General features: G+C 46.7%; 8 protein-coding genes and 1 long non-coding RNA gene across 23 annotated transcripts; 7 read left to right on the top strand and 2 right to left on the bottom strand.

Annotated features, from left to right (window-relative positions):
* The first annotated feature begins 5554 nt into the window (after positions 1-5554).
* On the top strand, positions 5555-6985 carry LOC121148709 (ribonuclease K6-like). Of its 2 annotated transcripts, none has more exons than XM_040968953.1 (2): positions 5555-5841; positions 6469-6985. In XM_040968953.1, exon 2 carries the CDS (start codon positions 6472-6474, stop codon positions 6934-6936), a length of 465 nt encoding a protein of 154 aa, XP_040824887.1. In that variant the 5' UTR covers positions 5555-5841; positions 6469-6471; the 3' UTR covers positions 6937-6985. The 2 variants fall into 2 exon arrangements, with proteins under 2 accessions (XP_040824887.1, XP_040824888.1); XM_040968954.1 differs by having other exon boundaries at positions 5555-5856; positions 6470-6985.
* A 10651-nt stretch (positions 6986-17636) lies between these two features.
* LOC121148993 (eosinophil cationic protein 1-like) lies at positions 17637-18573 on the top strand. The gene is made up of 2 exons (XM_040969394.1): positions 17637-17722; positions 17927-18573. The coding sequence occupies exons 1-2, from the start codon at positions 17677-17679 to the stop codon at positions 18409-18411; spliced, it is 531 nt and encodes a 176-aa protein (XP_040825328.1). The 5' UTR covers positions 17637-17676; the 3' UTR covers positions 18412-18573.
* Positions 18574-39350: 20777 nt separating this feature from the next.
* On the bottom strand, positions 39351-55122 carry LOC121148994. Its single transcript, XR_005882608.1, has 3 exons — positions 55088-55122; positions 43734-43834; positions 39351-39707 (listed from the first exon to the last, which is right to left on the bottom strand). It is a non-coding gene; the product is annotated as an uncharacterized LOC121148994 (long non-coding RNA).
* Positions 55123-55424: 302 nt separating this feature from the next.
* On the top strand, positions 55425-62357 carry METTL17 (methyltransferase like 17). 3 transcript variants are annotated; one of them, XM_040969429.1, is made up of 14 exons: positions 55425-55517; positions 55642-55795; positions 55894-56028; positions 56732-56813; positions 56995-57076; positions 57360-57433; positions 57911-58005; positions 59273-59343; positions 59547-59654; positions 59926-59994; positions 61034-61084; positions 61316-61408; positions 61636-61820; positions 61937-62357. In XM_040969429.1, the coding sequence occupies exons 1-14, from the start codon at positions 55437-55439 to the stop codon at positions 62013-62015; spliced, it is 1359 nt and encodes a 452-aa protein (XP_040825363.1). In that variant the 5' UTR covers positions 55425-55436; the 3' UTR covers positions 62016-62357. The 3 variants fall into 3 exon arrangements, with proteins under 3 accessions (XP_040825363.1, XP_040825362.1, XP_040825365.1); XM_040969428.1 differs by having other exon boundaries at positions 61910-62357; XM_040969431.1 differs by lacking the exon at positions 55642-55795 and having other exon boundaries at positions 55433-55517; positions 61910-62357.
* Positions 62358-78452: 16095 nt separating this feature from the next.
* On the top strand, positions 78453-80607 carry SLC39A2 (solute carrier family 39 member 2). Its single transcript, XM_040969793.1, has 4 exons — positions 78453-78567; positions 78757-78887; positions 79469-79525; positions 79975-80607. The coding sequence occupies exons 1-4, from the start codon at positions 78453-78455 to the stop codon at positions 80605-80607; spliced, it is 936 nt and encodes a 311-aa protein (XP_040825727.1).
* A 9440-nt stretch (positions 80608-90047) lies between these two features.
* NDRG2 (NDRG family member 2) lies at positions 90048-104046 on the bottom strand. Of its 7 annotated transcripts, none has more exons than XM_040968859.1 (17): positions 103983-104046; positions 96825-96890; positions 96098-96178; positions 95739-95780; positions 95274-95379; positions 94928-95048; positions 94701-94763; positions 93482-93542; positions 93201-93287; positions 92954-93010; positions 92696-92799; positions 92321-92365; positions 92022-92073; positions 91735-91782; positions 91481-91516; positions 91261-91312; positions 90048-91048 (listed from the first exon to the last, which is right to left on the bottom strand). In XM_040968859.1, exons 3-17 carry the CDS (start codon positions 96170-96172, stop codon positions 90882-90884), a joined length of 1116 nt encoding a protein of 371 aa, XP_040824793.1. In that variant the 5' UTR covers positions 96173-96178; positions 96825-96890; positions 103983-104046; the 3' UTR covers positions 90048-90881. The 7 variants fall into 7 exon arrangements, with proteins under 7 accessions (XP_040824793.1, XP_040824798.1, XP_040824799.1 ...); XM_040968864.1 differs by lacking the exon at positions 103983-104046 and adding an exon at positions 103948-103968; XM_040968865.1 differs by lacking the exons at positions 95739-95780; positions 103983-104046 and adding an exon at positions 103948-103967.
* Positions 101180-103483, top strand: TPPP2 (tubulin polymerization promoting protein family member 2). The gene is made up of 4 exons (XM_040968866.1): positions 101180-101271; positions 101488-101738; positions 101975-102128; positions 103217-103483. The coding sequence occupies exons 2-4, from the start codon at positions 101566-101568 to the stop codon at positions 103397-103399; spliced, it is 510 nt and encodes a 169-aa protein (XP_040824800.1). The 5' UTR covers positions 101180-101271; positions 101488-101565; the 3' UTR covers positions 103400-103483.
* Positions 104047-104232: 186 nt separating the features above from the next.
* LOC121148648 (ribonuclease 8-like) lies at positions 104233-136799 on the top strand. 5 transcript variants are annotated; one of them, XM_040968850.1, is made up of 4 exons: positions 104233-104380; positions 105401-105587; positions 115716-115829; positions 135990-136799. In XM_040968850.1, the coding sequence occupies exons 2-4, from the start codon at positions 105509-105511 to the stop codon at positions 136463-136465; spliced, it is 669 nt and encodes a 222-aa protein (XP_040824784.1). In that variant the 5' UTR covers positions 104233-104380; positions 105401-105508; the 3' UTR covers positions 136466-136799. The 5 variants fall into 5 exon arrangements, with proteins under 5 accessions (XP_040824784.1, XP_040824786.1, XP_040824783.1 ...); XM_040968852.1 differs by lacking the exon at positions 104233-104380 and adding an exon at positions 104480-104836 and having other exon boundaries at positions 105419-105587; XM_040968849.1 differs by lacking the exon at positions 104233-104380 and adding an exon at positions 104480-104836.
* LOC121148650 (ribonuclease 8-like) lies at positions 115743-119173 on the top strand. 2 transcript variants are annotated; one of them, XM_040968855.1, is made up of 3 exons: positions 115743-115829; positions 115914-116040; positions 117045-119173. In XM_040968855.1, the coding sequence occupies exon 3, from the start codon at positions 117085-117087 to the stop codon at positions 117553-117555; it is 471 nt and encodes a 156-aa protein (XP_040824789.1). In that variant the 5' UTR covers positions 115743-115829; positions 115914-116040; positions 117045-117084; the 3' UTR covers positions 117556-119173. The 2 variants fall into 2 exon arrangements, with proteins under 2 accessions (XP_040824789.1, XP_040824788.1); XM_040968854.1 differs by lacking the exon at positions 115914-116040.
* Positions 136800-139716: the final 2917 nt, after the last annotated feature.

Genomic DNA, 139716 nt, shown 5'->3' with positions numbered 1-139716 from the left:
CTCAACATGAGTTTTGACAACCATTGCCTCTATCCCTGTCCAAGAAAATTCACATCATGCTCTCTTACCAATTATATTCACTGCACTATCATAGTCCTACTGTTGTAACATGTTTCTGCATCAGCTCAAGACCAAAGCCTCATCCAAAATGAAAGGCAAAACTCTTCTTAGCTGTGGACTTAAAGTAAAACACAAGTCACACACTTCAAAACCACGCTGGTGAGTCAGGCACAAGCTGCACCTGGGCTCTTGTGATCTCCTGCTGGGCCAACTGAGATCTGGACTGTGGTGTATGAAGCACAGTCTGCAGATGAGCCGGCCAAGCAGGCCTGGGGAGAGTGCCTTGGGCTCATTCCTTAAAATCAGTCTGCACTTGGAGACCTCTGGGCCTGTGCAGGGCAGCCACTTTTCCATTGTTTTGATGTCTAGACCTGTCTCGCTTTTAATCTCTACAAGTCATTTTGGTGTGCAGTTGCTGTTTTGGTGTTCTCTTTCAAGTATATTTTCTCATGTTTGACAAGTCTATCTGTGACTTCTCCAGGTTTTTCAAACAGATTTATTTATCCATGTATCGACTGGCAAGGCAAAGCAATATAAACATACACAGAGGCCTAATTTTTTGTTGCTGTAAAGAAGTGTTTTAGATGTGCTAACTTGTAAAGAAATGAGGCTCATTTAATTTATAGTTTTACAATCTGAAGTCGAAACCGCAAGGCACAGTCTCTCATCAGGGCCTCCTCCATTACTTCATGGCAGATGGCTTTCTTGCCATCAGAAACCCCCAGTGGCGTGTGACATCACACAGCACGAGATTCCAAGCATGCTTTTCGAAGTCTGGTCTCTAGCTCTTTACATAAAGCCATGAGCATTGAGTAATGAGGATCCAGCCTAATGACTTAATGCAATTTACTCATTTCCAAAACGAGATAATCTAAGAGTCCATTCCCTTAGTAACTTTAACAGAAGACTTTGGGTACTAAACTACTGTGTGAATTTAGGGAGAAGAATCATATTCACATGATGCAATGCATGATGTTTAGTTTTTACTACGATAAACATGTCAAGATCCTATTAGTTGGGATCAACATTGTGGTAAAGCACGTCATGCTTTACCTGTAGGGCCAGAAATCTATATGGGAGCTGATGTGTATTCTGGAAATTCCATCTTTTATTTATTTATTTATTTTTATTGGAAAGGCAGAAAAACACAGAGTATACAGATATACACAGAGACAGAGAAACCTTCCATCTGCTGGTTCAATTCCCCCAAGTGGCCGTACTGGCTGGAACTGAGCTGATCTGGGAGCCAGAGCCCAGCAACTTCACTTCTGATCCAGCTTCCTGCTGGCGGCTTGCAGAAGACAGTGGAAGATGTCCCAAATGCTTGGGCTCCTGTAACAATGTGGCAGACATGGAAGAAGCTCCTGGCTTTGGACTGGCTCAGCTATTACTGTTATAGCCAGGCTGGCCAGGCGGCTCAGCCCTCAGGGGAGAGGGAGCCCAGCAGGAGCTTGGGCCAGCACCATTGGCACCCAGCCTGCCCAGAAGTTTGTTTTGGGGATTTGAGGATGCATTCGTACAGGGACCCAAGGGCTCACACCCAGGTGAGGAACAACTACAGAGGGAATGCCATCAATAAGGCCACTGTACTTACGGGTAAACGAGGGGGCTGAGAGTGAGTGGTTTGGAGGGAAGATCCAGAGGACCTTAAAAGGTCAGACCGATGCACCAGCCCGTGTGGGAGACCTGAGCTGGACTGGTTACCACTGACCACCAATAAACACCACCCACTGGTACTCACCAAAGCTAAACCTGGGGACCTGCCTAGCAGGGCTATATCACAGTACCCACCGGAGAGAGTCTCACCCCTGTGTAACCACAATGTGCAAGATCTGTGGCAGGGAATAGGTCTGGTTGGGAGCTAAGGGGATACCCCGACTGGGTTGTGTTTCCTGCTAGTAAGACCAAGAGGTGGAATGGAGGCAGTGGGCTGGGCAGGAAATGGCTGCAGTCTCTCTAGCTATTGGGGTGGACTGTGTCTGGGCTGTACCAGATTAGGCTAGACTCCAGAACCCATTGGTACTTGTGAGAGTCAGGGAGGGTGTATGACAGGCTGGGCTAGGTCTCTGCCCCTGCTGAACCATGTGAGAGCTGTGTCTTAGTATGGGCCAGGTGTTGCTGGGCTGTAACACCCAATAGTAAGAACCAGAATAGGTGTGGGCCAGTTGGGCAAGGCCACTGTTGCTGCCAAGACAAGAGGTGGACTAAGCCAACTTCAGTTGAGGACCCACTGGCTTGCTTCAGATCTGCCACTGAGAGGAGACCTTAAAGAGAAGTTTGGGGAAATCCTTTGTGAGGATGCAGTCCCTGCAGGCAAGCACAAGAATCAAAGCTGGGAGCAGCCCAGACCAGGCCAGGTTACAGTACCCACTGGCACACATGTGGGTCAGCTCGGAGGGCAGGCTATGCTGGACCAGTCATAACATCTACTGGCAGATCTGAGAGCCAGGACAGGTTGCAGGATGGGCCAGGCCACACCTCAACACCAACCAATTCACATTAGAGATGCCATGGTAAGGCTAGACAGGTCAGTCTGGGTACAATGGGTGCAGTGTCTGTGAGCCCCAAGGGCGGAGAGTCTGGTGGGGTTTGGGTTCTAAGGTCCAGCCAATAGGTCTCGCCTGCATGGTGGATACCAAGTTCATGAGCCCCTAGTGCGGGAGTTTCAGTGGCGCCAGGATCACCTTGTTTTGGTCCTTCGATCCACTTGCATGGTGGGTGCAGGGTCCATGAGCCCTGGGGGTGAGGGGTCTCACAGGGTCTTGGATGGGTGGCCCAGGGCACCAATGGCATGGGGAAAGTTCACTGGCCAACCAGGGGCATGCTTGTGGAGACTTAGTGTGTGGACTTGCAGGGGTCTAGTAATGGCACAGGTGGCAGCATAAGGGAGCCTGGAGACTCATGTCCAAGATTGGTGGTTTCACCATGGAGTTTATGTATCAGAACTGGGTCTTTTCAGTGGAAAAGACAGAGCAGAGGATGTCTGACCTAGGGCTATGGCAGCCCATTGGGACTTACAGAGGACAACTGGTACTGTAGTAGAGGAAGGAGGGCAGAACAAATTGGACAACTACCCCAGCCAAACGACAACAGCAAAGAAATCCAGGCAAATGGAGACTCTAAGTTCAACTATGTCAACCAATGGACACTGGGAGGGGTTCCTCACCCTGGGATAGGCGAGATTAACAGCATTTCAAAACTACTGAAACCACTTGGGCAGAACCCTCGGAGCTTGCACTACATCAGGGACACTGGGTTGATACTGAGTGGCCATTCCCCATCAAAGGGTGCTGATAGGTTGGGTGGCTGGATATGGCTTCTCCCCTTTTGCTCCCCCTTCCTCCAGGTACAAGAAGAAGAAAGGGAAAATTTGGAAACAATGATCACACCCATTTTTCCATAACCCTCGATCTTTCCCTTCTGGTCAACTATGTAAACATCACCAAAAATAAAAATAAAGAAGACAATGAGTCTTTAATATAAAAAAAAAAAAACACAGAAGGCCATCAACTGTGTGAAAGTTGTAAGAGCCCAAGATAAAAAATAATCCTTTTGACTGACAGATGCTCCTACCGTACTTGTTTCAGTGAGTGCAATGGTTTGAATATTAGTTTGAAGATTTGATGTGCCCCAAAGATCCTTGTATTAAAATTTGGGGGATCAATCAATCCAACTCAATTGCCTTCCAAAATTGCTACCTCTGTCATGGTCTGATACTCTTAGTACATTTTCTCTTAGTACATTTTCTTGAAAGATACAAAGAACCAGACAGTATCTCAGTGAATCTTCTATGGATTATACAAAATCTATTGTTTAAGTTGGAAGGAGTTGACAATACTGAATTTTCCTATTTGTGAACGTGGAATATCTATGCATTTATTTACTTATTGGATTTCTTTTATCAGAGTCATATTTTTCCTCATACAAATCTATTAATAATTAGCTTTATAGTTAAATATTTAACTTTTCAAAATATGAATGATATTTGCAATTCTAATGATTCGTATCTAATGATACGTTAAAAAAAACAATTTGTTCACATTCATCTTATTGTACAACCTTTCCAGAAACTGAAATAACAGGTTTGCCATGAGGGACTCCGTGTTGATCTGGGCTCCATCTTAGATGAGGTACCTCCTAACCCATGACACTGTAATCCAGCAGAGAAAACCACATCCTGCTTGGAAAGAATGTTCCAGCATGACTAGGAGAAAAATGAGTTTCACCTGGTACAGCCACAAAAGCTTGCAGTTAGTGATGAATAGCGTTTCTCTCTAAGGAAGTTCTGGATTAGCTCAGTGCATCAGCACAGTCCTCCTGGATCCTGCCCGCGCTGTGCATGTGGCCTTTATAAGCCCCACTGTTTTGTAGCTTGGATTGAGAGATCGCAGGGGTCACAAACTCACTCTTGATTGCCAGTCTGTGTGTGCTGCTCCTCTGTGTTAGTTCACTTGGGACAATAAAACAGAAATCCTTTTATCTGGTAGCTCTGGATAAGGGTGCTTTGTCTTATACCTACAATCGAGAAAGCCTGTTTTGTCTGTAAAATGTAAAATGGGTTGGAAGGGAAACAGGCCAGAAGCAGAGTCCATGAAGGAAGCTTTTGTATGACTCTCCAGGAGCTAATGAGATCTGGAATAATGATGCTACAGCAATGATGGAAAGACAAGAAGCGATAAAGAGGTGGCTGCCACAAGCATGTCCCTCCCCTTTGTGATTATGGTCTTTTCACACACAAACCTCTCTTCTGAGGCCCTTGTTGCTTCTTCATCTAGCTTCTAATTATTCCTTAAAATTCAGTGTATGAGTTAGGTTTTCCAATAGTCTTCACCCTATACTATCTCCCCACAGTCTATGCAGAGTTCTGCACCACACTTGGCTATTTCACATTTATTAATGTACATTTTACCTACTTATGTGGTTATCTCCTTCATGAGATTATGAACTTCTGACTAACACAGTAACCAGCCCAATAAGCACATGCATAAAATTTGATGAACAGTCACAACATTACCTACTATGTGGCAGCTATGATGTCAGAATTATAGAGAACATTACCTTTTGAAAAACAAATCACAGGGCCCGGCTCTATACTGTTAGTAGTTAAAGTCCTCGCCTTGCATGCACCAGGATCCCATATGGTCACTGGTTCTAATCCCAGCAGCCCCGATTCCCATCCAGCTCCCTGCCTGTGGCCTGGGAAAGCAGTTGAGGATGGCCTAAAACCTTGGGACCCTGCACCCATGTGGGAGACCTGGAGGAGCTCCTGGCTCCTGGCTTCAGATTGGCGCAGTACCAGCCGTTGTGCTCACTTGGGGAAGTGAACCATCAGATGGAAGATCTTTCTCTCTGTCTCTCCTCCTCTCTGTATATCTGACCTTCCAATAAAAATAAATAAATCTTAAAAAAAAAAAAAGAAAAACAAATCACAGACGTTCAAACTGAAGTTTAGGAAGGAAGGACTGAACCCAGGTCAGGACATGATTACTTCCTCAAAATGTTTAGTTTCGAGCAATCTTGTTTCTGTAAAGTCTGCTTCAGCTCTTCAACTCTTCCTGTTCGCACAAAGTGGGCGAACTATTTTAAGAAACAAGTTTCAAAGTCTGAGAGTCGCAGGCTCACACTCTGCACAAGAAGCTGGCCCGTGAAGCGTAAGGTTTCTCTTTCCTGGAGCTCAGAGCATTTCTCTCCCTGCCCAGCCCCAGCAGATCTGGCAGGCTGGAAGAAGAGAAGTAGAACCTGTGAACCTGGACGTCACCGTTCTCGTTCTTCAGGAGATCTGAACGCAGAGAGCTGGTAAGAGCAGAAACTCCTGGCCTGGGGGGCTGCGGTGAGCAGGGCACAGACAAGGACCGGGAGGAACCCACAAGAGCCTACGCAGGACTGGAGGGAAGCAGGGAGGAAGCCAGGCTTCTGAAGCCGTGGACATCAAGCGCATCACTGCAGGTCCAAGGGAAGAATGGAATTTTCCAATGCAGCAAAAGGTCTTCTCACCTCAAATCCTCACTTATTGGGCTATAGGCTCTTTGTAGAGATTCTGTGTGAAAGGAACATGATTTTCTTATTTTCTTTTCTTTTCTTTCCAAAGATTTGTTTCATTTTTATTGGAACGGCAGATTCCAGGAGATTTTTCTGGATCTCTCATGTGGGTTCAGGATCCTAAGGCTTTGGGCCATCCTCGATTGCTTTCCCAGGCCACAAGCAGGGAGCTGGATGGGAAGCGGGGCTACCAGGATTGGAACCGGTGCCCATATGGAATCCCAACATGTGCAAGGCAAGGATGTAGCCACTGAGCCATTGTGCCAGGCTCAGTGATTTTATTTTCTTAAATAGCTAGGAAATAACTAGAATTTAAAATTTGACTCTTATTGTGTCTACTGTTGTCATTCTCTTTCCTCTTCCTACACAGAGATGGGGTCAGACCTTGGAGGATGTTTGTCCCTCCTCCTGCTGCTGCTGCAACTGTCAGGAGCCGTGGGTTCTCTTCATACTGAGCCCCGGAACCTCACCAAGGCTCGCTGGTTTGAAATTCAGCACATTCAGCCAAGTCCTCTCCAATGCAACAGGGCCATGAGGGGGGTCAATAATTACACCCAGCACTGTAAGGAGCTTAACACTTTTCTGCATGACTCTCTCCGGGACGTGATTAATGCCTGCAACACTCCCAAGATCATCTGCACCAGTGGTCGGCACAACTGTCACAACAGCTCATCGCCCGTCAACATGACCCACTGCAAGTTAACCACAGGGCGGTATCCTGACTGCTCCTACAGTCACATGGACCAGTTCAGATTCTTCGTTGTCGCCTGTGATCCCCCTCAGAAGAGCGACCCTCCCTACCCCTTGGTTCCTGTACATTTAGAGAAGTTTTTCTGAGGTTTTCATCACTTCCTCTTTCGTTTAATAAAGCTGATCTAGAACTTTTTCTGTTCTTTTTTTTTTTCTTTTTCTTTTGTTGGTTTTCCCTTGTTATCACTTAAGAAGAAAGGATGCCATTGGGAACTAGGGAGCTTACAATACTGGACCAGCACTGGGACGTAATGAAAGAGGATTTGGTTCTGCTTTGGATCTGTGTGTATTGAGGAATGCCATAGGGCAGAAGGGTCCCAACCTCCCGACTTTTGAACTTACGATCTTGCCAAGCTTTAGGGTGGCGAGCTGACAGCAGTGAAACCACCCCTGCTGCACTCAGATGAGCATGCACTGGAGAGTCCTATCAAGTCACTGCCTCCTTGCACTAAAGGAGTAGCGCTGTCTTAGATTCCAAGCTACCTTGAAGGCCTCCCTGGGGCTACCGACACTTCTCCCAGCCTGTGCCTTTGGGACAGAAGAGCAAGGCGTTCCTCCTTTTCTTCTAGCTCTCCTCATGGCTTTCCATGTTTTCTTTGAAAGCATCATCTGTGTTTCTTTGGGAGGTGGAACGCATCACATTGTGAGCTAATGGTACTTTCGCTAGTATTTTTTAATTTATATGAAGAGGAAAAATTTCATGTATTTTATATATTTAGTTTAAAGAACATACTGATGCAAAAAGAGAGCATATTTATACTTCTCACTGAATCTTCCCTCCTTCACTTCTTGCTCCTTTCTTATTGTTCTTTTAGCTATTACAATGACATATTTTCAATTTGCTTTATCACAATTTGCTTTTTCACAAGCTTTCACACACAGATCCAACCTGCGTAGAACTTAATCCCGGTCCCTCCGGTGTTTGGTAGGAATTTGAGCCTTTAAGTCATCACCTTGTCCTCTCTTGTGAGCTCATTTACCGTTTGTTGTGGTTAGTTACTTTTCAAAACTTAATGCCAATAAATACACACATTAACTAGGATTCAAAACAAATAAATTCACATTATGCTTTTACTTGTTTAATATTTTAAAATCAAAAACATTGCAGTTCTTTATATAGAAGAGCTTCAAAAACATCATGGAAAATGGAAGTGATAAATTCATTTTGTTGTAAAAGGCTTGTCTGAAATTTGTTTTTTCCTCCCCATAGTGTTTTTAAGATGCATCAAAATGAAAAGGCATTAAAAAATTAAAAGGCATGTTTCTCATTCTATTTTTTGTTGTTATTTTTCTTTTGGAATTAGTAAGCCAATATTTGTTTGTCAACCTACTTTGGATAAATATTTGAATGTTTCCAAATTGTCACCTAAAACAACATTGCAATGAATGCCTATGGATTTCTCTCTAGGTATATGTGGAATTTTTTTCACTAAATTTTGTCTAGAGATGAAATTGCAAAATCATAACACATGTCCAGTTCTACTAAATACTATCAAATTCTCTTCACACTGGGTTTTGTAGGTTGCATTTACCAAAACTGTCCATGCCAAGATATCTCATCCTGTAATTGCTTTTGTAGTGTGACTTGGCACTACTTTACAAAAGTTGGGACAGCTGTGCACTTCCCAGAGAACAGGTTAGTCTTAGGAACTCGCGTCTAATGAATAAAAATCACTGATTTGGCACCACCTGAATTGCAAGACCAGGAATACAACTGTGGCTTAACTGACCCTCTTCCTCTTGGGACAATCACATTTGACCCTCATCAGGCAGAAAGGAAGCCTATGCCATCGGTGGAGACTCTAAATACATACTCAGTTAACCAGTCTGACTCAGCCAGAATCCATTACTGGACCTGTGGGTGAGTGAACCCTCAGATGCCTCCAGCTCCATGAATTGAAGTCTTCCAGCTGTAGTTGCAGACACTGGAACAGAGAGAAGCTATTTCCCAGTTTTGTGATCCACTAGGAACATGAGATTGTTCCATGTTATCACATTTTTGGGTCATTTACTATGCAAATATGGTAACTGAAGTTTTGGTTGTACAGTTCCATACTTTGAGCAGAAGCTGTGGTAGGTGAGTTTTGATTTTTCTGTGTCCTATCTATAGCAAAACATCATTCTGTCATACTCTTTCGTTTTTGCAAAACCAGTGATATAAAATAGCACTCCAATATTGTTGCATAGGTGTGTGTGTATGTAATAGTATCTTTAGATTTTCAATACATAGCACAGTGCCTGCCACTAATATGTTCTGATAAATTAATATATTCCTTCTGTTTGTGAACCATTTTGCAAATCATTCACATAACTTGTTATGTTTAATCTGTACGACCTTAATGAGCATTATTATCTTCACTTGAAAATATTAAATTCCTTCCAAGAGATTAAGTGATTTAAATAAAATCAGATTTATACTAAATAACACTTTGAAAAAAAAAGATTTTTTTTTTTTTAATTGGAAGGTCAGATATACAGAGAAGAGGAGAGACAGAGAGGATGATCTTTTGTTCATTTATTAACTCCCCAAGTGACTGCAACAGCTGGTGCTGAGCCAATCTGAAACCAGGAGCCAGGAGCCTCCTCTGGGTCTCCCAGGCAGGTGCAGGGTTCCAAGGTGTTGGGCCATCCTTGATTGCTTTCCCAGGCCACAATCAGGGAGCTGGTTGGGGAGCAGGTGCCGGAATTAGATCCAGTGTATGCAAGGCAAGAACTTTAGCCACTAGGCTACTGCACCAGGCCCAATGATCATTTACTCTTAATAGAAGACTTCTCTTCACATACAGATGATTAAGCCATGAGGAAGGAATAGGTACTGCAGACTGCTGGAGCTAAAAGGAGGATATGCCAAAGGAAGGCATGTTAGTTCTTAGAGTTGCCAGGGGTCAGAAGGAGCTAGATTAATGCTATGGGTTTATTCATGTCTTACTCAATTTTGTGATTCTATAACAAAATACCTGAGAGTAGGTAATTTATCCCCAGAACTGAAATTTGTTTATTGCTCGGGGTCCTGGAGGCACAACGTCCAAGGTCAAGAGGTCTTCCTGTAGTAGCATACCATGGCAGAAGGGCAAGAAAGTGCCAGAAAAAATGACAGGGCCTCCTGCAAGGATAGACATGAAAGCATTCATGAGTCCATGACCTAATCATCCCAGCTGTCAATCCTGCTGCAATCCAGCATTAAATTACTAATATGTGAATGTGGAGAACTTGTTCAAGCCACAGCATCCATCCTGTAAGAATTCAGGTTTCCTGAGGCTTGTTTGGTTTCAAACATTTTTTTAAACAATGTTTTTTAAATCTATGCTTAGAAGAATCATCACTGACTTTGCATGGTCCCCTGCTGCCTTCATGTAGATACCCCTCTCAGTATGCTAGCACCTCAGTTTTAAGGTTAATCTGTCAGGCCCAGCACAATGACTCGAGTGGCTAATCCTCCCATTGCAAGCACTATGATTCCATATGGGTGCTGATTCATGTCCCAGCTGTTCCACTTCCCATCCAGGTTGTGACCTGGGAAAGCAGAGGAAGATGACCCAAAGCCTTGAGACCCTGCATCCACGTGAGAGACCTGGAAGAAGTTCCTGGCTCCTGGCTTCGGATCAGCTCAGCTTTGGCCATTGTGAACACTTGGGGAGTGAACCAGCAGATGGAAGATCTCTTTCTCTGTCTCTCTATTTCTCTGTAGAACTTCATTTCCAATAAAAATAAATAAATCTTTTTTTAAAAGATTAATTTGTCAAAGAGAGTTTCCTAGAAAGAGTTAACATGCTTATCACTTGATCTTAGCCAAAAAGCCGAGAAGTGATTATTAATGTGCTCTTATTTGCAGCATGGCACAGTCTCTCCACAGAAAGGGGACTTCTCATTATTGATGTGCCTATGATGTTTCTCTCCTTGGTCGTGCTTGGTCAGCTACATGACAAGATGTGGCCTTTCCTCTCCTGGTGTTCCCCTACTCAGGGAACTTGTCGTCCCCCCCAGGTTTCCTGGCTGTGTAGGTTTGCACCTGTGTGCCTTTATCTATCATTTACTCCCCAGTGGGAGTTCCTCAGCAGTCCAGGGCTGCGCAAAGTGCGGAAAGCCCAATAGCCCGAGCCAGTGAATGTGCAGGTGCAGGGAACTCCCAAGTTTTCTGAAAGCCTCAGCCTGGGTGTTCTTTTAGCACTAGAGGGAGGGAAAATGTCAGGGCTAGGAACACATATGACATAAACTTTGCAAAATAGTTAAAGGAAACACACCTAGAAAGTTAGATTTATTTTTTTTTTCCTTCCTCCATTCTTCTGTGAAGAAGTAAGATTCCCATTCCTGCAGAAATGCAGACAGCAGCTTCCCGCCTGTGAGTCTTCGTCCTCATTCCCAGCCCTCAGGACCAAGGACTCACTCCAGTTAAGAAAATCACTCAATCAGATAAAGGCAATGACAGGCGGCTTGTACCACTTAGAAGGGTCTGTCTCTAGTTCTGTCAACTTTTCCAGTTTTGCAACTGTAAATGAGGGATCACATGCAGCAGTTAAGGGCTGGCAGAAGTCAGACAGACTCCTTTGCATAGTGTAGAAGAAGGATGCTCAAGCACTGAGCTGGCTCATAGGCCAATTACCCTGGACATCCGTGAGAGAGTGTGCCCTCCACCACAGCGAGAGAACCACAACTTTACAGCACTTAGTGAGACAGACCAGGAGATTTTCTTCCCAAGTCAGAATCCAGCAGCAAAAAGGAAGTTGGGAGAGCTGGGTTCTAGTTCTACCTATACCACTAACTAGCAACAGACTACAAAACCAAGTCACTGCAAAAGCAGTGGTTGCTTTAGGTCAGGGACAGCAAACACGTGGCACATCTAGGCTTAGCTCTGCCATGCCTTAGCGGCGATTGACCTTTCACTGTGTAGAATGTTTTCTAAGCATTTCAATGAACCACTTAAAAAAAAAAAAGATCGATCTATTTTTATTGGAAAGTCAAATATACAGAGAGGAGGAGAGACAGAGAGAAAGATTTTTCCATCCACTGATTCACTCCCCAAGTGACCACAATAGCCAATCAAAAGCCAGGAGCCAGAAGCTTCTGAGTCTCCCATGTGGGTTCAAGGTCCTAAGACTTTGGGTCATCCTTGACTACTTTCCTAGGCCACAAACAGGGAGATGGATGGGAGCCAGAGCTGCTGGGATTAGAGTTGAGGTCCGTATTGGATCCTGGCCTGTGCAAGGTGAAGACTTTAGCCACTAGGCTGCTGCGCAAGTCCTCCAACGAACCACTTTCAGTTGAAGTTGACATATAAGCTGAAATCTACTTGCTAACTAGCAATTCTTTAATCCTTTCTTACTCAAAAAATCTAAAGTTCTGATTTTTTTGAGAGTAAAGAACTCTCAGATTTTCTGGCTTAGTTTAGCTCACTTAACATAAAGGATAAAGGAAATTCAAGATCAATGTTTATAGCCTTACCCTTCCCACTCCAGAATCATGCTCTCCTTCCTTATAGTATTTGAGTTTTACCCAGTATGTACACAGGCTGCAGCTCCCTTGCATTCAAAGCAACCTTTACTCAACAGTTTTACATTCAGCACCAAGAAATTTACAAAGAGAAATTTTTTGAAGATACTCAAATTCAAGAATCCAAAAAGAAGGTATCTAATTACTCCATTTGCCACACAACAAGGCTAATAGAAATAACGCTCGAATAAGAAAACTTCAGAAATCATGACAGTGATTACAATTACATTTTATTGAAAGAAACAGTGAACAATTAGAAAGGGACCCCAGTCACAACTCATTCATCACCCCCAAACTATGTGGAAACAAGACCTAAAAAGGGTGTGTGTGGGGGGGGCGGTGGGAAGTCCTGACTGGAGTTGTTTTCCGAATGTTAGGGAAGGAAAAAGTACATGCCAGTGTCAAAATGATGGGACTAGGCTGAAGATGGGGGAAAGCACTCCATTTTGCTCTGGCCTTACTCCTCTGAAGTTTCATAGTGGACAGGCACAAATGGGTTCCCCTGGCAGGCCACAACGATGTATCTGTCTTTCTGAAAGGTCTGGTACCTGCAGTTGGGGTACATGGATGGATTTAACAGGTGGCCTTTTGGACTTGCTCCAGTAGCAGTTGGTTTGGCCGTCCTTGCAGATGACATTCTCTTGAAGGCAGACTGCCTGGACCTTTTCTAAAGGTTCATGCACTAAGGTGTTCAGGGGCTTGCAACCCTGTGTCACATCCTGCTCTTCCATCTTTAGGTTGCAATAGGCCCTGCTGTGGGGAAGTGTTGGGTCAATGTGATGCCGTTGGAACTTCAAGGCCAGGGAGTCCACACCAAACTGTGCCAATCCCAGCAATGGCAGCCCCAGGACTAATGAGAACAGGACAACGAGCTTGGCCCAAGCCATAATGGTCTCACTCTTCTGGAAGAGTCTAATTAGGAAAGAGAGAGACAGAAGGGAAAGCATCCTCTTAGAGAATTCCTCGTCTCCCTTGTGGGTTCTCCCATCCACAAGTTCATTCTCAGGTCAGCCAGATGTCTGTTGTCTTCCTGAGAGGTTTTCCAGGTGAGCAAATGCACACCTTTCTCCAAGTGTGTCTTCCTGCCACTAGTTGGAGAGAGGCCTTCTATTCCTCTAGGTGGTGACCTACACAGGACCTAAAATTCTAGGAAAATTGTCTTTGGATACTGCTGTCTCTTTCACCCAAAGTATACTTTAAAAAATAAGGCACATGTAAGTCCAGTGTGTAGACAGCTCATTGTAGATCCAAACTACAGCCTTGCATTATCATCAGGATCCTATCTGATAGACTGTTGTTTTTAGAACTTGAGGGAAATTCATTTCAGTGCCAGACACTGGCATCTAAAAGGATCTCATCAAATTCCAGTGAGGGCTGTTTTCCTCCTTCCAATTGCAGGCTGCCTCTTCTCCAGCCCCCTGGGTATCTTTGAAGCCCATACCCTCTGCCCCTCAATGATTTATACTTGACGGAAGATTTTGGGGCACGAGTTTCAGCCAAACCTTCTGACCCATAGATCAGAGCTGAGCACAGAAGCTACAGGTAAACCAAAATCCCACATTTAAGAGTGAGAAAAATACTAACATTTGACTCCCTTCTTTCCAATTCTCAGGTGGAAGCTGCTCCCGATATCAACGCTTGGGCCACTCACCTGATCTCTGGTTTGATCCCCCTGAGAGCACAGAGGGCAGTTAGTTACTCAGTCCCTGGGGTGCACATTTTATAACCGATATGAAGGGGGTTTGACTTCCAAGAAAAAAGAAAAAGAGTGGGAGGAATATCTTGGGCTCCAAACAGGTAACATATGTCCCAGGTTCCTCTTTGAGGTTTATCTTCCCCAAAGAGCCCTTGAAAGTCAACACTTCCACAGAAGAGGGAAACTACCCAAGGGTAGTTCTCTACCCAAGGGTCCTGGAACAACCTTGGTCACAATTCCTTATCTCCCAGCAGCACCTGTGCTGGACAGGTAGAGAGGGATTGCAGATTATTCTGCTGCCCCCAGCAAAGTTCCAGAATCTGGAGAAGAAAATCAGGGTGTATCTGAACAGGGAGAAGTAACTGCTTTCTTCACAATGATCTTAGTTATTTTAGTTCTTAAAGACTTGCAAATGATGGTTATTGACAAGGTGAATCATTAACTTTGATCGATTCCTTTCTCTCACTTTGGAGGGCCAAGTAGGATGAAATAATGCAATGTTGTTCTTCTAGGATAGGGAGTAATTGGTAAAGGTTGAATTTCACTATTTAAGAGAATCAAAGAGGTACAAACTAAATGAGAAATATGGCTCCCCTTTAACTCTCTGGATAGTTCTAATCACCATCTATCTAGCTTGTCCTTTGTAGAGTGTCGCTAACAGCATAGTTATGTATTAACATGGATTAGAAGCAAATGTTCTATACACACCTATATGTAGAGGATTTGTTATGATGCCCAGGATATTCACAAGTGCATTTTATAATACTCCTTCTATCAAGTCTCTACTTGACTTTTGGTAACTTGGAAACTTCTAAGATAGGCACAGAGTGAATGAAGAAAGCGTTTATTGGCAAGATTGACTGAACTGGCTAAAGATATTGATAGAAAGAAAACAAGAGCATGGTCAAGTCCAAGGTAAAATTCCCAGCTAGTTTTTAGAAGTCATGCACAAGCATGCTCTACAGAGGTTTCAAGCACTGTAAGTTGTAAGACTGTAAATTGTGTGGGAGGCATACAAATGTTTCAGAGATGAGTGCATTCCAACAAGGACCCTGGGATGGTTGGAGGATATGAGAGTGAGGACTTGCCTCTGGGCAGGATGGCATTGGTGATGGATTTGACCTCTAGTGTTCTTGTGGAAGTCTGAGAGGATAGCCAGAATTCAAAGCAGGACACCCAGAAGAATGATCATTGAGACGTAGAATAGAAGGTAATATGTAATTGGTGAAACATTCTGATTTATATATTCAGAGATTTCAACATAATCAGTGTACTGGGGTGTTATATGCACCTGCATCAATCAAACGCTTACTGAGCAAGAACTCCATGCCAGGCAGGGCACTAGGTACTAGGGATGCAAGGCCCTCTCCAGTTCCATAAAACCTCCAGCCCCATAAATTCACCAGATGTGGCCCTTCATCTGCCTCCACACACACCAGATTGCAAGCAGTAGGAGAGGGAAAGAGCATGTGCAAAATGAGTTTCATCTTCTCACAGTCTCTCTATTTGTGCCCTTTCAGTCCTTCCCTGTCTCCTATTTTGTCTCTTGTCTTCCTTTCTTAAGTGTAATATCCTCTGGCCTGTTTCATTACACACCTCACATTTTGTGGCAGCATAAACATATCCCTGACTTCAACAACATGGCATAGTTAGCAATTTTGTTGTTGAAAGCATAAACACTTTACAAGCTTAATTTGCACACTCACTTCTTGAAGAAATTTTGCATTAATACTTACATGAATGTTCACCTTAATTATGATATGTGACAGAAGTAAATATCTAGGGCATGGTTGTTAAGAAAGAGTGACTTGGGGGTTAATGTGTGTGTGTGTGTGTGTGTGTGTGTGTGTGTTACAGAGAGAAAGAACCTCTCAAATAAAAATAAAATAAGATTAAGGTAAATGTTATCAGATTAGTAAAACACTGTTTAGAAGCAGAGTTGTGGTATAGTGGATAAGGCTGCTGCTTGGGCACTGTCAAGTCCCAGCTTCTGTGCTCTGAATCAGCTCCCAGCTAATGCACCTGGGAAAGCAGTGAAAGATGGGCCTCTGTGCCAGCCTAGGAGACTCAGATGAGGTTCTTGATCCTTGGCGTCAGCCTGGCCCATCATAAGTGGAAGAGTTCTCTGTCTCTGTCTGTCTCTCTCCATTTATTTCTTCTCCTTCTAAAATAATTTTATTATTTTTTTTCATGATACAGTTCCTTAGGCTCAGGGCTAAGTAACTAACATTGTAGTTACAGATAATGGTAGAAAGTTCAGCATTCTATTGTGAAGATATATTTAACAATTTCATTGGGAGTCTATCATTCAGATTTAAAGATGCATACTGCAATATATCTTCACAGTATACTTGCCTCCATTATATAGTTGCTCTAGATAAATATATGCCAATACACATTTACTTGTTGATCTATTGATCTTGTATTTTGATCTACCAGGTGACCCAGTAATCCCATTTTTGGGGCTATATCCAAAGGAAATGAAATCTGTATATGAAAAAGTGACCTGTAATTTGGTGTTTACAACAGCAAAAACATAGAAGCAATACAGACACCCATCAAAAGAGAAATGAATAAAGAAACTATGGTACATCTACTCTCTGGAATACTACCGAGCCATTAAAAAGAACAAAATTCTACCATTTGAAATAAAATGGTCCCAACTAGAGACTATTCTACTCAAAGAAATAAGCCAATGCCAAAAGGACAAATATCATATTCTCTCTCTGATATAAGGCAACCTTCATCAAGACACGAATCAATAGCTGTGTAGGAAAACATATATATATATACATATACTCATCTAGAAGAACTGTATAATGGAACCAAGCATACCGTGACATGGAGAGAAACTGCAGTACACAGCTCTCCATATGTGTTTGTGTGTTTATGTCACTCTTGTTGTCAATTAAATTTTTTAAAATGTGTAAATGAGTTTAAAACATTCCCATGGATAATATTATCCCTATCAAACTGTAATAAGGCTATGTGTCTAAAGTCTTTCCTTCTATTTCTATTAGGACCAGAAATAACATATGCTTTATGTATCAAACCACATATCATGACTTTGGTACCTTCAGGAACATAGTACCCTGCCCATAAATGTTCATAAATACAGATGCGTTCTCCTATAATATCACAAATTGAACTTGGTTAGAAAGGACAACACCAGCCCCCAGATTACAGATCATAGCTCAAATTTGCAGCCCAAATAGATGAGAAGATAGAGAACATTCATTGAGGTGAAGCAGGAATTGTACTGAAAATGAAGCAGAGTTCTACCAGTTCCAAAGGCACCTCCTGGCTCGGTCCTAAGTGCTGGGCCAGCCATGAGGACCTCTGCCTTTACATGGCCTGTGCAGGTACAAAGTCTGCATTCATCTGCAGGCAATGTACAGTTTTCCTCGAGAGCAAAGATCCAACTGAAAACAGTCTGTACTACCTAGGATGACTTTAAGTTGAATTCCCTACAGCAGGGCTGTTGTTGGCTGTCAGTTAGAGGCCAACTGAACAGTGATTGCACAAGCGGGATGTCACCCAGCCTGTGGGTTTCCGCGCGGGCAAGACTCAGAAGCCACCTTGCTCTGCCAGCTCCACCCATTGCTGCTGCTGTATATTTACAGCCCCCTGTGGTGGGGAAGCAGATGCCCCCAGGATCCACTCTCGAAGGAGATCCCACACAGACACTGGGTAAGACCATGGGCCCTACATGCCAGGACACAGAGGGGAGTGCTTCAGGCGGCCACAGAAGGAGGGATGGATTGAAATGTTCAGGTACATGGTATCCTTTGAGGGTGGGAATGGAAATATGGCCCCACAGGAACAGCAGGGGACTTCAGAGTGAGTCACAAAGAATGTACCATAACAAGAACGGCCTCTTCATTCTCTTTACAGGAGATATGGATTCAAAGCTGCACAATTTCCGATTTCAGTTCCTGTTGTTGCTGTGGTTGTGCGGGCTAACTTTCTGCACTCAGACCGTGCCTCCAAATCTAACACCAGCTCAATGGTTTCAAATCCAGCACATACATCCGTCCAGTAACATCAGTTGCAACAGTGCAATGCGGATGGTTAACAGTTACACAGGACACTGCAAAGGCAAGAACACCTTTCTTCATGTGCCATTTCCAAATGCTGTGAGTGTTTGTCATACCCGATCTAGACGCTGCTTAAGAAGCCCCAGGAAAAATTGCCATAAAAGCAAAGTGCTGGTCCATTTAACTGACTGTAATCTCACGGGAGGCTCGCATAATTTCAGCAACTGCAGATATAAACAGAAACTAAAGAAAAAATTCTTCGTAATTGCTTGTACTCAAAGATCTCCCGAGGACTCTCCCGCATACCAAATAGTTCCAGTTCACCTGGATGGGACGGTTTAGCTTCTATGCCATCTGTCATCTGCCAAGCTCCACAATGATAGCTAAAATCCTGTCCCTCCAACCACCCTGGATGTCACCATCTGTCCTCATCACACCTTCCTCAACCCCTCTCAAGCTTTGCTGAGCCTACATGGTGTTGACACAATAAACTTTGCAGAATCATCTAGGTCTCTGTGTCTCTTTCTGCCACTCTAATGTCAGCCACAATCTATTCTGGAGACATTTCTCTTCCTCTGATCTGAGACCCCGGGGAGAATAGCGAACTGTGAGAATAAAACTCCGCGTCATAGAGCAGCACACTTCTCCCTCTTCCTGCCCTCCTGTTTCAAGCTAAGTAAGACTTCAGACTCCCTCATATCTGCCTGCTGACAAAAACTTTCTACTTAGCCAAACTTAACCCAGGCACTTCTGGACCCACTTCATGTTCCCCATTTTACTCCATAAGATATTTAACAATCATTCTTTTTTTATTATTATTGGAAAGGCAGATATACAGAGAGGAGAGACAGAGAGGAAGATCTTCCGTCCGATGATTCACTCCCCAAGTGAACCGATACTATGCCAATCCGAAGCCAGGAGCCTCTTCCGGGTCTCCCACGCGGGTGCAGGGTCCCAAAGCTTTGGGCCGTCCTCGACTGCTTTCCCGGGCCACAGGCAGGGAGCTGGAAGGGAAGCGGGGCTGCCGGGATTAGAACCGGCGCCCATATGGGATCCCGGGCGTGCGAGGCGAGGACCTTTAACCACTTGCGCCACCGCGCCGGGCCCGAGGGATCATTCTTAAGAACAAAATTTTGTTTTCTTTTTTTCACTAAAATAACCTTATTTTTTTATTCTACCTTCCCATTAACTTTGAAATATTTTCTCACAACATGGCTTCACATCAGTTACCAGCAACAGACTCTTCACTGGCCTTTCCAATGCTCATTTCTAGCTGGAGGCTGATCACTACCGCTAGGTAATACCTGAGCTCCACCCTTTTTCCAATCGTCCCGTTTTCTGCTCCTCACCAGATAAATTCTTAGAATTCTGTGTATGGGATCACAGGTTTGCACAAAGACACTGGACTTGGCAAACTCTCCAACTCAATAGAATACATTAATTGTATGTAAAATAGGACATGGCATAAAGTAACTTCACGTTTCTAACTATCTTGGCATAACAGAAGACAGAAGTGGAATTTGGCAAAGCTGAAGCCAGTGTCCTATAAAGAAGGGGGGGGGGGGCAAATCTTTCTCACCTCAGTTACCGGATCCCATTGCCAGGGATGCCGCATAGAAATAAGGGAACAATCACTCACCTGACATGCCTCTCCACCATGTGTCCTCACCCACTCCTTTGGTATTCGTCCATCCATTCACCCATCCACCTATTAAGCAGGTTCTGTGTTATGGACACAGTTCTAATGCAGTGATGATACAAAATAAAAAGACATGGTCCTGGGCCTAGCACCATGGCCTAGCAGCTCTAGTCCTCTCCTTGAACGTATTGAGATTCCATATGGGCACCGGTTCTAATCCCGACAGCTCCACTTTCCATCTAGCTCCCTGCTTGTGGCCTGGGACGTCAAGGATGGCCCAAAGTCTTGGGACGCTGCACCCGCGTGGGAGACCTTGAGGAAGTTCCTGACTCCTGGCTTTGGATCAGCGCTACACCAGCCGTTGCTGTCACTTGAAGATCTTCCTTTCTGTCTCTCCTCCTCTCTATATATCTGACTTCCCAATAAAAATAAATAAATCTTGAAAAAAGAAAAAGAAAAGACATGTTCCTACTCTACAGCTGCCACATCGGTGTGCTGTGATAAGAACAAAGGCACAAAATGTTTTTAAACGGGCAAAATTGCACTTACTTTCAGGGGGCAAATTCCTCATAACAGTATAATGTAGTTGTTGGATGAGTCACAGGAATAACACAGCCATGTCTAAGAAATGCTCAACCTAGGCAATGACATGAAAAGATGAGCAATAGCAGGTTATGCACATGCCCGGAGGGGAGGTAGAATTCAAAGGTCCTCAACAGAGCAAAGAAACTCAGAGCTCCACCTGTCGATTGTGGAACTTCACATCCTGGAGAGACTCACCAGGACTTCAAAATTCAGCAAGCATGGACTCAGCAAGAACACACATCTAGCTATCTTTACTGCCAGAGTGCGGTATCCCATCTCATGCTTCTGACATCAAATTTTAAAAAATAAAAAGACAGAAAAGAAATGAAACAGCATAAAATTTTTTAGCAATCTGAGTAAAAAGCAACCCCCCTTAGGGTCACCTGGGATGATCACATCCAGTCTCAGATCACCTGGGTTCAAACCTGGTACTGCTCTTGACTCCAGCTTCCTGCTCTTGCTCGCAGTAGGACAGAGCCATGGTGACCAGGTTGTCTGATCCCCAGCATGCTCTTGGGTCAGCCAGCCCAGGCTGTTGTGGGTACCAGCAGAGTGAACCAGTGGAATAAAGACCTCTGTGTATCTCTCTCTTCTTCTTCCTCTCTCTTTGCTATGTCTCTCCCTGACACTTTCCTTCCGTCTCAGTATCTCAGTCTTTAAAATAAAGCAAGGAAAGGGAAATAATTATTTCATAAAAATCAGCTCATGGAATGGGAAGCACCAAAGACTAAGCAGAATTAACATTTCAAGGACAAAATATCACACAAGTGTTTATTACAAGTGTGCCGCTCCTTGCTGTCACACTACTTCAGTGTTTGGGAATGGAGAAGGCTGTTGTTTTTTGGTTGTTTGAGGACCCAGTGTGGGGAAGAATTTTCCAAAGCTGTTACTTGAGTCATCTTAATTGTCAGCTTTGTTACACCAGAGGTACAGAATTCTAAGGCCTGTTGGCAGGACTTGTCTGCCTCAGTGAGCCCATAGAGGTGCTTATTGCACAGGCTGGCCTAGATGTTGTTCAGACTGTCCTTCTTTTCATATTTTGATGACATATGTAAAGTCTACTCTTGGCTTAGATGAGCTGGCTGTCTTATCTTTCATGCCTTCCTTTCCAGCAAATGTCTGTGTGATGTTTCCTGAGGTCTGAGATTAAGCACAGCAGTCTAGTTAGGGAACCCCCGTTTAAAAAAAAAAAAAAAAACTCACCTGAGATAACTAGATCTTGTTCTAATGTGTGCCAGCTGGTACAAGGTCAGAATCAGTCCACCCCTGTACCAGCCAACACATGTACCAGTGGTTGCAACTGCCTGGTCATACCACTCCCAGCCCTGGCTCTCAAGCAAACTGGCAGGTGCTATGGCCTGGTTGGGATGTCCCTAAATAATCACGGCAAATCAGTTCTGGCTTTGTGTGTGTTAGTAGGTGATGTGGCCTAGCCCAACCCAGTCTGCTCCCAACCCTGCTTCTTGCACACACTAGCAGCTGCTATGGCCTAGCCCAGCCAGGCCAACTCCCAGACACAGATCTCACATGGTTCTGCAGGTGTCACCACCTAGCAGGTGTGTCCCCAGATATCCTTTACCAGGTCCACTCTCAGCCCTGGTGGATGCTGCAGCCCAGCCCGGGGTAGACTGACCGTAGCCCGACACTCACCAGCAGGTTGATGCCACCTACCCAGGGTAACTCCAAAAAATTCCTACTAGAACTGCCCCAAATCACAGATCTCACAAGGGATGGTAGGCGCTGCAGCCTGGCCTGGCCCAGTCCACCCTCAGCCCTGGCTCTTGTAATATATGACCCACGGAAGCCCTCCAGATTTGCCCTTCTGCTCCACCCCTTCTCAGTTCCCTTTCTGACCCATGGGTGCAGTGGCTTGGTCTGTGGAATCATTTCATATATGTCGAATAAGCCCTCAGTCACCCCATACTGACCCAACTCTAGTCACCAAGGCCATAAGAATACATGGTCCCCCACATACATCTGATGGCAGTGATGGCAGTGGGTGGTCTTGGCTGGTGTGTGCCTATGGTGGTAGAGCAGGCGCTCTGCCCCATTTTCCCTGGATTTAAAAAATAAATAAATAAAATGGGCAACTATGCTGGCATACGCAGCTGGAATTAACCAGGGCCAGAATGCCCAGTGGCTGTTACCCACCTCCTCAGCAGTGTTGTAACACTTACCTAGGTACAAGGCAACCTAGGTGGTTGCCTACAGCTGGGGATGTTAATTACATTCTGTTATCTCTCTCCAGCCTCACTCTATTCCTCTACCCTCCCGGTACCCTTTCCAGTATCCTGACCTCTGTGTTACTTGATATTGTGAGAAAATCAGGCCTTTTATCTTCCCAAACCTAGTTCTTGGCTTATATCACTTACTATAATGACCTGCAGGCTCATTCATGCGGCTGCAAATGACAAGATTTCACTCTTTTTCTAAATAAACAATATTCCTTTGTGTAAACTCGCCATAGATTCATCAATTCATTTGATCACTTGATTTCATATTTTGACTAGTGTAACTAGAGTTGGAATAAACATTTGTGTGCAGATGTCTCTTTTATGTTCTTATTTCACTTTCTTTGGTTATCCTCCCAGGAGTAAAATTACTGGATCATGTGGCAGCTCTGTTTTCAGTTTTGAGAAATCATCGTACTGTTTTCTAAATAGATTTACTAATTTGCATTCCCATCACCAAGTTACGAGAGTTCCTCTTTTTTTTGTATTTTTGTCAGCATTCATTATTTGTGTGTGTGTTTTAGTGACGGCCATTCTAACTGGAATGGGATATCTCATTATAGTTTTGATACATATTTCCATGATAGTGATGCTGACCATTTTCCAAATGCTGGCTAGCAATTTTATTTTATTTTTAAAGATTTATTTATTTATTGGAAAGGCAGATATATAGAGAAGAGAAGAGACAGAGAGGAAGATCTTCCGTCCAATGGTTCACTTCTCAAGTGGTAGCAACAGCTGGGGCTAAGCCAATTCGACGCCAGGAGTAGGAGCTCCCTCCATGTCTCCCATGTGAGTGCAGGGTCTCTAAGCTTTGGGTCGTCCTCGACTGCCTTCCCAGGGCACAAGCAGGGAGTTGGATGGAAAGTGGGGCTGAGGGATTAGAACTGGCATCCATATGGGACCCTGGTGTGATTAGGCGAGGACTTTGACCCCTGCGCTATCACGCCAGGCCCAAGCAATTTTAAAAATTCTTTTTAGAAATATCTATTTAGATCATTTCCCCCCTTTTTATGACTTTTTTTTCTATGTCTTTGAAAAACAGATTTACTGGTTCACTCCCCCAAATGGCCACAACGCCCAGAGCTGGGATAATCCAAAGCCAGGAACCAGAATCTCCTGATGGGTCTCCAAGTAGCTTCAGAGGTCCAAGAACTTGAGCCATCCTTTTATGAGTAGATAGCATTTTTATACTTCCACTTAGCAGAAACATTATACGGTAATAAAGTTTGTTATGTGGGTTAGTTTTATTGAAATTTTGCTGGAGTTGACATTAGTGTATGGCTCCAGTCCCAGTTTTTTCCACCTAGGAAGTAACATGAGGGATTCCACAGCTGTTGACCCAGGACATGTTCCATCCCTATGCACTTGGCTTTACCAGTCCTTTTGCATATATGGTCTGTCCCATCCCTGGTGCTCCAGCAAAACACTGCGCACACTCACGGTCATGCACAGATGGAACCTCACCCTGGAAGTCTCCCTGGATATGCCAGTCAAGGCCACATCCTCATCCCTGTGCCCCCATGAAGCTGCCTATACATGAGTGCTGTGTTTCTTTCTTTCTTTTTTTTTAAGATTTATTTATTTTTATTGGAAGGTCAGATATACAGAGAGGAGGAGAGACAGAGAGGAAGATCTTCTGACCAATGATTCATTCCCCAAGTGAGTGCAACAGCTGGTACTGCGCCAATCTGAAGCCAGGAACCAGGAACCTCTCCCGGGTCTCCCACATGAGTGCAGGGTCCCAAAGTATTGGGCCATCCTCGACTGCTTTACCAGGCCACAAGCAGGGAGCTGGATGAGAAGTGGAACTGCCAGGATTAGAACTGGCACCCACATGGGATCCCGGCGCGGTCAAGGGGAGGACTTTAGCCACTAGGCCATGCCGCCGGGCCCAGAGTGCTATGTTTCTGTACACAGGCACACACGAGCTGTGGGACTGTGTGTTCCAGACCCCGGGGCTGTGCTAAATGCCTGCTCCCGATTTTAAAGCAACAACTGCATGTTATTAAAGTTGCACTTATTACTGAAGGTGAAACCTAGAATCATTTCTAAAAACATGAATAATCATCCATAAGCCTGCCTACACCTTTGGAAGCCTAAGAATACACAGTACCATTCATCGGCATCATACAGACTGCGCACACTTTGGAGATCAAGTGACAAAAGCACACAACGTCTTAGGATTGTGAAAACTTCTGGATCTTACAGATTTCCTGTGCTTGGGTCAGGGGTCCAGCCACAAACAGGCACTACTGACCCAATAGGAAGCAACACAGTTGAGAAATTCAGAGTCCGCACAAACTCTTTGACCAAAATACTGACCTGGACATGGCTGAGAGCAGAACCTGCAACGGAGGCCTCCTGTGCTTGTCCAAATACACTGTTTAGTAAGTTTAGTGAATTTCCATGGATTGAGTCTGAAATTTATTTTACTTTAATTTAAAATGACTTCTAGTTCATTCTCACTGGAAGCTTATAGTCACTTGAAAGAGAGAAAAATATAACCAACCATAGCAACAAGAAAAGGAGCCACAAATTCAGTTTACAAAGTAGGGACCAGAAGACTAATACTATGTTTTGGTTGTTCCACTCTGCTAAAGTAATTTTTTTAAAACTGCCACCTACTCACAACTTAGATGACTCAACCTAAAAACTCCAGATTTCTGTCTCCTTACTAAAAAATATCAGAAGGTCTGGACAGGCCGGGGCAACATTCAGAACAGCCCAGAGGGAGCTGCTCCTTCCGGAAGGGCCAGCACTCCCCAGGCTCCCCAACTGAAAGTATTCCTTAATCTCTCCTACTGACCCACTCATTCCTGCCTGGACCTGCAGACCGCTGGAGAAGCACAACACATCTGCTAGCATAGCAGAAAGCAGTAGGCCTGCTATCTTCCTGCATGTAATTTGCACACATGACTGAAGCATAGTCTCTGTTATAACTTTGGTTGCTTCTTTCAATCCTGGCTCTATCTACTCCGCTTTTTCCAGCAAAGTCCACAGAATCTGAGGTGACATCTGAAGGAACAAATTTACATGAAGCAGAGATGGGCCACAGCTCAGGTTTCATCCAGTGGAACCCCCCCCCCCCCCCGATTCTCAGGAAGCTCCCCTGCTGATTCTGGTTCCCTGGGGCCCTGGGGAGGCACATCAGGTCCATCGTGCACCTGGAGACCCTCGCAAGGACCCAGGGGACTCTGGGACTGATGTCTTCACACTGACAGTTACTGAGGGACCTTACCAAATTCTGTCACAAGGAAAGCATTGTTACATTTGTGGTTTCATTGCTCAACATCTGGTTGCTCAGGAACCTCAAAGGAAGAGGAAGGGCCTTGGCTGCCACAAAGCAGCCCCGTGCCCACCAGGAATAGGATTAGCAATAGGAGCCAGGTAGACCTAAGGACAGGTCTGAGCTTGGCAATGTGAGCAACTCCCCTGTGCTCTCTAAGCCTTCATTTCCAACCTAGCAAAGACGCTCCACTCCAGCAGAGCCCTCAACTCCTCTGGTTTTATTGAAACATGAAACGTGTGCCTTGGGTTATTCATGACCATGTGGTAAGAGAGATACAGGTAATGTATACTTTGAGTGATGTCTGTCTCTCCGGTACTCTGTAAATCCCATTAAGAAAAGATATTTTGTTGGAATGGCGAGATTGGCAGCAATTCATAACTGTTGAACTATCAAAACCACTTGAGCACGACCCTTGGAGCATGCCCCACATCAGGGACCGGGATGAGTGGGAGACTGGGTGGGGCTTCTCCCTTTATCTCCCCCTTTACCCCAGATACAGGAAAAAATGTGGAAATAACAGTCTTACTCACTTTCCTGTAGCCCTTGAACCTTTGTGCCCTAATGAACTATGTAAAGATTGTCAAAAAAATTTTAAATAATAATTAAAAAACAAAACAAAGCAAAAAGAAAAGATACTGTGCTTTTCTATCCTTTGCCTAATCAAGATTTAATCAGATTGCTTATGATCTACATCAAACAATTGTAAAACCTAATATACTTGTAAGGCCCTATGCTACTCGGAAATGGGGAGGGAGAGCAGAGAAATCTTACATCACCCTAGAAGGTGGGAGGAAGAAGGAAAGTATAACCTATCAGGATCATAATTGGTAACTCATAGACAACAGAATCAAATCAGCATTAGCAAAACTACAAAGGCATATGGGGGAAATCAGTAGCGATCCTAACAACCTCTTAACAGGAGGTCATATGCATAGAGCAGGGGGAGGACCCCAGAGTGGAGCAGATGGGCAGGAGGAGGCTTGTATCCCAACCATGGAGACTCCCAGATCCTCACCAAGGACTATCAGTATGAGCACCAAGGACTACATCCCAACTGCCAAGGAGACCACGGGGAAATGGAGTGCCTTCAGAGGCCAACAACTCTGAGGTCACCCACCCCCATTTGGATCTACCACATGAGATGTAAGAAGCCCAAATCCTGCCTTGCAGGATCCAAGGTCATCGGAACGACAACCAGGAATACTGAGTGGTCCGCAGAAACAGAAGAACAGAAAACTTCCTTCGGAACTAGGGAGAGGAGCTTTCTCTGGTCCTTGCCTGGTGCCGACTTTGGGTCCCCACCCTCACTGGCAATGACCATCAGGATCATTCCAGAAACTCCTCAAAACAAACAAACAAACAAACAAACAAAACTAGAATAGATAGAGAATAACAAGGAAAGCTTAGAAACAGACAGGAAACAGTCAGCGGGGATGCACTTATAACTCACTGGGTGGGACACAAAGATTAGTTACTCCTCACTAGGGCATTGAAGATCTCTCTGCACACCCCTCCTAAAACTGTTCACCTAAACTGTTGACATATGTCTTGTTAGAGTTATAGAGTTAGACTACCCAAAAAACAGCCATGTTCAGCAAAATCATGCTTCAACACTACAAACTGCTAAATACTAACATTAAAATAGACATGAGACAGCTGACAAGTAATCTATAGCTATTTTAAGGTGTATAGAAACCAGCTGTACATAAACTAATAATTGAAATGTCAATGTAGAAGTCACAGGATGTGGTTCAGAACTTGCTTTCTTTTTTTTCTCTCTCTCTCTTTTAATATATTGGTTACTCAATACCATGTCAACTAATTCCATAACATAAATTGTTACTGATGTAATGTCGGGGCTTTTAATTGATTGGGATGATACTCTGCCGGCTCTACTTTCAGATCAGAGATGGTCTCCCCAAGAAACCGTTGAACTTATCTGGACAATAAGACGCTGGACTTTACACTTGGTAGATGCTTGCAATGAAAGAATCTCAACTGAATTTGAACTGTGGTAATGCAACAAGGTGGAGCAATCCACCATGGGGGAGGAGGCTGGGGAGGGGTGGGGGAATCCCAGTGCCTATAACACTGTGTCACATAATGCAATGTAATCAATAAAAATTAAAAAAACTAATTAATTAATTTTTTTAAAAAAGCCAATCACAGAAATGAGCAAAAGATTAGATCAAAAATTTAAAATATCATGGAACTTTTTAAAAAAAGATTTAAGACATGGAATATGCTTAATAAATGCTTACAAAGGTGCAGACGACTTAGTGAGTCAACAGATGGTTAGACAACTAGATGACATATTGACAGTAATGTACCTCGTCCACAACTTAGTTTTAAAATGTGGATCCCTGGGCCCGGCGCAGTGGCGCAGTGGTTAAGGTCCTCGCCTTGCACGCCCGGGATCCCATATGGGCGCCGGTTCTAATCCCGGCAGCCCCGCTTCCCTTCCAGCTCCCTGCCTGTGGCCCGGGAAAGCAGTCGAGGACGGCCCAAAGCTTTGGGATCCTGCACCCGCGTGGGAGCCTCGGAAGAGGCTCCTGGCTTCGGACCGGCATAGCATCGGCCGTTGCGCTCACTTGGGGAGTGAATCATCGGATGGAAGATCTTCCTCTCTGTCTCTCCTCTCTGTATATCCGCCTTTCCAATGAAAAAATAATAAAAATAAATCTTAAAAAAAAATAAAATAAAATGTGGATCCCTGACACCCAGAACTGTACCTTATTGTGCCCCATGTTACTCTGTTGTTGGCTAATTCGGGTTCCACTTTACTATAAATAAAGTTTCGCAATGTGAGTGTAAATAATATAAAATTCTCAATTAAAATTGGGAATGGAAACAGGTAATACAGAATATATTGAGAGTATTTTTTTAAAAGCTGCCCTTATAAATTTTACTTTCTTCTGGGATCCACAGTATAAGGGATCAAGAAGAGGCTCCAGTTAAATCCCTGCTGTGTCATGTCAATATTTATTTAAGTTTGGACAAGCAGATTTATCTGCCAGAGATGGGTTTTGTGTTTTTAAAAAGTAACAATGATTTTGGCTTCCATTTGGGGTCCACGAATACATTAGACTACGTGCAATTTACATACACGGTACCGAGCAGCAGTGACCAGGCAGCACGGATGCTGGTCATGCACTCACTCGTTTCTTCGGAAGTTACTTTTGAGTGTTTACATATGCAAACACTGTAACACCAGCAGACCAATACAGATCCAATTTCTGGTTATCCTGGAGTTCTAGCAGAAAACCTATACATTCATAAAATAAGAACAACATAACTACATAAATGCACATGAGTGGGAGGGAAGGAAATAGCTCTAGGAATATAGTTTCCTGAGCCTGAGAGGTCAGGGAAGGCTCTCTTTTATAGCCAAGAAACAAAATTTGAGCCTCAAGCACCAGTGACTGACACAAAAAGATAATTGCTTTACCTCCTCCTCATATTTAAGGACCAGAGCTTGGTAGGAAAACATATGCAAGTTCATTTAGAAATTCTTGTTACCGGGCGAAAATCGAATTGTTGCTCCACTGATGTGCGACAGCTTGTGCAAAACAATCATTTTGTGGAAGAGCTGCTATGCCAGTCCGGCCTTAGGATCGTAGCACCATCCTGTCTGCATAAAGGAATGAGCAGGTGAATTCTAGGCTTGTGTCTGCACCCTCTGTGAAAGTGTTTCAAGAAACTGCCAACAGTGTCGGGTTCTGGACAGTCGGAAGAGAGGATGAGTGGCCAGGGGACACGGGAAATGGCCCTGGCATGCGACCCAGGAAGATTCACCCCCGTCCTCCGCCCCTCCGCGCCAGGCAGCTCTTTCCAGGGCATGTGGACAGAGCCGGAACGAATCCAAAAAGGAAGCGGGAGGTCTTTCACGTACAGGCTACAAACCTTATGCCTAAATCTGCCCTGCAGGTACAGACAGCATTACTCCGGGACTCATTCCTGCCACTGAATGCTGTCCTGTGCCACCGCCGTCTGGCATGCAAGCCCACAAGCACTCCTGGGTCCTGCCCAGGGGAAGGCAGGGAGCCCAAGGCCTGGTGGGAACCAGCCCAGCGCAGCATTTCGCGACCGCTCCTGCCCTCTGCTGGGAGAAGGCGCAGTTACACAGGGCGGTCGGCGAAGGTCCCGCAGAGAAGCCTCTGCTTGTGTGGCTCAGCCTTGCCAAACAACCTTGGAATACCAAGAGTGGAGTTACTGCATAGAACCGTGCACAGATGGATTGCAGCTTTCACGTCCTTCTCCGTGTAGAGAATGCAAACATTCCCCCAAAGCGAGTCCCTTGAGTACAGTCATTCCTAGTGTCCACAGGGCCTTTGACCTGGGCCGTCTTCTTTTGCAAACATTTCTGGAGTATCCAGGGCCAGGCCCTGTCAGCGTACATCCAGAGAGCCCGCGGACCAAAGTGGGGAAATCCCTACACTTTCGTGGGCATCTTCCCGGTGATGGCTGACAGACAACGAGACAGTAGTGGGAATTACCTAGACGGTGAGCACCGGTGGCTGTCTGGGAGCACTGCTGGCTGTCCGGAGCACTGCTGGCTGTCCGGAGCACTGCTGGCTGTCCGGAGCACTGATGGCTGTCTGGGAGCACTGGTGGCTGTCCGGAGCACTGGTGGCTGTCCGGAGCACTGGTGGCTGTCTGGGAGCACTGCTGGCTGTCCGGAGCACTGGTGGCTGTCCAGAGCACTGCTGGCTGTATGACGGTGGGAGGGAGTAGCCAGAAGAAAACTGTGGGTGACATTTTGAAATACAGTTATTGAGGCAAGCATCCTTGATTTAGTCACATTTAAGCCAAGATGGCATGTTGCAATGGCCATTAATCCTGGACTCAGCTAGGAGCAAATGTCTCCAAGCAAGACTGGGTTCTTTCAGCAAAGAGGCCAGATCCTAGAGAGGAGAACCAGGGGGAGAATAGCAGGGATCTTGTCCCGAGACAACAGATCATTTCAGAGCACGTGGACTATTGTAGATTTTAGCTTTTATTCACAGTGAAATTAAGCAGTACCAGAGCCATCTAGTAAGGCTCTGAGTCACGTTCAAGGATGTCCCAGGCTGCTGTGCAGGACATCCAGGTGGAAGCAGGGAGGTCAAGTGCAAAGCTTGGACAGCGATCCGCATCCCCTGGGGGGTGAGGCCTCAGAGAGCCACAGGCAGCAGTGGAGGGAGCCAGGCTAGCCTTGTGCTGAGTGATTTTTGAATGTGGAATAAACCAACACCATTGGCAGGCTAGAAGTGAGATGAAAGAGAAAGAGACACATCGAGACGAAAATCAAAGCTGTTGAGCCCAGCGCGGTGGCGCAAGTGGTTAAGGTCCTTGCCTTGCATGCCCGGGATTCCATGTGGGCGCCGGTTCTAATCTCAGTGGCCCCGCTTCCCATCCAGCTCCCTGCCTGTGGCCCGGGAAAGCAGTCGAGGTCGGCCCAAAGCTTTGGGACCCTGCACCCGTGTGGGAGACCCAGAAGAAGTTCCTGGATCCTGGCTTCGGTTCGGCATAGTATCGGCTGTTGCACTCACTTGGGGAGTGAATCATCGGACGGAAGATCTTCCTCTCTGTCTCTCCTCTCTGTATATCTGCTTTTCCAATAAAAATAAAATAAACCTTTAAAAAAATAAATAAAATTGTGGTGGGTCTCAGGACGGGGCGTCTCATGCCTGGATCCCGGACAGCCGCCATGTGCTGAGCTGTCCCCGGGCCTGCTGGTTCCGGGGGCCGCTTCCTTCGGGGTGAGTAGACCGAGGGGGTCGGCCTCCGGGATGGGCGGTCCGGCACCCACCCGTCCGCCTCATGGGCGGTTGAATGTATGGGATGTGGGAGGGAGCGCGACCTTGGCCTGGGTTATTTAAACCTTCCAGCCGCCTCATGGCAGTGGTGGGTTCCAGGACGGGGCGTCTCATGTCTGGATCATCCGGCAGCCGAATTGCTGAGCTGTCCCCGGGCCTGCTGGTTCCGGGGGCCGCTTCCTTCGGGGTGAGTAGACCGAGGGGGAGGCCTCCGGGACTGGGCAGGCCCGGCACCCACCCGCCGCCCTCATGGGGCGGTGAATGGGATTTGGGAGGGGCGCGACCTTGGGCCTGGGTTATTTAAACCTCCAGCGGCTTCCTGGCAGCTGGTGGGTCTCAGGACGGGGCGTCTCATGCCTGGATCCCGGACAGCCGCCATGTGCTGAGCTGTCCCCGGGCGGCCAGTGCGCCATTTGGTGCCAGGCTCTGCCTGCTGGCCGCCCGGCAGTAACTCTTCCTTAGCAAAACTTTAAATCACTAATAATTCTTAGTACCAAATACCAGTCATGCAGAAGCTAGGGCTTGGGGCCTGTCCTGCAAAAGTAGCTCCAACAGTTGGCCAATGTGTCAACTGGTAATGGAACAGAGTAGATTAGGCACGACTGAACAAACCTTAGCCCACAAGTAAAACTAGAAACCAGGAGGGAACAGAGGTCTTGCCGAGCTAGGTTCTTGTACCTGCTGGTCTGTGGGAGCCAGGGACGCTAAGCCACAGTGTCTAAGGCAGAGGTCGGGACAGGTGAGGAGCAGTGCCAAGCTGAGTCAGAGCATCCATTGGCAGGCAAGTGATCTATGGCTGGGAACAGACCCAGTTGGGGAGCAAAGGGGACAACCCTAGCTGGGCTGAGGTTCCCACCAAGAGGCACATGGCCTGGAAGGGGAGCTGCGTTCTGATCTGGAAACAGTTGTAGTCTCCCTTGGCACAAGAGTGGACTGGGATTGGATGCACCAAACCGGGCCGGACCCCGACTCCCCCTGGTGTTCTGGAGGACCAGGGCAGATGTGGGATGGACCAGGCAGGGTCTCAAACCCCTACTGAGCCATGTGTGAGCCATATGTGGGTATAGACAAACCATGGCTGGGCTGGAACATCCAACAGCAAGAACCAGATTGGGTGGAAGGCCAGTCAGGAAAAGCCACAGTTCCTGTTATTACAGGAGGTGGACTGAGTAGGGTTGGCTCATGGACCCACTGGTAAGCGTGAAACCTGGCATTGGGAGAGGTTCTGATGGAGGAGCCTGGGCAACTCCTCTGGCAGGACACAGACCTGGCAGGTAAACGCAAGAAACATGATAGGAAACAGCCCAGAAAAGGCCATGGAAAGCTACCCACTGGCATACAATTGGCTGACGTGGGGGCAAGACCAGGCTGAATCTGTCCACATTATCCACTGGCAAATCCAGGCACCAGTGTGGGTCGACCTAGGGTTGGTCGCAACAAAGACTAGTGCACATTATGGAATGCCGAGGTGAGGTTGCCTGTACCGGAAGGGACCGCAGCGCCCTACCAGCCTGAGAACAAGAAAGGAAGTGGGCAGAGCCGGCAGGGGAATAAGGGAGGGTTCCTTTGCAGGACAGCTACTTCCGCAGGAGAGCATGGGCTGGGATGCGGGCAGACCAGACTAGGCAGAGCTACCACACCTGTGCGCCTCATGCGGACCAGATCAGGGAAAAGCCGGGCTGGGCGGATTATTCCTACTGGTGCAAGCAAAATTAAAGTGGGCAAGGGTTGTTTGGGCTTAGACGCAACATCAACCGGAATCTGGGAGTGGGAGAGGCCTGGGAGGGAAATAGTGGGCTCATCCCTCTTGGGTTACCACTTTCACAGGACATAAAACTAAGATAACCAAGATAGCGGCTGGGGTGGAATGGGGTGTGGGACAGACTGGATTACTGCTACACTTACTGGCAAACCAGGGTAGGGAGTGGGCCTGGTGGGGGTTATTGTGGGTCGCTCCAACCTAGGCTGCAGCTCCCGCTGGTTTATGTGAGGGCCAAGTATGTGCTGGGCAGAACCAGGCTGGACTGCAACACCCATTGGTTCCAGTGGAAGTCGGGAGTGAAAACAGAACCAACCCAGCAACTGCAACCACCAGCTGATTGGAGCGATGGACGGTGCCAGGCCCTGTACTTGTTAGCACATACAAGAAGTTTCTTTGGAGATCTTCCTAATCTAAATGCTGGACTCAGAACCCTAACGAAGAAAACAGAGAAGACAGAACAGGTCAACCAACCATCTCAGCTATGATGGACTATGTCAATCAGTTGATTTTTCAAAGATCTCATAGTGCTTGGAGTGGCAAGATTGACAGCGATTCATGACTGTGGCAATATCAAAACCACTTGAGCAAGAACCTCAGCGCATGCCCTACATCTGGGACCTGGAGAGGGTGGGAAATTGGGTGGGCCTTCTCCCTTAAATAACCCCCTTTAAACATGAAGGTAACAATATGGAAAACATACTAGTATTATCCACTTTCATGTAGCCCTTGAACCTTCTTACCCTAATTAACTTTGTAAAAAATGTCAAAATAAAATCTTATAAACATTAAAAAATAAAATAAAATAAATAAATAAATAAATAAATAAAATTAAGTACCCTAAAGGCAGGGGGAAGGGTTTGGCAGGACCCAGATCACCTGGCCCAGGTCCTTGGGCCCACCTGTGTGGAAAGTGCCAGGTCTGTGAGCTCCAGGGTTGGGAGGTTCTGCGGAGCCTGTGTTGTCTGGCCCAGGTCCTTGGGCCCACCTGCTAGATGGGTACTGGATCCGTAAGCCCTGGGTCACCTGACCTGGGTCCTTGAGCCTGCCTGTATGGTGGGTGCTGGATCCATTAGTCTTGGGGTTAGGGGTCTGGCAGGGCCTGGGTTGCCTGGCCCAGGTCCTTGGGCCTACCCTTGAGGTATGTGCAAGGTCCATGAGTTCTGGGGGCAGCGAGACCAGTGGGGCCCAGGTATCTGGTCCTGGTGCCTTGGGCCCACGTGTGAGAACTGGTCCTCCTCAATGGAAAAGAGGAAATATTGAACAGCAGGCCTTGGTACACACAGAAGATATGGCAGCTGATTGGGGCCTACAGAGGACATCAGGTACCGTAGCACAGGAAGGAGAGCAAAACAAATTTTACAACTATCTCAGCCAAACAATGACAGCAAATATCTGGGCTAATGGAGACTCAGTCAACTGTGTCAGTGAATGGACATTGGAAGGGTTTCCTCATCCATGGATCAGTGAAACTGACAGCATTTCAGAACTATCAAAACCACCTGGGCAGAACCCTTGGCGTGTGCGCCACATCAGAACCCTGGGTGGATATTAATGGCCATTCCCCATCCCTGGGTACTGGGGAGACTGGGATGCTGGGTGTGGCTTCTCCCCTTATCTCCCATCCCCACAGAAACAGGAAGAATTAGAAAATTCAGAAACAATTATCATAATCCATTTTTCCCTAACTCTGGATCCTTCCTACTCTGATCAACTATGTAAACATTATCTTAAAAAAAAAAAAAAATACCGGCGCGGTGGCGCAAGTGGTTAAAGGTCCTCGCCTTGCACGCCCGGGATCCCATATGGGCGCCGGTTCTAATCCCGGCAGCCCCGCTTCCCTTCCAGCTCCCTGCCTGTGGCCTGGGAAAGCAGTCGAGGACGGCCCAAAGCTTTGGGAATCTGCACCCGTGTGGGAGACCCGGAAGAGGCTCCTGGCTTCGGATCGGCATAGTATCGGCCCGTTGCGCTCACTTGGGGAGTGAATCATCGGATGGAAGATCTTCCTCTCTGTCTCTCCTCTCTGTATATCCGCCTTTGCAATGAAAAAATAATAAAAATAAATCTTTAAAAAAAAATACCCTAAAACACATTAATCCCAAAAGAAAGCTTTGACAGGTGTTTGGCAGCCTAAAATATCTTGGTATCAACTTTTTCATACCCTCTGGCTTTACAATGAGTGTTGGAAATAAACAAGAACGCCTCCACCTCTTTGGTGCACCTGTTTCAACAATGCAATTGGAAGTGTTCATCCTTACAGCATTGGGGAGCACGTGACATTCTCCCACCTCACAAGGTTTTCCTGTGTGCTCATGACCTAGGGTGACCCACCCTCTGACTCCTGTCCTGCTACCACAAGGAATTTAAATGTTTCCTGGCTGGAAAAAGAGAACACAAACTCCTTGTCTGAGATCATGTGGTTGGTGAATAGCAGAGCTGTGAGTCAAACTCTGATCTTTTTTTTTTTTTTTTTTTATGTCCTTGCACTTTGGACAGACAACTAAGCTTGGCCCTTTTAAGGAAAAGACATGAGGCAAGCAGGACATGGAGATGCCTCACATAGAAATAGCCTGGATTAGGAGGAAAGACACACCTGGACAATGTAAGGAGCAAAAGATTTTTCTGAACAGCACCAAAGGGAAAATTCCCACTGTGAAAGTGTCAGCAGTTATTACTGTTTTTGGGAAGCAATGGAATGGCTCAAATCTGATCTTTTTTTCCCATTTTATTTATTTATTATTATTATCATTATTTAACAATTTTGTATAGGCTGGGATTCCCCCACAATCTCCCATCCCCCGTTAGATAAATCTGATTTCTTGAGCTCAAACCAAGGCTATTCACGTATAGATATGCCTGGCTATTTATCTAAAGGTTTTCAAGACATTAGGTGTTCTACACTGTCCACACTCATACTATTAATCAGTAGCACTTCCTTATTTGCTCACTTTTTCAGTTTTGTTGAATGTAATCAAAATATGAAATCACACATTTTATATGTTGATTATTTAGTCACACTAAAATAAATACATCACAAATAACATTTTAAATGTCTGTGTTAGCTCTGTGTTAGTTCTTGCCCCAGCTCTATTATTCCATTCTTCTACATTCAGTTTTATCTTATACTTTAACTTAAAAATTTCCACTTAGAAAAATGCTTTTACTGAAAAATAAAGGCTCCAGTAACTGCAGAAAAAAATGAAACCCAAGGTTAAAGATCAGATCATATTTTTCCAATTCTGTTCAAAACAGAGCTTCAACACAGGTTTACCCTCTCATCACCATGGAAATGTTCCTAAGGACTTCCTACAACATGTCCCAATATTCCTCATGGAATTAACAAAAGAGAAATAGTTTACATTCCTTTTTGCTGTGATTCCATAAATAAATGAGTATATTAAAAGATGATTTTTACTGTCTCATATTTCAGAAGAGTCCCTGAAGAACAAAGAACAATGAGTAACTCAGTTCAGGGCAACCTAAGTGAGGCTTGGTGGAAGGAATTAAACTGTTTTGTGACCTTAGCTTGTTATCTACTCAGTCTGTAACACAGCATGAAAACTATGCCCATTAAATGCCAGGACAGACCTCCCCATTTTGTCCACTTGCCAAACGTATCTCCATGAAATTTCAAAAACACAAAGTCACTCAAAACAACTAGTCTGGAACCATTTTTAAAATTTGTGTCAAATTATGTTTCCAGTGCTATTATGTAATCAAATGGAATTACTTCAAAAAATGTATAATGGCCACACCCTCACATTCTAGCAGGACCTGTCTGCTTTTACAAGTCTTCATTTATCTTTTAAGGGCTTGTCATGATACTTATTCACTCAACATGCACATTCCAAGTTTTATACCTCTAGGTACTGAAGGTACAAATGTGAATAAGGACAATTTGTATCCTCTAGGGCTCCAATCAGAAAGCAGATAGCTCACAGGCAGTTAGGACCCACAGTGATATATTTTGAGACTCAAGTGGCATAGCATTTAAAATGTTCCTGTAATGCAATAAATTTCCATTCCCTACTGCACAATGTACAACGGGCAAGAGAGATTCCCAAGACATCTCTGATGAGACTTACCATGCAGCAGCCTTTTCCCTGGAGACAGACAGACCTCTTACACTATCTTCCACCTGCTTGGAGCAGCCCTTCTAGGTGATGATCTACAATGCCCTACTATAGCTTGCACACCTAAGATGAGGGAGAAAAGGACTGCTTTGAGATTCAAATATAGAAGAACGGATTCATTGGTAGAAGGTGGTGCTGAGGACATGAGTGCTTTGTTTTTCAAATGACGGTACACATCAGAATTGACTGACAGCAGAGTTGCCCCTGGACTCTGGTAGAGTCTTGTTTGGCAGGAGTATGGAGCTGGCACAGCAAGAAGATGATGACGTGAGGAAGTCAGGGCTCTCGTCTACTCTCTGCCTGAATCCACGTCCTACTTTCCCCAAAGGCACATCAGATACATGGTCTTCATGGCAGCGGTCCAACTCCCAGTCATGAGTTAGGGTGTAGGAGTGACTCTTCACTCCTCGACCTTTGAAGTGAATGCTGGCAGTCAAAGGAATTTAACAAGTCCTTCCTAGAATTCTGTTTCTTCTTGTCCCTAATCAGATAGAGAACTCGTCACCTTTATCAGCACTGGACCATCTGTGCTACCCCAAGGAGTCCTGGACCCACCAAGAAGGAGACTTACCATGTTTTATAATCATGCTTTAAATGAATCTCTGCAGCTGGAACAATGCCCTGACGTAGAAGTCCTTGATTCTGACTTGCGGGGCTTGCCACAGTGGTAGAGTGTGACCCCACTGTGGTTCCCTGAAATGTCATGGACTCAGAATTTCTCCCTGTCGCCCCTGACCCCGACCCTTTTTGTTCAATCTTCCAGTTCCACCATCTTAATGGCCCATGTCTGAAATCCCTTCCACCCAATCTGCCACTCCAGGTTGAATATAGATTTCTGTATTAAAAGACTCATATTGCAAAGTAAGCAAAGGCTAACTCTCACACGCTTGATGCTACAAAGTCAGCATAAGGATGCGGGTCACTGAAATATTTTTGAATGGTGGAAGGAAACTGAAAACAAGTCTTCAGGGTGGGTGATTGGCTCCATGGCTGGACTACCTCTTGGGATACCCACACCCCATTGTGGCAGTGTCAAGTCCCAGCTCCTCTGCTTCTAATCCAGCTTCTTGCTAATGTATATCTTGGAGAAGTAGCAGATGGTGGTTCAGGTGCTTGGGTCCCTGTCACCCTCTTGAGACCTAGATTGAATCACAGGCTTCTGACTTCAGCCTGACCAACCTCTGACTGCTGTAAGCACTTTGGTATTGAAGCAGCAGATGGAAGACTATCTCTATATCTTTATCTTCCTTTCAACTAAAATAAAAATGATTAATAATTTTTTAACAAGAAGAATTTTTAACAGAAAGGACTTCTCTTGATTTCCATATTCACCCACTCATTTTTAACTTCCTATAAATATCATAAAGGATGTAAAAACAACTTATCTCTTAAGTCAATCACACTTCTTCAGCCCCGTAATGACTGGCCTGCATCCCTATATTCAGCTTTCTCTGTAATCCATAGGGTTGCTTTTTTACCTTCACTCCCTGATTTTACTCAGCTCCATCCTGGAACACTAAATCTGCCTTGGCTTAGTCATTGCCAGTTGGCATCTGGCTCTTCCTGCTGGTCGTGACCCAGGCTTGTAAATCATGTCCAAGTTCTTCAGTTGCTATTCCAGGGCCTTGGCACCCCAAGGTTGTCCTCTGTGCCATGACACTGATTAGCTACTTATCATAACCCCTTCACTTGCTCTGCCTTGCCCTGCTTGGAATGGCATGGGAGGTCCTGACGCCTGTGTCAGCCTTAGCTCATGCCATTCCATGTTTACCCTCGGATCCATCCCTTGGCGGTGCCTGGTTTCAGTACACTTAAGGAGGGCAGATATTCCTGGTTGTGAGCAGCTTTTACTTCCTTAAATGTATTATGCTAAACATTTTGAAAATGCCACCTCATTAAATCTCCCCAATAACATCACTGCAAACTTACAGATTAGAAGTCTAAGGCAAAGCAAATACGAGTAAATATCAGAAGGTGAGCATTAGGACATGTACCCAGACTGGTATGTCCATAATCCAAACTCTTGGCTAGATTTACACAAAAATTTCAATGATAGAAATCTGCAGAATTAACTAATAAATTCCCAGTGATGTTGGAGATCTCAATAAATGCCTTCTTTATGTTATATTTATGTTGGTTTCACTTTACTTGCAAGCAAACTTTCCTCCACTGAAATATTCCTCAGTTCCATCCTTTCCAATCTGTCAAAAGATAAAAAGAAATCACTGTCAGTGCAGAGAATATGAAAATCTGTATTTTCCTGTTTAATTCAGGAAAATGATCAAGCAGCTATCTTTTTGGTCAACAATCCTCAAGAGAGACATGCAAGTAGCCCAGACCCACAGTCACCTGCTGAGCTCAAAGGCCAAAATAGCTCAATATACCAAATATCTTTCAAGTTGAGGTTAATTAGTTCCCACCATTCCCTGCCATTAGGTTAACCTGCACCATGTTACTATGAAAAAAAAAAGGATTGGTTAGATTAATTTTTAGGATAATAAACACATGCAAAGGAATTGAAATCAGCATATGAAAGATATATCTAAATTCCCATGTTTATAGCAGCTCAGTTCACAATAGCAAAGATAAGGAATCATGCAGAACTTTCTCGAATGCTTCGTGAGCAATGGTGGAGCAACAGCTGCCAGGGCTGTGCACAGTTGGCACTGCTTCCTGCTCCTGCCACACTGGCCTCAGCCCACTCACCAGCTGTAGCAAATGGTGAATGAAACCACTTATTATGTTTGGGGAGGTCGAACCCAGTGCCACCCAGGAAGAATTGAAAGAGGCTTACAGGAAACTGGCCTTGAAGTACCACTCTGATAAGAATCCAAATGAAGGAGAAAAGTTCAGATTTCTCAAGCTTACAAAGTTTTTTCTGATGCAAAGAAGATGGAATTATATGACAAAGGAGGAAAGCAGGCAAATAAGAAGGGTAAAGCTTGTGGTGGATTCAGCTCCCCCATGGACATCCTTGGTATGTTTTTTGGAGGAGGAGGATTGCAACCACCAGCTGATCGGGGCTATGGACTGTGATGGGCTCTGTGCTTGCTAGAACACACAAGAATCTGGTCTGGGATCACCTCAGACAAAGTTTCTTTGGAGATCTCCCCAATCGAAATGCTGGACTCAGAACCCTAACCAAGAAAAGACAGAACACGGAAAAAGTCAATCAACCATCTCAGCTATATGTTGGCAGCCAAATACTGGGCAAATGGAGACTCTATGAGGGACTGTGTCAATCAGTGGATTCTTCAACGACCTCATCATGCTTGGAGTGGCGAGATTGGCAGCGATTCATAACTGGTGAACTATCAAAACTTCTTGAGCAAGAACCTCGGAGCATGCCCTACATCCGGGACTTGAGATGAGTGGGAAACTGGGTGGGCCTTCTCCCTTAATATTCCCCTTTAAACATGAAGGAAATAATATGGAAATAATAGTGTTACCCACTTTCCTATAGCCCTTGAACCTTTCTACCCTAATTAACTATGTAAAGATTGTCAAAAATATAATAAAAAAAAAGAAAAAGACTGTGTGGATAAGTTTTGCTTCATTCCACATATACAGTAATATGATCTTCTTTTCCTATGTTATGACCACTGTCATAAATCCCTCACTCTGTGACAAACAGATGTTTTCTGTTTTCAAGAAAAAACACAGTACATATGTGTATCTATATAACTATTTATAAATGAAGGTATTGTGACAAAATTTTTTTAATTGCTAAGTTTTTAAAACTAAAAAGTTTACTTTTAACATGACTAGTTCATTTTATTCTAATTTTTCTCACTAAATTCAGAAAAACTATTTAGCATTTCTTACCACTCAAGCCCTCCCCTGTCTGCAGTATGCGTTCTCCATTTGTGCACTGTCCCAAGCCAGTCTCTCTGCTCAGTCTCTCACCCCTTCCCTAACGTGTTGGCAAATCCCTGCTCATCCTCATGGTCCTGCTCAGATGTACCTTACCCCTGGAAGCCTTCCTGGATCCATCAGGTAAAGCAACCTCCTCCATCCCTTATGCTTATCAATCCACACTCCTGCCAGGGTTGTTATTTCTATCACATGTTTATCTCTGCTTCTCTATAAAGTACTTGGGAAGCAAGACTGTGTCTCATGTGTCTTAATATATCCCATGACTACAGTTTCAGGAACAGAGTACACAGTCCATAAATGCCTGGACTGTGCCTATTTTACATAATGGAATACAAGCACTGGGCTCAAACACGACAATTGTGTAGAAAAGAGTACAAACACGAACCAGTGCCCTTTTCTGGAAATCTAGGTTGGAGTCATTTACAAGACACCAGGTTTTCATTCCTTTATGGATGATAAAGAAAGTTCTCTGCTTGCTTTTTTGCTTTTTTTTTTTTCCTTTTCTCAGATTGTGTTGGTTGACATGGAGTAGAAGCAATAATCAAGTCAAAATCTAAGTCCAGAGAAACAAACCAATGCAAGAGCAGAAGCAGGAACTCCAGAGGAGCTTAGCAAAAATGAAACTGCATTTCTCCTCTATAATCAGAGTGATTGGTTTTCCTGTATAGAACGACCCTTTGCTGTGTTGGACTAGAATTAAAGAAAAGAAAGGTGGATGTGATCCATAAGAATCCCAGGGCTGATGTGGCATTACAGGTAAGGCAACTGCCCACAATGCCAGCATCCTAAATGAACCCCTAGTTAGTGTCCTAACTGCTTCCTTTCCAATCCAGCTCCCTGATAATGGCCTGGGAAAGGCAACAGAATACGGCCCGAGGCCTTGGGCTTCTGCTATCCACCTGAGAGACCTGGAAGAAGCTTCTGGCTACCAGCTACAGCTGGCCCAGTCCTGATCATAAGATTCATTCTCTCTCTCTCTCCCTCCCTCTTCTTTCCCTCCCTCTCTCTCTCTGCCCCTCTGTAACTGTTCCAAACAAATAAGTTTTAGGTTTTTTAAAATCCTATTTCAGAAAAGTAAGAGCTAAGGTACCTTATCTGAGTGTTCATGCTGGCAAATCACACAGCTCTAACTCCACCCCAACTGATGGCTTCGTAAACACACACATTTTCCCTAATAGCAAGTTTGCCACTGCAAGCAGACTATGAGACAAGCAATAGGTCAAATGTGCACCTAGAAAATGTTTTTCAAGGGTGGCAAGACTTTATTTTTGAAAAGGAATGTTCCTCATAAAAGCTAGAGATCATCCAGGCATGTAAAAGTAAACATCTATTTTAGTTACAAGGAAAATTATAGTGCCTTTTATTAGGAAATAGGGGATTTACCCAATGACAACAACAAAAACCAATACGCAATCTGCATTAGAGGTATGAAACCCTGGGAACATGATTGCTTACCTCACTATATCCCAAACATCAGTTTCTTTTATCTTCATGAATTTCCCCTACTTATCTATGTCCTACCTGCATTATTATCTACACAATGTTTTCTTTAAATCAAGAGTAACCTTATCATAAGCTACAATATCCATGAAATAATAGGCTTGATGTAGCAGTTCCACTATGCGACAGATTAACACTCAAAATGCTCTTTGACGTACCCTACAAAATCAGCTTACATGCCCTCACTACCTGCACACAACATTGTGAGGATCTGCAACAATCAGTGCCACATCAAAATATGTTCCTTGGAAGAACAGTAGCCCATGAGGGTAAAACAGGAATTCCAAAGAATAATAATCTAAATATTTTACCAATTTTTTTCAAAAAAGATTCCAATGGACCAGTGCTGTGGTATAGTGGGTAAAGCTGCAGCCTGTGCCACCGAGTTTGAATTCCAGCTGTTCCACTCAGAACAACTCCTTATTAGTGATCCTGGGAAAGCAGCAGAAGATGGCTGAGGTGCTTAGGCCCCTGTACCCATGTGGAAGACTGAGAAGAAACTCCTGGTGCCTGGCTTCGGACCAGCATAGCTTCAGTCTTGGCAGCCATTTGGAGAATGAGCCAGCAGAGGGAAGATCTGTGTGTTTATGTGTATAAATCTACATTTCAAACAAATAAAGAGGAGAAAAAAGATAATGAATCTGGTGAGCTTTCTGTACTGGCTGTAACAGATGCAAACTTAACTGTGTATAAGGTGGGTCATCAATTTTTAATTCAGCCTGGATGAGAATGCCTGAACGCTCATTCTCTTCCTTCCTTTACTCTGATCCCAAGAGGACCAAATCTCTTCCCCATGATTCAGATTCCCCATCACCTTGAACCTGTATAGACTTATTCCCAGAAACACTTACCTATTCTTAGAACATATGCTGACTCCCATGAGCTTGGTCAACACAAATCAGTTTCCCATGGCTGGCACTCCTCCACACCCTGACATGCTGATTTTCTGGAACTACAAAATAAAGACAACATCCTAGGAAACAGCGAAGCAGTGAGGCTCAATCACCATGTAAGACTCTGTGACATGGCTGGCATTGTGGCACAGTGGAGTAAGCCACTACCTGCAATGCTGACATCCCATACTAAGCCTCAGCTGCTCCACCTTCAGACCAGCTCCCTTCTAACATGCCTGAGACAGCAGTAAAAGATGACTCAAATGCTTGAGCCCCTGATATCCATGTGGGAAACCCAGATGGAGTTCCAGACTCCTAGTTTCATGCTGGCCCAGCCTCAGCTGTTATGGCCACTTATAGAATGAGCCAACAAATGGAAGACCTTTCTTTTTTGCTACAACTCTTCCTTTTAAAATTAAATAAAATAAATCTTTTTTAAGAAAATCTTGGGACAGTGAATTTTGCATCTTAACTTGGCTGGGCCATAGGCTATCCTGATATTTGGTTAAACATTATTGTGGGTGTTTTTGTGAGGGGCTGTTTAATGACATAAATGTTTTATTGATGACTTTGAGTCACGCAGACTGCCGGTTATAATATGAGTGTGGGCTGCCTCCAACTTGATGGCCTGACAGAAGCCAAGGCTGAACCAAGCATGAATTCTTCAAATCTCCAGTAGATGGCACTTGGACTCAAAATGGAATGTGACTTCCTGGTTCTCCTGTATGGTGACTCTCAATGCAGATTTGGGGGGGGGGGGGGGGGGTCAGCTTCCTTGATCACATGAGTTAATTGCTGATGATAAAGTACACACACGCGCGCACACACACACACATACACAGGCACTTCAAAAAGTTCATGGAAGACAGAGGTAAAAGATGCTTATTTTAGTGTTAAAAAATTTACAGTCCACACCTATTTTTCATGATATGCATTTTCTATTAATTTCTAGAATACCCTGTGTGTATGTGTGCATATGTGTATGAGATAGAATGTGTGTGTATGTCCTGTTGATTTTGATACTCAGCAGTAATACAGATCCATCTCAATGGTCAGCTGTACACTCAGTGATGCTTTTGAATGTGTAGGGGTTTTTTTTTTTGAAGATTTCTTTCATTTTTACTGCAAAGTCAGATATACAGAGAGGAGGAAAAACAGAAAGGAAGATCTTCCATCTGATGATTTATTCCCCAAATGAGTGCAAAGGCTGGTGCTGCGCCCATACAAAGCCAGGATTCCTCCAGGTCTCCCATGTGGGTGCAGGGTCCCAAAGCTTTGGACCGTCCTCAACTTCTTTCCCAGGCCATAGGCAGGGAGCTGGATGGGAGGTAGAGCTGCCGGGATTAGAACTGGCACCCACATGGGATGCTGGTGCGTTCAAGGCGAGGACTTTAGTCGCTAGGCCACGCGGCTGGGCCCTGAGTGTATAGTTTTACATTCAATAACCTCTCACTACCTTTTCACAGATCTTGGGCTCCAACAAGAATCTTCCTCCCACATCCTTGCCTAAGAGGCAGATAACCATGTTTGGATCTTTACTACCAGAGAGTGGCAGGGCAGAAAGGCAGCTGCAAGGAAGGTAGAAACTCAAATGGCAGAGAGGTCCTCTCACTAAGTATGTTGCTGTAAGCTACAGCCTGAATACTATAAACACAAGTATTTCCAAAATCCTAATGAAACACACAGATTTGCTCACAACACAGGCAAATGGGATGAACTAATGGAACATTCAAAGTTTCACTATTTTGTAGCAATAATACCATTTGTGTTTGTTTTTGGTTACTACAGCAAAATATCCGAACCAACCTGCTTATGGAAGAAAAAGGCTTATTTTGGCTCACATTTTCGGAGGTTGAGCGCCCAGGATCAGGGAAGCCCTACCGGTTTAATAATTCATGATACCATCATGGCAAGGCAACGTATCACATGCCAACTTGTTAAGTTAATTCTGCCTTAAAAGCCTTGCCAATTTAATCATTTCTCAAAAGCTCAATTTTCAGACATAAATACTGGATTAAGTTCCTAGCTTCTTATCACTAATACAAGACCAAACTGTAACACAAGGGCTTTAGGGGATATGCAACAACCATACTTTTACCCAGATAACAGTACCATTTAAATTAGGTCTTGAGGCAGTTTAGCATTTTTTATACATTAAACTTTATTTTTAGAACTATTAAGGTTTTTAAAAATCAAAAAAAAAAAATCAGGTCTTGAGTGACAAGTAAATTCACATGCAATCAATCAATAAAAATGGCCAAAAGTTTACAGTGTGGCCTAAAACATGTTTCATAGGCAGGGATACTGACACGGGTCCTTGGGCTTGTAAAAGGTGAGAACCAGCAGAACGGTAAACCCTTTCCATTGCTCACACTATAGAATCCATATTTTCTCATGAAAACAACACTACTATTCAGCCAACAAACCTGAGAATATTGAAAAAGTAGATTATCCTAAATGGTGATTCCTGTTTTAGAAATGATGGAACAGAAATAAGGGTAAATTTATCCTAAACATATTGTGCACCACTCCTCCAAGAAGCAGCCCAAAACACATGGAAACACTCCAGCTTTTGAAGAGGATTCTGCCACTACCATCTGCTAACCATCTGGGACTCAGCTTGCTCAGCTTTCAAATGAGGGAAAGGGTACACATCTTGTAGGCTTGTTGTGAGAGTTAAATGAGTCAACTTTAGTCAAGTGCTTACCCTATGGAAGTCACTCGAATATGAGAAGGTGTAATTTGCTCCTAACATTTCTGTATGGGCTTAGGAGCATAACTACTTGTCCTTAACTGTATTTCAGTTTATCTAATATATACAAGCAAGGATCACTTTCACTCTCTTTAAGACTGAAAAAAAAGAACAACAACAACAACAACAACAAAAAAAAAAAACCCAGAATTTTGAAGTAAGAATATTAAGTTCTACATACAAAGATGGTACTGGTTCTCATCGCAAAGAAACACTATTGAGTTATTCTTCCTCAGGTCATATGACTGTACTGTGTATTATATAAAGTATAACAAAGGGATTATGTGCACAAGAAGTATATTCCCAAGAAGACTCCCAACGGATGCCTGAATTCACAAAGAGCACCAAGCCCTACCATTTAGTTCTTTTTCCATCTTAAATAAGCACTTTCCCTTGGTGATTATACTGTTGCAGTTTAAAGAACAGAGTCCCAAGGCTTTGGGTCATTCCATCTGCTTTCCCAGGCTAAAAGCAGGGAACTGGATGGGAAGTAGAGCAGCCAGGACATAAACCAGTGCCCACATGGGATGCTAGCACTTGCAGGAAAGAATTAGCTAGTTGGGCCATTGCACTGGCCAACTAAGCTTTTATATTTTTACTATACACTTGAACTCTCTATATATCCATGTGTAATATTCAGACACATGGACTACTTGAGGCTACCCTTTCTCAGACTATTCTGAATGTCCCTGCTAGAAAATTCATACCATGTAGAAGTCATAAGCCCTGCTAAGATGAAACCTGAAACTAACAGAATGATGCAATACAGAGTCAGAGACTAGGAGAGCCCTTGCTTTTGGAGCACAAAAGCAAAGAGCTTCCCTGCAGGTACTCCCTCAATCCTCCTTCTCATCCTCCTCTATCTTCATGCCAGTGTGGTGACTGGGGCTCATGACACTAAGTGGATGATGCTCATTAGATCTGTCTTTCTGTGGGAGAAATGTGAATATCCCAAGGCAACAGCTAATGGGCTTGGGGACCAGTTGGCTATGGAAGAGTAAGAATCTTGTGCTTTGGAAGTTGACCCATTTGAGATACACATTGTAAATTTTTTTTTCCTTTATCTGAGAGGCAGAAAGACAGAGCTCCCATTTGCTGATTCAGTTCTCAAATGCCTACAACTTCCAGGATGGGTTGGGACTAGAGCCAGGAGCCCAGAACCCAATACAGGTCTCCTACTTGGACAACAGGAATCCAATCAGGGTGTGCACAGGCTGAAGTTGGGAGCTGGAGCTGGAAACTGAACCCAAGAATTACACTGTAGGACATGGATTTCTTAACTGCTAGACTAAATATTCACCTCTGAGAAACACATTTGTTTCCTAGGAGTTTATTTCTATGTTTTCCTTCTCAAGGTTCAAGAAAAGAGGGATAGGAGAGGGTGCAGCCTATATAGTCTCAGTCTTGCTAGGCAGAACCAAGACAAGGAGTTCTGATCACATCTCCTGTCCTAGAAGGCCAGTCTCCTGTCCTGCTCATCACTCTGCAGTACTGGCTGCAGCCACCAGGAATCCTGAACTGTATATCTAGGTTAAAACCAGTCTGACCTAGCAGCCAAAGCAGCAGAAATGTCCACACCAGAATCATGCTTTCTGTGGAAGCCATGGAACGGGAATTAGCCACTTTCCCTCCAGACAGAAAGTCTGTTCCCACCCCATCCTACTCCCACACCCCACCCCCAGGGCAGATAGTCTTCACTCACATGAAGACTAGATGGAGTTTCTTAGCTTCAGTCTGGCCAAGCCCTGGCTATTTGCGCATCATCTTGGGAATGAACTAGCAGATGAAATATATCTTTCTTCTTTTCTCCTCTCCTCTCCTTCCTTCCCTTCCCCCTTCCCGTCCCTTCTCTCTTTCTCCCTTTCTGTTATTCTACCTTTCAAATAAATTATTAAATATTAAAAGATATAAGAAAAGTTTGTAAATTCTCTCCACTTTTTCTATATCCCCTTTTTCCCCCATCTTCCCCGAAGCTCACTCAGCATGCTCTCTTCTACTTGGCCTGCCCCTCTTCCCTTTTTTGGGGGCTCCTTCTTTGACCTCCATCCCTCTGCCCTTGTTGTGCCCAGATTTTGAGACTCCCCAGAAATCACCAGGAGTCTGAAGTCGATGCAAATGCACAAGGGTGGCTTACTCAAGCTTGGCATGTCTGAGCTTGGGTTCTTGGTTGAGAGCAGGCAACCAGGACCAGTACCCCTTTCTGGAGTGCAGCCCCAACAGGATATTCACAGGGATTTTATAGGGGCAGTCCACAATAGCTTGAAAAGTGGCAATTCATGAGCCCCACATGATAGCCTAGTGGCTAAAATCCTCACCTTGAATGCGCCAGGGATCCTGGCAGCCCCGCTTCCCATTCAGCTCCCTGCTTGTGGCCTGGGAAAGCAGTAGAGGACTGCCCAAAGCCTTGGGACCCTGAACCTATGTGGGAGACCCAGAGGAGGCTCCTATTTCTTGGCTTTGGATCAGCACAGCTCCAGCCATTGCAGTCACTTGGGAAGTGAATCATCGGACAGAAGATCTTCCTCTCTGTGTCTCCACATCTCTGTATACCTGCCTTTCCAATAAAAAAATAATAAATAAATAAATAAATAAATCTTTTTAAAAAAAAAAAGAAAAAGAAAGAAAAGGGGCAATTCACAATAACCTGCAAAGTGAGGGGGAAATACCACACATTCCATATGTATCTTAGCTAGATAGTCCATGCGTGGCTCTTCTCTGGTCCAGCAATTAGGTAACCACCCACTTAATTACTTGGAGCCACCTGTGAGATAACCAGACTTGGGCCTTGATTCATGAAAATTGGAGCCCATCAGTGCTAATAGTCACATAGGTCGCTAAAGGTCACATAGGTCGCTTGGCCTGCAAGCTCACACAGCTTCTTAGTAGCAATGAGCCATGAATAAATGGTTGGGATTTTGATACTGAGGTTCCTCACCCTGACTCAACATGTGCACAGTTTTCTTTTATCTAGACTTGTTAAACAGATTGAGATGAAAGTGGCTGTCACTCAAAGAAAGGGCCACCTCCCACATTCTTCTAGACCTGATATAAGAGATTCCTTCTAATCCCAAAGCATCTTTGATCCCAACCTAATTCTCTCCAATAATCATCATTTACATTTGTGAAGTGATTTAGAGATTGCGAAGTTTTCCCATCTTAGTCTCCTTACAACCTTGTGAGCTAAAGCAAATATTATCACAATCCCACTTTAGAAAGCTTGAGTTGTCCAAAATCAGATAGCTAATAAGTCAGAAATGGCCAAGAAGAATTTGTGTCCTTGAAACTGTCAGTGATATAAAGTCTTCCACCAGGAGAAAGATGTTCCATGCTACAAACTAAAAAATCACAGCCACCTCTTCCACTCACACTCACTCCGCCTTGCTGGTAACTTCTTCATTCAGCCCCTTGTCCATTCCTGTCTTCTCATTCTTACCCCCAAGACTACAGAAAGATTACTACAGCCCCCTCCACCCTTCAGGGAAAACACACACACACACACACACACACACACACACACACACACACACACACCTGCAGCCTAGCTCCCCTGCACATGTCTTCTTCCACTTGGCCCTGAGCTGAGGGTCCCACAGTCAGAATTAGAGAGTCTGCTGCCAGAGAGGCGTTGAGCCTGTCTCCTTCCAGGAAGTCACTTTTACAGTGTCCAGCAGTCTGCAGGGGCAGGACAGTGGAGGGCTGAAGAATCCAGGTACTTCCCATTGTCCTCCAAGGAAAAAGGTTAAGACTTTCAGTCCTGACACCCATAGGGGACCTCAAACAATATCTGGGAACTCTGTCCAAGCTCAGCAGTTCTTAGAGAAATCAGACTCGTGCATAGTTTGACAATGTAGAGACATGTAAACGGAACACAATCCTGACTCCTAGTCTTTCCAACTAACTCTGCCTGCCCCAAGTCTATGCTCCCCCACCAGTCATAAGAGGAAGACGTGCTATGCTATGTTGTTGCCTCTTACTCAGAAGAGTTGTGGCTACAGAAGAATGGAGACTAAGTAGAATGCACAAATCCTCTGACAAGGCAATCTAGCCTGATCCTTAAGCCAGCCTCCCCTGTCTCTTTTCTCCCCAATCCCTGGCCCTCCAAGAAACACTAGGGCTCTAGCCTGAATCCTGCTTGTTAAAGGGTTTGGGGAAAATAATATGCATGGTTGAACACATTACGATGATCTAGTGGCTAAAGTACTCACCATGCATGTGCCAGGATCCCATATGGGTGCCAATTCGTATCCCAGCTGCTCTGCTTTCCTTCCAGTTCCCTGCTTGTGACTTGGGAAAGAAGTTGAGGATGGACCAAAGTCTTAGGACCCTACACCTGCATGGGAGACCAGGAAGGAGCTCCTGGCTCCTGGTTTCAGATCAGCTCAGCTCCAGCCATTGCGGCCACTTAAGAAATGAACCATCAGGGCCCGGCACGGTGGCGCAAGTGGTTAAAGGTCCTCGCCTTGCACGCCCGGGATCCCATATGGGCGCCGGTTCTAATCCCGGCAGCCCCGCTTCCCATCCAGCTCCCTGCCTGTGGCCCGGGAAAGCAGTCGAGGACAGCCCAAAGCTTTGGGACCCTGCACCCGCGTGGGAGACCCGGAAGAGGCTCCTGGCTTCGGATCGGCATAGTATCGGCCCGTTGCGCTCACTTGGGGAGTGAATCATCGGACGGAAGATCTTCCTCTCTGTCTCTCCTCTCTGTATCTCCGCCTTTCCAATGAAAAAAGTAATAAAAATAAATCTTTAAAAAAAAAAAGAAATGAACCATCAGATGGAAGACTTTTCTGTCTGTCTCTCCTTCACTCCATAAATCTGACTTTCCAATAAAAGTAAATAAATTTTTAATAATAATAATAATATGCATGATTTTCTAGATAGGAAGAGTTCACTCAGAGATCAGCTAAAAGGACAAGAGGGCCTGGGCCTGAGGTGCCCTCAATTGGGGAGAGAAAGAGCAAGAGGTAACATCTAAGGACAGTCTCACTTAATATTGCAGGCAGCTCCCCCTCTCTCTTGAACACATTCCCAGCTTTCATAAAGAAAATCTCTCCCTTCCGAACACACCCCTTCGCTAACCTAGAGCTGCAGCTCTGGTCTCCAGCTCTGACCACACTCAACCCTTTGGAACACCTTCTCTAAACCTTTTGCCAGACTTACGCCCCGCAATCTGGGCCACCCATCCAGGTGAGGCCAGCCTTTGTTTTTCTGTTAGTCCTTTCAGCCTGCCCATTCATCCCTGCCTGGCCCTTCTCCTTCAGCATTCATTCAGACCTGTCACAGGTATCACGGACAAGCATCCTGACTCCTAATCTGGAAAACTTATGCGAAAGCTGCATGTTCAGTTAACAATGCACACTCTTGTTTAATATTTTTACTGCACATTCACCTTTCCAGTAAACAGAAGCACTTTAAGACTTTCCTTCACCATATCTGCTGTGTTTTATTTTGCTGACATTTATTTATTTATTTCAAAGGCAGAGTTAGAGAGAGAGAAGGAGAGACAAAGAGAGAAAGACAGATCTTCTATCCACTGGTTCACTCCCCAAATGGCCACAACAGCCAGGACTGCACCAAAGCCAGGACTGCACCAAAGCCAGGAACCTAGAACTCCATTGAGATCTCCTGCGTGAATGCAGAGGCCCAAAGTTTTGGGCCATCTCCCATTGTTTTTTTAAGGTCCATTATCAGGGCACTGGAACAGGGAAACAGTATACATCTCTTGCCCAAAGTTATCAAGAGATGATGGGCATCCAAGTGACATGCCAGCTTGTCGACCGTGCTTCTGCCAACATAGCAAAAAGGCATTGCTTCGAAGTACTGAAGGATTTCAGCAGCAGGATTTTTTGACTACCTCGTCAAAGTCTTCTCAAGATGACTACAACAGATTTTTATAATCAGATGTTATCACTGGAGCCAACTTCTATCTTCTTGCGGCATGTTCCAATGCACAGTTGGGAAGGTACTAAAAATTAGCACAATATTCCCAATAATCACAGATGGAAGCTGAGGTGCATTTTCCAGTATTAAGCAATTAGCTAAATCTATATATAAAGCTAGACATCATGCATGAATCTTACACTAATTCTTTTCAACACTTTGCATTTAGATGTTATTTTAAGAAGTGGTAATTACTACAATGTAAGTGGTAGCAATTTATGTGACAAAAATAATCTATAATTTTGGGCCCCATGCGATGGCTCAATTAGCTAATCCCTCCCCCATCAAGTACCAAAATCCTATATGGGCACCATTTTATGTCCCAGATGCTCCTCTTCCCATCCAGCTCCCTGCTTGGGGCCTGGCAAAACAGTAGAGGAAGGCCCAAAGACTTTGCTAACAATACCATTTATCATTACCTTAGTACAGTGAAATTCCTTTTTTCTTAAAGACTTATTTGTTTTTATTGCAAAGTCAGATATATAGAGATAGAAGCGGAGACAGAAAGGAAGATCTTCCATTTGACGGTTCACTCCCCGAGTGACGACAATGGCCAGTGCTGAGCCAATCCAAAGCCAGGAGCCAGGAGCTCCTCCGGGTCTCCTGTCCTGGTGCAGGAGCCCAAGGCTCTGGGCCATCCTCAACTGCTTTTCCAGGCCACAGGCAAGGAACTGGATGGGAAACGGGGCTGCCAGGATTAGAACCAGTGCCCATAAAGGATTCTGGTGTGTTCAAGGCAAGGATGTTTTAGCAGCTAGGGCACTGCACTGGGCCCTCAGTGAAATTCCTTAAAACTGAAATTAACTTTTAAAACTATTCATAACTGTGATTCAAGAAAGATTACTTGACCATGATACTGTCAAAAGCATATAAGATATGTGAATGCATATACTGGAACCACTGCCTGCAACAACAGAATCCTAAGGAGCATTGGTTCAAGTCCTGCTGCTCTACTTCTAATCCAACTCTCTGAATTAGTGGCCTGGGAAGAGCAATGAAAAATCACTCACGTGTTTGGTCACCTCCTTATCCCATTTGGAGACCTAGATGAAGCTCCAGGCTTTGGCCTGACCCAGTCCTGGCCATTGCAACCATCTGGGGCATGAACCAGTTGATGGCAGATCTCCATGTGTCTCTCTATAGTTCTTCCAAATAAATAAAACTTTTTTCTGTTTTTAAGATTTACTCATTTTTATTGGACAGAATAACAGAAAAAAGAAAGAAAGAGAAAGCTCTTCCATCACTGGTTCACTCTCCCAACTGGCTGCAACAACCTTGGCTAGGCCGATGTGATTCCAGGAGCCAGGAGCCAGGGGCCAGGTGCTTTTTCCAGGTCTCCCACACAGGTGCAAGGTCCCAAGGCTTTGGGCCGTCCTCAATAGCTTTGCCAGGCCACAAACAGGGAGCTGGATGGAAAGTGCAGCACCCAGGACATGAGTCAGCACCCATAGGGGCTCCCAGTGCATACAGATGGAGGATTAGCCAGTTGAGCCATTGCACCAGGCCCAAAATGAATGGTTTTAAATAAAACGCATTTGTCTCCAGAATGGCATAGAAGCCTATTGCATTAGACATCCCTGTATCAACCAATATGATCAGACTTCTGATGAGTGAAATTTTCTTATTTCTTATTTCTAAATGTTAGAATTTTGTCATAAGTCTATCATAAGATTTATTGGGTACAACATAGCGTTTTAAATGTGAAATCAGAGCTAAACTAGCTGTCACTTAATACGTAAGCTTGTACATACATAAACACCACAAATCTCATTTTCCTCAAATGAAAAATAAGATTCATAGCAGAATATGCCTTGGTAGGAATTAAAGGAAATAAGATTATGTAGTGTGACAGGGTGCAGCCGGGTAATAGCACTCCACAGCAGCAGGCAGGTTTGCTGAAATAACTAAATTCTTTGGCTGCGTGGAAACTCTGGGCTCCTGCGGCTCTGCAAGCGCTGCCCTTCCTGCACTCTAGCTGCTGTGAGGAGTCACTGGGCAAGTGGGCAGTTGAGCCTGTTGGAATGCGAGGGGCCCCATTAGGGCAGTTGGAATGCAGCTAGTTCAGTTAATCCCTCTAGGTTTTTGAGCGCTTAAAAATTCCTGACTTCAGCCAGGCAGCGAGCACAGTGACTCCTGGGGTAAATAGGGAGCTGTTGTTTCCAACCTAGGCTAATAAACACCCCTCCTAACATTTGTTTTCCAGTGTGATCTCTCTCAAGCTCCTCAACAGTTTTCTTGATTATTTTGAGAAATCTCTCATCTACTGATTCACTTCTTAAAGGCCAGCAGCAACAGCAGGGGTGCAGTCAAAGCCGAAGTCAGGAGCTGGTAATTCCACCCAGGTCCCCTCTGTGGCAGGAGGCCAAGGACCTGAGCTCCTGGCAGGGTAAGTGCCAGCAGCCAGCTGCAATGCAGAGACCAGGCTCTCTGACACCGAATGCTGACTTCCCAAAAGACCTCGGGTCAAAGTCGTGGAGACAGTATGCGACCCACGAACTTTCTCAGCAAGTGGCACCAGAACCCTCGTAATGTGAAGAGAAGCCAAACACTGTTACACAGATTAAACTGCTGACCAATAATTATCCATTTGCTACCTTTAGTAGCTTAAATCTGGTTTCCTTACCTTTCCCTGACTGCATTCTCCCCATTTCACAGAAGGAAACATTACACTCCTAGCTCTACTGAGTGACAACTAGGACCTCCAAGTCACCAAAGAAAACACGCGGAAATGGACGTTGCCGGGCGTCGCCCCACCCCTTAGCGATACTCAACAGGCCTTCTAAGTCCCGCCCTCGCCCGGCTTCCGCCGCGAGGAATTTACATACTGAGTTTCTATTGGTCGTTAGTAATCACTCCTTCTTCTCATTGGTTGATCATGTTTCGAGCGACATTCCGAAGGAGGACTGACGCGACGGGCTGTAGCTGAGGGTCAACGGGAGTCTCGTTTCCGTTTCCGGTTCGTCTGTCAAGCCATGGTGACTGCGTGGGGACCGAGGTGGCTAAGGATGTTATCCAGATGGCGCCGCGGCGTTCGAGTAGCACCGCAGTCCCGGGTCAGTCCCTGCGATCTCTGCTCTCGGGGAACCTCTGGGCCTCTAGACACGACTGCGCTCCGAGAAGGAGCCGCGCCCGCCTCGACCTCCGCCTGGCAGCCACACGTTCTCTGTCTGCCCGCAGGCGCTGGGCGCCCTGGTCCGCGGCGTGACTCGGGTGGATAACCGGGATGATTTCCTGGGGAAGAGGCCGCACCGTCGCCACCCCGGCGTGCTCCGGCTGCCGTGCGTGCGGCCGCCCCCGGCGCTGGCCGACGCCGCCCAGCTGCTGCTGCTCAGTGGGTACCGGCGGGATTGGGGTGGGGGGTGGCGCCTGGGCAGGGGCAGCCCAGCCGTGCACACCTTCTGATTCCGCTTTTCCACTTCGGGCACCTAGAGAACGCTGTGCCCGGTATGGAGAAGCAGGTGCAGACCCTGACCAATTACCTGTGGAGCCGACACGTGCCTGTGGAAGCTGAGGAGTTACAGAGACGAGCTGCGGGTCTGGAGAGGTTGTTCTTGGAAACGCCAGGTAGGCTGGGAGACAGGTCAGGTCGGATTGGAATAGTGGGCAGGGAAGTGCGAGGAATAATGGTACAGGCGCTCACAGGGATGCTGTGGCTTTGACTGCCAACAATCTACTGGAAGGTGGATTGCTCCAGACTTTGCTGCTCTTGGGGCTTGGGTAAAAAAGCATCGCAGGTCAATGTAGGGTCCCTCCCAAACACACAAGTCCACTGGGTTAGGAACTTCTATATTTTAATAATGCAAAATGAAATCTGTATAGTTCTCTGTCCCTTGCCAAATACCTCTGGGACAGAATGTACATGATGAGTGATATTCACAACAGACTTCTGATGCATCTTGTGTCTCCCTGTGTCTTTTCTCACTGTGTCTGGCTCGGAGTGGGCCCCGTGTTTGCAAGTTCACCTCTTGATGAACGCAGTAGGACTTTGATGTTCAAATTGCTTTCCTACCTATAGGCACATGGGGCATCCCAGTCTTCAGATTTGGGGAAGTGAGGGAATCCACCAAGTAATTGCCCTCCCCTCTATATCTTTATCAGTTCCCCCTTGAAGAACATGTGTTGGGTGAAGTGGAATGTGCTGCTGTTGGAGACAAATGCTGTCATACACACACTGGGGGAGGGAGAACTGGGTGGGCGGGACGTTCAAATATTGGTTCTGATCTCTGTTTCCTTAGGTCCTCACTTCCAGTCCTTGTTCTCACCCCAGACTTATCCCAGACTGAAGAAAAACTTCGCGGAGCAGTGCTACATGCCCTGCGCAAAACTACCTACCATTGGCAAGAACTGAGGTAAGGAACAGGGCTAGAAAACATGCAAAAGAAAGGTTAGACTTGAAAGGGAGAGCTGGAGAGTACAATTACATGATCAATGTAGTGTTTGAAAAACCATTCTCTACTGGGAAGTGAACAGCTGAGCTGGAGGAAGCCTTTCCTCCAGGGGTCAGCAGTTGTGTCTCTGATTTTCATGCAGCTACGATGAAGGACTGAGCCTGGTGTACATGGCAGCAAGACTGGATGGTGGCTTTGCAGCGGTCTCCAGGGCATTCCATGAGGTGAAAGATCACTTCTAGCATCCGCCCTCTTACCCGACATCTCCCTTGTAGGTTCAGAAAGTAGTCTTGTAGCAATGCCTAGGTGTGTCTATTCTCTAAAGGGATTCTATAGCCCAAGAAAGAATTAAACCTGCTATTTTAGAGGCTTCTTATTAAGGGTTTATGTTGAATATCGAAGTCTATTCACATCCCTCTTCCTCTGTCATAGTCCCTTAATTATATTTACTAAGGAACTAGATGGGTGTCCTCTTACCCTACTGCGGGATGGTGTTTGTTTCTTCAGATCCAGACTCGAGTCCCAGAGTTCCAGCCCCGAACCTTGATGGACTTTGGCTCAGGTGCTGGTTCTGTCACCTGGTAAGTAACTTGCTTCAGCCCCTGATCTTCTCAAGTCTACCTCTAGACAGTCATACTTGCAACCAGGATAGTATCAGGAGATTGGAAATGGGAATCCACAGTGTTTCTTCCTTCAGGTTAGACAAGGCACGAGAAGATATATGGACTGGGGCCAGGACTGTTAAATGAAAACACATCCATGTTTGTGAACTTTAAGGCAAAGGGATAGTAGCATAGGGTGTAAGTTTTTATGTGTCAGTCAGAGTTGTTTGCTTTATTTTTAAGCCAATTTTTTAAAGGAAGTATAAATAATAAGAAAATAACATTGCTTGAACAAAAAAAAATTGAAAACAAAAAATAACATTGGTAATCTTCTAATTTTTTATCATTTTTCCCAACTATTTTAAACATAAACCTGTTTTCCCAGGGGTGCTGTTGGTAATGGGTATATATATCTGCTGTAGATGGGAATTGGTGATTTCTATGTTGCTGTCTTAGGGCTGCTCACAGTGCTTGGGGCCAAAGCCTTCATGAATATATGTGTGTGGACAAATCAGCTGCCATGTTGGACCTGGCAGAAAAGTTACTGAAAGGTGAGGACAAACGGTTTGTTTTTGTTTTTAAAGGTGTTTTTTGTTTTCTTTTGTTTTGTTTTGGTGGAGAGGCAAACTTATAGAGAGAAGCAGAGGCAGAGAAAAATCTTCTATCTGCTGGTTCATTCCCCAAGGCCACAACAGCCAGAGCTGAGCCAATCTGAAGCCAGGAGCAACTTCTGGGTCTCCCACACTGGTACAGGGTCCAAAGGCTTTGGGCCATCTTCTTCTACTTTTCCCAGGCTACAAGTAGGAAAACTTGATGGAAAGTGAAGCGGCCAGGACATGAACCGCCCGTATGGGATCCCAGCACTTGGAGGTAGAGGATTAGATAGTCAAACCTGTAAATCTGGCCCAAGGACAATCTTTTTGTTTTTAATATATTTTCATTTTGAATTTGGAATTGTGAGGTACAATTTTGTGTAGGCTAGGAATTCCCCTCCAAACTCCCACCCCTGACAGATTTTTCCCATTTTGTTACAGCAGTGTAGTCCTTCATAAGAAATCATAATTCAGTCAGTCTCTAATTTAAGTGTACCCCGACATTGTTGGTACAGACAATGTCAGACAGTCAAGCATCCCATTGTCTACACATGCCAAGGACAATCTTTAAGACTGAAGTACTTCAGGGCCCGGTGGTGTGGCCTAGCCCGGTGGCGTGGCCTAGCGGCTAAAGTCCTCACCTTGAACACGCTGGGATCCCATATGGGCACCGGTTCTAATCCCGGCAGCTCCACTTCCCATCCAGCTCCCTGCTTGCGGCCTGGGAAAGCAGTCGAGGACGGCCCAAAGCTTTGGGACCCTGCACCCATGTGGGAAACCTGGAAGAGGTTTCCGGATCCTGGCTTTGGATCGGCATAGCATCGGCCGTTGCACTCACTTGGGGAATGAATCATCGGACGGAAGATCTTCCTCTCTGTGTATCTGACTTTGCAATAAATAAATAAATAAATCTTATTTAAAAAAAAAAAAAGACTGAAGTACTTCTAACACAGAGGAGTACTAGAAAAAGTGTTTTGTTGGGAACTGGAAGAGAGGACCAAAAGTAAAGATAAATCTGTTTTCTCTTCCAATTTCATGGTCAAGCAGCGTTAGAAGCCTTTCCTGTTCTCTGTATGGGTTGGGTAAAGTTTTTTCATATTCCATCTCATTCTCATCTAATGTTTTTCTTTATTCCTGAGGCCATATTTGCTACCTGGATGTCTTCAGTTTACACCTGCTACTATGACCTTGATATGCATTCAGTTGTCACCTCTCTTCTCCACAGGTGGTTCAGAATCCGGAGAGTCTTACGTTCCAGGTGTATTTTTCAGACAATTTCTACCTGTATCACCTAAGGCAAGTAGTAATGTTTATAATAAATATTCTTTGTGTGGAATATGGCACATAGGAAAGTGTGGCCTCAGGTCTGCAATCCAGCATTGAGTGATGGAAGATTTTAAAAAAAAAAAAACATCAAGGAAACTTAGCGGATAGGACTTTGTCACCCTCCTGGTTTAGAGAAATGTCAGGTCTTTCATGTCTCTCATCTTGGTTCACAGGTGCAGTTTGATGTGGTCGTATCTGCTTTTTCCCTAAGCGAACTGCCCAGCAAGGCAGAACGCACAGAGACAGTTCAAACTTTATGGCGAAAGACAAATCGTTTTCTGGTGAGTTGAGATCCCTCCTAAAGCAGCTTCGTGGATTTCACACCTTACTTTCTCTTGTGAGTTTCACGTTTTTCCTACTTCATGATCGTCGTTTTTGAATAGTGGTCTCGTTGGAACTCTTTATCCTCTTTGGATCTCTACCTCCCATCTTACATATGATGCCTGTCTCCCTTTAGGATTCCCATTCTACCTGTGAATGTTCTTACAGAGTTGCTAACATTTATGCTTTTATGTAATTTGGGAGTCCTGCTTGTTTTCCCCTTGTGAACAGGTATTGGTGGAGAATGGAACGAAAGCAGGACACAGCCTTCTCATGGACGCCCGGGACCTAGTCCTTAAAGTGAGGATCCTTCTTCCTTCTCCCCCTACTGCTCTGTTACCACTCTTACTCTCTTGAAAAGCATTTCTGTCATATGCTGGTAAGGGAGACAGACTCTCAGGAAACAAGGCGTATAATACTCAATATATATCAGGTACGTGTGGTATATACCTATCTCTTGTAGAAGAGTGGTCAGCAAGTAAGGGCCTGTGTCTGACATCTAGGTAGGTCACCACCTGTTTTTCTATGAGTTGTACTTATTATTATTTTTAATGATTTATTTATTTTTATTGCAAAATAAAATAACAGAGAGGCGGAGAAACACAGAGGAAAATCTTCTGTCCAATAGTTCACTCCCCAAGCAGCCACAATAGCTGGAGCTGAGCCAATCTGAAGCCAGGAGCTTCCTCTGGGTCTCCCAAGTGGATGCAGGGTCCCAAAGCTTTGGGCCGTCCTCGACTGCATTCCCAGGCCACAGGCAGGGAGCTGGATGGGAAGCAGGGCTGCTGGGATTGGAACCAGTGCCCATATAGGATTCCCCGTGCATTCAAGGCAAGGACTTTAACCACTATCCTATTGTGCCAGGCCCTGAGCTGTGCTTATTACTCAGGTTCTTTTTCTCTGTGAATGCTTTCACACTCCAAGAGTCAGTAGTTGAGACAGAGTTAGATTTTTGCCTACTCCCTGGCCCCTTTAATTAATTAATAAGTTTGTTAATCCCTGATCTAGAGCATTGCTGAGCCAAGAATCTTATCTCTTTGGGAAGGTTGAAGCCAGTGAAAGATCATATATTTAATTGCCTTGGAGTGGGATTTTCTTGAGAGTAGAGGCTGCTGACAAGGGAGAGACCACTCTTTGTGCCAAATTCCTGCCTTTCTCCTGCTGCAAAGAGTTCTTTGTTGGAATATTAGAGATGTGGGCAGCTTAACCCAAAGCACATAGTTAATCGTTATTAGAATTGAATGTTAAAGGAGTCCTTAATTTACTGAGTTCAGAGATTGAGTTATCAAAATGGGCCCCACAGACATGGCTTTATTTCTCTGGTTTCATATGATTTCAGGGGAAAGAAAAGTCACCTTTGGACCCCCGGCCTGGTTTTGTCTTTGCCCCAGTAAGTATTGCTTCTGCCTGTCCCTACGCACAGATCTAACCTCCAGTGTGGCCAGGAAGAGTGAGAGGGCAAAGTCAAGCTGCCTTCCACTGTCCCTGCCCAATTTCTACGTAGTCAGTCCCTTCCTCTTCTCCCCTCGGCTGCTTTAGTCCCTTCTGGCTAGCTTTTCTTGGCTTTCATCCTTAGTTTTTCAGTTATATGCTGCATGACAATGTCTTTGTCTGTTCACAGTGTCCCCATGAACTTCCCTGTCCCCAGTCAACAGCTTCTAGGCCCCTGGCCTGTAGCTTCTCCCAAGGCTACCACCCCATCCCCTTCAGCTGGGTAAGTACTCAGGAAATACTGCAGCAGGGAGAAGGTCACCTAGAGATGCAAGAATCTATGCAAGAAAAAGAATCAGAGAAGGGAGGAGTTGGAGAACTAAAAGAATGACCTATAGCTTTTAAGACCTCTGTGTGTATGATTCGTAGAGAGAACTAAGGCCTACAGTAATTGGATATGTGCCTAAGAAGGTTTTTCCTGCATCTGATCCCTTCATATCCTTATATTAGAATAAGAAGCTGAAGGAAGAAAAGTTCTCTATGGTGATCCTTGCCAGGGGATCCCCAGAGGAGGCTGATCGCTGGCCCCGTATCACTCAGCCTGTCCTCAAACGTCCTCGCCATGTGCATTGTCACCTGTGCTGTTCAGATGGGCACATGCAGCATGCCGTGATCACAGCTCGTCAGCATGGCAGGTATGAGGGTAGGGTACGGGGAGTACAGCCAAAATAGTAGGACATGACAAGAAAGCACAGCCCTCATTGACATCTCTTCTGTTCCACAGAGACCTGTATCGATGTGCCCGGGTCAGCTCCTGGGGAGACCTTTTGCCTGTGATCACGCCTTCTGAGTTTCCTCCATCTTCTGCTCAGGATCCCCCTGATAGTTGACAGGACTGTTGGTATACGTCTTGCCATAACCAGCACCATCTTGGATGTAATCGTCATGTTTGGCCACTCTATGAACTCCTACACAAAAGAGGAGTGATGTCACAAACAAACCTATTAAGTTGTCCTCTTGGGCAGTCCATGCTGCCTGGTTTGTCTTGGAATGCAGCTGAGTTATTCCCTATTTCTTGATGAGAAACAGACCTCTTGTAATTGGCACAGAACCCCCGTTGCCTAATATACAAGCCCCCTCCGTTTAGTTCTAGGTGTGGAGATCCAGTAGTATGCAGCTGACTTTGGCCATACATCTCTACATAAGTTATTCTTCAATAAAATACATACTTTGTAATCCTGGGTTTGACTTCCGCTTTTTTCCCCATCTTTTGGCACTTTCCACCTAGTTCTCTTACACTGAGTTTAGTTGACATAATTGGCAAACAGCCAGGCGATCAAAGAGATGAATAAAGGAAAAGGCCTTTCGGTGGGATCTGAGTTGGCCATTTGCCTCTGTGTCAGGCAGGGTGACCCATGTATGTTATGTGTGGCCCTCTACATGTGTACAAGGATGCCCAGAAAATAAAATGCTGTCCCTCCTGTTGATTGACTATTGTTGGATGCTCTTTGGGTCACTGCCATCATGCAACTAGTGATAAAAGCAAGTAAAGAAATTAGAAGAAAATATTACAACTAGAAAGACATATATGTGTCTCTCTACCTCCCTGTTGGCATTGAATCTGACTGAGGAAATGAGGAATTTTAAGCTAAAAGCTGTGGCCCATCATCTCATAAAGGTTAGAAGAAATGGAAAAGGATGTAGGTACAAGCTTTCCTGTAAGCCAGAGTGGGATGCCTCCATGGGAGGAAAGAAGTGATAAGGTTATAGAAATAGAAGAGGAGGGCCTGTCATGGTAGTCTACCAGCAAAGTCCTCACCTTGAATGTGCTGGGATCACATATTGGCACAGGTATGTGTACTGGATGCTCAGCTTCCCATCCAGCTTCCTGCTTGTGGCCTGGGGAAGCAGTTGAGAATAGCCCAAAGCCTTGGGATCCTACGTCCACGTCCAGTGGGAGACTTTGAAGGAGCTCTTGGCTCCTGGCTTTGGATTGGCTCAGCTCCAAACATTGTAGCTACTTGTGAAGTGAACCAGTGGATGGAAGATCTTCCTCTCTGTCTCTCCTCCTCTCCATATATCTGACTTTCCAATAAAAATAAATCTTAAAAAAGAAAAGAAATAGAAGTGGAAGCTTCTGTTGGAGCCTTGTCATGTTGGCCAGCCATATTTACAGAAGACAAAAAGCCCAACACATCTTAACACTAGGGGGACTGGCTTTTTTGTAGTACAGTAAGTTAAACACATGCTTGTCATGCCAAGATCCCATAACTGCCAGTGTTATTCCTGGGCTGCTCTGCTTTCAATCCAGCCCCCTGCTAACGCACCTGAGAAAACAACAAATGACCCAAGCACTTGGGAGGTCTGGATGGAGTTGCATGCTCCTGGCTTCACCCTGACCCAGTCTTGATTTTTTTGACCATTTGAGGAGTGGTAGATGGAAGTCCTCTTGTCTCTCTGCCTTTCAAATAAATAAATCTTTGAACAAAAATCTGCAAGTATATTGCTGCTGAACTTGAAGCAGCAAAAATCTTCAAGCAGTTGCTAAGAAGTCTTAGCTACTTGATAGTGAAGTTAACATACTTGGACAGCATTTGCACATGGCACTCCAAATTGAAGGAAATTGTTCTCCCATTGTCTGTATTTTACGTATGAAGGGGCCTGGCCCAATGAGGGAGATCTAAGCAGGAAAGACTGAGGAGGAAACTCAAGGCATCCTACGGGAACTAGGACTGCCAAAGGCTGGTTATACCCAGGAGTTTTGAAGGCAAGGCCATTTTCATTTGACTGAAAAACGTTGCTGCAGAGTGCCCTCTCGCTTCAGTCTGACTCACTGCGCTGTCAGGGAGGTAAATGTGATCAACTGTGACATCAGTAAGGCAAAGGTAAAAGGTAAATACTATCAAAAAGGAAAACAAAGAGAATATGAGAGTAACCAGAAAACAGCTACAACCCCTAGCTCAGCTCTTCTAGGTGACAAGATAGGTAAAATAATGGGTGTCAAGTGTACTTAGAATCCACGGCAACCTGGAACATATTCTGGGACCCAGCGTGGTCACTGACGGAGAATGCTGAAGCAACTACTGCTACTAATGAGTCACACACACGCACACACACACTGCATAGTGCCAATTTTTCTACTTCACAGAAAGCATTTTAAGAATGGCCATACTATTCCAAAGCATTACACAAGTTTCTGTGGAAGACTTCCACGTGATGTTTAAATCAATAAAAGCTATGTTAGGCCAAGAAGCTCAATGTGACCTGTTGATCTTCCTACCACTGGGCAGGTGGCACCTTAGAGATAGTACAAGTTACCTACCAGGTACAGAGACAGGAGAAATGAAAGGATCAGAGCTGGGATTTCACATCCAGCTCACAGTATTTTTAATAATACTATGGTAAAAACAACAACAACAACAACAAAAATACTTGACGGGACAGGAGAATAATCATTGAAGTCCCTTGAAGTGACTTACTTGATAACTGCCACAGCGCTTGACAGTGATAAACTTTACCATTACACTGCATGGTGAAGAATAGAGATGTTCATAGGACCGTTGGGTTATTGACAGAGCTTCACTCACCCTTTAGCTCAGTGCCACCACTCGTATCAAGTGATTAAGAAGGGGGCTTCGGGCCGGCAGGATAGTGTAGTGGTTGGGGTCCCGTGTGGGCACCAGTTCTGGTCCCGGTGGCTCCGCTTCCCATCCAGCTCCCTGCCGGTGGTCTGGGAGGGCAGTCGAGGACGGCCAGAGACTTTGGGACCCTGCACCCGTGTGGGAGACCTGGAGGAGGCTCCTGGCTTTGGATCAGCTCAGCAACGGCCATTGCGGCTGCTTGGGGAGTGAACCATCGGACAGAGGATCTTCCTCTCTGTCTCTCCTCTGCACATGTGCCTCTCCAATAAAAATAACTAAATAAATCTTTTTTCAAAAAGGGAGAGGTGCTTTGTGAGACTGAAATGTACTCAGCAGGAAACATTTGAAAAAAAAAAAAAAGCAAGATTTTAACAGAACAGGCACAGATTTTTTAAAAAAGATTTATGTATTTTTATTGGAAAGTCAGATTTACAGAGAGAAGGAGATGAGAGAGAAAGCACTTCCATTCACTGGTTCACTCCCCAAGTGACAACAGCTGGCGTTGAGCCAATCCAAAGCCAGAAACCAGGAGCTTCTTCCAGGTCTCCCACACAAGTGCAGGGTCCCAGGGCTTTGGGTCGTCCTCGACTGCTTTCCTAGGCCACAGCAGGGTGCTGGATGGGAAGTGGAGCATCCAGGACACAAACCGGTGTGGGATCCCAGAGTGTGCAAGGGGAGGACTTTAGCTACTAGGCTACCACATCAGGCCCCAGGCACAGGTTTTGGACATTCCTCTACCTAGGGTGCCAATGCAATCAGATGTTATCAATACAACAAAGGATGTAAGACCCAGGCCCTTTGGCAAGAACAAAAACAGAAAATACCTTTGCTTTTTTGGGGCAGCTCTGGAAAAGAGTTGAAACTCTACACCTTAGAGCAACAGTTCTTAGTGACATACGATGCCTTTTTATAGGTAGAGCCATTAACCAGGACTTTACCAGACCTAGTGCTCACTGGCCTGCCTATAAAGGAGTAAATAGATAGACTGTTTCACTTGCCTCACTCTGATTAAATATATGACATGTATATTTGTGGCAATACAGTATTCAAACGCTTATTAACACCTGAGTTGAAGATGTTGGATCTGGTCATTCACAAAATCACCTTGTCACCTCAGGTGACTGCCCTTGTGCCTACATGTCTGCAAATGTTCGGTATGTAGATAGATTCTGCAGGGGAAACCCAAGTACCAGGAGCCAGCCACTTGACACCACATGGTTTGAAGCAGGAGAAAACCAAAGCATCCAGTGGACAGAACTATGGTGCTATGGTTGGGAATAACATAGGGACCACAGCTCCTGACCATCTGCACTGGTAAGTGGGCAGCATCCTGGGGCCTTGCTTCGTGGGTGGCACAATCGAGACCATCCAGGCCTGCTGAGGTCTTGGTCACACCTTCAAGTGGGCAGCACAAGCATTGCCCACCCATTTCCTAACTGGTTAAGGAATGCCACCCAACTGGGGAATATCTTACCTCTAGGCTCCTGCCCAGCGAGGAGGGGTCAGCAAATGCTTAAAATCCCAAGACCCTTCCTCCAGCCTTTGGTGTCTCTCGCTCCCTCCCCCTTTTGAAAGCCACCTTCTGGCTTTCTCTCAGGAGGTGCTTTCCCCTTCCCTCTCTCTTCCCTGCTCACCTGGTCCCTTCGCAAATACACTTTTCTCTCTGCAACAGATTCCCGACTTTTTATTTCTATATTAAGCTGAAGAAAGAACCCACCGGGCTTTTCTGGTAACACAACGACACATAGAATTAAGCGGCCCACGCTAGAAAAGCCTCTGTAGACCCTGAGAGTGGCAACAGATACAGGGAGCAAAAAACAACTTGAATGTATGCCATGTGCCATCCCATACAAATACAAGCTGTCCCAGAAAACAGGAGGGCAGAAGCCTTGACAAACTTCTGAATCCTGTCGCAAGTCCAAGATGCAGAACTAGCTCTTTGGGTACACAAGCAGACCCAAGCATGCTGGAATAAGAATATTGCAAAAGGAACAGGATATCCCTGAAATGCAATGACTTGCTGAGATCTACAACTCTGTAGTATGTTTATGCCTCCCCCTCTGCCCTTGACCTACAAATAGGTTCAGACCCACTGTCCAACATATGCAAGACTGGAAACTTGATTACTTTGGCCCCTCTCTGAACAGCAAAGACACAAACACCCCTTCACCTTAATCTATGTAAGACACTGCTACAAGCCTCATACAGGCAGGTTTTGGTTTGGTTTGGTTTGGTTTGGTTTGGTTTGGTTTGGTTTGGTTTGGTTTGGTTTGGTTTTTTTGTGGATAATACCATTGTTTCCACACTAATATCATTTTTTTCTCTGTATCTGGGGTCAGGGGAGAAACAAAGGAAAAAACTCCACCCAACCTCCCACCATCCCAGGCCCCCCGATGAGAGGCACGCTCTGAGGGTCCTGCTCAAACAGTTGTGATAGTTCAATAGTTCTGAATTGCTGCCAATATCACCGTTCCTATCACAATTAAACCTATTCAGAATCCACAGGCTGACATAGTCTCTTCATGGTTGGGGTTCTGAGAGCAACAGTTCAGTTGGAGGGATCACCAAAGAAACTTCGTCTGATATGATCCCAAACCTGATTCTTGTGTGAGTTTGCCAGTACAGGGTCTGGCACAGTCAGTTGCCCCAATCAGCTTATGCACATGCTGGTCATTGCAATTGCTGGGTCAGTTCTGTTTCCAGCCCTGTCTTCCACTTTAACCAATGAGTGTTGCAGTCCAGCCCGATCCTGCCCACTTCATACTCGGTCCTTACATAAACCAGTGGGAGCTGCAGCCTAGTTGGGGTGACTCCCCATAACCCCCACCAGGCCTACCCCCTATCCTGGTTCCCATGCATGTCAGTATGTACCGCAGGCTTGTTCAGTCTGTCCCACATCCCATTTATCTCTGCTACTTGCCAATGGGCATTGAAGCTTAGTTCAACCCAACCAACCTACTATCCAGCCCACACACATACTGGCTGGTGCCTTTCTGTCTGCCACCCCCGGCCCTGTCCTGGTTTTCGTGCTCTCCAGTGAAGTGGTTACCCATGAGGGAGGTGCCCACTATCTCCCTACTAGGCCACTCCCACTCCCACATTATGCACTCTCCAGGTGGTTCTGGCATTTAACTTGACAGAATTAGCCCCCAGGAAATAGGGGGCTCCTCCCTCTTGGGTTACCACTCCCACAGGAGAGCACAAAAACTAGGACAGGGGCTGGGGTGGCTAGACAGAGAGGCACTCAACAACATCCGTGAGGGCTGGATAGTTGAGCCCCTTTACCCATCGACATGTACGAGAGCCAAAAGGGGTGTGGGACAGACTGGACTACTGCTACACATACTGGCAAACCAGGGTAGGGGGCAGACCTGGTGGAGGTTATTATGGGTTGCTCTAACCAGACTGCAGCTCCCACTGATTTAGGTGAGGACCGAGTATGTGCTGGGCAGAACCAGGCTGGACTGCAACACCCATTGGTTCCAGTGGAAGTCGGGGCTGAAAACAGAACCAACCCAGTGATTGCAACCACCAGCTGATCGGGGCAATGGACTGTGATGGGCTCTGTGCTTGCTAGAACACACAAGAATCTGGTCTGGGAATACCTCAAAGTTTCTTTGGAGATCTCCCCAATCGAAATGCTGGACTCAGAACCCTAACCAAGAAAAGACAGAACACGGAAAAAGTCAATCAACCATCTCAGCTATATGTTGGCAGCCAAATACTGGGCAAATGGAGACTCTATGAGAGACTGTGTCAATCAGTGGATTCTTCAACGACCTCATCATGCTTGGAGTGGCGAGATTGGCAGCGATTCATAACTGGTGAACTATCAAAACCTCCTGAGCAAGTATCTCAGAGCATGCCCTACATCCGGGACTTGGGGTGAGTGGGAAACTGGGTGGGATTTCTCCCTTAATATCCCCCTTTACCTCAGATACATGAAGGAAATAATATGGAAATAATAGTGTTACCCACTTTCCTATAGCCCTTGAACCTTTCTACCCTAATTAACTATGTAAAGATTGTCAAAAATACAATAAAAAAAATTAGCCCCCAGTGCCAGCTTCTGCCATCTGATGCTGCAGCAAAGCCCAACCAATCCTCACCCACTCTAATTTTTGCTTGCACCAGTCGGAACAGTCAGCCCAACCCGGCCCTTCCCTAATCTAGCTCACATGAGGCCCACAGGTGTTGTAGCCCTGCCTGGTCTGGTCTGCCCCCATCCCAACTCATGCTCTACACTGGGAGTAGTTGTCCAGCAGGGGAGCCCACATTCCTCTGCCGACTTTGCCTCCTCCACCTCCTCCTCTCCCTCTCCCCTCCCCTCCCCCCCCGCCAGTTCTCACATGTGCTGTTTGGGCACTGCAATCACATATGGTATGGTTCACCTCATCTTGACATTCCTTAATGTGCTCTGGTATGTGTTGCGACCAAAGCTGGCCTGACCCACACTCTATGCTGGTGCTCAGATTCACCAGCAGTTGATGTGAACGGGTTCAGCCTGGTCTATCCCCTCACCTATGCCATATGTATAATGGTGGGTATCCTCCTCTGGCCTGGTCTGGGTTGTTCCTTATCGTGGTTTTTGCACTCACCTGTAGGGACTATGTTCCGACAGAGGAGTTTCCCAAACTCCTCCTTCAGAACCTCTTTCTATGCCAGGTCTTGAGCATACTGGTGGTTCCATGGGCCAGCCCTCATTGCTGGCCTTCAATCCATTCCAATTCTTGGTGTTGGATGTTACACCCAGTCAAGGCTTATCCATGCTCACACACGGCTCAGTAGGGGCAGAGACCCAGCCTAATCTGTCCTACATCTATCCAGGTTCTCCAGAGCGCCAGATGGTGAAGGTGTCTAGCCCAGCTTGGTGTGCCCAGCCTCAGTCCACATTTGTGCCAAGGGAGATTGCAGCCATATCCAGACCAGAATGCAGCCCCCACTCCAGCCCCCATACCCTCCCATGGGAATCCCAACCCAGCAGGGGTGTACTCTCACAGCTCCCCAACCAAGTCTATTCCTAGCCCTAGGTCACGTGTGTGCCAGTGGTTGCTCTGACCCAGTTGGCTTAGCCCCTCACCTGTCTTAGACTTTACTTTCGGTGCTATGGCATACTGTCCCTGCCTCATGCAGAACAGTTGTTGTAAGAATCTAGGCCAGAATGACATGTGCTCCAGCCTGATTTCTGTTCTTCCTTTGAGTTGAGGTTTGGTTGGCCCTGCCCAGTCCACCCCCTTCCAGTTGCAGCTCGGCCCACCCCACATCCTATTTAGGATGCACCTTCGGGTGGTGCTGCCTTGACCTGCCCAGGTTGCCTTCAGTTCCTTTATGTGTAAGTGATGGCAGGTGCCATGGTCATTCCTAGCTTAGCCCATCGCCATCCCAGCTTGCAAGATAACCTACAGGACTTGTATTTCCACAGGGTTGGGCCCACACTTCTCCCACAGAGTCTACCCCCAGACCAAGTTCTCTCACATGCTGATTAGTGTCTTGACCCTGCCAAATGTGACCAGTCCACTATTTCACCACCCAGTTAGGTAATGGTACCTAGACATGCCAGACAGGCCCCCATCCATAGCTTTGCTATGGACTGGTGTGTGGCAGTCAGTGATGCTTTATGCTAACAGCCCATCTCAGGATTCCTCAATTGGGCTGGAGAATCAGTCTGGCCCAAATAGATCTTATGGATACTCCCCTCCAAACTGTCAGGTCTCAAACCCCATGCTTGCCAGAAAGTTTCAAGGCCCTGTTACTGGAAATCACCCAGAATTCATCTCTCACCTACACTAAAACTGGCCTTATTCATGGGTGTCCCTAGGCAGCAATTACATATCCTAAAAACCCCCAGAGCTCGCCTCCGGGTGGCCAACAGGCAGAGCCTGGCACCACTTGGTGCACTGGCCACCCAAAGCCAAAGACTCGGTCCCTGCCTTCCAGCAGTGGTTTTGGCTTGAGTCCCCAGCATTAGGTCCGGCCCAGCAGGGGCATCCCCCACAGCTGCCACACTGTGGGGAGCTGCAGCCACCCCCAAACCCAAGGCCCGAACCCATACAGGCATTTCGCAGCAAAAGCAAGCATTAAACTGCCACTATCAGGGCCTTAAAAAGCCAAATATAGCATCTAGGTCCCCTCATCAGTGTCTGAGGCACCCATTTTACAGGACATCGCTATCCAAGATTGGGCCTAAATATGGGATGTGTCCTGGCACTCTTACCTGCCATTTAATCCCCAGGCAGCGGGGTTGATGGAAAAGTATCTATTAAAGCAACAAATTAGAATCCTATTGGGTAAGCCCACTTGGGCCAGCTGACCTGAAGTCATTAGCAAAGCCTTAATCAATGCCAAAGCCCTCATGGACAGATGCCTGCCCTGCGAAGAGCTCCAGCCCAGCCTCAAAATAGCACTCACTCATGTACAATCCACACCTCCACATGTGTATTTGCTAGAGACCAGCTCCAGCAGAGTTCAGAGCTCGGGAAGGGTGCATGAATCAGCAGGAAAAAAAAGACAAGTAGAGATGTGGACCCCTACGGCATGATGCTCATAAAGGACCGTTCAAACAAGCTGCCTTGTTTATTTATTTAGAAATCATCATAAACTTAAAAAAAAATTATTTATATTTATTGTAACATATGATATATAGAGAGAGATACAATATTGATATATATGGAGAAGAAGAGAGACAGAAAGGAAGATCTTTTGTCTGATGATTCACTCCCCAAGTGATCACGATGGCTGGAGCTGCACCGATCTGAAGTCAGGAACCAGGAGCTCTTCCATGTCTGCCACACGGGTGCAAGGTCCCAAGCCTTTGGGCCGTCCTCAACTGTTTTCCCAGGACACAAGCAGGGAGCTGGATGGGAAGCAGAGCTGCTGGGATTAGAACCAATGTCCATATGAGATCTTGGTACATTCAAGGCGAGGACTTTAGCCGCTAGGCCACTATGCTGGACCCCATCACAAGCTTTCACGCAACATCAATTATTTCATTTTTTACGTCAATAGTTACAAAAATACAAAAACAATTATTAAAAAATTATTATTATTTTACTTCAAATAAAATAAGCCAGGGGGCCCGGTGCGGTGGCGCAGTGGTTAAGGTCCTCGCCTTGCACGCCCGGGATCCCTTATGGACGCCGGTTCTAATCCCAGCAGCCCCACTTCCTATCCAGCCCCCTGCCTGTAGCCCGGGAAAGCAGTCGAGGACAGCCCAAAGCTTTGGGACCCTGCACCCGTGTGGGATACCTGGAAGAGGTTCCTGGCTTCGGATCAGTATAGTTTCAGCCGTTGCGCTCACTTGGGGAGTGAATCATCGGACGGAAGATCTTCCTCTCTGTCTCTCCTCTCTGTATATCTGCCTTTCCAATAAAAATAAAATAAATCTTTTAAAAAAAATAAAAAATAAAACAAGCCAGGAACTCCACAGTTGACAGCATTGGTAGTTATGTAGTGACAGGTGGTTTACTTATATCTAGAATCAATTTTCACTAAAGCTAAACTAGTACTACTTAAAATGTTAAGAACATAGAATTTGAAAGAAAGCTTATAACTGAAAGGAATTTATAAAGGCATATATCATAGATATCATAGATTCTTTATTAAATCTTATAATCAACCATATACTGATTACCATCACCTTCATCTAGTACTGATTCAATTGGTTTTTATTCTTTTGTTAAAGGGCAGTGAAGAGGATCATGGCAACTCCAACTTTCTTTTTTTTTTTTAAAGATTTATTTTTATTATTTTTTCATTGGAAAGGCGGATATACAGAGAGGAGAGACAGAGAGGAAGATCTTCCGTCCGATGATTCACTCCCCAAGTGAGCGCAACAGCCAGAGTTTAGCTGATCAGGAGCCTCTTCCGGGTCTCCCACGCAGGTGCACGGTCCCAAAGCTTTGGGCTGCCCTCGACTGCTTTCCGGGAGCTGGAAGGGAAGCGGGGCTGCCGGGATTAGAACCGGCACCCATATGGGATCCCGGGCGTGCAAGGCGAGGACCTTAACCACTGCGCCACCGCGCCGGGCCCGGCAACTCCAACTTTCTATGGACAGAGGGCCTTCACAAGAAAATTTTTTTATCTTTTTAAACTATTTTCTTTCCCTAAATGTAAGTACAGTATAAAGTAGAAATTTCAAACCATTTTCCTCTAAGGTCTCACAACATTTGTCTCATGTACTTCCTAATTTACATCGTGGGAAGTGAAATGCATCATTTCGTGTGTTGTTAACAGTTCAAAGCTACACGGTAAACATCTCTTTGTATCTGCATGATTGCCATCTGTCCCAAAATATCAAGCCATTTCTTATGGAGAACATTATGCATCTTGGAGTAAGTTCCAGGTGAAAAGTGGGCACATAATAAGACATTTGGGAACAATATAGGCTCAATTGTGCTATTGTTTGCTTTTAACTGTGTGTCATTGTCTTAAGCTGCTAAAAACCCTTTTACCATAACACGATTGATAAAATCAGTTTCCAGTTACAGAAATCATTTCACATTTGCAGAAAAACAATAACACTCTCAGGAAAATTCTGTGAAATATCAAAGAGGTGATCGAGTTTCCTTCTAATGGGGTGAGGCAGCAATGAGGTGATTAGAGAGACATTCTGCCGGGCCTTGCCTCGCAGCCAGAAACTCCTGGCTGGGAGGAGTCTTGTTTGTTACACCCTGTGCGTCTGTCCTAACTGCATGACTTCCCACATGTATTATACTTCATGCATTGGCCCACAAACACCAAACATTGTGGTTTTTTGGTTTTGTTTTGTTTTTCAAAGATTTATTTTATTTCTATTGGAAAGTCAGATATACAGAGAGGAGAAGAGACAGAGAGGAAGATCTTCTGTCTGATGATCCACTCCCCAAGTGAGCACAACCATCCGAAGCCAGATTCCAGGAACTTCTTTCCAGGTCTCCCATATGGGTGCAGAGTCCCAAGGCTTTGGGCCGTACTCGACTTTTCCCAGGACACAAGCAGGAAGCTGGATGGGAAGTGGAGCTGCTGGGACTAGAACCAGTAGCCATATGGGATCCCAGTGTGTCCAAGGCGAGGACTTTAGCCGCTAGGCCACGCCGCCAGGCTCAAACATTGTGTTTTGAACACTCTAGAGGCCATGCCTCGAAAGGAGATAACTGAGAAAGGATTCCAATAATGTGTTATCCCAAGGAGGATCTGCTATGTCTTGATACAGAGTGAGGAGTCTCCAGGATGTCTAAACAGTATCTGTGGATCCTGTTAGACTCTGAACTAGTGGTAACAGCTTATGCCCTAAATGGGCTGGAGGAAATACCTCTAGGCACTAAAATCTGTCTCTTGGTCTGGCGCACTATTTCACCATTAGTTTTAGAACTTCCTAATGGACCTTGTGCCGTTGGCCAATGTGTGATATCTTCCACTGAATTAGCCACCGGCAGTTGCTGATGTGTGTTATCTAACAGGATTCCACCAGCCTCATCTTTTTAGATGGTGCAAATTCACTATTTATGAATCATACTAAACGTTTGGATGTTTTTCCTGGGATCCACCTCAGACACCTATGCTTTCTTGCATTGGGCTCATAGCACAGCTCCACTCAAATTCACAGTGCTTCTGTTTGCAGGGGATGAGGTCAGCTTGAGCCGTCAGGTTCTTCTGGATTTCCCTAGTGAGTATCACCTCTACAAGGAAATGGTTGGGAGGGTGTAGATAAGTTCATAGCAGAGCCACAACAGGTGGCTAATTAGTACCACATGTATAAAAAAACCTTGAGACAACTTCATGGGCTATTAATAATACCTTGATTCAGCAGAATCATGGTTTCTTTTGTTCATGGAGTGCAGCTGAGCAAGCCACCTGGTCATATGCATCAACCAAAAAACTAAAGCAGGGAAACATTTGAATTTATATGAAATGAATTCATCTGGATGGTCCCCCAGCTATTGGAACTTAAGCCAACTGACTAAGCTGCTGGCAACAAGCTAAACACACTTATTTTCCTGCAATGATACACAACCTAGAGAAAACCATATAACATTATTAAAAAAAAAAAAAAAAAAGCAGTGACTGGCTTGATACCAATGACAAAGGAGGTCAGGTACCTATTGGAAGGCACCCTGTGAGACGCAGTGGTTATGAAGAACTGAGCTGTGGCCCTTGTTGCCTCCTGGATGGCTGGGCCATTGAATCTTGGGGTTTGCTCTCCTGGACCCAGGATCACATCCTTTCATCACTTCCTACATCTGAAAATTTGCCTCAGCTTTATGCCCGTGGGTTGGGACAATTTTCAAGTGAAATGAACATCCAGCTTCCATTTTTGTTTGCTCAATAGGTTTAGATGTTTTTCCATAGGAAGCTCTCACGATTACAAAACAAGCTCTAAATTATAGGCTATTCTCATGATCAGATCACCAAAATGCAAAAAACAAAGACTGCTCCAAAACAATATAGTCATGAACATGGTCCTGGCAATCCAAGAGAGAATGTGCACTGTTTAAAAAAAAAAAAAAAAAGTATTGCTGGGCCCAGCATGATGGTTCAATGGCTAAATCCTCACCTTTCAAGTGCCAGGATCCCATATGGAGTGTTGGTTTTTATCTCAGCTGCCCCACTTCCCATCCAGCTCCCTGTTTGTAGCCTGGGAAAGCAGTGGAGGATATGGCCCAACGTCTTGGGACTCTGAGCCCATGTGGGAGACCCTACAGAAGCTCCTGGCTTCAGATTCACTCAGCTCCAGTCACTGTGGCTGTTGAGAGTGTGAACCCAAGGATGGAAGATCTTTCTCTATGTCTCTCCTTCTCTTTACAAAGATATCTGTCTTTCCAATAAAATAAATAAATAAAATTTTTGAAAAAGTAAAGCTACATCTGTACCCCTACTTGTTCCCCCAGCACTGCAACCCTAATATCCCACACAAAAGATCAAATGAATGCCACATCTGAGCCTGCCCCTTCTTCAGGGAACCTTTGTAGCATGCAGCTTGAGTTGTGGCAAAGATTGCCTACTGTGTGCAAAATTCTTTTCAGTCTTTTCTCATGCATGTTTTTCTTACATTGTTGCAGTGAACTGCGCCTACGACAGATAGTCTCACAGTGCACCGCATGCAATGTCCATGCCCTCCTCTCAGGTTCAGGAAGCCTTGTGGAGCGGGTGAGTTGGGGCGGGGAGAGTATGAGTTGGTTTCAAAAGGTGAAGTGCAGATACACTGTTTGACATAATAATCAGGGTCATCCTGGACATGACCATTTTGGTCAACTCCTGAAACTCCCGCATACAGACAGGGATGCTCTCCCAAACAAACCTATTAATTTCGGCTATGGGGCAATATTTGCTGCCCCAGAATTGGCCTGGAATGCAGCTGACGTCTTTGCTACTTGCTCAAGGAGCAGATCCCTTGCAGCTTGAAGCAGATTCACCTTCAGCTGGGCAGGATATAAATTCATTCCCTTCAGCCACAGGTGCCAAGCCATTGGTGAGCCACCCTTGATTACGCTTCTGTACGTAAGTTTCCTCTCAGTAAACTGCACCTTCTGCAGTCCTGTGCTTGCCTGTCAGTTTATTCAGTCTTCCTGCACTGGCGGCCAGTTCTCTTACACCAGGTTGACTTAGTACAGATGGGTCATCAATGTTTTCTTCTCTCACACCTGCCAAGGTTGAAGATGCCTGTTATCCAGGACAGGACTCCTGGCACTCCCACGGGCCTGTGCATTTACCTGAGGTTTTGATAATAAAATTTTATTGGGCTAACACGGATGGTTCAATGGGGTAATCCTCCATCTGCAGGACTGGCATCCCATATGGGCACAGTTCTAGTCCTGGCTGCTCCACTTCCCACCCAGCTCCCTGCTTATAGACTGGGAAAGCAGAGAATGACTCAAGTCATTGCGCCTCTTGCATCCACATGGGAAACCCAGAAGAAGCTCCTGGCTTTGAATCAGTCCAGCTCTGACCACTGCGGTCACTCGGGTAGCAAACCAGCAGATAAAAGATATCTCTCTCTGTCTCTCCTGCTTTCTGAAAATCTACCTTTCAAATTAAAAAAAAAAAAATCTTAGAACAATAATAATAAAATAGAAGGGTCCACTGATCTGGCCTGTCTTAAAGCAAGGAAAACCCCAGGATTTTCATTGTCAAGCTTCCTACACAGCTCTCAAGCTCAGCCTCTCCTGGGGGAACACTGGGCTCTACCAGCAATCGGGACTTGCCCAGGTAGATAAGCTGAGGTCCCGGGGAAGGCTGCCCCCAGCTCTCTGAGAACTGGCTCAACAGGTCTCAGGGTTGTCACACAGGCCACCTGAACCAGCAGCTGCTTGGCTCCCACTCGCTATCTGGCTTGCTCACTCGCTTGCTCTCTTTTTTTTTTTTCCTGTCTCCTTCCTATCTTTCCGAGAGTCCTTTGGCTGCCCTGGGATTGCCTCTTATATTCTCAAGAACTGACGCCCTTCAGGACCAGATCTTTTCCGCCACCCTCCCTAGATCTCCAGGTAGAATCCATCCACTTACTTGATTCACTTCCCTTTCCCCACTAACCTTGCTGTTTTAGAGCAAGAGCAACTTTCTTTGTGTTAAGACAGAGTGCACTTGTCCCACAGTTCACATCAAGAAACAGACAACATGGGGCTGATGCTGTGGTGCACGGAGTTAGGCTGTCCTTGAGACACAGGCACCCCATGTTAGAGTGTTAGCTTGAGCCTCAGCTACTCCACTTCTGATTCAACTCACTGCTAATGTGCCTGGGAAGCAGCAGATAACGGTTCAAGAACTTGAGTCTCTGCCATCCACATGGGAAACTTGGATGGAGATCCTGGTTCCTGGCTTCAGCCTGGCCCAACCCCAGCTATTGTGAAAATTTGGGAAATGAACCAATAAATGGAAAGCCTCTCTCTGTGTGTGTCTTTCTTTCTCTCTCTCCCTTTCCTTGCTCTGTCTTTATCTATCTGTTATCTGTTTCTCCCTCTCTTGTAGCTCTGCTTTTCAATAAATGAATAAATCCTAAAAATTAAAAAAAAAGCAGGCACAATTTGAAATTGTAACAGCACCAATGTCGTAACAGTAAAAATCACTGCTCAGTGTGTATTTCCATGCCTGTGACTATTTATCTGGAGTTACAGGAAGGGGGAGTCCCCTACATACTAATTCCCACAGCCCCACCTCTTTACCTCCAGGTGGCCCCAAATCCCCTCTGAAAGGGTGCGTTTCAGATATCCGCAGAATAACCCTAAGACTTGGGATGGGGTGGTCAGGATACAGACAGCTTAGATCAAATGTCCTGAGCAAGGCATGGCCCAATTGTCCCCGACACAAAACAGCTAAGGAATAGCTGCATTGATTGTCCTGCTTGGGGTTAGACCGATCCCAGAAATGAACCAAGAGTCTCCACCGGCTCTTGGATTAGTCATGCCATTGAAGAGGAGGCGAAGGCAGCACAGGGCCATGTCTGGCAGGGAGTCTGGAGTTTCTGGTTTTGAAGCTCAGGGAAGGCATGAGTCAGGGGAGGGGCCTCCTTAGACGGGGAGGGCAGGAAGCTGGGGCAGGGCTCTTGATAAGCTGTGCAATGCTGTGCAGGCAGAGGCAATCCAGGACATAGAGAGGATACCAGGAGCCTCCCGGAACTCAGGCAAGTGGATATTCCAGCGTGGATCTCCTCCAAAACCCCACCTGCTCCAAAGATTTAGAGCTCAGCCTGAGGCCCGTCTTTTCCTGCATCTAGACATGGAGCCACTACTAGGAGTAAAAATTGGCTGCTTGTTGGCCCTCCTAGCTCTCACCCTGGGCTGTGGACTTATTCCCATTTGTTCCAAATGGTTCCAGATTGAGGCAGCTACAGGTACATCCCTTTTTTTTTTTTTTTTACCTTTAGCCCGTAACCGGCTCTCACCTCCAGACTGTCCCCATTTCTTGCTCTGATTTTCTCACCATCCTTAAGCTCGGGCTGTTGGGTGCTGCCGCTTGCTCCTTAGTCACCTTGGTCTAGCTCCTCACGGCCACCTGGATTATGACAGCTGCTCTCTGCTAGGTCGTCACCGCCGGGTTCTCAGCCTCCTGGGCTGTGCTTCTGCCGGTGTTTTCCTGGGAGCAGGGTTCATGCACATGACTGCTGAAGCCCTGGAGGGAATTGAATCAGAGATCCAGAAGTTCACAGTGCAGGTGAGCAGCAGAGATGCCGAGCTGTAGGACTATGAGTAACAGTGAGAACAATGTGGGGAGAGGGGCTGGGAGTTGGGAGGGGAGGGAGGTGCTAGGGCCAGAGACATGGACGGAATACCAGCGAAGAAAAGGGCTTTGGGACTGTGTGCAATGGTGAAAGCAGGTCAGCTCGGGGCTTAAGAAAGTGCTGAACAGGGACTGGCGTCATGGCCTAGCGGCTAAAGTCCTCACCTTGAACGCACCAGGATTCCATAGTGTGCCAGTTCTAATCCAGGCAGCTCCATGTCCCATCCAGCTCCCTGCCTGTGGCCTGGGAAAGCAGTCATGGATGGCCCAAAGCCTTGGGACCTTGCACCTACATGGGAGACCTAGAGGAAGCTCCTGGCTCCTGGCTTCAAATTGGCTCAGCCCCAGCTGTTGCGGCCACTTGGGTAGTGAATCATTGGACGGAAAATCTTCCTCTCTGTGTCTCCTCTTTGTATATCTGACTTTGCAATAAAAATAAACCTTTTTTAAAAAAGTGTTGCTCAGTCAGCTGAGCTGCTCTGTTTCCCTTCTGATGTCAGCTTCTTTCTCCCTAGAACAAGACCGAGAATGAGACGAATTCTTCCTTTAGTGACAGTGACAGTTCAGCTCTGGTGAGTGCTTCCCACCAGCCCCTACCTGCAGGGGGAGGAGGAGCAGAGAGGCCTTTCGCAATCAGAGCCCTTTGAGTGGAACATGTGGGGAAAGCTGGTCGGGGAGCCTTCTGTTCTCTAGCTGAGACCTGGGAGAGGAGAGGTGCAGTCAAGCAGGTCCTTTCAGGCTTAAAGACTGCTCCACCACCACCACCCAGAGAGCCACCTGCCCCTTCCATCCACTCCCTGAGCCTTCGGAGATGCTTGCCATGGCTTGCGCTTGTCTCTCACCCTGTTGATAGCGTACTTCCCAGTTCCTCTGGCACTGGCACTGTCCGTTTCTACCCTCAGCTTTATTCCCCCATGCTTTTTTGATATGTTCTGAGACCACACATGCGCGTTCTCTTGGCTCTCCCAACCCTGTCCAACACAATGCATTTCATTCCTCTCCTGCCCTCTCTGTTTCCCAGACAGAATATCCCTATGGAGAGCTTGTCATCTCCCTGGGCTTCTTCCTGGTCTTCCTCGTGGAGTCACTGGCGCTGCAGTGCTGCCCTGAGGCCACTGGAGAATCTACCAAGAGGGAGGAGGAATGGAATGGAGTGCATGGGCTTGCTTTCCACAGCCATGCGCGAAGACCCGCACCTTCTCGGGGCCCTCTTCGAACCCTCATCCTCTTGCTCTCGCTCTCCTTTCACTCAGTGTTTGAAGGCCTAGCCGTGGGCCTGCAGCCCACCATAGCAGCCACTGTACAGCTTTGTCTCGCAGTCCTGGCTCACAAGGGGCTTGTGGCCTTCGGGGTGGGACTGCGACTGGTGCAGATAGGCACCAAGCCAAGATGGGCCGTGTTCTCCATGCTGGCCTTAGCTCTCATGTCTCCCCTAGGTCTTTCACTAGGACTGGCTGTGGTTGGAGGAGACTCCGGAGGGGCACAGGGTTTGGTTCAGGCCCTGTTAGAGGGTGTGGCAGCTGGCACTTTCCTCTATGTCACCTTCCTAGAGATTCTGCCCCAGGAATTAGCTGATCCAGATGCCCCTCTGGTCAAATGGGCCTGTGTAGCTGCTGGTTTTGCTTTCATGGCCTTTATTGCTTTATGGGCCTGAGAAATTCCTGACATTTCTGGTGGACCTTCCCAGGGGTACTACTTACTCCCAAGAGAAACCACCCAAGCAATCACAAGGCGTCCTCTATAGAGAAGGCATTGCACCTTTTCTCCACTTCTCAGGACTTAAAAATGTTTTCCTTGTTTACACTGAGTGACTATTTCCTGGAGAACTGGTGTAAAGACCCTCACTGCAGAGCTGAACTGTCCCATTACACTATTATGCATAATAACATGTCCATTTACCCTTTTCCTCTAGGAGTATTGTATCTCATTGCTCCTGGTGGGATTAAGAAACTGCCTGTTTCAGGAGGTGGTAAAATGGGGAATGGGAGAGAAGAATGTTGGATGTAATATTTTGTTCTGGAATCAGAGCCTCCAGCCATTTTGACAGTTGGAGGCCATGCCCCTAGATACAAATGCATTGCTGAAATTCCAGCAACCTTCTCGCACCTGGCCACAGGTGCTGAGAAAAAAAGGCCAGATTTCTCAGCATTCATGTGAGAAAAGATTCAAAAGCAGAAAGCACAGAGCCAGTGGGGTCATGCAATAAGTTAAGTTGCCACATGTGACTGACACTGGTATCCCATACTGGAATGCCGGTTTGAGACCTGCCTGCTCAGCTTCTGATCCAGGCTACTGCTAATATCCCCAGGAAGTTGACAGAAATTGGCCCGAGTATTTGGATTCCTGCCACCCATATGGGAGACCTGCTTGGAGGTCCTGACCTCTGGCTTCAGCCTGGCCCGTTCCTGGCTGGGGAATAAGCCAACAGTTGGAAGACCCCCGCCCTCTCCCTCTCTCTCTCTGCCTGTCTTTCTCACTACCTCTGGTCTGCCCTTCAAATAAATAATAAAAAATTTTTTTATGAAAAGGAAACCGAAACCATGATGTTGATTTTTTTTTCCTAGCACTAGCCACAGCCACTCCATTTCTAGCAGCTATAACCAGCTGCACGCCACGTGCCTAACAGGCTGGGTAACTGCAGCCTTTTCCATCAACTTTCTGCTTTTCACATAGAGCACTGTGTGGCCTTAGGCTTTTCTTTGAGCCTCTGGCTCCTGGCCGCTTTGCGCTGAGAGATTAAACACCGTGTATTCAGAGAGAGAGAAAGGGGCCAGGTAAATGCCAAGGGTGATTACATGACTCAGTGGCTTTCCTTCTGCCTGCCTTCCCAATCTCCTTTCAGTTGGAATAACAGCCATAATGGACTGCTTCTCTTAATAACTGTTCAAGAAGTCAACCTGGGCCAGGGACCCATCTGTATGCACAAGATCTGCCACTGGGAGGAGACTGGATAAAGGAGTTTGGTGAACTCCTTTGTCAGATTGCAGTCGCCGCAGATATATGCAAGAACCAAGACAAGGAGTAGCCCAAACCAGACCAAGTTACAGGACCTGCCAGCATACATGTGGCTCAGATCAGAGGGTGGGTTAGGCTGGACCAGTCCATAACATCCACCTGCAGCTCCAGGAACCAGCATGGGGTACAGGATGGGACAAGTCAGGCTGCATCATCAGCCATTTTACACGCAAGCTGGAACTTGAGGCTGACTGAGAAAGGCTAGGTTGCAGCACCAACCAGCATAAGCTGGAATGAGGGGCCAGTTGGATTGAACTAGGCTGTAGTACCCACTGGTAGATTTCAAGGAAGGTGAGCCATATCAGTCTGCAGGTAGGGGTCCAGATCAGTAAGTCACTGAGATGGAGGGTCCAGCAGGACATGGATCTCCCATCCCAGGTCATTGGGCCTGCCTGCATGGTGGGTGTTAAACCTGTGAGCCCCAGGATTGGTGGGCCCAGAAGGGTCTGGTTCTCCTGGTCCAGGCACTGGAGCCCACCTGTGTGGTGAGGACCAGGTCCATGAGCCCCAGGAGTTGGGGGTCCAGCAAGTCCCAGGTTACATGGCCTGGAACCTTGGCCTCGCCTGCGCAGTGAGAGCTGAACCCATGATCCTCAGTGGTGGGGAATCTGGCCTGGCCCTGGGTCTCCTGGCCCAGGGCCTAGGGCTCACCTACATAGTGGGTGTCAGGTCTGTGAGCCCAGGGGGGTGGGAGATCTAGCAGGGCCTGGGTCTCCAGATCTAGGTCATTGAACCCATCAGTGTGGTGGGGGCTAGGTCTGTAAGCCCTGGTGGTAAAGGGTCCAGCAGGTCCCAAGTCACATGGCCTGGGTCTATGGGCTCACCTACGCAGTGAGTGCTGAGCCCATGAACCTCAGGGGTTAGGGGTCCAGCCTGGCCCTGTGTCTTCTGGCCTAGGTCCTAGGGTCCACCTATATAGTAGGGGTTGGGTCCATGAGCCCCAAGGGTGGCGGGTGCTGAGGAGCCTGGGTTTCCTGATCCAGGCCACCAAGCATGCCTGTGTGTTGGGGTGGGGGGGGGTGGTGGTCAGTTCTGTGAGCTCCAGAGGTGGGAAAATCCAACATAGCCCAGGTCACCTGACTCAGGTCCATGAGCCCACCTAGAAGAACTGGTCCTCCACAGTGTAGAAGATGGAGTGCTGGATGGCAGACCATGCACATGAAAAACATGGTAGCTCATTGAAGCCTGCAGAGGACATCTGGTACCATAGCAGAGAATGGAGAACAGAAGATATGGACAATTACCTCAGCCAAACAATGACAGCAAATATCTGGGCGACTGGAGACTATAAGGTTGATGGTGTCAGCCAATGAGCATTGGAAAGGATTTCTCATCCATAGATAGGTGCAATTGAAACTATCACATCCATCTGGGCAGAACCTTTGGAGCATGTGCCATTGTGACTCTGGGTTGATATTGGGTGGCGTTTCCCCATCCTCAGGTACTAGGATTGTGGGGAGGCTGGGTATGACCTATCTCCTTATCTTTCCCATCCCCCCAGAAATGGAAAGAAGAAATAGAAAGCTTGGAAACAATGATCACACCCATTCCTCCCTAACTCTGGATCCTTCCCACCCTGATTGACTATGTAAACATTATCTAAAATTAAAAAAAAAATTTTAAAAACCTGTTCATGACAAATCCCAAGGCAGTTGGAATTGAGGAAGAACAGTAAGTTCTTCCAAACCATGGAAGAACCCAGCCTCCAAACCATGAGGTAGAGGAACACTGAGACCTAGAGAAGGATGAAAGGGCATCTGAGAGTCCAATCACCCTCCCCAGTTCACTCCTTCTGATATCTTGTGTATGGAAGCCCAGGTAACCTTTGTCTCAACAAAGTTTCTTCGCTTTCACTCTTGTCTCAGTTCATCCTGCTGCCTTCCCCCACAAAGCAAGGACACGAACTTCCACGCAAAGCCAGTTTGCATATCCAGGCACTGGTAGGAAGACAATCTTCAGGCAAAGATAGATGGTGGCTAGATGAATAAATTCAGACAGATGACAGAAGACAGATTAATGATAGATCTATAGATGGGTGATGGATAGATAATAGGTAGTTATTGACAGAAATAACAGATAGACACAGGATAGATTGATAGATGATTGATAGATAAACAGGAGCTGTGCCATGGTGTAGTGGGTGAAATCTCTCACAATGCTGGCATCCCATTTGGGAACCCTTGGATGCCCCATTTCCAATCTAGCCATTGCAGCCTTTCGGGGAGTGAACAATCAAGCAAAAGATTTCTGTCCCTCCTTCTCTCTGTAAGTTTCAAATAAAAATAAATTATAAAAAAGAAAGAGGGCCCTGCACAATGACTCAGTGGCTAAATCCTTGCCTTGTATGAGCACTGATTCGTGTCCTGGCTGCTCTATTCCCATCCAGATCTCTGCTTGTAGCTTGGGAAAGCAGTAGAGGACGGCCCAAAGCCCTGAGACCCTGCACCCATGTGAGAGATCTAAAGAAATTTCTGGCTTTAGATTGGCTAAACTCTGGCCATTGCAGCCACTTGGGGAGTGAACTCGAGGACAGAAGATCTTTCTCTATGTATCTTCTTCTCTCTATAAATCTGCCTTTCTAATAAAAATAAATAAATCTTTTTTTTAAGATACCATTTTGCTTTAAAAAAGAAAGATAAATAGTAGATGACAGACAGCTAGGTAGATAGATAGATAGATAGATAGATAGATAGATAGATAGATAGATAGATAGATACAGACATACATACATACAGAGGGAAGTTTCCCTAAAGAACCATCCTGCTTCATCTTCCCTTCAGTATTAAGTGCCACAACATGTAATGTACTCAGAATAGTGACTGGTAACAATACTGAAGTCTTTATGTTGAGCACCTGCCATATGCCAAGCCCTACCCCACTGCTTTCACACACATTTTCTCAACTACACAAGCCTGACAGGTAGATACTATACCCATAGGAAGTCTAGGGAAACAGGTATTAAGAATAGTTGAATCATTTATTCATATAGCTGGCTGGGCTTCCAATTCATGTTTTTATGATTCCAAGAAAGGCTCCATCTGCAGATTCTCTTCTTCCTCACCTTTACCTGAGCACCCCTTCTGTGTCCTCATCCCACTATGTTTGAATCCCAGAAGAAAGAAGATAGCATATTGGATCACTGAGGCAATTTTAATAAAAGGAGTGTTTGGTGAGGTGTGGGCAGGACTTGAACAAAGCAACGCATGATGATGCAACACCCAGAGGCTGAGTAATAAAAATGCATTGCCCAGGCTGAAGAGAAAGGAACAGTTGCCAGAAAAAAAGAGAGAGCCATGAAGGAAGAGTTATGACCTTTAACAGAGCATGCAGCTGGCATGCAGGGACTCAACCAGGAAGGAATAATCCCAGCCTCCTTCCACTCTCTGATCTATAGCCAGTGTCAAATCCAAACAGAAGCCAGAGGACAGAACTGTCTACTGACATATCGTAAACAACTCAACCGTATGGGACACAGAAAACAGGAAAGACAGCTAGGAGGCAAACAGAAGGTGTCTTGTATACCGCCCATTCTCCGCTACTCTCAACCTAAGTGATCCCGCCAAGACTTCAGATGAGATAGACTAAAAGGGACACGATGCTGTGGATGTTAAAAAGCTATTTCTAGTACAGAGGATTTGCATGACCATAGAATGGAGATGTAAAGAGCAGCACATTAGACTGGGCTATTCACCACGTTTCTGGGTCACTGATGCTATCAGCATCGAAGGTAAATGAGGTGGAGCTTGGGATATGTCAAGCATGAGTGAGTCACATACTCTTGCTTCCATCTCAGGAGCCTTTGAATTCCCCTTTAGCCTTCTTTACATTCAGCCTTTAATGCTTTCTTTCCTTGTCAGATATATTTCCTTTTCTTTCTCCCAAAATTCTTACTAACCAACACCAGAGCCATCCTTAGTTTAAATCATGTTTTTTTTTTCAAGTGCTGGGAAAAAAACTAGAGAATAGTGCCTCAGTGAATATCCAGAGGGACCCAGAGAAGGAAACAATCTTCTGATCACTTTGAAGAGTCAGGACACCAGCAAGAAACCGGACAGGACTCTAAAGGAATAGGAGACGTATAAGACTGAACCAAGGAGGGCTGGAACAGGAACAAGGGTAGAACCATAGGAGAGCAGGGAAAGCTGAGGTGGCTGAGGTGTGGTGACAAAAAGCTAGATTGAGGGGCAAGCCTTGATTCATCTAAGCGATAGGCCATAACCGGGTATCTAGAAGGATAAGAGTTTTTTAAAAATAAGATGAAATGCAGGACGGGGAAAGGGTACGATGAAACCAGTTGGAATAGTCACGAAGGAATTTACGTGGGATGATTTTGAAATCTCAATCCCCGCTCCACCTTCCTCCTTCCCTCCTTCTGGACACCCCCCCCACACACACACACACACACACACTTACACAGGAAGGAAATAGAAGATGAGGCCTCCAGCCACCCTCTTCCCAGAGCTACCTTCCTTTCTCTGTCACGAGTAAGTCGTTCTCTGATGTTCAGCTCCTGGAACTCCCCTTCCTTCCAATGGCCAAGAAGTTGATGTAAATGTTACAACTGTAGGATGACAGTTGGTGAGCAGGGTGAGAGGGAATAACATCAAACCAGAGCTTAGAGACTGTGCTGGGGCAGGAGGGGAGGCCAGAGAGCAACACCCAGAAATTAAAACCAGACAGCAGCAGCAGATGAGCCTTGGGGAGACCACTTGTGCTCCATCACCCCTCCCTGCAAAACAATTTGGGGTGTCTTACTGCCTCCACTTGCTCCTGACTCTGGTCTCAAATGGCAAGGGCCAGCTGCCAGCATGTAAGTGGGTTAGTATGGGTGAGTGTGGCAACCAGCTGGTCATCTTACATTCCTCAGTGACCTGAAGAGGAGCCCTTTACCACTAGCCAAAGTGGCTTGAAGGCACCCTGAGAGAGACAAATCCCCAGGCACAGACTTGTAATGATGCTCACAAATTACCCACTGTTGATTTCTAACAATTGCTTCCTGAGTTACTATGTTCAGATAAGAGATATAACAAAGGCACAATGCATTCAATTTCTGCTCTTTTATTTGTCCAATTCTGGAGAATTTCTAATGTTACTGGTGATAGGGTGCAAAATACATAGTCTGAGACCAGCTTTGTGGCACCAAGTTAAGCAACCACTTACGGTGCCAGCATTCCACATAGGCACTGATTCGAGCCTCAATTGTGTGCCCCAGCTTTTGATCCAGCTCCCTGCTAATGTGCCTGGAAAAGCAGGAGGGGACAGCCCTAGACCTTGGGCCTTAGTACCCACACGGGGACCCAAAGCCAGGCCCAACCCCGATTGTTGCAGCCATTTGGGAAGTAGTTCAGCTGATGACTCTCTTTGTCTTTGTGGGTGCTCCTCCCTCTCCCTCTGTGACTCTGCCTTTCAAATAAATCTTATAAAAAGATTTTTACAAAGCTCTGGACATCATTTACTCATACCTATGGCCTGAGGTCAGAAGAGACACATTTTCCTGTTAGTGCTGAAACCTCTCTTCCCTAATCACTGGTGTACTCTAACTAACATTTAACGTGCACCCATCCGTTTCATTGCAGTTTCCCTGTCATCAGAGAATCATTTTCTTTTATTTTCTAATAAATACTATTAGTACTGGCATTGTGATATTCTAGATTAAGCCACCGCTTAAGATGCCAGCATCCCATTTGGACACAGTTCAAGTCCCAGTTTTTCCGATTCTGATCCAGCTCCCTGATAATGCATCTAGGAAAGCAGTGGAGGATGGCACAAGTCCTGGACCCCTGCATCCACATGGGAGACCTGGAAGAAGCTCCTGGCTCCTGGCTTTGGACTGGCTTAGCTCTGGCTGTTGTGGCCATTTGGGGATATTGAGAGGCAGAGAGGCAGGGAGAGAGAGAGACAGAGAGAGAGAGACAGAGAGTCTTCCGTCCCCTGGTTCACTGTCCAAAAAGCCACAATACTTGAGTTGGGCAGATCCAAAGCCAGAATCCTGGAGTTTCTCCTAGGTCTCCCATGTGGGTGCAGGGGCCCAAGCTCTTGGGGCATCTTTCACTGCTTTCCCAGGCACCTTAGCAGGGAGATGAATTGAAAGTGGGGAAGTTAGGACTTCAACCAGCACCCCTTGGTGGGTACCAGCATAACCCACTACATTACAATACCAGTCCCTGTATTAAGTTTCTATATCCTGTCCTTAAAGTCTTGGAAATACATTCCTTGAGAATGAAGGGGAAAGAGAAACAGTAGCGCTAAACCTGAAGCAAGACAAGAATTAGGGAGTTTGTGGTCACGTTTCTATAAAGTCACTCCACCTTTCATTTGATCTCCAGTCTTGAGCCTGGACACGGGCAGAGGATCATGGTATCAGGGTCTGCCTGCCTAAGTTGCTGGGCAGGACCACACAGAACATAGCTGCAGGCCCAGGGAAATTCAGGAAGCGGCCTGGGAACTGGGGAGTTAATTAGGAATTCTGCCAACCACACGGGGGCACTGTGTCCCCGTGAGCTAGCCTACACAGTCTAGGATCAACAAAGTGGGGAGAGGTCAATCAAGGACAGCAAATCCCCCTCCCCAGCTCCTGGCAGAGAGCTCCTCTAATGCTTACACTCCTTATACAGAAGTATCTACAGGCTGCAAACACACACACGCACACACACACACCCATAATTTGCTCCCATGTTTGAAGATCACCCTACTGTGAGTATTATTCATGGAAGTAGGGGCAGAAAACACCTGCCTTTTCTTCCACAATGTACAACAGCAGCTACTGCTAATAGAAGTGGAGACCAGCTGTGCTTCTTTGCCTCTTCCTGTTTCTTTGCTTAAAAGCTACTGGGCTCCAAGGATTCTGAGGCTATCCCACGTATGGTGACCCAACACACTCACCATCCAATAACTAGCTCCATAACTCCCTTGAGTACTTGGTACTCCAACCCACTCTTGACCTTGGCCAGCCTTCTTTAATGTTGACTCTATCCTTTGGGATGAGGGGTGAAAGATTCAAGAGTCAAGAGCATACTCCAGGTCTCACTTCTTACCCCTCCATAGAGAGCTCACTTCCAGAGATAGTGTAATTAATTGCCTGTGCAGTTCCTATTGATCAGTCTGGCCAATGATATTACAGTTAAGAGTCCATCCACGCATGGGCCAGGTGTGGTGGCCTAGCAGCTAAAGTCCTTGCCTTGAACACACCAGGATCCCATAGTGCGCCGGTTCTAATCCCAGCAGCTCCACTTCTCATCCAGCTCCTTGCTTGTGGCCTGGGAAAGCAGTTGAGGATGGCCCAAGGTCTAGGGACCCTGCACCCACGTGGGAGACCCAGATGAAGTTCCTGGATCCTGGCTTCGGATTCGCTCAGCACCAGCCATTGTGGTCACTTGGGGAGTAAGTCATCAGATAGAAGATCTTCCTCTCTGTCTCTCCTCCTCTCTATCTGACTTTGCAATAAAAATAAACAAATCTTAAAAAAAAAAAAAAAAAGAGTCCATCCACACTGTGTGTGCCAATAACTCCACAAGGTGTCTTCCCTTTTTGACTTCCTATGCATCGAGGGCCAAGAATCAGCCTGCAACAACCACAAAATATCTAAGCTCCGCTTAATGGTTTCTGTGACTCTTCTGACAGTTTCCAGATGGGATGACCCATGAATAGTCCAATCCCAACAGCAATTGCATTCATCCTGCTCCACTGTTTGCACTGAACCATCCAAAATGGAATCTAAACCACCCCTAGGAAGAGCCTTGAAGGAGGGTACCTGGTAAAATTATCCTTGGCTACTTCTTTCTTGAGATTCCTATGTTGCGTGCATCTCTGAAATTCTGTTGCATTTCTCAATGCATTACTAAGGAAGTCTAAACATCTCTCTTTCTTAACCTTGAAAATACTGTCAGGGTTAGGAATACCACAAGCTTACTGGAATAGCAGCCACTTTCTAGTTTCTACGTGGTTGTATTTTGTTAAGTGTCAGCGGTACACAGGCCTGTCCCGTGGCTGATGTCACTTGGAGAATGTGAGAGTTGGGCAGCAGAAGATAGGAAAACAGAAAGACACAAGCATATCCAGCGAAAAACAGTGATGGCGCTGAGATTCCTCTACAGTTTATTGTCACAGCAGAAGTTGTGGGAGACAGGAAGGCACCTGCCACATATAACACAGCATGGTCAGAGCTGTGGGTAGCCCTTCCCATCTCTTTGCCAATCCCCAAGCAGCCTAGCCCAAACTTGGCTCCCTCCCACACCCCACTCTAGATGCACACTGACAGCTACCAAAGTTAGTGCAACCAAATGGCCCCAGGCCCCTTCCTATTGCCCTTGCTCCAATCCTTCCACCACCCTTATCCACTGCCCATCACTGCCCATTGCAACTTTCTTCTTACACTTATGATGGTTATGTCCCATCCTGAGAGCCACTAACCCACTGGCAAGCCCTCCCCTGCCACACATTCATTCAAGACCCACACCTTAGAGGGGGCTAAAGGATTAACATCAAGAAGCCATATCAGCTTTGGTGAACGAAGTCCCAGCCCAAGCCCTGCCCCCCCGCCCTTGTAAATATGGTTTTAGAATGGAGAGTCTGATGGAAGCTCCATGACAATCACAGTCACCTCTTATCCCTCCCCATACAGACATTAGACCAGAGAGAGAGGACACATGTCTTCTCCTTCATAACACCAAAATGGGAGATGGGGATAATTCAGGGGTCTGGGTCCCTAAGAGATATTAGGCCATCTCTCACAGGAGCTGGGGGGAATCACAGGTTAAAGGTCAAGGTTAGGGTAGCAATTAAAGATCAAGGTTGTCTCTCCTTATGATCTGCCCATTTTCCCTTGCTTACTCTGGCCCAATGCCCTTATGCACCTCCCAAGTTAGTGCTGGGGGAGGTGAGGGCTAGGTCCCACACCAGGGCCACAAGGGTCATTCAACAGGAGACCTCCATAGTGTGCCCTGGTGGCCCGGAAGGCAGAGTCCCAGACTCGCTGCTTTGGGACAGGGTGCGAGAGCGGGACCGGTTGCCATCAATGGATGCGGCACTGGTCAGAGAGGCTGTGCGAGACCGGGACAGGCGGGTCATACAGGATGAGGCCACTGTGGAGACACAAAGGACAAACACAGTCAGTGGGGTGCTTGGGTGGAGGCCACAACTTCTACTAGGGCGAAGGCATGGGGGAACATCAATGAGCTAGATCTGGCAGATGGTGGTGAGTCTAAGAATCAACCTAAAATGCTCCCCCTGCCCCATTAGGAACCACGCCTCCTCTCACGTGGGTCCTCATGTCCATCTTTCTCCCCATACTCACTGTAGCCCATGCCTTGCAGGAAGTACTTGAAGGCCTCAGTCAGTTTGCCTGGCTGTGAAAGTAAGACAAAGAGAGGGAAAGAGTGAAGTGAGCTTAGAGCCAAGTTGGAGCCCAGACCACAGGATGTGTGAGGACAGAGTGCAAGGCAAAAGTCAGAGTTTCACGCCACTCATATTCTATTCTGCTTTTCCCAGGCCACAGGCCTTGCAGGAGTACTCACCTGAGTTAGCTGGGGCTGACCTCCGGAGTCAGCCATCTGTTCAGGTGACAGCCACCCAGGAAGAAAAAACACACATGTAAGTCAAATGAGCCATCTAAGGAGACAGAAAAGGGGCTCTCTCCTAGTTTCCTCACTCTCCCTGAAAGTGCCTCCAAGTACCTCTGCTGGCTTAGAAGCTAAGTCTGGAGAGGAAAGATATATTACTCTGGACAGGGGACCAGGAGGCAGGCTGGGCATGGAGCAGGATTACTGACCTTGAGGAACGAGGTCTGGGTAGGGTCCAATTTTGAATTACATTCCACCTGGAGTAAGGAAGAGGCTGATGAATGAAGGAGGAAAACACTCCTATGGCCCCTCCTTTGCAAAGAACTCAGGATCCCAGTTCTTTGCCTACCCCATACCCAATTCCTCCTTAACAGGATTAAATTGCTAATGCCCAAAGTTGATTCACTCCCTGGGACAAACAGAACTTGCCCCTTGGTGTGGTAACCCTCTGACCACCATTCTATATTCCCCACCACCATCAAGACATCCTACTGACCACTGCATCTTCATGGGGTGCTTGGTCTCCTACCACCAGCATCACAGGGCACCTACAGGCAATGCAGGGGAGAAGACAGTGGGGGCAAGCAGCTGGGGAAATGTGGGGCTCCCAAGAGGAAGCAGCCTTCCATTTCTCCCCTGCTGATCCCAAGAGGATTTAATGGTGGGAGAACAAAAGGAAAGGGTAGGTAGGCAGCAACAAGGAAATCTCTAGCAAATGACCCCCGTCTTCTGAGGGCTGTCAACACCTCAGGGAGATGCAGGCAGAGGGGCAAAGCCCAGGTTCTAGAGTCTTACTTGAGGGTGACATCACCACCACGCTCGAAGTTCAGGTCTCGACGGCTAGAAAAAGTTCAAATAAGAGGCATTGGAGCTGTCCATCCAGACGTAAGCCACCTCCTCATAGGAAAGCTACTTTTCTTCCAAAAATTACAGTCAAATAATGATGTTTAGAACTGGAAAATGAACAAAGTGGCCAGTAGATGCCATGTACATCCCAAGCACAGTCATTTGTGTCTCAGCTCCTCAGGCAGAAGGCAGTGAAGGAAGCTGAAGGGGACAAGTCTTCTCAAACTCCTCACCTATCCTTCTTTCCCAAGTCCATCAGCATGCAGAAGTACCCACAGAGACCCTCCTTTGGGGGCATGCTACACACACACACAGCCCACCCACTTGTTGTAGCTGTTCCAATATAGTTCAATGTTGTCCAGATTGGGTGCATGTGTAATGATATTTCTGTACTTTTGTATCAACTCAGAATTTCCAGACAGCTCTTCCTAGAAAAGAAAGGAGAAAAGTAGGGTTTACAAGATGAGAAAGAGGCAAACTTTCTTCTCTCTCCAGATCCTGCCCATCCCTAAAAAAGTCACTCTTTGCATTCAGATCCTTGCAGATCTGTTCTACCTGCCCTCTTCTTCCATAAGCACATACCTGGCTGAAAAGATGCCCAAGAATCATCTCCGGAATGGAAGACGTAAGGCCGGTTAGCTGTGAAGAAAGGGCAGGTGGGAAAATTCAGAACCTACTAGGGCAAAGGAAGCAAGAAAAAAGTCAAATGATAACAGCTTCCCGTTCCCAATCAGCCCCTCCCTGAAGCTCAGAGGCCACTTGGTGATGCTGACAAGGGTCTACCTGGTCCCACCCTAGGTCTCAGCACACAAACCCTTCCAAACCAAACCTTGTGGGCTGCCCAATCCATCCAGCCCTTGGCATTGGGATCAATGTTGATGAGGACAAGGCCTTCAACGGTGTCGGGGTGGGTAAGCTGAGGGGGCAGCAGAAGAACAGAAATTACAACCAGGCCACAGCCTTATCTTCACCACTGAGCTCCGCCTGCTGTAGGCTCCCACAGGACCTAACTGCTCACCCCCAAGCCTACTTACTCCCACAAACACACACCAACAAACACAGCTCTCCTAATTAGCCGCCTTGCCCTCAGCTGGGGCTTTCATTGCTTACAGCGTATCGTGATAGAACATAGGCTCCAGCTCCAACTCCAACTCCAATTATTGTAGAGAAACTGAAAAAGAAAGGAAGGAAGGGAGACAGAAAGAAAGAAATGTATATTTCATGGGCTTCATGGTCCCAGACCTGCCACCACCCAGTCTCCTCAATTGCCTCTCCCATTCTTCCTTTCCAAGGTCAGGGCATGAAGTAGTATCCAAAGCAACCCTGCTTTGGGGGAATGCTACAAATGAAAGGAAGATCCCAAGGTGTGCAGGCTGGTCCTGGTAGTCAGTGTAGAGCCCAAATTCTCTCTCCAGCCTAGTGACCAGGTGTTTCCAAGAGAAACAGCCTAGCAGACATGCTCAGTTTCCAGAAGCGAGTTCAACCCATTCTACTTCACTTCCTGGTTCCTCTAGAGCCAGGGTGGGGAACTATTTTTCTGCCAAGGGCCATGTGGACATTTATAACATCATTCACAGGCCATATAAAATTATCATCTCAAAAAATGAGCACGCTACAGATTTATTGAATTTCCAGTCCCGCCTGTGGCTGCCTTGGCAGAGCCAACCAGACTAAATGATTCATCGGGACCTTATATGGCCCGTGGGCCAGACGTTGCCCATCCCTGATCTGGAGGGATGGAAAGGGCAGAACTTTTTAAAAGATGTGGAAAGCAGATACCACCTTAGTGGACAACAGGGACAATGAGGGAATCAAGGCAGCAAGGTGGCCCAAAGAGGCCCAGAGCACTGGCATCTAGGAAAGGACATAGGGAGAATGCATGCCAGGAGCCACCACCAGCCTCTGCACACCCAGGAAGCCCCTTGGGCATTCCATGCTTCTCCCACTCTCTGCGACACACCAGTTTACCAGGTGTGTGTACAGAGGAGGGTGGGCGGGAAGCCAAGACAGGTCTGGCTGGTTCCTCAGGGATTAGGTCATCCCCTTCTCTCCCTCCAGCTTCACAATCACAGAAGCCCTTCCTCAGCCGGGGCCAGAGCCAAGCAGCAGCCCTTCCTTCTCCTTTTCTCCATGTCCTAAGCCTACTTCGCTGGCTCTCCTCAATGATCTAATCCCACCATCCTGGCTCTCAACAATGGGCCCAGAGGAGGAAGGGTATGTGAAAGGTAGAGAGCAAACCAGCAAAAGGACCTCAAGGGACCCTGGGATTCAGAGGGACTCCCCAAGCTGGCGAGAGAACTCTGGTCTGGAAAGGTCCCCAGGTTCTCACTTTAGGTACTGCAGGATGCAAGGGATCATGTCTGCAAGCTGGTCCAGAGATGGGTACTGATAGCTGGGGAAGAGAGAAGTGTTAACACAGATACCTACCTGCCCTGGAATGCCCCACCCCAGGAGGGATTCCCAATCCTCTAGCATCCCACCTCCCCAGTCAGATCTTCCCCACACCTGCCCTGTGCCTCACGCTCTGGTAGAGAGGTTATAGGAGTTACTTCTCACCCCAAAGGGAACACGGGAGCCCCCTCTTCCATTCCAGGAGCATCCACATGAACCCGCACAAAGTTCTGGATGATTTCCTGCATGTCCCCAAACTGAAACAGTGGCTGGAAGCAAGATTTATCTAAAGAGAACCCACATTGCCCCAACAACACAATCAGATGGGGAACAGTGTTCCCAAAGTTCGAACCCGCCCTCTTCCTGTCAAACCCCGGTCAGACCAATTCCTTGACATGCCTGCCCCTCGGTGCCCTTCCTGCTCACATGGACCCTTCCCCTCATATGGAGTTTCCACCCCAATCCCAGCATCCTCCTGGGAAGGAAAAGGGGGAAAAACGAAGGTCCTTACAGTTAAGTCCCACATCGTGATAGGTGAGTATCGCTGGGCGTTTGGGTTTGGGGGTGCCATAGACAGTAAAAGTGATGGAGCCATAAGGTGTCTCCACTGAGTGAGTCTGCAGGAAAACAGGTCACTGTCAGGTAGGAAAGGGGGCCAGAGGAGGAGTGATACAAGTCAGGCACTGGGGTGGGAGGCGGGCATTGGGGAGGGGCGTAACAAAGTATGAGAAATCAGATAGGCTAGAACCTAGGGACATACGCCAATGGAAGTGAAGTCTGAGGGTGGGAAAGAATCATGAAAGATTGGAGAACACCAAGAAACTCTGAGAAAGGAAGAGGGAGGGGTGAGCCACGAAAAGGAAAGGACTGGAACAGAGAAAGGAAGTGAGGGGGATGAGCCAGGTAGGGCCCTCCCTCCTCTATCAGGGGAGAGGAGAACCCGTCCTCCCGCCCAGAACCGCCCCCAAGATGTTACCTGTCCCTGGTCCAGGAGGATGTGGGCAGCTAACTCAGCCTCCTGGAGAGACATATACACACACACAGAGACACAGAGACACACAGCCACATAGTCACAGATGGAGAGACAAACACAGGGAGAGAGACCAAAGACAGGAAGCAATCAACAAGAAAGAGACATGGAGAGGATGGAGGTTAGTGTAATGACAGGACAAGGGCCTGGGTTCCCAAATGCAGGGAACTGGGAGCAAGACTGGGGCTGAAGAAAGTAGGGTGCGGGTTAGAATCAGATGGGTGGGCCTGGGAAGTCAGGAGGCCAGGGAAGACTTGGCCACCTGCAATGCTTTGGGGCGCAGGAGGCAGAGGGTCTCTAATAACCTTGGCTGCCTGGGCTGCCTGTCCTGGCAACAGGGGCTTCTCCTCGGTGATCTGCACTTCCTGCAGCTCCGCCATGGTGGCCTGCAAGGTGACAAGACAAGCGTTGCCTGGCACCCTTGCATCTCCTCAGACACCTGGCTGCTTCTCTAACACAGGATGGTGCCGGTTGCTCCAGAAACCTGCTCTGGGAATGGCCAGAGAGAGGGCTTTCCCTCTGCCCAGCTCCGTATCCAGGGCCTGTTGAAGAAGAATCAGGATGTGGCTTCTCTTCAGACTAGCCATCGCCACTGCCGCCGTCCCCACCCCCCACTCAGTTCCAGAACTCACCCACCCCCACTTGCCTGTGGAATGAAAATGCCAGGATAGAGCACCTGTGCAGCTCAGATTTCCCAGGCTATTTTTAGGGGACTCCCCCACATTCTCAGGTAGAGAGTGCCCCTCCAGCTTGAGAACTAGGTACTCTAACGATACTCAGGGACAGGGTGGTGACAGTTGACAGTTGACTATGTCCTTCAATTAAGGCTCCAAGGTCAGCAGGGACTGAGATGGCCCAAATTAAAGACCAATACATGGAAAACAAACAAAAAAAGGGGGGGGGGAGGGGACGCATGGATGCCAGCAGCCCAATAGCTCCTGCCCTCCAATGATGAATGCGTTAGCATGCATTGGACACCAGTAAGGCCTGGGAGGAGCAGGGAACCTGCAGCCCTGGCTTGGGGTCACTTACTGGGCTCTCAGTCACCAGCTGCAGTGGGATTATGATGGGGATTCTCACTCCTCCTAACTCCGGGGCCTGAGGAAACACAGAAACAGGTGAACAACATGAGAAGCCAGCTCTGTCTCTCCAGGACAGCGAACCTCAGCCAAGACAGAAGGGGTCACTAAACCCTGGCCAGTGTCTGCGCCCTGAGTCCAGAGAACACCTCCTCTCTAGACTGCTGCTGGAATCAATACGGCCGGGGGGCGGGTGAGGAAGCGATGATGTGAAGGTGAGAGGGTGGCCGTGTCCCAACCTCCGGATTCTAATCCCGGCTCTGCCACTACCCCATGACCTTGGCCCAGACGGCCGCTACTTTCGACCTCAGTGTCCCATCGGCAAACTACAAGGGGCGCTCTTAGGAGCCCCTAAACTGACAGTTGTTGACCACGCCGATCAAAGCAGACCCCGGCTGTTTCCCTGCACCCCCCTGAAAAACAAGCCTTGATGCCTCCATTTCTCTCCTCCACCCAGTCTGCCTGTGGAGCCTGCGAGTGCAGGGCGAGTAAGACGGTCCCAAACTTTCCTTCCTGCCTCCACCCCCTTGCCCCGACGGCCCGCCAGGGCAAGTGCCAGCAGAGAATGGATGGGATAGGACTAGGGGACGACTGGACCCAGTACCCAGAACCCGTCCCCACGCCGCCCGTCAGTTAGGGACCCCCACCCCTCGCACGGCCGATCACTGAGGTACGCCTGGATCCCGGGCGCACGCCCCAGCTTGCCTGTCGCCCGCGGGGCCTTTGTGCGCCGCCGAGCGGCCCTTCCGAGCGGCCCCTTTTCCGCGCCCCGAGGCCGTCAGCCCCAGGGCCTTGGGATCTAACCGCCCCGGGGCCCCAGGCCCCTCGGCTGCCCCTCCCCCTACCTGCTGTCGCCGCGGCCGCCGCCACCTTCACTTGCCTTTGACTCGGGCCCGCCCCGGCCTGGGCTCCCCACGGACCCGCCCCCGGCCCGCCCCCGGGTCCGGCCGCTCCCCGCAGATCCGCCCCACAACACCCACCCCCGTAAACACGCCCCCCTCACCCGGGCCAGACTGTCTGCCGCTCCGGGAGGGGGACTCCGGGGGAAGCCGGACGGCGGGAGCTCCCCACAGCACCTCCCTAGCGGGGCGGCATGGGGTGTGCCTGCGGGGACCCCGAGCCGGACGAGGGGTCCTACCCACGCCCTCCGCGCTGCCCGGCACCCGGGACCCCGATTGTCTGTCGCGCACTCGGGGCTCCTTCCTGGGAGGGTGGAGGGGACGGGGGGTGGGGGTGGGGGGGACACCCCTAGACTCCTGATACCCCAGAATTTCGACTCCGCCCTGCCTGAAACAGGGCCAGGTTAAAGAAGGAGGGGGTGGGCGGCAACGGTCACCGTGGAGCCAGGGTCTCTCGGGGCCGGGAGGGGCAGGGGTGCCAGCTCCAGACAGGGCCGGAGGGCGTCGCAGGCGTGGGGAGCCCCGACTCCGGGCTCCCGGGGTCCTGGTACCTCTTCTCTTGGAGGCGTCCCGACGCCTGCTCTTGGGCTGCTCCGGGAGAAGTTGGACAACAAGGCGGGGGGAGGGGGCGCTATAAATAGAGGGCGAAAGCAAGAGGGGGGAGAGGGTGGCCAACGGGGACTCCGGGGTCAAGGCCCCACGGGGGCGGGGCGGTGGCCGGGGACCCCCCGGGGGCTCGGACTCGACGGTAAACAGACGCGGGGGCGGGGCCAACCTTGTGGGGTGCAGCAGGGGCTTGGGGGTGGTGGGGAGGAGGACGCCGTGTCCCGGGCTGGGACCCAAGAGACCCTGTGGCTTTGGCGCTAACCCCTCCCAGTCCGGCCCAGAAAAGGAGGGCGAGACCGGCTCAGACCGGCTGAATCGCAGTGCCCAGGCGACAGTGCCTCGGAGACCGAGGCGTCTCCCTTCGGTGCCTGGGGAGGGGGTGCCCTCTGAGACTGTGCTGTCATTCCCCCACCCCACCTCCTCAGCAACACCTTCTCTGGGCCCCCCTCAGAGCAACAGCCCCCTGGAATGGGCCGGTGGGTGTGGCTGAGGGAATTCGAAGTTGTCCTGGGCAAAAGGAACCCGGATTGAGTTTCTGCCCACCTGCCCCCACTTCCAGCCCTACCCCCACCCCCACCTACCTCTGCTACCAGGATCATACCCACCCCATCCCCCTTCAGCCTGGTTCCCGAGTTGCCATTTCGGGGGCTGGGCATCAAGCCAGTTAGAAACAATGGCCAATGGAACTCGAGCTGCCAACTGCAACACCAGCAGACTGGCCCCCCAAGACCCCCAAATTGCCCTCCCTCCTCCTGCCTGGGAACCACCCTGGGTACCCCCAGCTCTCTCTGTCCGAGGCACATCAATGCTGCTTTCATCCCCACTTGGCAGGGTCTGCTGGAAAAGAAGAAGCCAAGAGGGAGGAGGTGACCCAGGGCAGGAAAACTGGTCAGGCTCAAACTCAGCCTTCAACAACCCCCAACTGAATGGGCCCTCCATGTCCCCCAATTCAGAGCGCTTAGGTTTTCCTTGGTAGCCTGCTCCCACTCCCATCATGACCACTCCCCAAAAAGCTGGCACAGAAGCTGGACTCCCCCTCCTGGCTCCTTGCCTGGTCACCCTTGCTCTATGGATACCAGTTTAATACTGTTCTATACAAGGAAAGGCCTGCTAGAATCCAGATCCTAGCAAAACATGCCTGGGACAGGGCAAGTGGGCTCTCCCCTGCCCCAGTGGGCCTTGAGGAGAAAGAGCCTAAAGAAGCACTGTTGCCTTCCGGCTTCTGCCCTGTGTCCAAAGTAGTCTCGCTCCCAGTGGGGGAGGAAAGGACCTGGAGCTTCCAACATCTAAATTCGTCCCTGGGTCAGGATGACTCAGGGGGAACCTGATAAGGGGCTTACGCAGGGGCATGAGGCAGACACAAGATGGGAAATTTCCACTGAGATCTGTCTGTCTCCTAGGTTCAGGGGTCTCACCCAGTTTGAGGTAGGCCAAAGTGAGGCTGGCTCTGCCCTAAGACAAGGTTCTTCCAAGCCAGGATAATGCCTAGGGCCACCTGAGAGCAAATGCCCCAACAAGAGTGATCTATCACAAATCTCCTTCCCTATCAGCTCTGTGCAAGCTGCTGCGCTGATGACATTCAGAGGAAGTGTGAGATCTAATCACACCCTCAATCAAAGTTTATGATTGAATGATGGAGAGAAGATATAAGCACAGAGAACATGGAGAAAATCACATGAGTAAGTCTGGAGTTATGCTCAACAGGCTAATCCTCCACCTGCAAGTGCCAGGATCCTATATGGGCACTGGTTCATGCCCCAGCCTCTCCACTTACAATCCAGCACTCTGCTTGTGGCCTTGGAAATGAGTAAAGCATGGCCCAAAGCCTTGGGCCCCCACTATCATGTGGGAGACCCAGAGGAGGCTCCTGACTCCTGGCTTCAGATCGGCTCAGTTCCAGCCATTGCAGCTGCTTGGGGAGTGAACCAACAGATGAAAGATCTTTCTAAAATATTTATATGTATATCTTCTAATATGTATTAATTGTAAAGAAGGGGATTCTTTAGACGCCAGTGTAGTCATCCAGGTACTAAATGATAAGGACTTAAATAAGGTGGAAACAACAGGGCTGGAAAGAAAGGAGTTGATTTGTAAGACAAGCCACCACCAATGATGCCAGTATCTTATATGGGTGTCAGTTCAAGTCCCAGCTGCTCCACTTCTGATACAGTTCCCTGTTAATGCCCCTGGGAAAGTGGCAGATGACCCAAATCCTTGGGCCCTGCCACATACATGAGAGACCCAGAAGTACCTCCTGGTTCCTAGCTTCAGCCTGGTCCAATCTTAGCTCTTATGGCCATTTGGAGAGTGAACCGGCAGATAGAAGATCTGTGTGTGTGTGTGTGTGTGTGTGTGTGTGTGTGTGTGTGTGTGTATAATTCTGCCTTTCAAATAAGTTCAGGAAGCTCTTCACTCCTTTGCCCAACCAGCTATGAACCAGGCAGCAGCCTTTACTAGACACCAGAATCTATCTGCACCTTGATCTTGACCTTCCCTGATTCTGGAATGATAAGGAAGAAATTCCTGCTGTTTGTAAGCCACTTACTTTGTATATTATAGCTTTCTAGACAGATGAAGACATCTCCCCTGGGCTTTCCCCAGCTTTCCTTTTGGGGCATACATCAGGCAATTTGATCAGGACCTACAGGACTGGTGAACTGGGAAACAATGATGTGATTTGTTCATCTTAGGGAGGTCAGCAGGTTAGTGACCTGCTCACATCAACATGCAAGGTAGAGAGACAAAAGCCCTGACCTCTATAGACAAGGACAGGAAGTGATGTCACATAGACACTGCTGAAGTCATAGACACTTTCCTCCTTGTCCCTTTCTGTCACCCCCTTTGCATCCAGTCTTCCCCCTACCACCCAGCTCCTGTACAACTGCACACACAAAGGTTAGGAAGGGTCAGACGCTATCCAGGCACTCCTGAGCACACAAAAGTGGTGGAAAGGGGAGGGATTATTCAGTTGGTAGGAGCCATCAGTGTATCCGTAGTACTGGAACCAATCCACAATGTAGCAGGGAAAGGTGGGATGGGAGTGAGGGGGGGAGGGGAGTTGTTTTTGTTGCTAGCTAATTTTATATTACCGCTATCCTCATTACTCTTCAGTCCACCCCTCCCCTCTGCCCTCACCCCTGAAGTTGTTGCCAGCCTGCCCCTCTACCCTATCCCACCCCCCATCTGACCATGGCATCAGAAGCAGAGAAGACATTCCAGCGCTTTGCTGTCTTCGGAGACTCTTCCAGCAGCAGCACCGAAATGAACAACAAGAACTTCGCCAAGCTCTGCAAAGACTGTGGCATCATGGATGGCAAGGCAGTGACCTCCACAGATGTGGACATTGTGTTCAGCAAAGTCAAGTAAGGGAGTCGAGACAGGGTGGGGCTGAGTAGCACAAGCAGGGTAGTCAGCATGGAAGGGTTCATGTGGTGGCACATTTGACCCTGCCAAACACCTACTGGGCTCCTGGCGCTGTACTGCCCTATAAAGGGGCTCAGTGGCAGGACAAAGGATGCCAAATCTGAGTAGGAGAAAAGCCATCTCTTAAAAAATAATGAGTTTATGTTACAAAGTTCCTGGATTTCTGTCCAACCAGAGCCAAGAATGCCCGCACCATCACATTTTCACAGTTCCAAGAGGCAATGAAAGAACTGGGCCAGAAGCGCTTTAAGGGTAAAAACCCAGACGAAGCCCTGGAGAACATTTACAAACTAATGGAAGGCAAGGATCCAGCCACCACGGGAGTGACCGTGAGTAACATTCTTCATCTCTGGCTTTGATTCTGCACTCCTGAACCCTTTCTGCTTTAGTCTCCCTCTCCACTGACCTGTCTCCCTAACCCAACCAACAATGTGAGCCTGGGGTGATGGGGCAGAAAGCCTGGGACGACGGGGCAGAAAGCCTAGGAAGATGGAGCAGAAAGCCTGGGGAGATGGAGCAGAAAGCCTGGGGAGATGGAGCAGAAAGCCTGGGGCACAGTCTGCTTTGGAACCAGCCTTTCAGAAGTGGGGAAAACATGCCCAGGTGGAGGAAACAGCTGTCCAAGGTACATAAGCCATCTTATGGACAAGCATGTGGCACCCATTAAGAACACCTGCTGTATTTACCGTACAAGGGATTACTCATAAATCTGATACCTAACTCTGCTCCTGACTCCAACTTCCTGCTAATGCAGACCCTGGAAGTTCATGGCAATGGGGGGCTCCTGCCTCCCAACTAGATCTAGATGGAGTTCTCTGCTCCTAGCTAGCTCTGCCATTGTGGGCATTTGGAGAGTGAGGCAGTTGATGACAGCTTTCTGACTATTCATCTCTCTACCTCTCTGTTTCACTCTTATTTATATATATATATTAAATGGAATTCAGACCCAATCCCAAGTCACCAGTATCTGAGCCATCTTACTAGGGTATGATGGCTTCTGGGAACATTACTCTGAGAACTTGGTACCTGATGGCCAGTCAGCTGTTCTGATTGGTCCCTCACCCACTTTCTTCCTTAACTGTTCCCTCTGTACTCGCTTCTCTGCATATTAAGCTTGGGAGTGAAGTCCTCAGGGCAACAGCCTGATCAGAACAACTCTTCTAGAAATAGCAGAATGCACTCTCCTGGCCCTCCTTTCACACACACATTTCCCACCCTCCCACCCACCCCTGTCAGACAGCTCCTCCTTTGTGGGTGGGTGAGAGCTCTGGCAAAGTTCCTGTCCTGGGAACAGCACAATGCCAGAGGCAGGGCAAGGCCTGCAAGTGTTAGTTCCAAAGCTCTGTGGCCATCTTGGGGAAGGGATGTAGCAGTACAGGGGAAGCAAGAGGACTCAAACCCTTCCTCTGGCTTGCAGAAAGCAACCACAGCGGGTGCAGTGGATCGTCTGACAGATACCAGCAAATACACTGGTACCCACAAGGAGCGCTTCGATGAGAGCGGCAAGGGCAAGGGCATTGCAGGACGGGAAGAGACAACCGACAACTCAGGCTATGTGAGTGGCTACAAGGGTGCTGGCACCTATGACAAGAAGAAGTGAAGAGGACCTTCATGCCAGCCTGCCAGTCCCCTGAGCCTGCAAACTAACACCAGGGAGCATGGGAGACAATAAACATCTGTGTGTGCAGCAGGCGATGAGTTTTGTTTAACGAGGGTGAGGGACAGGTGGATTCACCAGTGCCACAGAAGAGGGACAAGAATACTCTTGGAGTCAAAGCTCTCAGCTGTATGCCCTTCAGGCTCATGCTTACCAGTTATAAACTCATGTTCCCCTCACCAAACGCCTCTAAGAACCCCGTTAAGGAATATGTTTACAGATCAGAGATGAACCACATGTGGAAGCGAAAGGATTTGCTATTTGTCATATATTACCAGCATTCATCTCCCTCGACCTCCTAAAGTAGAACGATTCTTAATCTGGTCAGCTGTGACCCAGATAGCACCTAGGAGATGCTTCCTAGTCCTTCATCTTTGTCACTGTGACCCCAAGTTTGCTGAGGAAAAACCAGAAGCCAGGTAGCATGGCCTGACTGCTATAATGATTTTGGTCTTGAGCTGGGATGGAGTGAGGTGAAACAGCCACCTCACCTCCACTGTGGTTCTCAGGAGGCGGGACTTCTTACCAACTGCTAAAGGAGCCCAGGGAGATGACCAGAGCAGGGTGGCCACCAGGATCCTGTGAGTAGGAGTTCCAGTGCACTGATGAAAAGGGAACTCAGTCAAAACTCAGTCCATATGTCTTCAACTTTTTATTTCAAAGTAATTACAGGCTCACAGGAAGTTACCAAACATAGCACACCCTTCTCAAAGTCTCCCTCAATGGTTACATCTTACATAACTCAGGGGTGGCTACAAAGCTTGGCCCAGCCAGAGCAGGGGCAGCTTTGTCCCCTGCCTTGTCCATGGCAGATCCTGGATTTTAGATGCAGTTGGATGGAGCTACTGGATGGCAAAGGAGCAGAAACCTTTGATGAATGGAATGCATGCATGACAGGGTGACAGGGGAAAGCTTGAAATTCATGTGAGTCAGGGGAAGAAGAAAGAAAGATTAGAAAAGGAAGGCAAGACAGCTAACCTTGGCCATGAATGGGGAGAGGGGTTGGGAAAGAGACAACAGTGGCCTCTGTGGAAGAAAGAGGGTAAGAAGGACAGGTTAATGAGAGATAAGCAATGTTGGCCCCAGAAGGAACAGACTGGCAGCGGGGCTAGAGGGTGAGGAGTGAGGCAAAAGGGAGTCTACAGGTCTCAGGACGGTTCCTGTGGCTGGAACCTCTCTCTGGGTAGGAAAGTGAGTGGCAGGTTTGCAAGGGAAGTACAGAAGACCAAGATAAGCAAGGCAGTGGGGATGGGGAAATGAGATGAGGAACTGGGTGCCTGTTACTGTGGTGTGAGCCAAGGCCCTGGCCTCCATCCAGGACTCGGGATCTGGCCCAGTGAGCGCACAGCTACGGCCAACTGGACACCGACAGCATCTTGGGTGGGTTTTGCTGTTTCTGAGGGGAGGGGGAGAGCAGTGGGGGGTGGTGAGAACATGGAAAGGAAGTCAGAACGACCCTGGATAAGAGCAGGGCTCTGCATGTTGATCAAAACTCCAAACACTTTCCCTATCAACCTGGTCTCCTGGAGGGTGGTGCTGCCTAATTTGGAATGCTGGGAGAAAAGTCTCATTCTAGAGATCACACTTTTTGGATATGGGGGACAGGTTGACCTTTAGTGGCAGGGGTGGGGGTGGTTTAGGGGTTAGATTCCCTAGTAGAGACCTATGATGCCGATTGGCTCTGCATCGTATCTGCCAGAACAGAGCAGGTAGAGCTGTTTGTTGGTGAGGGTGCTGTTGTAGTAGCAGCTTGTGGGTGGCTGTTGAGGGCTCAGGCTGCAGATCGTGACAGGGAAGCTGTCCTGGGTAAGTGTGCAGTATTTGTTGTAGTTCTCACAGAAGTTCTTGCTAAGTTTGCAGGACTCATAGATGACTTTCCAGGGAGCATGTATCACATAGTGGACCTGTGGGCAGTACCAGTGTTCCATTCTTCCCCTCACATAGGACATAATGCCATTACAGTAGCCCAGGAAACCCGCTGCAAAGTTAACCTTGGGGTAGTCGAAGTGTAAGATACGGAAGCTGTTGGAGGCAGACTTCAGATCAACGGAAATGAGAAGATCTGGCCCCAGAAAAAGCTGGAAGAAAAGGAGCCAGGCCACGGCTGCTGCCATTCCTCCTGCTGGCAAAGGTAAGATGGTTGGAGGTAGGGGTGGGACTAGAGTAACTGCTTTCCCTTCCACAAGTCTCTCGCATTCCCCAACCATCTCAAAAATCTTCCCTGTTCTCTAAGAGCTGGTGGTACTTGAGTGATCATCCAGTCCCAGTTCTCATGCCCCGGTGCAGAGAGGCACCTGCCCAGAGCTACCCAACTGAGCAGCCACCTCAACCACTTGCCTACCTCCATTAGGCCACCACAGGGAACCAGCCTTACCCAGTCTGAGGGCTGCCCTATAAGAGGTCTGACAGGTCCTTGAGCGAGTGGTTCCTCCAGAGGGAAATAGAGGGACGAGGCTGAGCTGATGCTTCTCTGACAGCTCCAAAAAAAGGATGGGAGCTGAAGACAGCTGGTGGTGGAGTGGGAGGGGGGAGGGCAGGAACTCTTCTGCCCAAGGCCAAAGGCACCACAGAGGTGACATAAGGCTACAAATCCTCTGAGAGGAGGGCCTGTCCTTTTGAGTGGGTAAGCACCTGTGCCGAGGGGGTTAGAGGGGTGGGAGGAAGAGACTTTGTGTCTGCTCTCCTGCTCTCTGGCGTCATGAGAACACTTGGTTCCAACATCCTTGCCAGAAGTTCCCTGAGTTCCAGGGCTTGCTTTGATATTTTCACTGGCCCATGGGCCCTGCACCTGGAGCAAAATGTTTCTGAGAACAAAGTACCTCTTGACCCACTGACCCCAGAGAACATGGTCTACCACCTTCTCAGCCTACTAGTGGAGTCCTTGGAGGCTGTGTATGCAGGTTCTCCCACAGCCCAGGCTGTATATGCAGGGCTGTCCCACTGAAGTGCTTGCAAAGAAGCACAAGACACCCTCGTGCACTCTCCAAGTCCCCAGCAGTAACCACACTCCTGTCACACCAGCACCCCTTACTTGTGACCTCAGGTGCCATGAGAGTCAGGGCAGCCAGGGAAAGCTATCATTGCCACCGGAAGTCTCACCACGGCAGCACAGCCTAGACCTGATGGGAGGGGGAGAATTGAAGATAATCAGAGGCCTGAACCCTGGGTGTCCCCAGGCCCATAGTACAGCTCAGGAGGAGCAAGCATAGGGCTGCGGAGAGAGAGTCTCCCTTCACTGGCTCCTTGCAGCCGCACAGACCAGAGTCTCCGACTGAATCATTCCTTCCCACTACCTGATGTTCCTCCTGCACTGTCTCGGTGTCATTTGCCCATGTGAAGAACCTACAGAAGGACCTCATACCCCACTGCCTCTCTAACCCACTGGAGGTAGGAAGTACTGCTCAATGGTGGAGATCAAGGCTTTGGGTTGACCCAGTTCAGGCCCCAAATGTTGGCCCTGTGGCTTACGTGCTCTGTACCACCCATATAAAGTTGCAGAACTATGAGAAGCTTTCATTTCTGCTGTTCCTGAGGCAAAGACTTTATAGCTTATGGCAGTATTCGAATTCATTCAGGATCCATTAGTGGGTCTGGTATGGTAGTCTAGCGGCTAAAGTCCTCGTCTTGCACATGCTGGGATCCCATATGGGCACCAGTTTGTGTCCAAGCGGCTTCACTTCCCATCCAGTTCCCTGCTTGTGGCCAGGAAAAGCAGTCAAGGATGGCCCAAAGACTTGGGACCCTGCACCTGCATGGGAAATCCGAAAGAGTTTCCTGGCTCCTGGCTTCAGATCAGCTTGGCTCTGGTCATCACAGCCACTTGGGGAGTGAATCAGCAGATGGAAGATCTTCCTCTCTGTCTCTTCTCCTCTCTGTATATCTGACTTTCCAATAAAAATAAATAATTTTTTTCTTTTTCTATTTTTAATTTTATTTTTGACAATCTTCACATAGTTAAGGTAAAAAGGTTCAAGGGCTACAGGAAAGTGGGTAAACCCATTATTTCCATATTGTTTCCTTCATGTATCTGAGGTAAAGAGGGATATTAAGGGAGAAACCCCACCCAGTCTCCCACCCACCCCCAAGTCACTGATGTGGGGCATACTCCGAGGGTCTTGCTCAAGCGGTTTTGATAGTTCAACAGTTATGAATTGCTGCCAATCTCGCCACTCCAAGCACAATGAGGTCATTGAAGAATCCACTGATTGACATAGTCCATCTTAGAGTCTCCGTTTGCCCAGTTTTTCACTGCCAACATATAGCTAAGGTGGTTGATTGACTTGTCTGTCCTCTGTCTGGTACATTGTGAGTCACCAACATGAATCCATCAGTTATGCAGCCCTGACAGTCTTACTTCACATCCTATTTATTTATTTTATTTGAAAGGCAGACATAGAGACAGACTCCCACAACATCCAGGATTGGCACAGGCCAAAGTGACCATGTCCCTCACATGGGTAACAAGAACCCAATTCCTGGGCCCTTCATCTGCTGCCTCCCAAGGCTACACATTAGCAGGAAGCTGGCATTCCCCATGATAGGACACAGGCATCCTAAGTGATGCCTTAACTAGTGCACCAGATGGCCCACCACTCTGCTTCCTTCTGTTCAGACTCTCTTCTCTCCTGGACACCCTGTAAACTCTGACTCTGCTAAAGCTCACTTAAATGTATCCTTCATACAACACCAGATAAGAACTATAGACCACTCTCTAAAATTCTGCACTAGCATTTTGTTTATTATGGGGTGTACTACAAACAGCGTGACATGTAACATAGGAACCTTCATGGTCTTGCTGCTGTGCATGTCCACAGCCGTCTTCCACTTCGACCTTCTTCCCCCGGAACCTCCAGTCCACCTTCTCCTCCACCTGGAATGGCACTGCTCCTTCCCTTCCCCCAATCATCTCCCACCAAGTCTGGGGTGCTGCTTTAATGCAGAGGTCCCGTTTTGAAAAGCCTGTGCTGGGAAGAGGACTTTCCAGAGAAGTGTTTTTTTTTTTTAAGATTTATTTTTATTTTTATTGGAAAGGCTGATATACAGAGAGGAGAGACAGAGAGGAAGATCTTCTGTCCAATGATTCACTCCCCAAGTGAGCGCAACGGCGGCTAAACTAAACAGTGGGGAAGATAAGGCAAACCCAAGCCCGGGGCTCAGTGGTCTCCCACAGGCTGCTCAATAGAGCAGCACCAAACATCAGCCCACGCGGGGTGGTGCCCCAGCCTGGTGAGTCAGCTCTGTTCTTGAGGAAGTTGGCCATGTTGTGGTCCCGGTCACCAGTCATGCTACCTCTTTTCTGGTCTCTCAAGACTTCCATGCCCCTGGGGGGGAAAGGGACTTGTGGTCTTTCTCTTTGTTTCCTACCCACCCATCAGCATTCAGAACCCTCACCACTATATGCCACTCACCTCTGCACAGCCAGTTACAGAAGTCAGAGTATTGTAGAGGGCCAATTCAGGACTTGGTATAGAATCACTTGCTGAACTTCTGTCTTCTCTTCTGTAAGATGAAACAATACCTTCCTTACCTCATCAGGCTGCAAGAATAAAATGGAGCAGCAAGCACAAAAGTGCCTTTTAATAATTAAATATGTAAATGGACAACCAGATCCCACATGTCTCCATTAGGTCCTACATCAACTCACTGTTGGCATCTGCAAAGCCTCTTTTATCTCCAAATAGGTCTATGGACAGCACTCTCACCCTGCCCCATCCCTCCTCTGCTAATCTTGAGCGTCTCTAACTCCTGGCTTAGAATTCCTCTCCATGAAGGTTTTTATGTTTACTTTAAACTAGTCAGGTGCTATCTGAAAATCAGTTTGACAAATGTGGGAAAACGTAAAGGTGATAAAGTCATTTTAGTCCAGAGGCATGAGGCCAGAGATATTGCTAAACATCCGGTAGGGATTGTCCCCACAATTAAAAGTTAAACAGACCAAGATGCAAATAGTGTCGAGGTTGAGAAACTCTGGTCTGATTAATGAGATAGTCAAATTGCCTAATATGAGCAGACTTACCTGCACCTGTATTTAAAGGAGATGGTAAATATTTGAGATTTAGAAATTTTTTAGAAAATATTTATTTATTTATTTATTTTTATTGCAAAGTCAGATATATATAGGGGGAGGAGAGATAGAGAGGAAGATCTTCTGTTTGATGACTCACTCACCAAGTGAGCGCAACGGCCAGAGCTGCGTCAATCCGGAGCCAGGAGCCAGGAGCTCTTCCACGTCTCCTATGCGGGCACAGAGTTCCAAGGCTTTGGGCAGTCCTCAATTGTTTTCACAGGCCACAGGCAGGGAATTGGATGGGAAGGCTCTCTCATATAGAGAGAGGGAGAAACAGAGAATGAGAGTTCCATCTGCTAATCCACTCCCAAAATGCTTACAGTTACCAAGGCTGGGCCAAGATGAAGCCAGGAGCCAGAAATTCCTCCTCCCTGAGTCTCCCCTGTCAGCGGCAGGAAACCAAACACTACCTGCTGCCCCCTAGGTGCATTAGCAAGTAGTTGGATTACAGGCAGAGTAGTCAGGACTTAAACTGGTCCTCCAGTATGGTTTAACCCACTGTACCACATCACTTATCCCAGAAATTTTTTTGTTAAACTAATTTTAATTGTAATGATATTAGTTTTTCTATCAGCGAAAAGTGTTACTGACAGGTCACCACTAAAGCAATGACTGAGTCATTTTTCCTACAAAGATATTGCCCTCTTTGTGAACATTGACACATTCCCTGCCCAATGATAAACATATAACAAGTGATACCTACAGGAGAATTCCCTGTGGTTTTTCCCTGAATGGGTTCATCATTCCAGTGTCATCACCTTTGGCCCTGTCCAATTCAATTTGATCAAACAGAATACTGTGTCATGGACAATTCCTGTGTTGTCCTTGAACCCAGGGGATTGCTTCATTCATCTCAACCTTCTTTTTCAACCCAGGGCTGAAGTCCAGGAGCTGCAGTGTCAGCTCTTCTATCTGCTAACTAGCTCTGTGGTTTGGTGATTAGCCAGCCTGGGAATGGGAATATTCAGGAGCAGAGTAAACGTCTTCTAATCTAGAACTTGAATCAAGACCACTTACAAGCAAGGCACTGTGCCATGTCTCGTGGAAGGTACAAAAGGAGAAGAACGGTGGCCCCAGTTTTCTGGGAATTAACAATCTAAGCTGAAGAAAAACAAACAAAGAGTGCTTTTAAAAGTTCACAGAACATTGAATCAAAAAGTAAATTTAGTGCCAGTTGTTTTGCCTAGCATTAAAGATGTGTGGATTCCACATCAGAGTATCTGGGCTTGATGTCCGGCCCTGGTTTGGGACTCTAGCTTCCTTGTTAATGCAGTCCCTGTGAAGCAGGAGTGATTGCACAAGTAATTGAAGCGCTGCTATTCATGTGGAAGACCTGGCCTCCCAACTTCACCCTCAGCCCACACCTGACCATCGCTGGCTTTGAGGAAATGAATCAGTGACTAGGAGCTCTTTCCATCTCTCTGTCTTTCGGTCACTCAAAATAAATTTTAAGTAAGTCTATTTAATGGAAAAGAATGTGAAATCCATAAATGGATTTTCATAATATTTTCTTTTAAACAATAATTTTATTTTTGATGGTGTTTACATAGTTGAGAGGGATATGTGCCCATGTGCACCACTGACTAGGATGGTAAGGGTCAAGAAATGGTGGACATTGGATGAAACAACTGTTTCCAGACTCCTTTTCTCTTCCTGTATTTAGGGATGTTGGGGAGAGAAAGAGAGAGGTCTGCTCCCTGAAGCCCAACTGTGTCAGTGCCCGGGGATAGAGGACGGCCACCTGATCTCATCCCAGGATCCCTGATGCGTCCCCACTTTCCATAATATTTATTTTCTATGAGGTTTTCAAAATTAGATTTATCTCTTTTATTCTTATTGGAAAGGCAGATATACAGAGAAAAGAAGAGATAGAGGGAAAGATCTTCCATGTGCTGATTCACTCCCCAAATGACTGCAACAACTGGAGCTGAGCCAACCCAAAGCCAGGAGCCAAGAACTTCTCCAGAGTTTCCCATACAAGTGCAAGGTCCCAAGGCTTTAGACCATCCTGCACTGCTCTCCCAGGCCACAAGAAGGGAGCTGGATGGGAAGTGAAACAGCCAGAACATGAACCAGAGCCCATAAGGGATCCCGGTTCTGGAAGAAGGAGGATTAACCAATTGTGCCATCATGTTGGGCCCTGCATGAACTTTTTAAAGTACCTGGCATGAAAAAATAATCAATGGCTAAACATGGGAAATTCTTTCTTGAAGATAATAAATCTGGTAGAAAGGTAGAGATGAAAAACATCTCTCTGACTTGAGACTCAGAGTTTTCCTGAAGGTAGCTCCGCGTGGCAGCCCTGGGATGCATCCTCTAGGATAATTAGGAGTTGAGTGGAGATCAAGGGTGGAGAACGTGTCTGAGAAAAGGGAAAAACTCTGTCTGACTGTGGTCTCCGTGCAGGAAAAGTCAGATATAGAGTTAAAAAAAAAAAAAAAAAAAACAGTCTGGCCAGATTGCAGAGGCCTGAGTATCAGGCCAAGGAATTCCTACTTTATTTTATACACCCTGGGGAGCCAGTCAAGGCTTGGAAAACAGGGTGACTTGGGTGAAGCTCTCACCCCCAGACCAGGTCCCTCTCTTCTCCATCCTGTCTATATAAAGGCAGCAGTCCGGGAGCCAAGGAGTCCAACTTTCAGCCAGGGCTCCCTCCTCCAGATCCACAGCTGCTCCAGGAAAGGTCATGGGAATTGAAAGATCCGAAGCAAGTCCCACATCTGATCCCCAGCTTGCTGTATGTCTCACTTTCCTCCTCTACACAAATGAGCCCATTACTCTTATTTGTCCGAGGAGCAGCTAAATCAGGAAAACAGAACTTGGATCTGTTCCTGCTTGCGGGGCAAGTCTCACGGGCTTTCCATTGCTATCCAGACGCCTTGTGGAACTCCGGAAGACAGAGAAAGAAGCTCAACTCTGAAGGGTGGGCGCCAATCCAGGCCCAGCCTCCTCCCTGCCCTCCCCATCCCCTCTTGCTCCCTCCCAAAGCAGGCAAGAGGAAGCAGCAGCTGTTGTCCCATGGGGAGCCCAGGCAGAGGTCCACCTGGCACAGTTTGGGTTGTCACCATGCCCATCCCAACTTAAATACACAGTCCCAGCCTGAGTTGTCAGTGGTTGGGCTCATAACAGGGCAATGGCCATGGACCAAGAAAAGGGCTGGGGTGGAGGCTACTCTTGTAAGGGTAGCCTTTAATGTCCCTTTATGTGTCCCACCATTTTGTTTTCTGCTGTTCCCCTCTGCTTCTCACTTTCCCTTCTGTAAGACTCCCTACCAATTCCTTGGCCTAAAGCCTGAATCCTTTTTCTCTCCCTAACCTGTTCTCTTTCCTCCATCTTTTCTCTTGTGACATAAATACTGTGAAGTAAATTCATAAGATTGTTCATCAAGGGCAAAATGAAACAGATCTTGCAAGCTGGATAATTTAGGCACAAACAAACAAACTCACCTTCCTGAACCAACTAATTGTGGCAAAAGCAAAGGTTTCGGCTTGAGTGATATAGCTGGTGTATCAATCCTTCAACTTTAATTCTCATATGCAGACTTAAACCTTTCCTCTCTTTTCCTTTTGACCTGGTTATAGGGCAATGCTTAATTCACTTTCACATAGTACTAAGGCAGCCTTCTGGAGAGCCCCACATAATAGAGTTGAAGACCAAACCGGGGTAATTATAATGACAGCAAAACACAAGAGCAGAGGGTAGTGTGAGTCGTGGTTTGGAAACATCTCACTCTAGGATAATGGGAAGTGGAAAAGAGACTGGGCTAGGAATTCAAATGAGCTCGCAGCCTCCTACCATCTCCTCCCACTCAGCCTCCATTCCAAGGGCTGGCCCCTAGGAATATGTCTTTGATCCACAGACCAAAACCATTGATTTTATCTGCAAACACTTGGGTTTCCATGGCAGCGGGCACAGAACACTACATCCATAAGTTCACCCTGCAATGATTAGCCACCTTAACAAAGAAGTGAGCTGTCCCGACTGCCAAGGCTTGGCGCCCTCTGGGAGCCTATCAACAGACTGAGGTCTGGGTGGACTTGTTCTTGGTTCTCTTTTGCCATCTAGTGGCATAGCCATTCTCCAACACCACTTTGTCTCCTAAAGACCTCTCAGCCTGACCTACAGAGATGCTCTCCGGTTTCAAAAACATTGTCCTTATCCACCACCCCTCCGTCCCAGCATTGGAAAACACTCCATCTTCCTGGCTTGAAATCCTAATGTCTAGGACAAAATACAGATGCTATGACCTAGATGGCTTATGTGACCTCTATAGTTGTTAACCCACACAACCACCAGGTGATTCTGTAAGCCGACAGTGCCTGCTTTCTCTGGAAAGGGCTTCCAGAAGGCCTCCAAGACTTCCCATTACTTGGCCTCCAGTCCTCTGCACTCCTCACTCACTTGTTCTAGTGTTATCAGGTCCCTGCTTGTTCATTTTCTTCCTTCCTTTCTTTCTTTCTTTCTTCCTTTCTTTCTTTCTTTCTTTCTTTCTTTCTTTCTTTCTTTCTCTTCTTTCTTTCTTTCTTTCTTTCTTTCTTTCTTTCTTCCTTTCTTTCTTTCTCTAGTTCTTTCTCTTTCTTTCTTTTTATCATACAATTCTGTATAGTCTGGGATTCCCCTCCCACCGAGGTGTCTGCTCTTTCTTCAAAGCCTCAGGCACCTTGAGCTCTGTGGATTTTGCAGTCCTGTTCTCTACAGCAAGAACCTTCTTCTTCCTTCAAATACACCTTCCCTCTCCCACCTTTGAGCCTCTGTCCCAGAATCTCCTACCTAAATAACTCGACTTTAGAATCAGTTTCCTGGCCCAGTGCAATAATCTAGTGGCTAATGACCTCACTTTATGTGTGCCGAGATTCCACTTGGGCATCGGTTCTAAATCCAGCTGCTCTACTCCCCATCCAGCCCCGTTTGTGGCCTGAGAAAACAGGACCCTGTATCCATGTGGAACACCCAGGAGCAGCTCAGCTTGGGTCGTTGGGACCACTTGGGGAGTAAACCAGAGGATGGAAGATCTTTCCTCCCTATCTCTCTTTCTCTCTGTAAAATCTGATTTTCCAATAAAAATAAATAAATCTTTTTTTAAAAAATCACTTCCCACCAACCCTCTCCTGTTCTGCTTTCTTCCTTAGCAAGTCACTCACGGTTTTTTGTTATTGGTGGTAGTGTTTGCTTGCTTGTTTATTTTAACTGTCTTGACCCAATGGAATGTAATTTCAACAAAGGTAAGAATTTTGTCTCGCTGGTTCACCTAAATCCCTTGGTACATAGTAGGTGCTCAATATATATGTGTTAACTACATGGCAGAAGCAGAATCTAAGATTCTGAAGTCACCTAACAGATTCTGAAAACAAAAACCCAGTTTATCTCAGGTTTCCAGGTTTTTCCACACAGAGGCGAGGATGCTCCTGTGCCTCAGTGTCTCTCATCCCCCAAGTGTCACATTTCAAGTTCACAGGAGCCCCCAGCACGATATTGGCTCAGTCTGTTCCCTGCCTCCAGGTACAGGCTACACCGAGTAGGGAAGGGCTGAGACAGGAGGTAGAGAGCAACAACATCAACATCATTGAAAAACAACTACTTGGACAATGGTTGACTTTTGTAACTTTCAATAAAGCATGGAGGGAAGTAGTATGGATGAGGGTGTTGAGTGCCTTCTGTAGGTGAAGCCAGGTGGCCTCAGCACCTGGAACTGGAGCTGCCCAGGCGGCTGAATCACCTTGGTCTGGCTGAGCTGGTGAGCATTATGACAGTGATGATTCACCCACTTCATTGTCTCTGTCTCCTCCAAAAGATAAACAGTGTCACTGGGTGACAGTAAACCAAAGCAATTTTCTAGGCTATTCTATCTAGAGTACCTCAGGTAAGAAAAAAAGCCAACTCTTAGCATCACAGTGACTGGCCTAGAACAGAGGTGTGGATGGGAGAAAATAAAAGACAACCTCTTTCCTGAAATTCATTTGGGTTGATACCTGTGCCAGGTGTTTTATTAAAGAGTCATTAATCACCATATGCCAGGGGGCAAATGCAGTATAGTCTTTGAATGCTAGTATTCACACTTCCTCATTGCTGAACACATTCAGGAAGGCCCCATAGCTCCATAGGTATCCATTTACTTGGAACATGTGAATGGAAAGGCTCGAACCTGATTCACTTCCTCATACAGAAACTGTGCTTCAACCCGCCCCCAGATAGAAGCGGCAGAACCCAGACCATCACAAAAGGAGTTAGGCAGTGAGAAGAGCCCTTCAGAGACCTTAACATCCAGAAACATTGGATGGACAGCAGGTGCAGCACCAGGACAAAAAGGTGAGTTTAACAACAGAACTTATTTTCTGTTTTCTGTTGTTGTTATTGCTGTTCTTTTAAAATAAACATTTATTTCATTTTAAGGCAAAGTTCCAGAGAGAAAGAGGGAGAGATAAAGATTTTCCAGCCACTGATTCTCTCAAGTGACTACAGTGGTCTAGGTTGAGCAAGATTGAATCCAAGATCCAGGAGCTTCATCTGGGTTTCCCAAGTCGGTGTGGGACCCAAGGATTTGGGCCCTCTCTTTCTGCTTTCTCAAGTACATTGGTGGGGAGCTGAACTGGAAGTGGAGCAACCCATTGCAGTCAGTGGCTTGATTTGCTAAGCCACAATCCAAACCCCTTACAACAGGATTTGATGAGAAGACATGGGGATGGGTTCTGGCTATTAAGAATACACTCGGCTAAGTAGTGAAGTGGAAAAAAAGAGCCCCTCTTGGGGCGGGGAGTGAGGAGTGGATAAGGACACATTTTGGGGAGAGAGGAGTGAGGAAGAGAGGAAAGTAATGTTGGGAACAGAGGTACAAAGTGGGAAAGCATGGAACATGGCAGAGATGGGAAAGGGGACAGGGAAAAGATGAGACATAGACAAAGGTACGTGGCAGCACAAAAGGGCTGGGAGCTGAGGCAGAGGAGGAGAACGAAGACTGAAAGGCAGTAGAGATAGAATTAAGGGAGTCAGGGATACAAAGTGGGGGAATCAGAGGGTCACAGGGCGAGGAGTTGGGGTGGTAGTTGTAAGCATACAGAGGGAGAAGAGATGCAGCACAGAGAGGAAAGGAGCTAGACATAGAGAGCAGGGATATAAAGGGTGATTTCTCGGGCCCGGCGCGGTGGCGCAAGTGGTTAAAGTCCTCGCCTTGCACCCCTGGGATCCCATATGGGCACCGGTTCTAATCCCGGCAGCCCCGCTTCCCTTCCAGCTCCCTGCCTGTGGCCTGGGAAAGCAGTCGAGGACGGCCCAAAGCTTTGGGAACCTGCACCCGCGTGGGAGACCCGGAAGAGGCTCCTGGCTTCGGATCGGCATAGCATCGACCCGTTGCGCTCACTTGGGGAGTGAATCATCGGACGGAAGATCTTCCTCTCTGTCTCTCCTCTCTGTATATCCGCCTTTCCAATGAAAAAATAATAAAAATAAATCTTTAAAAAAATAATAATAAAATAAAAAAAAATAAAGGGTGATTTCTCAATTGAATCCCTCTGCTCTCTGTCCCAGCAACCCCAGCTCTCCATTCTCACTGCTGGTCCCAAGAGAGATGACACCAGCCCAAGTAGGATTCTGCCCCCTGCTGCTGCTCCTGCTACTAGGACTGTGGCTGTCCCTTAGCACAGTCAGTGCCAAGCCCAAGAACATGACCTCAGCTAAGTGGTTCGAAACACAGCATGTGCAACCCCACCCTCAACCATGTAGTTCAGCAATGCCCCAGGTCAACTACTACAAAAGACACTGCAAAAACCTCAACACCTTCCTGCACCAGTCCTTGTCCAGTGTGATCCCCACCTGTGACACCTGCAACAGAACCTGCAAGAATGGCCATGGAAACTGCCACAAGAGCCCAGAACCCGTGCCCATGACCATGTGTCAGCTGGTCTCAGGCTTGTACCCGAACTGCAAGTACACAGAGGAGCACCTGACAAAATCTTACATAGTGGCTTGCGACCCTCCCCGGCAAGGTGACCCTCAACAGTACAAGCTGGTGCCCGTGCATCTGGATAGGGTCCTTTAGGCTTCCAGATCTCCTCACTCTGAGCCTTCATTTCCTCAACTTACCTCTGCACTGCTATTCCTACACTCAGAGTACACTCAGAGCTTTTTTTTTTTTTTTTTTTTTGCTCATCTCCTGGGAATATTCCTGGTTCCGAGGTAGGATGGGAGGACATGGGAGCAGAGTTTGAGGTCACTGCTTAGGTCAACTGAGCTCCAGCCAGCTCATCTTTTTGTTGTTGTTTCAGTGTTCCCAGAAGCTTCTCCCCCTTCCCCATCCTCCATTCCCCTAGAGGGACTGAGGCAGCTCAAGAGTGCAGGGTCCCTGGGAATGAGGTGGGGATGCATTTTATGCACCATTCCCTTGTCCTGTCTTACCATGGCAGCACAACAAGGGGAGGAAAGATATGTGTGGGCCTTAAGGACAGAACTGTTCTTGTTTCTAAACCAGAAATCTTGTCCCGCTCTGACATGTTGGGGAGGTAACCTGTGTGGGAAGAGGTGGACGGAACGAAGAAGGAAAACAAAGAAATACTGCTTTGTATTTACGTAGCACTTCATGCTCTTTTTGAGTCCTCTAATCCCTTGCGAGCCAGAATTGACAGGGATTACTGGTTTTTCCTCTGAGAAAAGGAACTGAGATTTCAGAAAGCTCAATAAGGAAAGAGCTTGTTCGATTGGCCAGTAGGCAGAACTACTAACTCCACATACAGTGCAATTTCTACAATACCAGTGGAGCAGGAAAGGAGACCACTGCAGGGACAAGAGAACTAGGTGAGAGTTCACCCGTAAAGAAAGGCACCCTCAGAGCTCAGTGAAGGCCATGACCTCGCTGACCAAGAGACATTTTATGAGGTGTTCCAGTATCTCCACTCCCTCCGCTCATCTCACACCCACCCCACCTGCTTCTCCCACTTCTCCAGCCCAGTGCAATTCTAGCCCAGGCCCAGGCCTGGCTCTGGCTTTATCCCCTGGGCCTGAAGGCACAGGGTCAGGGGAGTGTCCCAACTTCATCCCCCATTCCAGGATCACATTTCCCTTGACCTTAAGGGACTTCCGTGGCCCTGAGCCTGCCTGTCACAAACAGGCTGGTGGGAGCTGCCTGCCAGGGCTTCCTTCCTCCTGATAACCATCTCCTCTCCCCCAGTGCTTCCCTGGCTCTCTGCACTGGCAGGCTGCCCAGGGCCTGAGGGGTGGGGAGGTGGAAATGCCATCTCCCTGTGCCCCTGCTGCAGATGCTACTTCTGCCTCTCCGGTAAGCGAGTTTGGGGAGATCATGGTCACATCTCAGTGGAGTGCTGAGCCCCTCCTCCACAGTGCCCTATCACCAACCTTTCCCTCTTTCTTTTACCTGAGCCCCAAACCATAAGACACCCTGCGCCCACCCGACTTCAGATTCAGCTACACTGTCAGATGTCTCCTCCTGTCATGGATTCTATGTGTCCTTCCCCACCAACTGTGGTGTTCCTGAACTCCATCAACATCAGTGCACCTTCTGGAACCAAACAGAACTGGCTGCAAATCCTGGCTCAGTCTTTCCTGGCTAAATGACTGACCTCGGGCCTAGCGCAGTGGCCTAGTGACTAAAGTCCTTGAACGCACCAGAATTCCATATGGGTGCTGGTTCTAATCCCGGCAGCCCTGCCTGTGGCCTGGGAAAGCAGTCGAAGTGGCCCAAAGCCTTGGGACCCTGCACCTGTGTGGGAGACCTGGAGGAAGTTCCTGGCTCCCGGCTTCAGATCAGCTCAGCTCTGGCTGTTGCGGTCACTTGCAGAGTGAATCAACAGACAGAAGATTTTCCTCTGTCTCTCCTCCTCTATATATATCTGATATTACAATAAAAATTAATAAATCTTTTTTTAAAAAATGACTGACCTCCTCCATGAGTCTGTTTGCAGATGCAAAAGGGATATACCTACAGCCCAGGATTGTAGAAATATCTAGAAACCACATTTATGAAATTCTATTCAGTTCCAGCTCCCAGCAGGCACTCCACAGATAAAGTAGTAGTGGCAGTGGTGGTGACGGTGGTATTACTAGTGGTGATAATACTGCCTTTGGAAAAGCCAAGAGGCCAAGGTGAATACCCCAGGTACATCTTCCCAGTGAGTTTCAGAGTAATGTTCTTGCATGGGTTAGAAAACAAAGATGCAGGCAGAGTCCTGCCAGGTGAGGCACATGGTTCAAGACGTTGAACAGAGAATGAGTAGGCAAAGAATAATTCAAAGAAAGAAGAGGATTCCGACAGAGCATAGAGCCAACAGGTTGATAAGTTGGCAGTCCCCAGAGGCTTAAAAGTAGAGGAACAGTAAATATACATTGTGATCACATGCCAGATGACTGACCATGACCATCAGTGTAGCATAGTCATTGTAATTGGCCTTCTGTGATACGCAAATAAATCTGAAGCTTTGGCCAAAACCTTCATTAGTTTTGAGATTCTCTGTTTGCTGTACTCAAAGATGCTGCTGTTCTCAAAGATGATGGTTTTCAACTTGGTACATAGAAGAGCAAGATATTGGGGGAAGAAGCTTTTGCTTTCCGTTCTTTGCTGGCAACTTTTATATTCATGAATGATTTTTTTTTAGATGATGTTTGCATAGTTGATCAGGGTGGAAAGGATCAAGGATCAGGGGAAAGTGGGTGAGACCATTGTTTACACATTTTCTTTTTCTTCTTCCTGTATCTGGTAGAGGGAGGATGCCAAGGGAGAAACTACGCTCAGCCTCCCAATCACCTCAGTACCCAAGGGTGGGGAACGGCCACCCAATGTCAACCCAGGACCCCCAATATGGAGCATGTTCTGAGGGTTATACTCAAGTGGCTTCAATAATTCTGAGATGCTGTTCCAAGGTCAATTGGCTGGCACAGTCTACCTCAGAGTCTCCACAAGAATGATTTTTCTTATGAATACTAATGTTTTGGAGAGGACCTCCTCACAAAATTCTAAGGTGATTGAAGTTATGCCTTTAATGCATCCTCCTAAAATAAGAACTTAAACAGATTTTTTTTTCTTGGCACTAGCATTGTGGTATAACAGGTTAAAATGATGACATTCCATATCCAAGTACCAGTTCTGGTCCCAGCATCTCCGCTTACAATTAAACTCCCTGTAAATGTACATAAGAAATCAGCAGAAGATGGCAGAACTGCTTGAAACCCTTGCCATCCTTGTGCCTGGCTTCATCCTGGCCTGGCCTAGCCCCTAATGGTGGGGCCATTTAGGGAATGAACCAGCAGATGAAAAACCTCTCTCTGTCTCTCCCTCTCTCAGTGTCATTATGTGATTTACATAAATTAAAGCTGCTCTCTTTTATTAATCTTTCTTGAAAGATTTGTGACCTAAATAACATTAGATAAGTAAAAAGTTCTAAAGTAATCTGTAGTAACAGGAGTCAGGACAGAAGTAGCCTCAGGGAGGTACTGACTGACAAGGACCTAGGGGAGACTTTGGGGGAGCTGGGTATTACCTACTTTTGGTCAGATGTGTTTAATATGTGAAAACTCCTTGCAATGTAAACTTCAATTTGTGTATTTTATATGAGTTATGCCTCAACTTTTAGTAAGTTTTTTTTGTTTTATTTTATTTGAAAGAGTTATACTGAAGTAAGGAGAGATAAGAGATCTTCTACCTGCTGGTTCACTCCCAAAAAGACCATAACAGCCAGGGCTAGACCAAGCTCCAGAAACCAGGAACTTCTTCTAAGTCTCCCGTATGGGTACAGGGGCTCAAGGACTTGAACCAACTTCCACTGCTCTCCCAGGCACATGAGCAGGTAGCTAGATTGGAAGTGATGCAGCCAGTGTCCACACAGATAATAGCACCGAAAGCAGTGATTTAAGCGGCTGCATCACAGTGCTGGCCCCTATGTAATCTAATTTATATTCTGCCTTGTACTTATTGTTAATGGTACTTGCATTATGAAGTCATTATAAGTATTGTAGGCTTAAAAATTACAGATAATGTTCTTCTTAGCGTTATTTAGCTAACACATTTTCCTATTGTTTATATTACCTTCCCAATTTTTAACTAAATGAAAATTCTTAAGAATTATTTTAATTGTAATAAATTTTCACAACCATTCATTATTTCAGCATTTTTCTTAAAATAGTAAACACTAAATTTAAATATCCCTGATTGGGCCCAGTTTGTTGGGGAGGGAGTACGATGCTATAGCCTAGTGGCTAAATCCTCACATTACATGTGCCGGGATCCCATGTGGGTGCCAGTTCTTGTCCAGGCTGCTCCACTTTCCATCCAGCTCCCTGTTTGTGACCCAGCGAAGCAGTAGAAAATTACCCAAAGCCTTGGGACCCTGCACCCCCATGGGAGACTCAGAAGAAGTTCCTGGCTTCAGATTGGTTCAGCTTCAGCTGTTATGACCATTTGGGGAGTGAAACAGTGGACAGAAGATCTTTCTCTCTGTCTCTCCTTCTCTCTGTATACCTGCCTTTCCAATAAAATAAATAAGTAAAATCTTTTTTTAAAATCTGTCAGTTGGTAGAATTTTAACTTTTTTAAGGTTCATAAAGAAAATTTCACTCTGTGTTACATGCAGAATACTCATTCTGGTATTAACAGTGAATCCGAATGATTAGATTGTTCTCATCACTAATGCTTCAACTCATTAGCTCTGACAGTAACCCTTCCCTTTACAGGATCTTGATGACAGCCAAGTTTAGGGATGCCAAGAATAATGTTGAAATAGACATCTGGTTATTCAAAATCCAAATCCAAGGTGTAGGATAATAATAACTTAGACCAAATGTTAAAGCTGCCTGAGCCTTAATGCAGCCTTACTTGAAAGTTGAAGAATGTGGGCCCAGTGCAGTGGCCTAGAGGCTAAAGTCCTCACCTTGAACACACTGAGATCCCATGTGGGCACTGTTTCTGATCCTGGCAGCTTCGTTTCCCATCCAGCTCCCTGCTTGTGGCCTGGGAAAGCAGTCGAAGGCAGTCCAAGCACTCACATGGGATCCTGCACTCGCTTGGGAGACCTGGAGGAGGTTCCTGGCTTCTGGCTTCGGATCAGAACAGCACCACATTATGGTCACTTGGGGAGTGAATCATCGGACGGAGGATCTTCCTCTCTGTCTCTTCTCTGTATATCTGACTCTGCAATAAAAATCTTAAAAAAAAAAAAAAAAAACAAGTTGAAGAATGTGAATCAAGTTAAGCCTAGAGAAGGAAATCTAGTCTCCAGGAAAGAATTGCCCAGCCCTATTCAAGAGAATTCTAGCAGCCTGGATCAGGATCCCATTAGAGAAAAGCAAACCAAGAGCTGGAGCAAGGATGAGGACATCAGAGACAGATTAGGTGGGAGACTTCACTATATAACCCTGGTGCACAGAAAACTCCATAATACCCAAATGAATGGGCCATAATTAAGAAGAGAGTGGGAGAAATCAATGAAGAGAAGGGTCTTGAACACAGGAGTCAAGGGTAGGAAAAGGAAATGCCTTTGAGGCCAAGGAGTCTGCTTTTCACCTTGGCCTACTTCATAGAGTGGATGCTCCAGGGGATAACCTTAGAGCAAGCAGCTAAACCACACCAGCAGCCAGGGAGTCTTCTCTCTGGGGACAGCCTACATCCCTTTCGTCATGTTTCCTCTGTGCTCCTGCACAAATAAGTGAACTCTTAAGTCTTTTCAAACTCATACACTCATTTTAATGCCACCCTGCTACCCCACCTAACCATGGAGTGGGGAAAGAGGTGTAATTACAGCTCTTAAAGCTCGGTTCACCTGCATGAGACCCCACGGCAGTAACCTAACAGTAGATTATGGAGTCACAAGGAGTATGATGAGAATGTCCATGTTGCTACTGAGGGCCCGACACCGTAGCGTAATGGCTAAAGTCCTTGCCTTGCATCCACCAGGATCCCAAATGGGTACCAGTTCATATCCCAGTTGCTCCTCTTCCCATCCAGCTCCCTGCTTCTGACATGGGAGGGCTGTCGAAAATGGCTCAAAGCCTTGGGACCCTGCACCTGCATGGGAGACCTGGAGGAAGCTCCTGACTCCTAGATTTGGGAAGTAAATCAGTGGACGCAAGATCTTTCTGTAGAACTCTGCCTTTCCAATAAAAATAAATACATCTTTTTTAAAAAGAAAGAGGAAATATTGTAATAGAAAAGTCTCTTAACTAGGGAGGTAAGAAGTTCCTCTTCTATTCAGAGGCTCCTACTTCATAGAAGTATTATACATGGATTAATGTGACAATACTTAGAAAGCACTTAATTCCATGACTGGCATGTAGGGGAAGTTTGAAGTATTAGCATTTATATTTATTACTGACATGTCAAATGTTGAGCGGCCCAAACTGTGATGAATGGAGCAGGCCTGACTTCCGTGGCAAAAGAACAAAGATTTAAACAAAGGAAGCCAAATTCCTCCTCATCCTCCTTGTGCCAATAAGGCTCCTTCCTAGCCAAGAGTAGATAAGGTTAGGTTCAAGGTCAGGTAAAAAAAAAAAGACCATATTTATTCATTTCTCTGGGTTAGGTCATTTGCAATAGGGAGATGGAGAAGGGTAAATGCTATCAACAGGAAGAACAACTAAAAAAAAATAGGTTCAAGGAATTTCTAAGCTAGTGTTACTTCAGCTTTTCTTATCTCTGTCCTCCATAAATCCATGAATCCAAAGAGGTTGAATGATTTAAAGCCACTAACTTTTGAGTGTGTCCCCTGTCAGGACTCCTATCTAAAGTGCTCAATTGTCACAGCAATAGATAGCAAGAAGGCCCTAAAGACATTACCAACTTTCTCTCCAAGGTGTTGAAGCTAGTCCTTAGGTACACTTGCTATCCCTCACTTCCACCATGAAAGACCTCTAAGGCTTTTCCTTCCCTCCGATTCATCTGAATTTCCTAGTTCATCTTCCATGGTTTACAGCAAGCGATCCTCCACTCTTTTCCAATGGACTGATTACAGTGTGGAAACATCGCAGTCAGTGAGTACTTAGCTTAGCAACTAAAATGCCTGCATCCTAATTGCATTACCTGGGTTTGATTCTAGACTCTGACTCCTTACTTAAGCACTTCTGCTAATGCACAGCCTGGAAGCAGCAATGATGGCTCAAGTAACTAGGTTCCTAATGTCTACATGGGAGATCTGCATTGCTTACCTGATTCTTTGTCCTGGTCCCACCTGGTCCCATCATTGCAGGCACTGAGGGGAGGAATCAAAAGACAGAAGCACACTCTCTCTCTCGCTCTCTCTCTCTCACTCTCGTTCTGTCTTCTCAAAAAAAAAGTTAAATATATATATGTGTGTGTGTATACATGTACATATCTATACGTATATGTGTGTACAACTAAGATGCCATTTAGGATGTCTGCATTTCATATTAGAGTGCCGGGTTCAAGTCCTGGCACTGCTTTCTATTAAGCCTTTGCTGAAGGATATCTTGGTAGGCAGCAGGTAATGGCTCAAGTAGCTGGATCACTACCAACCATATGACAGGTCCAGATTGAGTCCTGAGCTCCCGGCTTCAGTCTGGCCTAACCCTGGCTGTTGACATCATATGAAAGATTTACTCTTTGCAGTTTTTCAAGTAAAGAAAAATAAATAAAAACTTTTAAAAATATGAGCCAGGGCCCGGCAAAGTAGCCTAGTAGTTAAAGTTCTCACCTTACCTTCGTCAGGATCCTATATGGTCACTGGTTCGTGTCCCAGCGGCCCCACTTCCCATCGAGCTCCTTGCTTGTGACATGGGAAAGTGGGCAAGAATGGCACAAAGCTTTGGGTCTCTGCACCAGTATAGGAGACCCAGAAGAAGCATCTAACCTCTGCCTTCAGATCGGCTCAGCTCCAGCCACTGTGGCCTCTTAGGGAGTGAATCCGCAGATGGAAGATCTTCCTTTCTGTATATCTGACTTTCCAATAAAAATAAATAAATCTTAAAAAAAATATTTATTAGCCAGTGTTATGTCACAGTGGATAAAGTCACAACCAGCAACTCCAACCTCTGGTATCGGTGCTGGTTTGTGTCCTGGCTACCCCACTTCCAGTCCAACTCCCTGCTAATGCAGTTGGGAAAAGCAGCAAAAAGATGGTACAGATGTTTGGACCTCTGTACCCACATGGGAGACCTGAGAGAAGCTCCTGCCTCCTAGCTTCAGCCTGGCACAGCCCTGGCCATTGTGTGCTATCTGGAGAGTGAACCAGGGGTTGGGAAGCTGTCTCCCTCTGTATCTCTCCCCATCTCTGTCTCTGTGTAACTCTGGCTTCAAGTAAATGAATAAATCTTGATTTTTAAAAATAATTACCATGGGCCCAGCGCAGTCCTGGCTGAAGTCCTTGCCTTGAATGCACTGGGATCCCATATGGGCACCGGTTCTAATCCTGGCAGCTCCACATCCCATCCAGCTCCCTGCTTGTGTGGCCTGGGAAAGCAGTGGAGGACAAGTCCAAAGCCTTGGGACCCTGCACCCACATGGGAGACCTGGAGAAAAATAAAATAAATCTTTTAAAAATAATAAAAAATAATTACCATGAATTTTGGAAAATGTGTGGGTTTTTAAAGGTTTATTTTTTATTTTCATTGGAAAGTCAGATACACAGAGAGGAGGAGAGACAGAGAAGAAGATCTTCCGTCCATTGATTTATTCCGCAAGTGGCCGCAATGGCTGGAGCTGCACCAATCTGAAGCCAGGAGCCAGAAACCTAATGCCCATATGGGATCCCGGCACGTGCAAGGAAAGGACTTTAACCACTAGGCTACTGTGCCAGCCCCTGGAAAACTTGTTTAAAAAAACCATAACCAGGGCAGCACTGTGGCACAACAGATTGGGCTGCTGCCTGCTGTTTTAATATCCCCTGTGGGTGCTGATTCCAGTTCTGGCTGCTTTACTTTGAACCCAGAAAAGTAGCAAAGGATGATCTGAGTGCTTGGGCCCTTGCATCCATGCGGGAAACCCTGTCAAAGCTCCTGTCTCCCTACTCCAATCTAACTCAGCTACGGTATTGCAGCCATTTGGGGAGTGAGCCAGCAACTAGAGACTCTGTGCGTGCACGTGTGTGTCCACGCATGTGCTTCTCTTTCTCTATAACTCTGCCTTTCAAATCAATTATTAAAATTTTTATTATAAGAAAATCGTGGTCATTACTTTTTTTTTAAGGATTTATTTATTTTTATTACAAAGTCAGATGTACAGAGAGGAAGAGAGACAGAGGAAGATCTTCCATCTGATGATTCACTCCCCAAGTGAGTGCAAAGCCAGGTACCAGGAACTTCTTTCCAGGTCTCCCACGCGGGTGCAGGGTCCCAAAGCTTTGTGCCATCCTCGACTGCTTTCCCAGGCCACAAGCAGGGAGCTGGATGGGAAGTGAAGCTGCCGGGATTAGAACCAACGCCCATATGGGATCCCAGTGCGTTCAAGGCGAGGACTTCAGCCACTAGGCCACCACGCTGCCAGGTCCAGTCATTACTTTCTTAAGAACTTTCTGAACTTAAGCATTTTAAAACACAAACTGACCATTATGTGAATTGCTGCATATTCTTGCTTAGGCCATGGCATTCAACAGATTCAATTTCACATCTGTGCGGCTTTAAGGCTCTTTCAGTAAATAGTCATAAAATTATGATGCCACAAGATACATATCAAGTGACTCAGACATATCCAATCCTACCCTCCTCGCTTTATAATGAGAGCAGTAAGTCTCTAAGGACTTAAACATGTGCCCAACATCACACAGTTTTTAGTCAAGAACTCAAGATTTTTCGATGTACACAAGCTGGAACTCTGTTTCATGGTCCCAAATGGATCACGGACATTTTCCAAGGTTAAATTCAACATAATGGACTGACCAATGAATCTGTAAGTGGGCAGATTCCCAGATCTGAGACAAAAGTGTGTTCATTCTAAAGAGAATGTAGTCAGGCCCATGACGATGACATGTTTGTATTTTTATCCCTCACCTACGCCAGTGAGGTGGAAAAATAATAAAAAAAAATCCAAGGACTTGACGGTCAACCAGTCAAGCATATCCCTAGTCATTCCATTGGTTGACGATGTAAATAAAAACATGGTGCAAAAGCAAGCCTTCATTCCCCATCTGCTCTTGAAGGACGGGAAAAAGCGTTTCAGAGACGTTCAGTGGAGCTCCTGTTCGAGGCATCCCGGAGCGTCTATCTTTGGTAAGGCTCCCCATTCTCCACTCTCCATGTTGGTACATCCAGAGCGGGATTTTCACAGTGTGTGGAGCAATGCTTTACACACTTTCCCCTGAAATGCAAACAGTGGCCACAGAGAATTCACCAGAACACCCAAAGTGGTGCTCAACAGGCCTGAGCCTACACTGACAGCTCTTACATTCAATAATAGTTATAGATTAGTCACTTCTTGCTCTGTTACTATAAAATTGTGCTTGTAATAATATTGGATGCATGTCAATGTCCTGGTTTTGATATCTGTGCTGTGGTTCTAGGGTTAAGGGCACTTCTAACTAGGGAATAGTCACTGGCATAGTATGGGTACTGGGCAACATGTGCACACCCAGTTGTCAAATAGCTGGAAAGTGTTAACAATCAAGGAGTGTGAATGGAGCATAAAGGGAAATCTGTGTGCTTTTACATAGTGTCAGATTATTTAAAGTCAAGATATTTGATATTATTCTTGAATGTTCCATTGAATTTTTTAGCATATTCCATCATGCAATTTCCTTTTCTATAAAAAAAAAATAGTGCTTTAAATTAGTCCTCCCACCAACTAAGTACTTTGAGTAAAATATGGAAGAAACATGGTTATTCATCTTGTGACCATGGGACCCCTCTGTAGACACCTGCATTCTGCCGAGTGTAGGAGACCCCTGACCTTCATGAGGAATTGTTGAACTTGCTCTCATGGGTTTATATCTCTGGACGATATTTCACTTGAAGAACAGGGGGAGCAAAAAGGTTGGTCTTGCTGTGATGACTGTTCATTGTCACTGCTGTCATCCCTGGGAGGTCTGAAGGCTGCATCAGCTTGAGAGTGGAAGGCCAGAGCAGGTGTGGGAGAGAAGCCACAGGGTTCTGCTCTGGTTGGGTTAAAGACCCACCCTGTTCCTCTTGAGGTCAAATCCAGAGAAAAAAACCAAAGGAGACAGCGCTTCCACTGAGGCAAGGTCTTGGTGAGAGTGGGCCCCCTGAGAAAACCCTCCAAACAATTACACGGAAAAGAAACACATGAAGCCAGTGGGAGCCAGCATGAGTCACTGGGGAGAGAGTGAGGCTTCCCAGAAGGAATGTAGCAACTGAATTTCTTGTAATGCAGTTCTGAGCAAGACTCAGCTGGCATGCCAGGATCTAGCTTGTAAGCCAGTCTCCTGGGCCAGGGGCTCCTCTCAGGGGAGAATCCCTCTTGAAGAAATCAACTTGGTTATTGACCTCAGTTACTTTTTTTTTAAGATTTATTTATTTTTATTGGAAAGGCAGATTTACAGAGAGAAGGAGAGACAGAGGGAAAGATCTTCCATCCACTGCTTCACTCCCCATGTGGTCGCAATGGCCCAAGCTGAACTGATCTGAAGCCAAGAACCAGGAACTTCTTCCGGGTTTCCCATATGGGTACAGTGTCGCTGTCCCGCAGCGACGGACTTGGTGCACAGAGCCGATAATAACACGCGTGGACCCTGACTGATGGTCAAAGCCGAAGTTTATTAGGGGCATCAGACTTTATACACTGAGAGTCCGTACTGTTTCCCTCTCTTGATTGGAATTCCTTTTGTTTTGTATATTACACCAGGTGTTCTCATTTACATGCTGTTTATACCAAAGGTAGCCATTTGGTTATTGTCATGCAAATACTGTCCAATGAACTGCAAACCTGTGCTCGCTGACCTTCCAGGCTCACATGTCCTCCTACCGTACAGGATCCCAAACCCTGGACCATCCTCCACTGCTTTCCCAGGCCATAAGCAGGGAGCTGGATGGGAAATGAAACAACTGTTATATGAACCAGTGTCCATATGGGATCCCAGCCTGGATGGAGGTCAGGAGTAGCAATTGAGCCATTGTGCAGGGCCCTTGACCTCCATTATTTTTTAACCTTAGTTCTCAGGAAAACAGCCCAAGAGCCAGAATTCAGGTGTGTGCCAGAGCTGCTTGGCAGCATGACACTGCCCTGCAATCTTGTCATACTTCCAGTTTCTTGGCTTTTCCAGCCTCTCTGTACAGCTCGCCGTCTCATCTTTTCCCTCTTCCCTCCCTCCCAACAATATTGCTGTTTCTACTTCCAAAGTAATTGGGAAGCTAAACAGTCACAACCGCAGCCTCATTTATTAACGAATGCTGCAAACATTGTTTCACAGCCAAGAATAATACTAAATCAAATGGTCAAATGACAAGACCTTAGGGGTGTCCACTGGCAAGAGAAAGTCTCCTTCAAGTCACCTGTCCTGACCTCACTACTGCCCTCTACTGAGGGACCGGGAACCAGTCCACCATAGGTGGATGAGCAGGTTTGCAAAAATGTAGCTGAAAGCATTCTCCACTACACCCAGAGAACTACATCCACCCAGAACCATCTGCCTCCTGAAGCCAACTGACAGTATGCCTTCCTCCTCAGCTTATCTCAGCTGTGGAGCCCACAGAAAAAGCATCAGCAACAGTTCTGCTCCCACCCTATCCTAAGTACCTTATCAGAGCCACATAGCTTCCAACCCATCAGTCACAGATTCCTCAGTTTCCTCTATAAACGCACCTCACCATTGTCCTCTGCTGAGGGGCCAGGAGCTAGCTCCAGCAATTCCATACAGGCAGGGAGTGGCCCTTGGCCTTCAGAGAGTGCCACCTTGCTGGTGTTGCTGCCTCCTAACCCAACAAGCCAGACAGAGTTCCTGGCATCCTTATCCTTGCTTCTTAGGTTGTCCTGGGGGCGAGGGGAGGGAGTACTTTGGAGAAAACTCTTGCTTATTCTGTGTGCCTTCTTTCATGCTCCCTCGAGTTCTTCCTTCAGTTCTATCCTATACTCCAGCCTGGTCTTTGTGATATTTTTTCCTGTTTCAGAGTATCAGAGTCAGGGGGGAACTGAGACACTTTGTGTTACAAATGATGAGAAGACCCAGCATTGGGTCATGTGGTTACTGTGTGCCCCTGAGGGCTAGCTGGATGGAAACTGGGCTCTCAAGGAAGAGGGAAAACCAAAAGCAAAGTTGAAGACAGGCTGTTTTTAGAGACCTAAGGAATAGCAGTTTATCACACAACTCCACTGGAGTCACCCAAGCTTGGAGAGCAGTGAGGGAAGCCATTGGGAAAGGGCAAGTGGACAGGACAAGATTGAGCAGCAGAAGCTTCAGTTTTGAGCAGGGGAGGCTGGGTTTCACCCAGACCCACTGGGAGTTCTTGAAAAAAAAAAAAGTTTTTTGCTTCCGGTGCAGTGGCCTAGCACCTAAAGTCCCCGCCTTGAACCCGCTGGGATCTCATATAGGTGCCGGTTCTAATCTCGGCAGCCCCGCTTCCCATTTAGCTCCCTGCTTGTGGCCTGGGAAAGCAATTGAGGATGGCCCAAAGCCTTGGGTTCCTGCACCCTCTTGGGAGGCCCGGAAGAGGCTCCAGGCTCCTGGCTTCAGATTAGCGCAGTACCAACCGTTGCGGTCACGTGGGGCTGAATCATTGGACAGAGGATCGTCCTGTCTCTCCTCCTCTATATATATCTGACTTTGCAATAAAAAATAAATCTTTTTTTTAAAAAGTTTTTCATTTGAAACTCAAGAGTTTCACATAGAGAAAGGGAAAGACAGAGTTTCCATCTACTGACTGATTCTCCAAGTGACCACAATGCTGCAGCTGGACCACTCGGAAGCCAGCAACTCCATCAGGGTGTCCATGTGGTTAGTAGGGGCCCAAACAGGCCATCTTTTGCTGCTTTCTCAAGCACATTAGCAGAGAACTGACTGAATCAAAAGTGGAGCAGTCAAGACTTTAACAGATTCCATATGGGTTTCTAGCATTACAACATGACACCAAGTCCATATCTGCAAATATTTTTAAAGATTTGCTTTTAAAATTATTTCTGATTGACATTGCTTCTTCGACGATGGTACTTGGGAATTTCTGTGAAATGAGAACATCTGAGGTAAGATCATTCCCCAATGTAAGGAATTTCTTATGCAAACCATTTCCAAAGTAAATGATATCACTTTTATGCCACTTGGTAACAGGTAAGTAAATACTGTACATTTGATTTTTGCTCTTGAGTTTTCACATATTAGAGCAAATGCATTTTTTTCCTTCCCAGTCTCAAAATACTGTAGGCCCTTGAAAACCACCCAGGCTCTAGACAGGGAGGGCTTAATGGATAAAACAGACTGTGGCCTTCGGGAAGACTCATGATAAATGGTTAGGATCAAAACACACATCAAAGGAACCCCGCTCCCCAGGTCTCCCTGAGTGAGGGCAGCAGCTATAAAGCTAGAACCCACAGGACGGAGGGCACAGTGAAGTTGGATTCAGAGCTTGGAGAGGCAGTGGGCAGTCATCAGTGGTCAGCAGGAAATGTTTAGTCCAGCCCTCTGCAGTTACTGCCCTCCCCAGCCTCGGGAACATTCCTGTAAGATGAAGACTCCCTGGGTAATCTTTCCATCCCAATGGATGAGAGCGGCTCCAATGACAGCCTGTAAGAGAGAAATAGCTTCCTGGAAGAAGAAAATCTTTCAAAGATCTGCTTGCTGTGCTCAGCTCAACTGTGATGATCCCCTGAGTTTAACTGTCCTTTTTTTTGGGGGGGGGTTGTTTGTTTGTTGCTTTATGGGGAGCAGTGCCTGAAGGGATGGCCTCTATGGAGAAGGGGAGTCCCAGTGGTGAATTGGGCTCTACCTTGGGGAAGAGGCACAGATGTCCTATACGTTTTACCCTCAAAGCGCAGATTCTGAGAGTTTTGAGGACTATTGTCTCCTTTGGAAATGTGCTATCTGAAAGAAACAGGAATTTTACAAATTCCAGCAGGTGCTAGGGAGCATCCAACACTTGGGCCATGGGCCTAGAGACCGGCACAGGACGAGCTGAGCAGGTGCAGTCATTCACTTTCTCCCTGGATAGTTTTTGCAACGGCCACTCATCACCAGTTTTCTAATTTATTCAATAGAGATTTACTCATTCAATGGAAACAAATTAAACAACCAATTGCAACATTTTCACAGAATACTAGTTTAACTTAATTCAGAGAAATGAAAATATGTATAATGAATGGAAACCACTTCTTATTTTTATTCATTTGAAAGAGAGACAGAGAGCTCCCACCTGCCCACAATAGCAGGGGTTGAGGCAGGCCAAAGTAAGGATCCAGGGATTCAGTCCTGGCCTCCCAATCACTTGTGCCATCCCTGCTGCCTCCCAGGGCCTGCGTTGTCAGAAAGCTGGAATTGGGAGCAGAGCTGGGAGTCAAACCAGTCCACTGCACTTTGGGATGCAGGCATCCAGGCAATGTCTTAATCAGCAAGCCAAAGGTCCTTCTCTAGTTTTCTTTCTTTCCTTTTTTTTTTTTAAGATTTATTTATTTTTATTGCAAAGTTCGATACATATATAGAGAGGAGAGACAGAGAGGAAGATCTCCTGTCCAATGGTTTACCTCCCAAGTGGCTGCAATGGCCAAAGCTGAGCCGATCCAAAGCCAGGACCTTTTCCAGGTCTCCCACGTGGGTGCAGGGTCCCAAGGCTTTGGGCCATCCTCAACTGCTTTCCAGGCCACAAGCAGGGAGCTGGGTGGGAATTGGGGCTGTGGGGATTAGAACTGGCACTCATATGAGATCCTGGTACGTTCAAGGCAAAGACTTTAGCTGTTAGGCCACCGCGAGAGGCCCAATCTCTTGTTTTCTAAATTTCAATTTAGATACTATTTTTAAGCTGAAAACTCAACCTAAGACAGGTTGTCTCTATTAAAGAGAAGAAACAAATACTAGAAAGTACTTAAAATTTTACATTTTGGCTCCAAGAGGAGACTTTCTTCTAAATGTTACCAAAGGATTAAGAGAGTTATTTGAGGAATGCGCACTTATTATCTTGGAGGCTCAGAGACAAGCTGGCAATGCTCTGCTTCTATGGGAAACTCATTCCCCCCTTTTCATTTGGCACTAGACCAAAGGGATGATTGAAAATCAGGAAGCTCCTGGTCCCAGCTCTGCCACTCATTTGGTGGCCCAAGGAGGGGGCACTGGCCTTTTCAGGAACTTGATTTCCTTCACCAGTGAAACAAAGGGCTTGAGTCAAATTCTCTCTAATGTGTCTTCCAGCTCTGAGCCTTATCACTCCAAGACATCCTCCAACAGAGGGCAGAATGACAGGCGTGGAAATAACCCAGCCTCCCTCACTGCTTTGCCAGCTGAAACCATGATTTTCTTACTGGGAGTGACTTTATTTATTTTTTCACTAACTTCAGTGAGAAACTGGGCCACAAAATGGAGAGGAACTAGTCTAACTATGTGACGTTAAAAATCAACTCTTTTAGAAGCAATATCCAAGCTAGCCTGGGAGTGTGGGGTACGGATTCTTGGCCTATATCTCTTCAAAGATTAATTTCTTTTCATGATGGCTTCTCAGAGATTCAGAAAAGAACCATGACAAGGGGGCACTTCGCACAGCAGCTAAGATGCCACTTGGGATGCCCATGTCCTATTTCTGAGTTTCTGTTTCCAGTCCCAACTGTACCTCTGACTCCAGCGTCCTGCAAGTACACACTCTGGAAAGTAATAAATGATAGCTCAAGCACTCCAGTCCCCATAACCCAAATAGGATACCAGACTGAGTTCCAGGCTTCTAGCTTTAGCTTGAAGCAAGTAGTTGGGGGAATGGATCATAGATGGAAGATCTTAAGCTTTTTGGTGTCTTTTTAGAGGTAAACAGGAAACAAGATTTATAAAAGACCAAAGAATAGAACATAGTCATGAAGGAGAACTCTTTCCACCCAACCTAGGGCCATGCTTTTCAAAGGATGAGAGGTAGTACATAGGCAGGGGCTGATTGCATACCTGAAGGAGGCAGGGTTAGGGGTGGGGCTACAGCACACATGGGTGTCTGCTATCTGATGGTGCTTTAGCTGCTACCTTACCTGCACAATGAAGAGTGGATGTGTCCAGCCTTCAGACATGCTGAATCAGTATGGAAGGGGATGGGACGGCAGCAGCACACATGAATGGGTGTTGGCAGCTCTTAGTTCCTTGTCCTATACAGTCTCTTCACATAGCCCACAGGAATGCCTTCAGCAACAGGGTTTGAGAAACACCAATCAGAGTCTTCAGGGTCTTTACTCTCCCTGTAGTCCAACCTGGAAGGACTTAGTCTGCGATGACTGCAGAAGTTCCTCTCTTGTAAGGGAAAGTTTCTATCAAGCCAATATCCACCTGTAAGAGAAGCAAGACTCTGCAGCTCTAGGCAGTCTCTTCTCCAGTAGAGAAGGCACAAAGAACCTTTCTGTTGCTCACAGCACTTAGTCCGATCACTTCCCATGGGCCTTTGCCATCCTGTTTCAATGGATGACAGTATTTAAGCCTGAATTCAAAGCTACCTCTTTGAGATTTGACTCCGTTTTTCTGGGAATCATGTGCTTTTATACATATTTCATGTATAAATGACTATGCGTAAATATATAAATGTATGTATTTCATGTAATTTACTTGTTAGTCTCTTGTTCATTTATCTTTCATTACAAGGGCCTGTTTCAATAAGTGCTATGAAGATGTAGGATTTAGGATGATACAGAACTGGTACCGGAAGCAACTAGATCAGAGTTCCTTGTCCTTGCACAGGAGAATTGTAGATATGAGATGGAGAGTAAGCAAGGAAACAGTTTCATGAAGAGAATGTCCCTGATAGGCCAGGAAGGCATCTCAGAGAAGTGAGAATTTCTCCTTTTCAAATAAAATTTTTTCAAATAAATTATTTTTAAATATTTATTATTTTATTATCGGAAAAGCAAATACAGAGAGAAGGAGAGATAGAAAGATCTTCCACCCACTGGTCCACTCCCCAAGTGGCCACAATAGCTGGTGCTGTGCTGATCCACAGCCAGGAGCCACGAGTTTCTTCCAGGTCTCCCACATGGGTGCAGGGTCCCAAGACCTTGGGCCATCCTTCACTGCCTTCCCAGGACACAGACAGGGAGCTGGATGGCAAGTGGAGCAGCTGGGATACAAACCATTGCCTATATGAGATCCCGGCAGATGCAAGGCAAGGATTTAGTCACTAGGCTATCGCATTGGACCTTAGCTAGAGATTTTCTTAACTTTTCTGTTTGTTCCTATACGTGCATATGAAGGGTGGCCATGGTCTCCTAAATTATTGTAAGGGATGAGCAATGTTTAAGCTTATTGGACTCACTGAAAGGTACAAACCTGCTGGGAAAATATCAGTATTGCTCATCTTGGCTGCAGGAGCCCTACAATTATTGATTAAGAAATGAAAGTTTTAGAGAGTCTAGCAGTACGCTCCCCATGAATGTTTGCTCACCCATACTCCCTCTGCCTTATTGTTCCCTCTCAGGAAAGATGGCACCAGCCAAGACACAGTTCCGATGCCTGCTGCTGGTCCTGCTGCTGGGGTTGTGGGTGGCCGAGAGTCCAGTCAGTGCCAAGCCCAGTGGCATGACCTCAGCTCAGTGGTTTGACACACAGCACGTACAGCCCAACCCTGAATCATGCAGCACAGCAATGCCCAAGATCAACCAGTACAACAAATACTGCAAAAACATCAACACTTTCCTGCATGAGACCTTCACCAGCGTGATCCCCACCTGCAACACCCCCAACATCGCCTGCAAGAACGGCAATACCAACTGCCATCAGAGCGCAAAACCTGTGTCCATGACCAATTGTCAGTATGTTTCAGGGTCATATCCAGATTGCAAGTACAAGCAAACAGAACAGGTTGCAAACTTCATTGTGGCCTGTGACCCTCCACAAGCCAAGGACGACTCATCATACAAGCTGCTCCCCGTGCACTTCGATAAAATTGTCTAAGGCTTGCTGTCCCACAAACTCCGCAGGCTTTTTCTTCCGCTGCTGTATTTTCTCTCTAGTCCGTTGCAAATACCATTTCCTGCCCACAAAACCAACCTCACATGCTCTTGATTCTTTAGGGGGTTCATGGATGCTCCAAATGATGGGGGAAGAAGGATCATTCTCTTTAGCCTCTCTGTTGCTTCCTTCGCTTCTTGTGTGTGGTATTGCACGGCCCTTGGAGAGTGAAGCATGAAGGGTCTCAGGATAGATCCAGGTTGTAAAAGGCCTCTGACTTCCATCAGCTGGGAGACCTGCTTAAAAAAAAAGGATTTATAGAATTACAAGTGCAAAAGTCTGGGCCGTGGTTGGACAGCTCAAAGGAGGGCAGGAGACTCTTGTGTTGGGCAAAGGAATGCATTTGGTTTTGCTGAAATAAAAGATTCTGCTATGCTGAATGTGTTCTTGTCTGGAGCAGGGGCTGGGTAGGATGGGAATGGGGGTGCAGTAGAGGAAAGCTGTAAGGTTTGGTGCTCCCATCCAGAAACCCTGAAACAGCTTACCTCCACAAGGTGTCAATTTCTCCACACTACAGGCAGGAGTGAGGACTGTACCCCAAACAAACACAGCCTTGCAGCAGTGGCCTTGACACTGTCATCCACGTTCTTCAGAGCTAACAGGTAGTCTCTTCCCATGTAACGAGAAAAAACATTCTAAACCCTCAGGATGTCAGTCAGGTCTGCATGGATAGGACCCCAGGCAGGAGTCTCCACCTTCTAAAATGAATTTCCCTCCTTTTGGAGGTTCAGAATCAGGACCCACTAGGAATTTTGTTCGGGTCTTTATCAGTACTTCTTTAACTATGGTAAAAGAGCAATCGTCCATAAAACAGTACATTTGTATGATAAATAAATGAATTACTGGGACATGAGATAGACTATGCAGACAGAGAAAGCATAGAAACTTATATGATAAAAAAAAATCACACAGAGGAAAACCTTACATACCTGACATAGATGTGTACACAGGGACACTAGCTTACACATTTGTACATGGGTAGATAACACACACATGCGCCTCAATAGCAAGGTACTTCTACTCCATCCCCCTCCTGTCCCTGCTTCCTCCTCACACCTGCCTTTTCACTTTAGGAAAGACATGCTCCTACTCAAAACCATGACTCAGAGTAAGGAAAGAATGTTTGGTGAGGCATGAAGTGGCAGAGAAAGCACAGAATGCAGACTCTCGCTCCCAAACCTTTCCACACACTCCAGAAGCAGAGCTCATCACAGCCTCACACCCACACCATCCCACCTCAACCACCATTTCTCACTGAGCATTCAGGCGGCCCCTGCCCACCCACATGCTTATAGTCGGGGAGGACATACTGGAAGTGAGAGACAGGCATCTGCCCTTCAGCCTTCTTCCCAATGTCACAGGCAGGCTCTGCTTTCTGTGTCTGCAACTTAAATGGCAGTTTCTTACGGTCCTATTCCTGGCCTCCTTTTCTTCTCCTATTGCAGTCCTCAGGAGGGATTTGATACATTTCCATGGGTTTGACCATCACTTCCCTGCTCTTAGAGGCAGACAGTCAGTCCAGATCTCACAAGGGCTAGGCACATACATTCATCTACCAACCGTTACCAACCACTTTGGTGTCCTGAATACATCTCAACTCCAGACACACAAAGCTAAGTCCATGAATGTGTCTGACCTGCTGTCTTAGTTTTGGCTAGTGAAACCATTACACGTCATCACTCACAGTCCTAATCTGAGAGATAATCCATGTCACTTTACTCTTTTTCTCCTGAGTTTTTCGATAACTATCTACCTTTCCCAGGTACTGCCTCAGGAGGACACAAAAGTCCTTGGGTTTTGTTTTCTTTTTCCTAAACAGCAGTGGGTTCCTAATGTATGACCATGCTGGATGGGGTTATGACTGGGAGCAAGGCAAACATGCCCAAGCTGGTGCCATACTGTACTCACAAACTGCTGAGGAAGCAAGAATAAGCAATATCTATAAAATGCTATCAAGAATAGCCAGTGGCAAGCAGTGGCAGGCAGTACCAGGAGAGGCTCAACCAGTCAACATCTGTAAGAGTGGTAGCCAGAAAAGCTAGGGAAAATTTTAGAACACAATGAGCCCCTAAGGAAACTAATTATATCCAAATGAGTGGTGTGGCAATCTGAGTGGGAGTTGCTGGCTTCCGTGTGTAGGCTGAGGAAGGAGATGGAGTGTAATTTGAATCTAGGGACCATGGCTGGAAAACTGGCACACTCACAGGATAATGACATAGCACCCTTAAAGCAGAGTTCAGTGGGGTCTCCTGGAGGTTTACAAAGAGCTGCTCCACAGCCTGGGTCCCATATCTCCACCAAGTATACTGTCAGAGCTGTTGCGAAGGTATTTCCAGAAAAAGCACTGGGCAGGGGCTCCCCAGCCATTTGGATGACATAATTATCTCCTAGTGGGTAAGTGCATTTTAATAGCTACAGATTTCAGTATTATGGACAGAAGTAGTTAAAAGAGCCAAATACATAGTATTAATATGTTTGTATTAAAGAATGCATATATTGGGATTTTGGGTATTTGCAGTGTTTGTGAGAATTTGGTGCATTATAGTAGCAAAAGAATCTTGTAATTCCAACATAAAATGTGCATGATTTGAAATGACATTTGCCTTTCAAATTAGTTTTGGAGCATTTTGGAAAACATAAGAATCAAATGACTCTATGAATCACTAGATTTTTAAGAGCTTTTAGATATTCAGGAATGTTTGTTGGCTAAGCCAGAAATTCAAACTATTGTATAATAACATGGGATACTGAAAACTTATATTCTTCAATGTTTTAAAGAGTGTCATTAATTCCATTTACAAATGGTATCAAGCAGTCACCAAATATAATCTTTAAAGGATTTGCGGGATTTATTTCTTTGTAAGTTAAATGTGAAAGCTGCAGCAAGAACTTGGCTTTGGATCTGTAGCTTCAACATGAGGAACACAAATTACAAAAAGCCAAACAGTCCTCTAGACATTCTCTGTTGGACACAAAAAGGACATTTCAAAACTCACACCTATCCAATTCATGCAACATTTGCATCCTCCCAGCTTCGGCAATTGTATTTTCAAACAGTTGCCCTGTTTGCTGACATCATTGGCATTTCAGAAGGGGGGCAGGCACTGAGGGTGCAGTAGCCAAGGCTTAGGTTCAAGGGTGCCTAGGTGGCAATGTTGTCAAATTGGGACCCCTGGAATTGAAGCCAGGCTTTA

This window comes from Ochotona curzoniae, unplaced genomic scaffold (assembly GCF_017591425.1).
Source record: "Ochotona curzoniae isolate NIBS_2020 unplaced genomic scaffold, NIBS_Ocur_1.0 scaffold_4701, whole genome shotgun sequence".
NCBI lineage: Eukaryota > Metazoa > Chordata > Mammalia > Lagomorpha > Ochotonidae > Ochotona > Ochotona curzoniae.
The sequence above is the reverse complement of the archived record's forward strand: the minus strand, read 5'-3'. Positions and strand labels throughout refer to the sequence as shown.

Excerpts from the sequence above, each read along its gene's own strand:
- LOC121148648 (XM_040968850.1), top strand. The coding sequence starts at position 105,509 with ATGAGAAGATCTGGCCCCAGAAAAAGCTGGAAGAAAAGGAGCCAGGCC. Across the intron at positions 105,588-115,715 it reads CATTCCTCCTGCTGGCAAAG|AAGCGGCAGAACCCAGACCA; the intron begins GTAAGATGGTTG and ends GCCCCCAGATAG. Across the intron at positions 115,830-135,989 it reads TGCAGCACCAGGACAAAAAG|GAAAGATGGCACCAGCCAAG; the intron begins GTGAGTTTAACA and ends GTTCCCTCTCAG.
- SLC39A2 (XM_040969793.1), top strand. The coding sequence starts at position 78,453 with ATGGAGCCACTACTAGGAGTAAAAATTGGCTGCTTGTTGGCCCTCCTA. Across the intron at positions 78,888-79,468 it reads TCCAGAAGTTCACAGTGCAG|AACAAGACCGAGAATGAGAC; the intron begins GTGAGCAGCAGA and ends CTTTCTCCCTAG. Across the intron at positions 79,526-79,974 it reads ACAGTGACAGTTCAGCTCTG|ACAGAATATCCCTATGGAGA; the intron begins GTGAGTGCTTCC and ends TCTGTTTCCCAG.
- LOC121148709 (XM_040968953.1), top strand. The coding sequence starts at position 6,472 with ATGGGGTCAGACCTTGGAGGATGTTTGTCCCTCCTCCTGCTGCTGCTG.
- TPPP2 (XM_040968866.1), top strand. The coding sequence starts at position 101,566 with ATGGCATCAGAAGCAGAGAAGACATTCCAGCGCTTTGCTGTCTTCGGA. Across the intron at positions 101,739-101,974 it reads ATTGTGTTCAGCAAAGTCAA|AGCCAAGAATGCCCGCACCA; the intron begins GTAAGGGAGTCG and ends CTGTCCAACCAG. Across the intron at positions 102,129-103,216 it reads CAGCCACCACGGGAGTGACC|AAAGCAACCACAGCGGGTGC; the intron begins GTGAGTAACATT and ends TCTGGCTTGCAG.
- LOC121148993 (XM_040969394.1), top strand. The coding sequence starts at position 17,677 with ATGCCCCCAGGATCCACTCTCGAAGGAGATCCCACACAGACACTGG. Across the intron at positions 17,723-17,926 it reads AGATCCCACACAGACACTGG|GAGATATGGATTCAAAGCTG; the intron begins GTAAGACCATGG and ends TTCTCTTTACAG.
- NDRG2 (XM_040968859.1), bottom strand. The coding sequence starts at position 96,172 with ATGGCGGAGCTGCAGGAAGTGCAGATCACCGAGGAGAAGCCCCTGTTG. Across the intron at positions 93,011-93,200 it reads TGGATTGGGCAGCCCACAAG|CTAACCGGCCTTACGTCTTC; the intron begins GTTTGGTTTGGA and ends CTTTCTTCACAG. Across the intron at positions 92,366-92,695 it reads TATTGGAACAGCTACAACAA|CCGTCGAGACCTGAACTTCG; the intron begins GTGGGTGGGCTG and ends AACTTTTTCTAG.
- METTL17 (XM_040969428.1), top strand. The coding sequence starts at position 55,437 with ATGGTGACTGCGTGGGGACCGAGGTGGCTAAGGATGTTATCCAGATGG. Across the intron at positions 55,796-55,893 it reads CGCCCAGCTGCTGCTGCTCA|AGAACGCTGTGCCCGGTATG; the intron begins GTGGGTACCGGC and ends TCGGGCACCTAG. Across the intron at positions 57,434-57,910 it reads GGTGCTGGTTCTGTCACCTG|GGCTGCTCACAGTGCTTGGG; the intron begins GTAAGTAACTTG and ends TTGCTGTCTTAG.
- LOC121148650 (XM_040968854.1), top strand. The coding sequence starts at position 115,798 with ATGGACAGCAGGTGCAGCACCAGGACAAAAAG. Across the intron at positions 115,830-117,044 it reads TGCAGCACCAGGACAAAAAG|CAACCCCAGCTCTCCATTCT; the intron begins GTGAGTTTAACA and ends TCTCTGTCCCAG.